Below are 128,010 nucleotides of genomic sequence, written 5' to 3'. Positions count from 1 at the left end.
CATGGGCCCAGAAACGTTGCCAGAATCGGTGCTTGGATGGAAAGATTCAAGATTGGATTTCCTAACCGGAGTTTTTAATCGTCAATAATCAGCCAAAATTACGTCATTTTCCATCAATGAGCACAGACCTTTAAAAGAACGAGCAAAGTCTTAAAACTTTACTTTCATTACTATGCGGTGTGATATGGTGAGAACGACTAATAGAAGTCGTGTTCCTTTTTCACTTTTCTGTCCCTATAAGTGAGCCTTATTTATCTCCAGGCCCAGAGGAATCTTTTAATAGATTTCTGTATACTATATTGCGCTATTTATTTATTATTTTTTAGACATTGTGATGATGAGTGATTGCAAGGGTATCATGAGCATTGTAGAATTAAATATGGCTGAGAAACGTTTTCAAGAAATTGAGAGTCGGAGGTGAAAAAATATTGGACGTCTAAGCCTAAGGCCGAATTTTGCGAATTAGGTAATGTATTTAGATATTTCAGTTGAGCGGATACTTTTTGAACTTGCACCTCTTGAAAATATATATAGTCTAAGGTTAATGAGAGCTGGTATGGCAATGACTATTACCAGACAACAGAAAAGAACAAATCAAATTACATAACATGTGTTTATCCTTCTACTTGTACTTAAGAGTATATAAGCTATTCTTCCCTGTTTATTCCATGTAGGAGTAGGTATGTAATTTCTTACTCACTGCAAAAGTAGTATTTATGCGCCCTATTATTGTTCCGAAGCCAATTGATTTGAGGCTAAGTGTCTCTTATAGTTTCGAAGATGTAATTTCCACCTTGGGGAAGGTTCAAAAAGCCCACTGTGCCCCATCTTCGATGCTCAGTTAGCTACCAGATGACAACAACACGGCATCGCGTGCCATCACAAGGGATCGCGCGGCAGGGAATCCCAGCAACGTCCGCGTCCGCGTCGGCGTCTGCGTCGACAGCGCCAGCGACTGCGACTGCTGCAGTGCAACACGTTCTGCGCTTATTAGTGCATAACGTTGCACGTATGTATGTAATGGCATATGTATGTATGTACTTGGCTTGTGTATCTGCGTGTGTGTGTTCGCGCATGTATTGTTATTGTTAAATGTAATTAAATTATGCAGATGAGTGCCGACGCCGTTACCGTTGCTGTTGCTGTTGCTATGACTATGTACGAGTATTAACTAAATTGCGCAGAAAAGTGTCAAGGTATTTGCTGCATTAGCTTGTGTCGCTACAACTAGCAGATGTCGACGGACAGACAACTGCCAGAATGAAGCTCAAGGTGTCTCCAATTTTTATTAAAGTTGCTGGAATTAAGGAATTATTACGAAACGTTCCTAATTATTACATCTATACATTACACAACAAATAAATGCAAAGGGGAGGCAGGCATGCGCCCCTTCCACGACCTACATCAGCAGATTTTTTTTGTGTTGTGCTAATTTATATGTTAATTTTGTGATGTTTTGTTTTTCATATTTCTAACTTTTTGCTGCTGTTTCCTTTTTTCGTACAGCGTGCGGTTTTCATACCCTTCACTAAAAAGCTGAAGGGCATTTTGTTTTGGCTGTGAATCGGGGCATAAATGGCCAAATGGTAGAAATTATTGTACATTTATTTTTGAGGCCCGCCATCTTTTATGTTGAAAGTATATTAGTGATAAGTGATATTATTCTTGATATGTACGATTATTTATTGTTATCTCTATCGACAGCGCACCTTTTTAGATATAATAAAATTAAAATAAAAAGTTTTCAGTTAAGTTTTCTAAACATCTTATAGGTATGTGATCAGCATAGCGCGAGAAATCGTGGTTTCTCATTGTCTATCTGTGTCAATCATTAATCCTCCTATACTGCTAATCTTCTTTATTGGGATATGATATTGTATCAAGAACCTATTTATTGTAAATGACAATGTTGTTGTCATATAGAAATGGTGACTATATGCTAAATTAAGTGGACGGCTGTCTTTCAAGGACATTTGCATTTGCATCGTGAACTATGATATCCTCATGGTGGGTTTTATTTTTGTCGATGAACATTAAGAACATTATATAGGTACGGTGCAAAATGTAACTGGTTCAGAAGGACTCTCTCCACTGGAAACTTTCAAGCAAATGAACTTCTGATTCTTTAGAAGAACTGACCATGTTGCGGTTGTATCTTTGGGAGAACTTTGACCCGACAATTCTAAATGCGACATTAACAATTTGTTTGCCACAAATTTTCTAAGAATTTAGGAAATCCAACAGCTACGCTTCATCACGCTAATGTATTTGAACAATATTTGAAGAATTTGGGGGCTATATTCCGCAGCCCAAGCCTATGGAGGAATAAGTTTTAATTGTAAGTAACAGTGAAGGGAATGAAGAGTACGTAGCCTTGGCGCAGACGTTAAAAAATTGTTAGCTTATTTTTTGGTGTTATTTTGTTGATGTGGTCGCTTTATTTCCAACAAAACCGGAAAGGATAGACAAAAAGGCCGCCCACTTTCCGCTTCGCGCTGCTGCTTTCATTTCATTTCTATGCAAAAGGCGATGTGTTCTTTGGGGTTTGCTTTTACATGAAATTTCCGCTGAACGCACAAAACATTTTAGAAAAAAATGTAGACCACAAAACAGCAGAAGTACGAGTATGGGTAGCATTGAAAAACTGTGGGCGGTCTCGCTGCTTTTTAATTTTCGGCATGATTAGAAAAATAGTCATCGTATAATAAACAATGTATTGCAATGGAGCCGGTCGTGCCTTTTTTTGTTGTTGGTGAATAAGGTTCGTGGAGCACCGCGCAGTTGCTTGCTGTAGAATTAACGCTCAAACATGGGAGAGACCTTAAAATTGTGGCCATTTCAATTTTTTATCCTTCAAGCTAAAATAGTATACTTGTATTTACATATCGATTTTAGCTTATTTATGTAGTGCGTAGGAATTCAAAGTAGGGTATGAACTTCGAAGCTAAATTTTTGCCATAACGTTCCTTTCAGATTGTAGGTGAGCACTAAATTCTAACACCAAAGGCCAGAACACTTTCTGCAACGTTAGTAAGAAACTCTTATATAAAATGTACTCAATCCAAAAAAAAATGTATATATGTGTTGGATTAATTATTTCCTTGAATTAAATTATTTTAATAAAATTATAAATATTCTTTGCTGAACTTAGTTCTTAGTATTGCTGAACGTAGTCCTTGAGTACAGAGTTTTTGAAAAATATATATAATTTTTTATATAAATATATTTAAAAACGAAAGAAAGTATTTAAGCCGATTTGCATATTGATAATGTTGTTGTCATATAGAAATGGTGACTATATGCTAAATTAAGTGGACGGCTGTCTTTCAAGGACATTTGCATTTGCATTTGAAAAATATATATTATTTTATATAAATATATTTAAAAACGAAAGAACTAAGAATATGAAATCAACATTTCAATTCTCATTTGTGCATTAAAAGCTGTTTACGAAGTTCTTTGGGCATAAATAATTGTTAATAATTTTTGTATTAATAGTATTTATGATTTGTGTCCGATCGAACTACAACATTCATCGATTAACTGTTTTAGTTTTAGCGATCGTAAGAAGCGATATGAACATACAAACTATTGTACGAATGAGTATATGCTTTACCTTTCAGTACCTGAGAAAGATATACAAATATACATATGAGTTATGAAAAATGCTTAGCAAAGAAAACACGGGCTAGACCTGCTACTACTACAAGTATATACTTGTATGTATTGTATGTATTTATTTGAGTACTCTCCTCACCAGTGTTATTGTTAGAAAATGTTGATTCTCGCCTTCAAAGTCATGATGATCATTGTCCCAGATGCAGTTTGCCGTCAACTGAATTGGTTTCAACTGAATTGTCTAGAGTTTGTCGCTTGGCTTGTTCCTTTATAAGTACTGTATTATAGCTGCCTCATCCAAAGCGTCTGCTTCAGCTTATGAATAGCTGAGGCAAGGGGACTTGTAAAAATATTTGCCCGGTTGTTATCAGCGCAACGTCAAGAAGCGAATCTTGACCTCTACTTCTCTGACTCAGGTACTCAGCTGAAGTTCCACTTCTCCATCTCCGACCGGCCACAAAAACCGCAACTTAATAATTTGTGCTGCAACTGTAATTTCCCCCTGTCGCCCCCTTGCTGCAATTAAAATTTGTTACCTTATTTGCCTCACTTTTGAGAGGGAGGGCAAAACTTTTGCATGGTCATTACTTTTTAAACATACAAAGCGACTGTGACTGCGACTACGACTGCGACTGCGGGTATGACTGCGACCACGACCAAGACCACGACCACGACTGGGGCTCTGTGACATCTAGATTGTGTCTGCAGTTGCTCGCCCAACCCTGCGAGTAAGACGCGTTTTCCTGAACAGAGCCCGAGTTCTCATTGCCGTTACTAATTAAAAACGCAAATGGGTTTATGATGTCGCACAAGTTGTGGACTCGGACTCGGACTCAGAGCCAGCCAGGGTGCCCTCAGCAAAATATTTACTGCAGGCGCTGCAGAATTGTAAAATAAAAGCGCGTCGCAGCACTATTTGAAATAAAAATAAAAATACGTTACAAAGAAAAGCATAAAAAAGGTGGCATTAAAAAAATTTTGCGGGCAAAAATGGGCGAAGAAGACAAAGCAAGAACCCAGCGTGGACTGCGATAGATATGGCGGCCGAGCACGGTGGGGTATTTGTCCCTCACACTGAACAAATTTATAATTTTTTTAAGGATTTCTTATATAACTTGCCAAATATGACGCAAATATTATCAGTACTTTGATTCAGGAGACTAATTATTTGATTACATTTTTTAGCAGCTGCAATTGTTCAATTGAAATTTCGAAACAGACTCAAATACTTGTACGTTTCGAAAAAATTGAAATTGAACTTTAAGAACTTCACTCTTGCTGTTAAATTATGATGAGGTATATACAAATTTAGGAATTACGATATTAAATACATTGGGGATGTGTGATTTATAAACTGTGTCTGCAGTGGCGAGTAAAACACGTTTTCCTGAGTCCTGATCCTGACTTCTCATTTGCGTTACTAATTAAAGCGCGGGTTTATGCATTTTTGAACAATTTGTCTGAAAAACACACGGTATATTACAAATATATTTTTCTGTTATTACCTACTTTTAATCTTGGAGTTACTAATAACGATTGCTGCTCCTCACACCGAGTAAGTGAAATCAATCAGGGGTTTCATCTGCTTCTAAAATTGAAATCGATAGTCTTCTAATCAACGTTAAATATATAAATATAAATATTCAGTAGCTAGTAAGCTCAGAGGAAGAAATGCCCCACTGTGCGCTGTAGTTGTTATTTTCCGTCCCCTGGGACGCCTGTGTGGAATTGTCAAGTTGGTGTTTTGCGGTCCGACTTTATCTTCACATCTATTTGAATATAAGTGTTTGCAGGCCTCCCCTCCTTAACGCTTTTTAGCTGCTGATGCTGCTGTTGTTCTTTTTGTAGATGAGTGACATGTTTGTGTTTTATTAGTCTGCAAATTTTAAAAAGGTGTCAGCAGCCTTGTGTTTTCTAACAACTTCAATGTGAGTCAGAAGTAGCTAATTTTATTAGTACACCATCAAGAAATGCTGACCTAAACTAAAATTATAATGACTTTTTAAACATTTTTATTTCTTTTGAATAAACAAGCCATAGGATAAAAATGGTATGCATATTTGGTTTTTGCAGACCGAAGGAAATATCTCTATTTCTATAATATATTCGGTCTGGATGGATGCCTTCATTTTTCTGTTGGACTTGATCGACTGTTAAATTCCCTCTTCTTTCAATGTAAAACATTGTCAGCTTTGAAAATTATATATATAAATATAATATAAATTATAGCTTTCTCTTCAATTTAAATTGGAATATTATATGGCTGAGGCCGGAAATGCTGAGTGTGCCATCAAAAGCTGACGCTTACATATGGGCGGTGAGTGGTCGAGGCAGATGGGTCACGGGGCGCTGAGTTAGCGTTCTGCCAACACTTCCGACCGAGACCTGAAGCTTGGTTGCATAGCGGTAAGCTATGTATAGTTTTCAAAGAGTTTTCCTTAGCCGACAATAATAAAAAACTCTAACAAATAACATAAATTCTTACTTATATGCTAATAAGCATTTTTTACCCAATGCTTCCCAATTACCTAAAGGGTGCCTTTGGCATACCAGATAATTCTACTTTTGGTGAATGCGAAAAGCAAGATATGTTCTTTATTAGTAGCGCAATTTTTTGTTTTTGTACAGTTTGGAGGGGAGTAGTATCTCTCATGTTTTCCAAATAATATATAAACATTATTCTCTCGAGATAGCTATAAAGACGAACCACATCCAAGACGACCATAACCTCAGCTGACGAACAACACGTAAAGCAAATCAAAGAATTGGTGTTTCAAAATTATTGATAGACAACTTGAGATATTTCAGGTGCTGTTGGCATTTCTAATTGATCAGTCAACCCAATTATAAGAGAACTTTTGAGCGTCATAAAAGTCAAATCTTGATTGGTCCAAAAACATCCCTTCCTGGGAATAGAGCTTTCTAACTACTTATACTGAAATACTGAAAAGCACTGTAACTGGAGATGGGACTTGGATCTATGTTAACGACACTGGAAGAATATCGTGCCAAAGATGAGTGAAGCACTCTGAATTACTCTCGGTGGGCCAAACTGTCAACAAGGAATTTTGATTAAGTGTTAAGCGTCGTTTGCGTGAAGCTGTTCGTCTCAAGTGGCGGGATTTCTGGGAAGACAACTTTTAATTTTGTACCCTAACGTATCCCATTGCACTCGTTCTTCGAGACTACTTTGCCAAAAACAAGACGCATATCGTTGCAAAACCACAAAATACGCCTGACTTTGCTCCATGTGATGTCTGGGTGTTTAATTGAAAATTGTTTCGAGCATTGGAAGAACCATGTGCATTGCATCCGGAGCGGATTACTTTGAAGGCGATTAAATATATGTTAATCATTTTAGCAGAATATATTTAGACAGTAGTGTATACCAGTACGAAGGTAAGAAACTGCGTCGCATGCCACAAATCGTTGTTAAGAAACGACCAGCATTGTTCTCCTCTTTTGTGGGGCGTTGAAATTAAATAAAAGTCATCTACGTTGTGTGAGCGATATCGGCTCATGATTTCTTCAACAGTTTTTGTCCTGCAGGCGTTTGAATAGAGAGTTTGCCAATTGTGTGAAAACGCCGGAACTGCACCACCAATTTTGTGTGCACTGTTGCACGTTCATCTCTTGATGGTCAGAAGTGCTGATGCCATCATGAAAGGTAAGAAAATAACACCCACTGCTGATGCTGATTCATCTGCATTATGTAAGGCCCATGAACACATTTATTTATAGCTGAACGCATCGTCACCTTATTATTATGCGGCGCAATTTTCGTAGCTCTTGAAATGCGCCTAATTGGTTGTTCAATTTGAAGTAATCCCCCCTACTAAGCCCCACCCCCCTGAACAACTCCTTGTTCGTTATAAATATTTACAGCCATTCGGTAAGTAATTTTCAACAGTTATGAGCGCTTGTTAATAAATATTTGAAATTTCGTTTGAAGTATTGTACACGAGTGGTAGGGAAAGCCTCACTTGAGTGCTGGTGGGAGGTTAGTTTGGTGTGAGCCAGGAGGTGAGACTGAGCCTGGTAGCGCGTAAAAGTTATTAATATTTACCTATTTTTGGCTTTTTGTTTATCGCTTTAAAAGGATTAAAATCGATTCTGAACCGTTCTGGGTGAGGCGCTGTATCATGACAAGATTGGACTTAACATTTGCGTCCGATAGTGGGTTAAAATCCCTTTCTATTCAAATGTAAATAACATCCCCATAGGGGATGAACCGTTGGGAAATATATACTGTTATATGTGTACCTTGTTACAGGTTCGTATGAGGTATTAAAGGCAAGATACGCTTTTCCAGAATCTATTGACAATGTGTAATTATAGGTCATAATCCATATACTACGGGATATCTCCATTTCTCGAATCACGTCACAGCTGCTGCCTCCACAACTTAATGTGAAGCCACAAAAGCCGAACCGTTTAGGTGCAATCTGGAAAGCAGCAACTCAGCATAGCGCTTTGAGCCATAAATAATAATCATGACAATATTTATCCCTAAGCTATGCGACCTTTCCAATATGAACAAGAATTTCTCAAGCATGTAACTTTGGGCCTCCTTTGTCTTGTGCCGCCGCCGAATCGTTGACAACGGCAATGGAGGACTTGACGGCGGCCGTCATAGAATCGAGAATCGAGAATCGACTCCCATGCTGACTCTAAGTCACAGTCGCAGTCACAGTCACAGTCGCGGCTTATCACAATTGCATTGGAAGAATGCTAGAAAAATTGCTGGGCAGCGCAAAGGCTGAAGAAGAAAAAATGAACAAATAAAAGCGACGTCTTAGACTTGGCAATGAACAAAACAAAATGAAACTTACACTTTTTAACAAAAGCCGCAAAAAGTGCAATGGCAGCGGCAGCGGCAGCGGCGATGTTGGCATAGCCACAATTCTTGACATTTGCTGGCGAGATTAATGCGCCTTTGGCTGCAACCGCGCCGCTGACAAGGGTTTGCGGCACAGACTCTGGCTCAGCGGCTGCAAAAGTTTTTTGGCCGCCGTTGCATTTTCGTCGTCGTCGTCGTCATCGTCATCGTTTTCTTGGTGCTTGGTGGCTCTGTTGCGCAATAAGAACACAAAGAGGCGCTGCAAAAAATAAATGAAAGAAAGAACATTGAGAATATCCACAGCAACAACGCAAATTGTTCAAAATAATTTATTTTAAAACCTAACAAAAAGACGTGAACTGCAAACAATTTCTCGAGAGCTGTCTGACCATGTCCCCATGTCCACGTTCATCGCCTGAATGCTGCCAAGATGCAGCGATATAAACGGGCTGCGGCCGCGGAGCCGCAAACAAATGTCCAAATGATATTTTGTCATAATAAATGGCGCAACTATGATTATTTATGACTACCTCAGCAACGGCAATGGCAACGGCAACGGCAACAACGAAATGCGATAGCTGGGCATCACTTAAATGCTCCAAGTGGCCGCTGCCTGCCCGCCTGCCTCCGCAGCCCCTCCATGACCAGGCGCAGTCAATTTAAGTCTCATAATCAGTGAAAACTATGGTCATGATTTCGATTTCGCGTTCACTGTGCGCCAAGCTCAGTTCAGTTAGGCTCGATGGCATAAATTATTGAGACGGCCGAGGGATGGGATGCTTTGGAAATCAAACGGCAGGTCTAGTGGCTAGGACCGAGAGGTACATGGCTTCGTTACATTGCTCTTGGGCTGCTCCGTATTGATTTGTGCAGTGCAGCTTTTGCGCAATTGAAGTTGATTTCTTAAAGCCGCTATTAGAAGAACGTAAATCTTCAGCATAAGTCCTATAGATACTTGTACACAGGCTCCATCTACACTGTTGACCGCAATGTGTCAGCTGTGAGGCACAGCCAAGTGTAAAATTAATTCTTAATAAGATAACCTAATATAAACTAGCTTATTAATAATAACTAATTATGTATATCCTTCAATTAAAGTTAGTATTACACTTTGTTACTGGTGTGTAAGTTCTCTATCTTTCTAGGCTCGATTAGGCCGATTGTTCGTTAGTCTGACCATGGCTAATCTTTTATTTTTCGTTGGCCTTAATCTGAAAACTAATCAATGCTCACATATAAGCCGTAAAGTAAGTTTGCGTAGCTTGTAAGATCGTAATGATCAGATGAGTTAAAATAGATCAGTTAAAAGACCCCCGAATTGAAAGCTCAGATCCAAGTGATTTTGTTGATCAGGTGTTGATTCTAAACCGGCGTCGCGAGTGGAATCCAACCTATATGGATACACGACCACCTCTAAACTTATTTAAGAAACTGTAACAAAAATGAAAAGATAGAGTCGAGTGGCCCTAACTTCCAAGCATGGAACCACTACCACACTATCAGTCAAAGCAGCAAATACAAAGAAGGTGCTGCCAGAAAATTGACAGAGAATTGTCACATTAGGATACAAGAGCACGGATGTAATTACCAAATTCCTGTTAGCAGTTCCATAAATTACGGGACATAGGGAAAATCACTAATATCAGGGAAATGGGTAGGGTTGCATGGCGAAAATACAATCTTGTTCTGTCCCGAGCTCGTGGTAACAAGTTCTCCTAGCTCGTCTACAGACGGCCGTATCAGACCTACACTTCTTGCTCTACTAATTAAGAATTGTAGGGTCTAACACGCCTTCTTCTGGGTACAGGGTATAAATAGTCTTAAATACAAGTAGTATACCGCAACTCTCTCCAATTCAGCTTTGATTTAGCTCAGTATATTTTTTTTATAGCCTGTACCCAAAGGGTGAAAGGCTATACTAGTTTTGTGCGCATGTATGTAACACACAGAAGGAGGCGTGGCAGACCCCACAAAGTATATATATTCTTGATCAGGATGAGAAGACGAGTCGATATAGCCATGTCCGTCTGTCTGTATGAGCGCAAGGATCTCAGTAAGTACAAGAGCTAGGATAACCAAAATTGGTATCAAGGTTCCTATAAGCCCTAGGCAGAACGAGTTTGTTTATTTTTTCTGATACACCCCCCCACTCCCCCGCAATTCGTATTTTTTCTTATAACTTCCGTAATTCTCGGAATTTAAAAATTTTGGTAGGTACATCCAGTTAGTACTAATGTGTCCGTGTGCCAAATTTCATCATGATAGGTCAATTCTGAAGAAAGCTATAGCCATAAGTAAAATCGCTGCTCATGCGCTGCCTGCAGCTCTGTCAGCAGCGCTGCCCGCAGCTGTTGTTGTTGTTGCTGCTTTTTTTTCAACTTTGTGCTGCATACATACACGCATATAAACACGCATAGGTACGTGATGTAAATGTATGCTGTTTAAACTGAACATAAACATGTATTCTAATTTAATTTAATTAATTATTTTAATTATTAATTCATTCATTTTTTTTAATAATTTAATTTTTTTTTTAATTTTTCCTTTTTGTGGAGAGTACAGGCTATTTTACTGTCGGGCTTGCTCGACTTTAGCATTCCTTTCTTGTTAAAATAAAAGTGCTGAATCACTGCACGACAAACTGTTAACTGTTGACACGTATTGATTTAACTTTTACGGTAATCTATTAATTGATCATGCCAATGACCAATCCTCGTGACTCTAAATTAAAATATCGATTTCCTACGTTTTGTAAAGACGTATTGAACCACCCTCTCACGAATGGACGCACCCACATACATATGTACTTGACCTTGGGCTGACCACCTGATCAAGGAACCTGCGAGAGATAGCGAGATTGTTTTCGATTGCAGCTTAACTTTTATTTTTGTTGTTGTAGTTGGCTGCTAGGCCGCATAATTATTATTTAATTTTGACAAATGATTTGTGAAATGCGGTATTTTAAACGTGACTTTGTGTGTATTTCATGAAAAACCACTCAGCTGTGGAACACTGGCAATTCCTAGAATTTAAAAGATGGTAGTATCATGAGGGGGAGGGGAGGGGAATGCACACATATGAAAAAGCTTAAGTCAATATATTGCTGTGCTGTTTGAGTTCTCGTTGCTCACTCGATTCGTCTCGTCCGTCAGCGTCGTTTGCTCCATCCACAAGGTCTATAAAACGCCTTCTGATTGTAAACAATACAGACGATTTAATATTGCGTGCTCGCTGGCTACTCGCTCCCTACGGTTACTTCAAATAAGTAAACACAACACCAACCAAGCGCTCAGCATGAAGCATGTGGCGTACCGGGAACTGAAGCACGGGAACACCAACAAAAAGTTCAATTGAAGCGCATTTGCTGCTCAATGCCAGTGCTGAACAGTGGGCCTGCAAGCCCTCTCTTCTTCTCAAAATTCTGGAGAGCACCTTCTTCGTCTGTCATCGTTTCGACCCTTTTGCGTTTCGTAACACTTCTTCTCAATTACCCATGCTTTACGTTAGTAAAAACTTAAATTTTATGTTTAAAAAAAAAACAAGAATGGAATGGTCTTTAATAAGAAAGTAATTTCGCGCTTGAGTACAAAATTCCCAGAATTACAGGAGTTGTCGAAAATAACTAATAGCGGGGGAGTGAGGGTATGCATCAGGAAAAAGCAGATCCTGAATACCAAGCTAAGTTGTTCTAGATATTTCACTGTCTTTCCAAGAACAGACGGTCGGACATGGCTATATCGACTCGTCTTATCATACTGGTCAAGAATATATATGTTATATATATATATAAGTACATACTGTGTGGCATCCACGCTTCCTTTTGTGTGGTACATACATTCGCATAAAACTAATATATCCTTATACCCTTTGGGTACAGTGTATACGCCAATAACTTTCTTATGATTGAAGAATTTCGAAGTACAGGTTGAGAACAGCTACTATAAAAAAAGAATTCATTTGGCCTAGGAATAAGAAGAGTTTACATGCCAAGTTCGGTGACTCTGGGTTCATTCATTTTCAAAATCCATAGTTCATTCAGAATGTATGGCTACACCGACCATGCTGATCAAGAATATCTACTAATTAGGTTAGGTTGCCAGTTACTTACTTTTGCAAAATGAATTTACCTCCTTTTTGTTTTTAGATATGGATATAGTCTGAAAAACTTATACCTTTAATACGGTTTTAGCCTTTCCTGTTTTTTTTTTTTTTTTAATTCTGCCCATCAGGACTTTTAACTGTTACTTCGTTTATGCTAGCAGATACAAGCAAATTCGAAATCAAGAAAATATATTTGCGCCGGCCTAAAAATTAAACGAGATGGAAGTCGTCTTTCCCGAATCTTAATACACATCACCCGTGACGGAGTGCCGTGCTATATCATAAGTACACACATAAGTATGTGTCCGAATGTGATTCTAGCTGATTTAATTTCTGAGATCCTGAGATCATGCATCGCCAAGGTGACAAATATCTCTTAAACGACTGGTCTTGCCGTGGTGATCAGGAGAACGTGTTTATAGTATGAGTACACTGTTTAAGGTCTGGAACTTCTCGTTTTGGTGGTTGCAGAAGCGGACCCCTATATTATTCGGGTACATTGCGGTTGAAATTATAGATAAAATATTCGAGAAAGTTTTCTCATCTTTTAAGGCTGTCCCCAAACAAATTCAAATGCAGGAATACATACAGGAGTTGCACTGGAGGTTCATCGCATTTAATCATCAATATCTTTATATTGCAAGTTTTGGATCATACATCTCGCACATCTTGAAATGTTTTCGTGGTTTCTTGCTCGCATAAACATACTTGTAATACAAAACGGTATGTGTCAAGCGATAAATGGCACAGACGACGCGTCGCACAGTGGGGCCTTCGGACTTTTTTCGTTGCAAAAATCATATCTTCTGAACGGCTAAAGCAATTTTCGTCATTCAAATTTTGTTTGAAAGAAAAATTCTTAAGCTTTGAAACAAGTCATAGCGCATTGTGCTGTGATTTCTAGGAGCTGCGCAATGTGTGCTCAAAGTTGGATTTAGTTGCCAGTGCAATATTTGCCTAATCAAACTAATAAAAAACATTTAATGATACAATTATTTTCAGTTATGTTATATTTTTAGTTTTTAACAAATTAAAAATTGGAAAAAAAATTGTTTAAATATTAAAATTTTTTTTTTTAATTTAAAAATATTGAAAATTTTTTTTACATAAAAAAAAATTAAAATAAAATATTTTGTTAATATTTTATGATTACATTAATTTTTATTATAAAGTACTGACAGCTGCAATTATTTACATTAATATGTTTTCTTTAAAATAGTCGTCTACATTCGAAGGAATATCTAATAATTTCACCATGTCCGAAGAATAATTAATAATTCTTTTTGAGACCTCACATGTCTAAGGGATGAAACCAGTGGATCTGAAGAGGCTGACAACATATTGAAGAGATCCTCGTTTTGCCTTATTCGTGACGTCTTGCATGTGTTCAAATATCTGAATTCTGGGCTTCCTCTGACATTTCTCCAATTGGTAGACACTGATATTCTATTAAAATTTGACCATGGGCCAAAATTTTATGTATTGTGGGAGTTAGCTGTGTGATCCATAAGGTCCTGAAGTGTTACTTGCACTGACTGTTCCGTCACTATTGTGGGCTGAGGTACTGCCTCTTTCTTAGCCGATCCTATTTGTTTGTACCCAGGAAGAACATCAACATTATGCCGAATTAGGGAATGTCGCAATATTTTTCGTTGGTCTTCCTCTGGCTCGTCCAGTTGATGTAGAGGGTACATCGTCCATTGATGTATCCAAGTACGTAGTCGTTGATAGCCAGATTTCATATTTTAAATCAAATTTCTGCTTGCTATATCCTACGCTTATCCATTTTTGTTTGATTTTATAATAAATTAATTTAAGCTTGTTTCTCAACATTTTTTGCTGATCTACACTTTCCAGAGCATCATACAGCTCTTTCAGAACAGCTTCTTCAAATTCCTTATCATCATTGGAATTCCTAAATAGATCAAATAATGTTGCATTTTGCACAGCCATGTTAAAGAAAAATCACTTTTAAGGTATTTAAACGTAAATTATATTGAAAAATACTATTCACTGCTAGTTAGACACAACTGATTGCTTTTTAAGTCAAAATTCGACTATTACGCTGCACCAAAAATATTGGCAATATATACCATTTCTAAACGCATACCTAAGATATTAAACTAAAACCTCTTTTTGCCTGTTCAAATGCTTTAAAGCAAAGAAATTACAATTCATGAAAGGGTCAAAAAGATTGCAAGACCTTCACCTAATATTGTAAATTACACTACCTGTAATAAATATTATGCATAATTTTGGTTGCACAATATTAAATGTGGATCAAATAGGACCGCTTAGGTATATTTTTGTATCCATAATGCTAAATACAATGTTCCTAATAGCCGTTACAGCGAATCTACCTGCAATGCATTCTTCTTCTTATACCCGCGGCAGCGCCTTTTTCGCTGATTTTTTCCCGAAGTTGCGGCACTCTTTTTGCTCTGGTGCACACCGGCGGATCCGGGCGGATGAAAGTTTTATTGCGTTAGGTAAAAGAATATTTAAGGAACATATTTTGAAAATATGGGCGAGGTACTTTTGGGTACTTTTTTTTTATTTTCCATCAAAGTTGAAAAACACCCTAAAAATAGGTAGTTTAAAAAATAACGTTTTCTAGATAACTACAAATACGAAAGACATAGTTTTTATTAAATAATGCATAAAATTAATTCATCTAGCAATACAAATCAAAACATCAATGATTCGTTTCATAACTTAGCTAATATTATACCTGAAAGATGAAGTATTTGCATCAAATTGAATTAATTGTTGCGAGCTTAAAAAAGGGTCGACTTTGAGTGCACATATGTCCTAAACTATAATTCCGATTTTTTTGAGAGTAAGATTTTCGTAATCTTTGGAAAAAAAACTATTAGACACGTTTATTCATTACTCCCAAAGCGTTCATGAAAATTTTGATTTTCGCAAGCTGTTTCGGCCTAAGGCCCCACTGTGCGTCGTCCCAGGTGAGCTCATTGTAGCTTTTCATTTCAAATGGCATCAGACACAACACTCACACATACATAGGTACATACACGTATACTGTATGTGTACACGCACACACAAAGTAATTGATTGTTTACGGCATTACAATTTATGTGGCACAATTTTATACACACGTATGGACAAGTATGTAAGAGGGTCTGTGTGCGTGTGTCAGGAGGGAGAGAAACATTGACCATTTTCTAAACGATAATTCATAATGTTAAATCGACAATTTCAATTTGAAAACACCACACAATAGCCGAGGGTGCGAGCTGGTAAGAATGCATGCTCGGCGGGCAGGATACGGCTTGCACATAAATGTACACGTATGTATGTACATACGAGTATGTACATATGTGTGTACAAGTACAAGTGTGTGTGGATAAATATAAGCATAAGCACTTCGCTTAATGAAGGCGGAGTTCGTGTCCCTGAGCCCACAGACCAGCCCCACCTCCCACATTATTGCATGTAAAATCAATCGAACGTGTAATAAAATGCAATTTGCAGTGCTCCCCGGCGCAATTCGATTAAAAAAAGCAAGAGAAAACGATTCGAATTCTAGGGCAACGCGTGCCCGACTCTCATGTACCCTGTACCCGGTTTATAGCCACATATCTTGTTGGACAACGGGTTGGAGATTTCCATTTCCATTATTTCTCATTGAATTAATTAGCTATTTATTAGAATTAGGGTTTTCTTTCTACTTACTATTACTACTTACTTGCTATTTCTAGCTTGTTTCCACATATATAGATACTAGATATTTGCTTTCTTATCTATTAAGTTGAATTTTAATGAAATTACTTTACATTTAAATCCAAAGATTAAATTTCAGCTTAATAGATAAGAAAACCTCAAGAATAATATAGCAAATATATAGAATATTATGTTGGCGAAATAATAATAAATAAAATTTGTTGGTGATTATTATTATTTCTTGGATCTAGATGATGCGAATTCCAAACTTTGGAGCTTCCATTCTTTTCGATTTGGTTGACTCTAGTTCCTATACTTTCGGAGCTCCTTACGTTCATACAGTCAGCTGGACATGTCTAATCAACAATATTTATCATACTTTATGGGGTCCGCCACGCCTTGTTTTGGGTTGTTACAAAAACTAAGCGATTTCATAATACCCCTTTACCCTTCGGGTACAGGGTATGAAAAGGTAGCAGCCGTATCAATTGCCCCCGTGGCGTGCCCTTTTACTCTTCTGGGTTCAATTGCTGTATAAATGCCGGCTGCCCAGCGATTACTGGTGGAGCATATAAAAACCACCACCGTTCTAAAAAAATACATTCAATTCCGTATGTTTATTGTTGTTGCACTGTAAATTACTCCTCTGTTACTGTTGCACTTGTTGTTGTTGCTGCTGTTGCAAGCAATTTAAACAATCTGTTTACTGTGGATTTTAGCTTCACATGCATGTAAACAAGCAGCGCCCTTTCTCGACCGAACCGTGATTTTTTGCAATTAACAAGTAAAATGACCTGAAGACCAAATAGTTGGATGTGTAAAATCAAATCTTCAAATCTTCAGAGCTTCTATAAGCCTTTCGGTCCTGGCTTTGATATCGTTAGTATAGAAAGTCTGTGAAAACTTTATATAGCAATAAGTGTACATACGTATTTTATTTTTTTATTTTTTTTAATAACCCAATTGTAATTCTTTAGTTTCTTACAGAGGGTACTTAAAATTAATACTAGTAGCATAACCCTAATGGATTCTTAAACATGAAATCGAAATAAACAAGACCCTTTCTGTGACAAGGAGAAGCCTTTAAGGTCGAAGCACAATCGGTACCTTACACCGCACTTAACAAACTACATTGCAATAGATTTAATATTTGGTTATTGCTAATACAATAATATTTATTATCTTCATAAATCAGCCGGTGGTTGTGGCCAGTCTGTTGCGGTGTGCTTGGAGCCGTCCAATGAAACAGCTGGTGAGCCTGTTAATCTGGAGTTCTATAGTCTCCATATTTAAGACGTGGTGCAGAGTCGAATCGCGGACTTATCTATCGCAGTGATCAGCCGGAAGACTTTATTCTGCAGCTCTGGACCACAGTTTTGAAACAGATTCTCCATCTGGATAATGAGCATTAATTTAAATTTAATTTAAATTTAATTTAAATTTAATTTAAATTTAATTTAAATTTAATAATAAATTTACTTTATTTCGTATTCATAATATATAGTAATCCTAATTTGGAAATAGTATTTCAATCATGGAAATTATTGTTGGGCTCCCACAGCTATGTGGAGTATGCACTTCACATTAATTTAAAAGGGCTGTGTTGCACTCGATATTTCTCTATCTTCATCTGTTAATCGAGTAAATTCGTGTCCGGAAATGCACCAAACTTTTTTACTGGCAAATGAAAATACTTTTCAGTAGCGCGTGTCCCATGTGTGACCTTCGCACCCATTCAACTCACTTCATATTAGGGTTTCGCTTTCAGATTTTGGGGTACTCGTGCTTCCATATACTCGTACTATGTACATTCTGAGCACGCCTAGTAGGGAACCGACCACATTGCACCATCGGCCATCTGAGCGCATCATCACAACAATCCGAACACGCCCAGAACAGCACATGGAACTCAGTCCAAGTTTGTTTTTCCTTTCTTTATTATATGGTGGTGGGGGTGGTCGGACGTGAGCTGCAACATCCTCGTTGAACGGATTTTTGGTACACGTGTGCCGTCAACTTCGTCGACTTCGAAGAGTCCTTCAAGTGCGTCGCACACTACCGTTGATACTTCCATTTTGTCCTCCAAGCCTCATCAACACGCACCGAAAAGAACAGCTCATGATGCACACCCTTGTGTCCTGTAGCGCTGCACTTTTATTACATTTTGACGTATTTTAATCGCTTCTCGTCATTTTGAGGGTGGCTGTTACTGCAGGATGACCCTCTGTCATATCCTGAACTCTGACAATAATAAATTATGCTTTGACTTTCGCAAGTGCTTGACGTTCCCTTCGCCCCCCTTTTCAGAGTCGCGATGCAATGCTCTTCAGTAATCGTGACGACGACGACTTTTAAAAACTACATAATTGCTTTATTTCGAACTCAGACAATAGCAATAGCCCAAGTTCTCTGCCATTTTCGATTTTCTGCGTAGCAAATTGCATTTCTTCATGCTGAATACTGTGGTCGAAGCAAACCTAACTACATGAGACTACATAGGTTCTGTTTATGAAATTTTTGAGAGCGAACAAATCGAATCGATTTATTTTTGTTTTGTGAATCGCACATGTGTACATACCAGTACACACATACATACTTGTGTATTGGCTCATACTCGAGTATATACAGATTTGCATAGAGGGGAATATATATCTGTGTAGACATTTCATTGGGTTATGGAAAGTAGGTATGTTTAATTTTAGCAGCAGACTAACAGCGGGAAAATAAATTGTGAAACCCATGCCATAACATTTTACTCAAAAAGAAAAATTCATTTTAAGTTAACTTTCTGGCAATTCGTGAGGTTAGCGTAAGCGGGCATAAGCTGTCCAATATGTACTTGTATGCCCACTTTCTATTCGATTACATTTAAATTCCAGATCTAATAATAATATTTTGCTGAACTTATAGCAATTAATATAGCAAAAACTAAGCGCGGCAAATTTATAGTCTGTTCAGATTCACTGTCTTCTTTAAAAGCAATCAATAATATCAGAAACCACAGCTATTACGAAGCAAGTATTAGATCACAACTAATGCAACTATATCCTAAAATACGATTCAAAACTTGTATACAGGGTATTAACAAATAATCTGACAAACTTAAAACTGAGCAGAATCAGTCAAACATCCAACTGGTCCATCCAACTGGTATCAACCTTAAACCAAAACTAAACTACACTCGAGCAATTTAGTAAACTAATTGATCATAATATTATTTAATTGTATATATAATTTATTATTTAATATTTAATAATTAGATTTAGATTAGGCCATACAAAAATATCCCATGAGCACCTTTTAGATCACACTAAAAATAACAACTGTACACACTGCCAAAATAGCATACCAATCTCTGTCCAAGATATCCTCTTAGATTCTTCATCTCCAATCCTAAGAAATTTACGTCTAAAATTCTTCAAAAATGCCAATCCACTCTCATCACTAATACCAATCTAACCAACTTAATAAAGTTCCTAAAAGAATCAAATTTCTACCATTTAATTTAATTTAAAAAAAAAAAAATAATAAAATTTAAAAAAAATATATTATTATACACAACATTGCATACAAAGGTTATTTATGAAAACGTTTAGTAAGTGTAAGCGTCTTTAAATAATGTTTTAATTACTATTCAGATGAAAAGCAGTCAAACGATTTTCTTATTCTAGTGTTTTGAATGAACACTTACTGCTTTGCTGGGAGGCGAAATTTTCACCCAAACTCGAACAAACTCGTTTCGATAAACTTTTATCTATCCATAGCTTTAAACCATTTTGCAAATTTGTTGTGAGCTTGCACGCTAGGAATATGAGAGTCTGACCGCAGCTTTACTTCCGCATGACCCGCAAAACTAAACAACAACTAGAACAAGTAAAAAAGCTAAAGTCGGGTGTCCCGACTTTGAAATACTCTGTACATATGTTTACAATAATTATAGAAAATAAAAACAAGTAAAAAAGCTAAAGTCGGGTGTCCCGACTTTGAAATACTCTGTACATATGTTTACAATAATTATAGAAAATAAAAAAATTAAGAAAATAAAAAAAAAAATGTGATCGATTTTACCTCTCTCGGTATTCGAACTCACGTAAACGGTGTATAATTGCACATTTACATAGCAATTGCGTCTGTGTGAGTGTATGTATGCCTATGCGCATCTATTCGTGTCTGTGTAAGCATTTTCGCAGTCAACCAAACAGCAACATCAACAACAGCCGCGGGCAGCGCTTGAGCAGCGCTTGAGCAGCGCTGCAGCAGCGCTGCATCAGCAAATATATTTATGGCTATAACTTCTTGTTAAATCGGTCTATCATAATGAAATTTGGCATACGGACACATAATAACCAACTGGGGGTATTTCCAAAATTTTAGTTCGAAATTCCAAGAATTACGGGAGTTACGATTTGCGGGGTAGAGGGGGGAGGGAGGGGAATTCCAAAATATACATTTTCTGCGTATTCACATAAGGCATCTGGGACTAAAATTTGGTGTTCCTAGGTCTTATAGTCTCCGAGATATAGGCGATTATACGAATGGAAAATCGGGAAAACCCCCATAGGGGGGAAGTGGGGGGAAAATCAAAAAAATAAAACAAACTCGTATAGAATACACACATAACGCATCTTTGTGCAAAATTTGGTGTCTCTATCTCTTATAGTCTCTGAGATCCAGGTGTTCATACGGACGGACAGACGGACAGACAGACAGACAGGGCTAGATCGACTCGTCTCGTCATGCTGATCAAGAATATATATACTTTGTGGGGTCTGCCACGCCTCCTTCTGCCCGTTACATTTTTCAGCTCCCGCAAACCTAATATACTCTTGTACATTTCATGTACAGAGTATAAAAAGCAGCCAAGAACGTGATCCAGAACAAGCCAAGGCTGAGTTCGCCACGCTCGGTCAGATACGAAAGAGCAGACACATTTTTGTGCCCTTTCAAATGGATATATCATAATTATACTTATTAGTCTTGGTGCCTGTTTCTATGCAAACGGATGTCTTACTTTTGGAATAAAATATTTGTATAAAGACTTTGTTGTTTATGAAGATATTTGATACCAATGGCACATTAAGAAGTTCATTGATATGTTCACCTACTACATATTGCACTTTTATTGAGATCACAGCACTATATATTTATACCCATAATTGTGACCCTTTTTTGATACCATGTACTAGCTGTTATTTGAACAATTACTGTCTTTTAAGCTACTAACTATATTGAACCTTAAACTTTTATACTTATTTTTTATACCAAGTATGTGTTATAATACTTGGTTGTCATATCTTGGCAACAATGATTGAAGATCGTTAAAGTCGGGCAAATTTAAGTGTATTTAAGCTTCGGCACCTGGTAGCTCATCTACGTACTTTTTTCAAATGCATAGAGAATTCTTAAAAGCGCAGATAACACGGCATGCCAATTGCATACACAAATCCTGAGCAGCGCCAGTTCCTAAATCAGATGGTGGGGGTGGAGCCGACACTGACCGGAGATCGGGACAGCGGCCGCAAACAAACTCACGACTATAACGTTTTGATAAATGCGCGTCGGACTGGCAAATCGACGCGACGGCCACAGCAGTGTCTGCATCTGATTGCAGAAATCCACGCTATCCATTGGCCAGTGAAAAGCTTTGAGTTTTAGTTTTAGTTAAAAGGATTTTGGTGGGCCTCACCAGCAGTTTTGAGTGTGCAATGGGAAAGTCATTTAAATGCAATGGCGCTGGCAAATTATGGCCATTTAATGAGCGTTGAAGATGGCATCCAATCACGAAAACAATAGCAACAACATTTACATATTTACGGTGAAAACCAGACAGAGCTCAACGAATGATTTAGTAGGGATTGGGTTATTTTCAAGATTAGTTTCAGGGAGTTTGTCCTTAGTAAAAATCCATGAGTAATTATATCTATAGAAGCAAACAAGCATCACCACCAACAATTAACGAGATATAAAGATGAAAATTTCGCGAAGATAATCTTTGCAAATCGAGAAATATTTAATCTTAATTTTAACTGACTGACTGACTGGTTATCGATCCAACGGCAAGAGCTAGGGAGCTGAATTTTGGACTTGAGTATCTTTTCATTCAAAATGGGCTCCACATGTTGTACGAAAAATCTGCAATAGCTTCAAATTCTAGAATAATCATACGGAAACATAATCACTAACTGGGGAGCTACAGGAGTTATGTTCTGCGTACACATACATGTAAGATAACTGTGTTTAACATTTTGTGTCTCTAGCTCGTGCAGTCTCTCATAGCTAGGTGTTCATACGGACGCCCAGATAGACCAGAATAAATCAAATGGTCTTATTCTTGAATGATGATGAATATGTGTACTTTGTGGGATCTGCCACTCCTCTTTTTGCTACTCGTATTTTTCACTTTGCACAAACATAACACGAGGTCTGTTCAAAAGAAAAGGTCAATGTTGAATTTTCGCGGTCCCAATCATTTTTTTGTTATGTTTATCGAATGTTGGCATTATCAGCCAATTTGGATGAGTAGTTTGTTGTTGACAATTGAAAAGGTTAGTCACGTTTTTGTATGTGACAGTCAAGCGTTTTGCCACAATCGATGAGATAAAGTCAGTATCGAATAACGAGCTGATGGCCTGCAATCGGATTTCATAAGTGCTTCGAGGATTGGAAGAAGCGCTAGCATAAGAGCATTATATCTGAGGGGGACTACTTTGAAGGGGACAAAATGGATATTTTTGAAAAATTATAAATTCAAATTTTCTTTTGAACACAGTATAGAGTTTTGCTCTTACCGAGTGTTTGACAAAACTTCACTTTTTATACTCTGTACATGAAATGTACAAGAGTATATTAGGTTTGCGCGAGCTGAAAAATGTAACAGGCAGAAGGAGGCGTGGCAGACCCCACAAAGTATATATATTCTTGATCAGCATGACGAGACGAGTCGATCTAGCCTTGTCTGTCTGTCTGTCTGTCCGTCTGTCCGTCCGTATGATCACCTAGATCTCAGAGACTATAGAGACACCAAATTTTGCAGAAAGATGCCTTATGTATGTTTGTTTGTTTTATTTTTTTGATTTTCCCCCGAAGCGCTGCCGAAGCGATGCCCGCTGCTGTTGTTGATGTTGCTGTTTAGTTGACTGCGAAAATGCTTACACAGACACAAATAGACGCGCATAATTTTACATACACTCATATAGACGCAATTGCTTTGTATATGTGCAATTATATACCCTTTACGTGAGTTCGAATACCGATAAAGGTAAAATCGATCAAATTTTTATACTCTGTACATGAAATGTACAGAAGTATATTAGGTTTGCGGGAGCTGAAAAATGTAACAGGCAGAAGGAGGCGTGGCAGACCCCACAAAGTATATATATTCTTGATCAGCATGACGAGACGAGTCGATCTAGCCCTGTCTGTCTGTCTGTCCGTCTGTCCGTCTGTCAGTCTGTCCGTCTGTCCGTCTGTCCGTCCGTATGAACACCTGGATCTCAGAGACTATAAGAGATAGAGACACCAAATTTTGCACAAAGATGCGTTATGTGTGTATTCTATACGAGTTTGTTTTATTTTTTTGATTTTCCCCCCCACTTCCCCCCTATGGGGGTTTTCCCGATTTTCCATTCGTATAATCGCCTATATCTCGGAGACTATAAGACCTAGGAACACCAAATTTTAGTCCCAGATGCCTTATATGAATACGCAGAAAATGTATATTTTGGAATTTCCCTCCCTCCCCCCTCTACCACGCAAATCGTAACTCCCGTAATTCTTGGAATTTCGAACTAAAATTGGAAATACCACCAGTTGGTTATTATGTGTCCATGTACCAAGTTTCACTATGATAGACCGATTTAACAAGAAGTTATAGCCATAAATATATTTGCTGCTGCAGCGCTGCCCACGGCTGTTGTTGATGTTGCTGTTTGGTTGACTGCGAAAATGCTTACACAGACACGAATAGATGCGCATAGGCATACATACACTCACACAGACGCAATTGCTATGTAAATGTGCAATTATAAACCCTTTACGTGAGTTCGAATACCGAGAGAGGTAAAATCGATCAAATTTTTTTTTTATTTTCCTAATTTTTTTTATTTTCTATAATTATTGTAAACATATGTACAGAGTATTTCAAAGTCGGGACACCCGACTTTAGCTTTTTTACTTGTTTTAGTTTCTCTGGATCGAACAACACGCCCCTTTTCAATATTCTCGAACCTTAGAACCTCACTATTGCCATGGTCAGACTGAAAAGGCACGCAAACGTTTGTCAATTAAAGCAAGTAGTCGAATACTTGTATGTTTCATAGCAGAATTTTCTTCCCCGATAGCATGCCAAGACAAATTACTCGATCCAGAAGAAGGACGCAATACGGCGTTTACACGCATTGACGTTTTTTGTTTTTGAATTAAAAGTTAAGTCTGCCGACATTCAATTTAAGAACGCAGCGGTACTGCAGGCGGCTGGCGGCTGGCGGCAGGGGCATCAACTTCCCATTTCGATTCCGAAGCTGCATATATACTGAGATATCTCAAGTCAGCATTTGTCGCTATAAATTTTAGCGCAGACCTGCACATTCGCGTACTTCCTTGACTCGGCGCTGGCTCGATGCGTGTGCGTGCATAAGATACGGCAGCGGTCTCCTCTCCCCCTAACGACAACCTTGGCAGCCAGCAACAACTACAGTGGCTCCATTCCGACAGTGACATTTAATACACACTGGCATGTATGTATGTCGGGCTGGCAGCCAGTTCGAGTTCGCTGTTGCACGTACATACGAGTATATGTATCGCTCTCGTGTAGCTTTTGCCCATGTCAGAGCACTGAGATCCCTCCTGTTCGGGTAGCTGCCAAGTCGCGTGCAAATTTTGTGACACTTCACCCACGGGAGCGTTAGCAGTGGCAGACACTGCTCTTCTATTAATCCTGTGCTGACGCTGACAAACTGGCTAGAAAATCAATTTTTAACCCAGCGACATGTCTTTAACTTCTCAAGTTACTTAAAACCGACAACGCGACGCATCGCGACATCGCTGTGACAGGAAACTGTTGATTACATTTTTCCAGCCTAGGCAACTCTTCACGCAGTCTCAATTAAGAGTCGCTGCTGCCGTCCCGATCATTAAAGTGGGAAATCTCGTAAGAGCTGGGGCGTGGGGGCGTTGGGCCCCGGCTGCATTCATTAGACGCAGCCACTTGACGGGGTATGCATAATTGCAACACTAGCAAGTGCTGCAACTTGTTGCTCTTTTTAATTGATATTAATTTAATTGGCACTTGAGTCGTGTTGAGTTTAGGCCTTTGCTTTGCCTGGCAAGCCATTGACTAAGCGATGCCGGCGCGAGGGCATGGTTATTACGGGCTCTCTTGTTCAGCGTCAGCCTCGTGTTAATTGAGTGTTTGTAAGTCGCTGTTCTCATTATTGCAGTTGCTTTACATACCCTGCCCTCGAAGAGTAAAAGGACAAGCCCCACCTACAAATAATGACAACCTATGATCCACCACGTGGACCAATCCGCATTGCTTGTGACTGGCAACATTATGAACTCAAAGATTTCCGAGGTCATTCTTCCATCTGGGTATTGCACTTTTCACACCAAAAACGAAATACATTTTAACTTTTCAGTGAAGGGTATAGACGATCATGCGCGATCTATTGGAGCAAGGAACACCCCATTTATAAACCATTTAAAAACTCTTACGTGAAGAGTTCGGAAGAACCACACAAATAATGTGATATCTATTAATAGAGATACACATATTCATATATATTGATGGAGTATTAAGGAGTATAGTCCTTATCAAAAAACTCTCGATGATTTTACCAAGAATAAAGCCGACGCCATCTGAAATATACGATAGGGTATTCTAATTATGGGACTTGTTTACCAATAATTATTTGTAGTTCGCAAACTACTACTATTATGCAACCAATCACCCAAAAATCGAAAGTAACTTTCTTGATTTGAATAGTCTAATTGAAAAATTGATTTGGTCGTATTCGAAGTGTTTATAAAATTCATATACAAATAACAGTCCTCTAATTGCTTAATTGAATCAATGCGTGGACTTCACAGACTTATGGACTTCTCTATAGTGCCGTTTTTGTATCAATGCCACTCATGGCATGCAACTTAGGTCGCATTTCCACTAGCCACAGCCCAACCCAAATCAGGTAACCAGTCTGTAAACATTTCGACACCTGTTCCGCGTACACACACGCACACACACATGCACACACACACACACCTGCGACTCTGTGGACATGTGGATTGCGTAAATATTGAAAATCACAGCCGTCATTGTGTGTCAAAGTTTTACTCGTCATCGTGGCTCCTTCCCCCACTGTCCTGCACATAACCTAAATATATACTTTTTATTTGCTTGATTTTGCACAAATGGCGACCAAACAAGGTATTCGTCCCTCGTTCCCTGCCCACTCGCGCGCTACTCAGATGTGTGATAGTCAATCAAAAGCATACGAGTACATACCCTTACCACACCCACACACGTACACCTACGACTACGAGTGTGAGGCAGGAGCGTTGCTCTTAATCCCGCAGACTGGTCGTTTATCGCGTGCAAAAAATATTTTCAGCATGCTCACGAATTTGCCGGCATGGCCAGCATTGTCAATTTCACACGCCAATTGTGTTGCCTGTTGACCAGTGTCTGGTCTGTGTATGTCCTGCCACGAAATCCTCGACATCCTTCGAAGCGCTGTTCTGTGCGCTAACCATTCCTGGCACGTTCAATTGATTGAATTGAAGCCGCGATGTAGTTGTTGTTGTTTTGTTGTCCCGTCCTCTCAGTTATTGTTATTGTTGCCAGACAATATTGTCCTTATTGTTGTTGACGTTGCGCTCGTGTCGATCCAGGTGTAACTGTTTATAGGCTCCACTCTTTAAAACTATTCCATTTGATTGCCAACCCAATATCGCAGTACAGGCTTCAACCTTCCTTTATGTCCCATGTAGGGGTACGTTATTTGGAGGGAGCAGAACATGAGTCACTTGTAGTTTGGTTCTAAATATTATTTATACACATTCTAAAGTTGTAGACACAAATTAGAGTGTTTTTTAATTATAGACAGTATTGAGAGTATTCAGCGTTTTTTATATAGCGAGTAGGATTATAAATGTACCAAGTTTTCGAAATCCAGGCGTTCATCCATAAATATTAAGAATAGATGTCGGAGATACTTTCTCATGCCTGTTACATTTTTTGTACAAGCCTATTTAGCCTTTGTTCACTTCGGGTAAGGAGTATAACAATCAACGGTCATTCCGTTATGGGAGCGGATTCTCTAGTTAAACAAATCTATATATACTACTATATATAAAACAGTTTGTCCTGACTGACTGATTGGTGATCAACGCACAGCCCAAACGGTAAAGGCTAGGTAGCTGAAATTTGGACTCAAGTATCCTTTCATAGTCTAGGTGCCCACTAAGAAGGGATTTTGGAAAACTCGAGCTCCAAAGGGGGAAAACAGGCTCCAACGTGTGTATGAAAAATCTACAGTTTTCATCTGATTATCTTCAAACTTAGTTTGTATACCCTCAGAACAATTCCAAGAAAAACTGCATACTTGGTTTTATGATATTTTTTGCGGCCTAAAATATGGGAGTTTTCCTGTAAAAAAATGTTGGGGCACAAAAGCAAACCGCGTCAACAGCCCACAGCCCACACGGTAAAAGCTAGGATGCTGAAATTTGGGCTCAAGTAGCCTATCATGGTGTAAATGCGCACTAAGAAGGGATTTTGGAAAATTCGAGCTCCAAAGGGAGGAAAACAAGCTCCAAAGTTTGTTTGAAAAATCCGCATTTTTTAGCCGATCGACATAAAAGTTGGTTTCTGAAATCAATAAAAGAATACAAAGAAAACTGCATACTCGGTTTTTTAAATTTTTTGTTGGAGCTTGAATTGTTGGGGTTTTCTTGGGGCACAAAAGGAAACCGCGTCAACAGCCCACAGCCCAAACGGTAAGAGCTAGAAAGCTGAAATTTGGGGTCAAGTATCCTATCATAGTGTAAATGTGCATTAAGAAGGGATTTTGGATTCGAGGGGGAAAGGGGGGAAAAGTAGCTCCAAAGTTTGTTTGAAAAATCCGCATTTTTCAACCGATCGACTTAAAACTTAGTTTCTAAAATCAATTAAAGAATACAAACAAAACTGCATATTCGGATTTTCGAAATTTGTGTTGGAGCTTGAATTATTAGGGTTTTAATATTTATTCACTATTTCAAATGAAAAGTTTGTGGTTTAAATTTAGTCCGATCGATTTAAAATAATGGATAATGTAATCTACGTAACTAAATCTACAACTTTGCATTCAAGGATTTTCAAAATATGCATTTTACAAAAGCAGGCAGAACAAACAATACAAGATATCAAACAGTTGGGGACAACTAAGTATGCATACACATCCACACACACATGCAAACAGCTGTTCGTGTAGTTGCGTGCAAACGATTGAAATAGCCAAAGCAAAATGTGAGACACTAATGTGTGAATGTCCATAGTTGTACATATGTGCACATCTATGTATGTACATATGTATCTACATATGTATGTATGTACATTCGTCTTGCACTGACAGAGCAAGAAATGTTAATTAATTGAAAATTATATAAAATTTTTAAAAGTAATTTTTTCTTTGTTTAGTGCATTTGGCATTAGGGTTTTCATTAATAACTTTATGCAGCAACAACAAATATCAAATAGTTGGGGACATCACATACACACTCCCACACACAACAAGCAACAGTTGGTGTCTATGTGTGCGGCTCTCTACGTACGGTTGAAAAAGTAAAGAGAAACATACATATGTATGTATGTATGTATGCCTGTGTATGAATATAGCATGTATGTACATTCGTATGAATGTATACATTGGGCAATCGAACACAGTTGTTTGATTGTAAAAAAAATAATGCTCTAAAAACAACAACAGCTGCGAGTCATTGGCTCGCTCTTCTGCTTTCGTTTTGACCATTTAATGTTAATTGCAAAGGCAAAACGCCAAAAGTTTACAGTTACCGTCGCTAGGCAACGACTGCGTAAGCGATAGTAAAGCAGAAACCGAATAACGGAGCTACGCATATTCTGCTTCGCATTGCGGGCAGATGTATGTATGTTGTTACGACTACGCTTTTCCTCTTGGGCAACGCCGGCTGGCTCAGCGGAATTCTCCTTGGGTGTGTGGTTCCAACCCTATATTCATCCATTCTGCCTTAGGACAGGCGTCACACTCGGATATCCTTTGCGTGGAATACCCCCAGCAAGTTCCCTTGCAAATCTTCCAGCTCGTATGCGTTGGTGCCGATGGATTTCCTTACGCGAGCTTTTAGAAATTTCCGCGCGAATTTCGCATTGAACGCGCGGCTGAAATCACTCAATGCAAAGTTTCGCCGGTATACCTCCTGGCCGGGCGCTAGTCTTAGCCGCCGCGCACGCCGGTTATAGCGAACGCTACTGCGCTCATACGCCGCATGCAATTGTGCCTGGATTTTCTGTTGCAACAGGGATTGCCTGTCTGCTGTACTCAACGCTGCGAATTCGTGCTCGTCTAAGGACCTTAATTTCCTCGCCAATCGGTACTGCGAACCGTGCAACATCATATGTCGGCCGAATAGTGCGAAAAAAGGCGTTACTCCAGTCGCAGAATGCACGCTGTTTCTGATGGCCACTTCAATTTCCGGAAGGTGTAGGTCCCACTCGCGGTGATCCTGCCCCAGATACGCCCGTATCGCGGACAGTATAGCCCGGTTCACCCTTTCGGACGCGTTGCTTTGCGGCGAATACACCGGTGTCCGCAGATGCTTAACACCGTAGCCCTCCATCATGTCTATAAACTGCTTGGACGTGAATTGCTTACCATTATCGGAGTGTATGACTTCTGGAACGCCGAACGTATGGAACACTTCGTTCACCAAGAAGTCGACGACGCTCCGAGTGGTGGCCTCTCGCATCGCCTTCAGGAACGTGAATTTGGTGAAGTGATCTACCACTATGAATATGAAGGCGTGCCCCTTCCTTGATCGCGGATACTTGCCCAAGAAGTCTATGTATAACTTCTGGAACGGCCTCTCCGTGACGACTTCTGCACCAATTCCCACCTGCATCCCGTAATTGGTGGCTTTCGTCTCTTTGCAGACCACGCATTTTCGGACCACTTCAGCAACGTCTTTGGCCATTCCCGGCCAATAAAACTGCCGCCGCAACCAGGACAACGTCTTCAACACTCCTCCATGCGTTGACGCTTCGGTATGGGCCTTCGATATAAGCATGCCGGTTAGCGCACGCGGAACCCACAGTTTCCACACACTGCCTTCGAGCTGATCTTCTAGCCGATTGAAGGATGTCTTTTTGTAGATCACCCCGTTTTCAATTTTTAAATCAGGTAATTTATCTTTTTGACTTTGAATTTCGCTAATCAGCTCCCGATACTCCTCTGATTCGAATTCTGCGGTTTCTATACCCAACAGGTCTCCTGGGAAGAAATCCAACTCCTCTAAAGTTTCGGCTTCGGTGCTTCTGGACAGCATATCCGCCACGATGTTGTCGGAGCCCTTCCGGTGCGTGATTTCAAAGTCGAAGCCCTGGAGCAGCAACGACCAACGAGCCAATCGCCCGGACAAATCCTTCATGGACATCAGCCATTTCAAACTGGCGTGATCGGTTATGACTGTGAATGGCATCATTTCGATGTATGGCCGGAATTTTTGTATCGCCAATACCGCCGCCAAGCACTCCTTCTCGGTCACCGAGTAGTTCACCTGGTGCTTGTTCATCTTGGCAGAAAAGAACGCAATGGGCCTCTCGTTTCCCTGCAAATCCACCTGGAATAATACGGCTCCGACGCCAATATGGGATGCGTCACATTGTACAAAAAATGGGCGTGAAAAATCCACGTGTACCAGCACTGGCGCAGATGTGAGCGCCTTCTTCAACGCCTCAAATGCTGCAATCGCTTCGCCACCGAGTGAGAACCTACCTCCCGATCGCTTTTTCAAAGCCTCAGTGAGCGGAGCCGCTAAGGTGGCAAAATCTTTAATAAATCGCCTGTACCACCCGGCGGTTCCTAAGAAAGCTCGAACCTCCTTTACGGACCTTGGCACCTGTATGCGCTGTATCGCCTGCACCCGTTCTGGATCTGTTCGAAGCACGCCGCCGCCCACGATAAATCCCAGGTATTTCAACGTTTTAAAGCAAAACTTCGACTTTTGTAACCCTATCGTCAGGTTTGCCTTCTTGAGGCATTCAGCTACTCTCTTCAGGTACTCCAAGTGCGTATCAAAATCAGCCGCGAAGACTACCAAATCGTCTAGATATACTTTAACGTTGGACCTCAGTTCATTCGGTATGACCTTGTCCATCAGCCGGCACAACCTTTGAGCGGCGTTACACAACCCGAAAGGCATCATGCGGAATTGGTACAACGGTCGCCCTGGTACCGTAAACGCAGTGCACCTTCTACTGGACTCCTCCAACTCCACCTGCCAAAACGCAAATTTCAGGTCCACACTGGAAATATAATATGTCTGATCGATTCCAGATAGGATTCCCTCCACGCATGGTAGCGGATAGGCATCTTTGACTGTCAGTTTGTTCAACTTGCGGGCATCGAGGCAAAAGCGGTTCTTGCCCGGCCGTCGCACTATGGTGGTGCGGTTACTCCACGGACTATCGCTTACCTCGATGACGCCAAGCGCCAGCATGCTGTCCACCTCATCCCACACAATCTTCTGCATAGCGGGTGATAGAGGGTAGTGCCTGTCTTTCACTGGCTCTGCTCCGCTGACCAATTCAATTCGGTGAGTCTCCAAAGTAGTCTTGCCTAATCCCGCTTCTTCGAAGGTTAAAAATTCTTTTTTTACTTGTTCCAATTGCAGCTTTTGTTGTTCATTCAATTTCCACATATCTGGTTCAGGCCTTACTTCATCCTGGTCCGCATAATGCGCCACTCTATCAGCTAGCAATTCATCGAGGACAAGTCTTTTAACGGCTGGCTTTTCTGGAGGAATTAATAGTGGTGCCAAGTTAAACAGCCGCCAAAAGTCGATACCGAAATACGCGTTCTGTTCGAGTGATGGGCATACGTAAAATTCCACTTCTTTGGCCTCTTCTCGATACACCACTGGTAAACGCACTCGTCCAATTACGGCTCTGTCTTCACCGCCTGCTGTTTTAATTATCGAAATGTAATTTCTGGGCACCATGCCAATCTCTTTCAGCAGTTCCAGACTGCCCTTGCCTAGCACGCTTACCGAGGCCCCGGTATCCAGCAAACCGCGTAGCACATGGCCTCGTACCAGTACTTCGGCAAAAATCCTCGGATCTGCTGCTCCTTCGCGTCGCACTGCCTCGGCTACCAGCTTCTTCGTCTGCCTTCTCCCTCGGAATCGTGCTCGGGCCTTTTTAACTTTGGCTGTCACCATCCTCATCCCATCTAACTGATGTTGGGCAAAAATTCTATTACGCGCCTCCAGATATGCCCGCATCTTTTCCTCGTACGGTAAAAATTTCAACTTATTACTATATGGGGTATTTTTCTTATGAAATTCTTCTTTCAGGACCGCTCCGCTGTCATCCTGGTGGGCACCTGTGTCGAGCGCGATTCGCCCACTTGCTCCGCACTCCGACGGCCGTTTCCCGTGCAATCGGGACAGGTTGGACTATAGGTGTCGGGCCTGCCACACCTATAACAGAAGACGCGCCTTTCCGGTGACATGCAGTCGCGGAAACTATGGCCGGCTTGTCTGCAGTTCCAGCAAACTAACGCCCGTTGCGGACGCCTTGCCAAACGCGCCTCTTCAACTACGCCGAAATCCGCCGACTCCTCGCCGTTAGTGTCGTCGACCAACTCCTCCACTGCCGGTGGACGGTTTCCGCCACTAAAACGTGTGCCGCTGCGAGTTGGGAACACGCCTTCCCGCCGCTGGACCATAGCTTCCACCTCTACGCATTCGTCACGTAAGTGGTCTACCGTGTACACGCGCATCGCATACACATAACGAGCTAGTTCTATTTTTAATCCTTTTTTTATATATTTCATCATCTCGTTTTCAGATGGTGCTGTGTGGAGACGCGACGCCAGTTTCCTCATGGCATGGAAGTACTCCTCAACGCTTTCGCTTGCCTTCTGCCGTCTTTCGCGCAATTGACGCATGCGCTCGAATTCATCGGCGGCGCCTTTAAAACGGGACAGCATGCTCCGTTTTAGTTCTGGCCAGCTGTCTGCCCGGTGGTCCCTGACGTACTGCCAGTACCACTCGCGAGCGTGCCCAGTTACTAACAGATGGAAACTGTTTAATACTTCGGACCATGCGCAGCGACACTGCCTCTGAAGGAACTCGACCTGGAAAACGAAGTCTTCAACAGCCATTTTTTCCTTATCGCCGCTGAAAACGATGTCCCACTTTTCGACGCGGCACCATCCGGATCTGCCATTCGCCGCTACATACGGAGGAGGCGGGTCCAGCTGACCACTCCCATCGTAACGCCTGTTGCCTCTTCGACGGGCCGACTGTGCTGCGGGATTTTGCCAATTTCGAGCTGTGTTGCTGCTATTGCCAGCTCCACTGGAGGAATTAGCTGCCGCTGGCCTTGCTACTGGACGCGAAGTTCCTCTTGCTGGTGTTAGAGGTTCAGCCTGGTATTGATGCGGCCGTTTTGGCACCGCACCCCGATTCTGGCTGACTGGCGGTTGCCATGCTCCATTTGCAGCTGAATCGCCGCTATTCGCTCGCGGTTGCAAAACTTCTTTCAACGCGCCCATCAAGTCTTGAAACCCCATTCGGATTTCCTCCTGCAACACTTTGTTGATACCCTCTTTTTGCGATTGGCGGTATGTTTCGTTCGCCTGGGCCACTGCTGCTTCTACCACCGACGCGACTACTGGCTCGGCGTCCCAGTGTACTGCTGGTGCTATGGACGGCCTCGGAGGAGTGTGCATGAGGCCACCGGTGGAAAAACCTACGGCTCCTTCTAGGTGTTCCTCCAGCACTGGATCATCATTTCTGGCAGTTCTCGACCTTGTGTTATACGCCCGCGCAGAATCCTTCTCCATTTCAATCCAAAAAAAATACGCTCTGTTTTTTTTATAATATTTATTTATATTTTGGATTATGAATTTGTTCAGCTTTCAAGCAGGCCCCGAAGAAAAAATCGTATTAATTGGATAATTGTATATATGTATGTATTCCAAACAATGAAAATGTTTGCAAACGCCCAAAACAACAAAAACAAATGGGCAAGAAAATATATGTACGCTGAATATGTATGATGGATAAATAAATAAATAAATAGGTACAACAATAAATAGATAAATATGTGAATTGGAATAAATAAATATGAATATAGTAGTAAAAATAAAAAAAACAAATCTTTAAATAAATTCACGTCCAACTTTGCACGGAAACCAAAAAAAAAAAATATATACGCTCAACCACAAGACAAATGTAACATATGTATGTATATGCACCAAACGTAACCAAAAAGACCTAATAAAATGTAAGCAATAAACAAACAAATTTTCTTTTAAACTTCTGTATATAGGGGCTGAGACTCACACTCCGCCGGAACCCAAACACGGCTCCTCTAATATCTACGCCTGTTACAGCTGCCCTACGCCACAATCCTGCTATATTTGTTCGCTGCTACATTTATCGCCTTGACGGCGATGAACGACAGCCAACAAATTAAATGGTTGCTTCTTGACACCCAATTCTGTTTTGTGCACCATCTGCTCTGGCTCACCGTGCGTAGCGGTGCATCGCAGGCGACTTTCCTAGTCATCCTGGGCCACCGGTACTCTACGTCCACCAGGCAAACACGATGACACCACGGCGACCGTGCACAAACGAATTGACGCAAGAATTACAACAAAGAACACTGAAACGAAATAACAAAACAAACGCGCATTGGAATCCCCCCATAGTACCCATTGCCTAGCGTCGTTCCAAATGGCAGTCGCAAACGAAGGGCTCATACTCGCACCTTCGTGACTTACTGTCCATGTCACACACGCTTGCAGTTGGTGCTATAAGGGATTCCGTCCCTACCATACCGATCGTCGGCCCCTAGCCATCGGCTTAATTTATTTTTTTCCTATCTAAATTCTCAGCCTGCGTACGGCGGCTGCCTAGACTCCTCCCCAAACGTGGTACAGGGCCCTAAACAACTCCACCTACTCCTTGGCATTAAAAATTCAAACATCCAAATTTGGGCGCCATATTGTTACGACTACGCTTTTCCTCTTGGGCAACGCCGGCTGGCTCATCGGAATTCTCCTTGGGTGTGTGGTTCCAACCCTATGCCCGCGTGAGTCGTACAATAACCGATAACACGGTTCCTCCATCGATAAACAAAATGCCATCACTACAATAAATTCGACGCGCAATATACAAAACCGAATTCAAAACGTAAACAAACCAAAAAAACTAACATAAACTAAAAGAAACGTACTGCGACAAGAAAACAAATAAACGGATAACTCCCTCAAGCCATCCGTACGAATACGGGTGACTGTAAAAGGAGATAATATACGTGCGGACGGACAGGGATTGGAGGCATCGGACAACTGTATGGGATTTAGCTGTTGTTATCCCAGGCGTACCCTCCCTGCCTGTATCCAAAGCCAAAATGTTTCTTGGATACCCTATTTTTGGACCGTGCTTGGGCTATTCCATGGCACAGGTGAGTCTCCCGCCCCTACTGATGCTGCTTTAATGCATCATCACCAACGGTGCGACCATTAAAATTAACAATTAATTTTCAGTTTATGTGGCTACAAACATACATATATTTCAGTGTGATTGAGTGTGAGTGAAAACAATGTAAATATGGAACAATAATAATTTATATAAAAACAAAATAAAGAAGGCTTGCCAACGGCCAATGCGGTTCTTTATGTGCGCCAACATGCAAGTATGCTTATGGCAAATAAATATGTATATAGATATATGTGTATGTGTATGAGAAAAATATGCGCGGTACAAAAATTTATAGAAAAATGTCTAACCAAATCCTAACGAGAGCTCTCGACGGTCATGGGCGCAATAGAAATATAAGAATACATATAAAACACTGCGCGCTACTGCAATTGGCAATCTTCATACAATATAAGTGTGTATAAGAGTGTGAACTTTTTTTTTTTTGAATTAAATAGAGCGCCAAGCTCTGTTTAGGTGCCACTTTCTGCCTTGTTTTGGTTTTTATTATATCTGTATATATTCTTTCTTTTGTATTATCTTCCTTTTTTTTCTTTTGCAGAAACTTCAATGGGGCGGCGTGTGGGACCCTGCAGGCGCAGCCCATACAAACGACACGACGTAAGGCGCGCGGGATCTCTGCCTGATGTCGCTGCTCAACCGCGAACAATAGGCACGGCGCGTGGCCAAGGAACGGACTCACCGGCTTGTCTATCCTCCGCTGCTGATGGCGCAGACGGACGTGTCTGCTGTTGCGTTGTGGTGGCGCCGCTATTGCTGCTGCCACTTCTTGGGTGGGCGCCTTTGCTCCGGCTGCCACTGTCGTTGCTGCTGCTGCCGTTGAAAACGCTGGTGCTGGATCTGCTGCTGTCGTTGAAGACGCTGGTGCTGGATCTGCTGCTGTCGCTGTTGCTCCTGCTACGATGCAGCTCGTGCTGCTACTTATGACGGCCGCTGCAGCTGCTGTGTATGGTTCCACCGCTGTCCGAAAACTTGGCGATATGCCGGAAAATCTATATGCCAAGGAACAAAAGGCATTTAAGCACTGGTCGGCACATTTAAGTGGATATACAGGTATGTATACATCGGCATTAGTTCTGCCTTGCATCTATATCCTTATGCTCACCTTCGAACGGCTTCTGGTTCTTCCTTTCCTTTTTCAGGTTTCAGCACGGCCTCCAGTTCACCAAACGAAAACACTGCCTCGTGGGTCTGCACCGTCGCCCCAAAAACAGGAATGGCGTGTTGCGGCTTGCCTTTTATAGGCCGGATGTCGTATGCCTGCGGATTTTTACGTCCTTGCGCATCCGTTCATCACGGCCTTGACGTTTCCCCACTTTGAGGTGCCATCGGGACACAACCCTGCGCCTGCGTGGCTGCAGTTGCCACCATGGTGCCTCGCTCGGTACCGCTAGATGGCGCTGCAGTACCTTTGTAAATTCTTGGCGCCTTCCGTAGCGCTGCCACCTTTTATTCTTCGTGACCAGCCCGATGCAACAATGTATATGATTTGTTCTTATCGATCTCAATAAATAATTAGATTTTATTATTTAAATATTCTGCTTATTGCATTCAAACTTCGATATTTTGGTGGTATCGGTGGCTTCAACTATCGAAAGTTTTACTCTAGCAAATTGAGATGAGAATTGTCAGTGCTTTTTGATCGTGGCTCATCGCTGCACGGCATTGACACGAGTGCCGTGTTTCATATTCCGAGTTTGTGCGTGACCGTATTGACTCAATATGGCACGAAAATACTCAAATGTGAATTTAAAATTAGGATATACCCTTATAATTATTCCCCCTTTTTTGCAAATCGTCTATCTTAAAACGTTGCGTTATCTCTATATATAAAACAGTTTGCGCTGATAATTGGTGATCAACGCACAGCCCAAACGGTAAAAGATGAAATTTGGACTCAAGTATCCTTTCATAGTATCCATCATAGTGTAGGAGCACACTAAGAAAGGCTTTTGGAAAATTCTAGCTCCAAAGGGGGGAAAACGAGCTTTAAAAAATATTAGTTATAGTGGTCATGTTCGTTTAACGAAATAGTTTGGCAATAACAAAAATGTAACGGACTACTGAACAATTTTTTGTCAAGAACAGAAAATGTTCATTTAAATACCTTAAATGCCTTCCTACTGGTAACTTATAAGGTGAAAACATATGGGTAGGTTATGCACACACAAAATAAATACAATTGGAAAAATTATATTGAGCCGGGTTAAGACGGGCAATACCTGCTAGTATTACATAAGTCTTTTACAATTAAGTATTCACATCTTATATTATGGTTTCAATATAATGTGCCAAAGGGTAACTTTCTAAGTTATTGGAAAAATAATAAGCATCGTGTCTATAACTGAACTGATGTGGACTTGATTTACATTTTTTTAGTTTTCAAAATATTTTTAAGCGCTCTACCCAAAAGAGTTGTTATAACAATATCGGAATAACCATTATTGGTAACCAGGTTTTCCAACTTTTTACTGCACGTTCACGGATAGATGTCCGTCTATAGGAACACAAAGATCACGAAAAGAATTCAAATTTTTATGTTTATATTTTCCTAAGATCCTTTTTTCAAGGGTTACGTAAAAATTTGTATTCTTTTCTTTATTAATTTTGCTGTTATTATTACAAAAACTTTTATAAATGCGTTGACAAAAAAATGCAATCAACTTTAAAAAAGATGAGGTTATTTAAAACTAAACACTAGAAATGACTGTTGGGAACTTAAAATCCAAGTGGAACAAGCCGATTTTTTTCGATGCCGACCCTTCCTCTTCTCCCAATTATGGTTTTTCCGTAACAATTCTTGCACAACCAGGAGGAACAAGAATGGATTGGAGTGTTGCATGAGTTGCGTGCTCACAATGCTCGATTCTCATATTGTATTGTGGCATCTTTCTATTCAAGTTACACAATTTCAGTTCATCGCACTGAGTTTCACATGCAGCTTAGTTTCCTAACAGCTTGTACTACTTGTATCCAACCTGCATATCACTTTGCTTGCTTGTTTTACCAACTCACTCAATTCTAGTTTTATAAAACAGCGAAAGCACCAACTAACCATAATAACAACAGTAACAGTAAGAGCAACCACAGAACAACAACAACAACAACAGCAGGCAATGCTGTGGCTAATCAACAGCGGTCTCAACCTAAGCACCGCTCTCAACCTTAACAAATAGCGACGAAAATTGCAACAAATGTGTTACGAATAGTTCGTGATCGTGGCATGACAGAATGTCGCCAGCAACAACTGCAACTGCAACAGCAACAGCAGCAGCAGAGCTCGCAGCAACAAGCCTGAAAAATCAAGCAAAGAATGCTACGAATACGGCTTAGGTTCGTTCAACGAGGAAATCGTTGGACGCTGAACGAATAACATCACGAATTAACCTCTTAACAGCCTGAGAGATTCGGAGCCGACATCGTAGCCAGTTGAGCGGGCAAGCGACAAAGCTCGAAGTAAAGATGACGATGACGGCGTCTCCGACGCTCAAACGTTGACAACAAAGTTGCAATTGCTGGGCCAAAAAGGAAAAAAGCAAAAAACAGCAAACGATCAACAACAGCAACAAAAACAAGATTAGCGCGTTGATTAGGCAGCCGAAATGCCGCTGCTGCGGTTTCTTGTTTTTTGTAAACTGAATGCTGATGCTGCTGTTGTTCTGGCTTGGTTGTTATTGCTGATGGAATAAATTGCAGACATTATTGTTGTTGTTGTTGTAAGTGGCTGAAGCTGCGATTTAGCCACACTCATAAAATGAAATCGTTGGAAACAGATCGTGTCACTAGTTGTTACAAAATACTTGTAATTCGAGGGCTCGGTTTGGAGCCGAAACCGAAAAATTAACAGAGACAGAAACAGCAAAATATTCAGCAACACAGGCAATACTTAGATCGAAAGCAATAGCGCAAACTTTCGTGCCAAAAGCTTCCTTCACTACGCATATAAAGTTGTTACAGTTTTCTATGCAATTGCTATAAAATAGAAGTTTTCCATGGCTACCCGCACGCTCATTATCGTGTCCGTGTAATATTTCCCCAAGTTTTGTCATTTGGCATATGTCTCATGCATTTGGCTCTCCATTCCAGCACACACCTTCTATTCCATCCCATATACTTACTGCCAGCTATGCAAACTATGCAAGTTCTGGTCTCATATGTATATACTTGCATGTAAGTATGTATGTATGTGTGCATGTCAGTTTTGCGCTCGCGGACAATGGCAGAAAGTTTGTTGTATAGTATGCCGTTCAAGTGAAAGTCCTAGTTGTCCTGCTCATGCTGCTGCCGCTCCCGTTACCGCCACCACCACCGCTCGAAGCGTTTTTCAAGAAGTATAACTTTAATGATAATGACATTTGCTGAAAAAGTAGCGCAATGTTTAGAATACGCCAGCGCTAATGCGTCGCTTCCAAAAGTTTTCTCATACAGAACAGGGACAATTGTACAGTCGTCACAATACAACAAATTGTTTAAAGTACATTTTCCTTAATTCTTCGTTCTTAAAAAGCTTAATAATATGACGGTTTAGTATTTGAATCAGATTGCCTATCTAAAATTAAATAGTTATCACAGAGATTAATATATATATATTGGTCTGAATTTTTGGTAGTATTCATATCCCTATGAAAAAGGTTAAGGTTGTTTTTTAATTTGTTTTTTAATGGGTTTTTTGCATGGCTGTTATAGTTTCAATATGGAAATTTGTAATCTGTAATTTCCTAAAGGATATGACTATTTTGATAAATCCTGTAAATGTTTGCAATAATGAGAAAATGTTCCTTTTGGCCCTAAAAATAAATCGAGCTACGCCACTGCCCAAATGCTAGCAAATGCTCTTGTGGGATTTTCAAATTCACTCGGCAGCGTCGCTCAAACTTTGGCACAGAGATATGAAATGGCAACGAGTTGTGCAGAGTTTTGTATTGCAAACTTTTTAACGTGTTGGCTAGGCAATATAACGTTGATATGAAGTAGTACACATACAAGTATACTACACAAGTATATTTTCATGTAACTAAAAAAAAAGAAGATGAATGATATTGCAAATTTAGCAGAATCTTGTTCACAGCTTTATACATGAATAATAAGCTTTAAACGCCAATTACAAAACGTCGATAAAATTAGAGAAAAAGAGGAGGCGTTGTGCTCATTAGCCCCACTATGGAAATGAACAAAAATAGAACCAACCAGCGCTAACAAAACGATGCCAGAGGTGTCAAGTAACTGTAGTAAGAGTGAGAGGTAAGTAAGCCAACTGGCGTTGGCCTTCAGAACATTTTGCTCAGCTGGCCATCAGTCGCCAAAGTAGAGTGCAGTTGTGGAGCCTTTCGTTTTATTGCAAATACTGCACCATTTTTCCATTAAACTCGGTTGACCGGCAGGCGTAATACTTTTCGCATTCTACATGAACAGTCAATACTTTCTAAACTCCGCGCCTGCAGTTGTTTTATTACAAGTTACAATTTCCTCAGACGCTCAGAAAGCGTGCACGAATACAAAATTTATTGGGCAAGCAGTCTGGGGGACAAAAAGTACCTTTATTCAGTCGAGTTTCTTTGGTGTATAAATCGCTGCTCACAGATCCGCGATGAACACTCAAAATAGGAAAATTTCGCCTACATGTATAAATACATACGTTTAATACCTGGATTATTGTTAGAAATTAGTTAGAACGAATTTGTTTTAGTTTTGTGCATTGACATTTAAGCAAGGTTGCTTAAATTACATACTTTTAAATTTATCGGCACCCAAATTACGGTTTCCGTATAGAGGTTTTAAAAATTTCTGTAATTTACAGCATACTTTCAGGCTGCTATCAAATTGAATACAGTCGATGGTTGCTCGAAAAAGTATGCAATATTTAAACGCACATCGCTCTGTGGCGCATATTGTAACAGATTCAGTAACATTAACATAACCAATAACATTACAAGTAACATAATTAATAACATAATCAGTAACATAAGCGTAATCGGCAATCAATGCTTGAGTCAAGACGCCACAACAAAGCAGCAAGCGATGCTTTATCTAATGCAGAGATTTTAGTTCAAGTAGGCTTTGTTTATAAATTGATTTTCTATAACAACAATAATAACGTTTCCGAGATAAATTGAAACTTTTGCTTTTGTGAAAACAAAGATTTCGTTCGACAATATTTTCAGATTAGCGTTAAGTATTTTGCCAAATTTTAATTAAATCTAAGCAATATGCCGAATGAGTCGCGTCGTCCATCACGTGCCTCTCATGGAGCTGATTTGATGGAAGTTGTTGTGCGACCAAAAAAGTATTATCGCGTTAGCCATACGGGCCCGATTGATCCAAACCGGACTAAAATTGTTGTAGATGTCGGGGAGACGTGGCGCATACTTAAAAATGTCGCGGTTCTATCGATTGCCATGATGACGCAGTACGTGGCATACCAGGTGAGAAATTAATATTGGTAATTCGTACAGCGACTATAATGATCGATAACAGGGAACGCTTAATCTTCAATCCTCCCTTAATGCGGAAGGTGGCTTGGGAACCATTGCACTATCCGGTATATATTTGTCGATGGGCGCATCCTGCCTAGTTCTTCCGACCCTTATGATACGTCGGTTGACTTGTAAATGGACCTTGGTCATAGGAATGATCTGCTTCATTCCTTATATAGGGTTTCAACTATTTTCGAAGTAAGTATTGGCACAGCTCTATGTTGGCCCCATCGCAATTAAGTCTTTTTACTATTTTTTTTTATCAAGATTCTATACCTTAATACCGGCGGGTATCTTATTAGGAGTTGCTGCTGCACCCATGTGGGCTGCACAGGCTACATATTTAACTCAAGTCAGTCAGATCTACGCGATTTTAAAAGGCTCCAATGTAGATGCTGTAATAACTTTATTTTTCGGGGTGTTCTTCTTCGCGTGGCAGAATGCAGATACAATAGGCAATTTGCTTTCCAGTGTAGGTGAGTAAGCGCGGCATAAAATCGACATCGGTATTGAATTTGAGAGAAACGCCTGAAATGGAAATCCGCGGATTAACTAGCAATAGTTATATAGAATCCAATGAAAGCTTATAACACAGCACATGAAAATAATAATTAGTAAATAACTTTGGCAGCACTTTGTTATTGTGCGTACTAACTATTACTCACTAAACTTTACTACAATTTCATATATCAACCCTAAAATAGGTTCCCTAAAATAAGGTAAAACAAGTGGAAAAGCTAAAGTCGGGTGTCCCGACTTTGAAAAACTCTATACATATAATTAGTACATACTTGTATGTGTAATAATTATAAAAACACAGCACAAAGCTGAAATAAAACAAACTCTTATAATGTACACACATGGGGCATATGCGTATAAAATTTGGTGTCTCTATTTCTGAAAGTCTCTGAGATCTAGGACGGACAGACGGGCAGACTGGCCTAGATCGACTTGTCTTGTCATGCTGATCACGAATATATACTATATACTTTGTAGGGGTCTGCCACGTCTCCTTTTACCTAATATACTCGTGTACATTCACATGTACAGAGTATCATTTGCATTGCTTTCAGTTTGATAGCTATTTTCAGCTGATGAAGAAGTAGATCTACTTCTACTCTTAAGTAACTCTATTGTGGTTGGCATATTTTGAGAGGATTTTTTAGCAGGTGAAAATGTGAAGCAAATTACTTCTTTTTTTCTGCAGCTTGTAAAGTAGGTTGGAAAAGGCGACGGGGCTGGACTTGTTACTGAGGAAAATGGTAAAAGTATAAGTTGCCTTCAAAGTATGCTAAGCTTGTACAGAAAGAAAACTTAAAAACTTTTTAATGTCGGGGTTGTGTGTCCCTGTGTGGCACTAAATTTTCTTTTTCGAAGGTATTGCGACGGAATGTAGCTTAAGTTGTATGTATCCATGGTGCTAGCAATAGGTGTGGGGTACCATTGCGAGTACTATCTATCTAGAGCTATGCATTTATGTACTCAGACAAAGTACAATAGGAGTAAGATTATAGTCTACCAAATGATGCCATTGTAGTCCAAGTTTCAGTATCCTGCTCCGTAATGTAGCTTCGTCTTTTGTCTGTAGTTCCATGTGTCGTTCCCCGAATTTTGTATGCAAACTGCGACTGTGATAGCAGCCGCTCTTACCGTTTTTTAGAAAGAAATACTACCATTATATAGAGTGTTGGCTCTATACCTGAGCAGCGAACGTTAAACAATGTTAGGTTTCCTCTTTTTACTTACAAATTGTTCATTATGAAATCCGTTTGAAGGACTTAACTTTTTTGTGATACCTCAAAAAAATATGTCGGAAAATATGTTAGAGTTTTGGCTCAGGCCTATTTTAATAGGTACTAGTGCCCTACCTATATAACCTTGAAAGTTGTTTCTTAAATGCTAAATAATGACAAAGTTTCCAAGTTCCCTCTGGCAACATAGGGCTCGAAAGTAAAAGTGAACATACATAGGTCACGTTTTTTTCTGAAATGGGGAATATTTTTTTGTCAAGGTGGAAGAGCCGCCTTAAGTGTGGAAATATGGAGAAATGGATAGAAGACTTTGATTTGGTTTGTTGGCCCGCCTCAAGCTTTGTGTATTTTTGCGGAATAACAATTCCCCAATTGTCGCTCATTTACTAAGCGGCTTGCACTTGTGCAATCGGCTATATTTATGGAGAGGCGGTCTCTATGCAAGAGTACAAATGAAATTGTTTTACAGCGTCTCGTGTAGTTTTCTTAAGGATAACGAGCGACACCAGCAGCTGTTCGCAGGGCTCGCCAGGGTTGAGTAAAAGGCAATAGAATGCCGGCTTGTGTTGAGCACGAGCACGGCGTGTTGCTCGGAATTTGTAATTGCAATGCCAGTTAATTAAATACAGTTTTACTTTATGTGCTTCTTTCAATTCGTTTGTTTCGTTGCTAGCTGGTGCTGTTGTTTATGTTTCGAGTGCGCTATTTTACTTTATTTTTCATTTAGCTTGGCTCCTTGTTGGCTACATTGTTCTATTTTCCTGCCTAGATAGATGTGCACAGAAGCATTGTGTGTGCAACTGCATCGAGGACAGCGATACCAACAGCGACGTGTTTTACGAGCATGTGGCATGTGCAGTCAGTTCTTGTCAAGCCACTGTGCATGGAATGCATTTTGATGAGCTAGGAGCCTGTTATTTAAACAACACAATATTTGCAATGAAAGATTATAACACAAGTATTTTGAAACATTTGGTACTCTGGTTCTATAAATCTTAGTTGCTTCTAGTTGCCCGTGTGATACCGATATCCGCATATATGAAGAGTCTTGCAGAGACAAAAATATTGATTTATTTATTTTTATTGATTAATTTATTTCATCGACAAACAAAACTGTCAATTTGAAAAAATCAAATCGATACAGTACTTATACTAGATAAAACTGAAGAATAGTAAAGCCTGTAGAAATAAGAAAAATATCTAATAACGAATCCGACTCGGTGGGGGAATTTTATTTGCCAAACGGCCAGCTATACCCTGATTCATAGCAGAGAGTAGTCAGAGATGTTATTAGACCTAACAAAAAGAAAAGAAACAATATCAATAAAAGATAAAGAAGAAAAATGATTAAATTAGAATAACAAATTAAACTTAGAATACTTAAATAATAAAAGATAAAATACAATTAAAAGCTAAAGGTGGAGAATCACTGACCCCTTGGGAGAAGATTTATTAGCCAGTCCGGCCAGCTATGCCCCGACTCACAGCAGTGGTGATCAGTGATTCTGCCGGAGGTAGCTGAAAATAGAAGATTTTAGTGAGGGAAGAGAGAGCTCACTTGAGATTAAACAGTAACAAGTATTATAATTAGAGCATAATACTCGATAGCAATATGTATTGTTCTTCTTTGTTGACAGAGCTTAAGCCTTTTACTGCACAGTCTGGATAACAGGAACAAAAGTTTCGAATAGCATTAATCACAGTCGATGTACCTCTCTAACTGTTTTCTGTCGCGATCCTATTCTAAAATGTGGAAAATACGTTTCTCCATGCTCGAGATTTCGTTTCCCTGCCGTACGACAAACGTCTATCGCCCTTAAATTGGTCAGGAGAGTGGTGGGCTATGCACAAATTTTGGCGCGAGTTTCCGCGCTTACGTCAAGCCTAATCCAGGATATGGAACCTGCCTATGGGACCCATCTCGACTTTGGAGCCATTGTAATTCTAAGCAGCAAGTTTAACATAAATTAAGTGGCATGGCAGAGCATAAACCTATACTATATAATGTCAGGGCGCGACTCACGCGCGCATTGCAATCAAATATTATTTATTTGATATTAACACATACAAAATGTTGTATAGTATAATGCCCTGGTTCTGGTACATCCACGTTAGCAGAGCCTCCAATAGCCGAGTGCTCACAAATTTATGTAAATTGTGCGCCTCTTGCTAGGAGAGCATTGCGCATAAATTGGCTTATTACGCCATAAATTTTATTTATTTTGATGAAATTTACACAACGCAGAAACGAAAGGCGATATTGAGGCGCAGGAAGTGTATAGGCAAGGCAGTATACATTGCGTAAGTTAAAGCGTAATGTTAAAGGAATTGAGCTTAAAGCTTTAAATCACAGATATCGTATAGTATAATGAGTAGCCATGTTGTTACTTGTTGACATTGTTATCTCATATGTATATGCCACATAACAAATTGAATATATAAAGCGTGTGAAATGCTTTTACAAGCCTTAATGGAAACGAGCCGCAAAGATTTAACCACGGCCCATAAAGCGGAAGCGCCATTGCATTCCATTGGTTTCCTGGAAAAGTTAGCTTGGGTGTTTATGGATTTTGATTGCTGTCGTGCAATGAGGCGGATGGAGCTTCGGCTGATGGAAGATAAGCAGCGTGCGTGAAACAACTGCGATGGGGAGGAGTAGAGGGCGACATTTTTTTATGAATGCAAGCGAACGGTTTTCCTTTGAAGGCCCAGGGAGTAGCGCAGGGTATATGAGCTGTGCTGATAAGCGCGTTCTATCATACCAAGAGATGGCCAAGATTTTAAATATGGGTGTGGAGCATATGGAGTATGAGACTTGAAATATGCGCAAGAAGCTGATTTAAAAGGCATTGACGCGTAAATTATGCCCGTCACAGAACAGGGCATTTGATGGTGTGGAAAAGTTAACTGCAGTCAAGCGGCTCATAAATCCCCATTAAAACGAAAACAAGGCAGTACCGCCCAGGAACAACAAGCAATTGCTTTGCAAGTATATGCAAATGGCAATGCAGCTCTAGCCTGCTCTCGCACACTTGAGCATCAATTAAAATGTAGAATTACTCTGATGTATAGGACGTTAACGTTCCCATCCAAATCAACCACACAATGCGAACTAAGAGAAATGCACACACAGCTAAAGGTTTTAATAAAATCCGAGGCATAGGGATTCAAGTAAGCCTCAATCTGTACAGTAAGGCTGCAATTGACAGGCAATGGGTGTAGTTATTGCAACAATTTCTAGTTGGTAGAAACACATAAAATCGGGTCGTCCTGTTGAAGTATCTGCCAGTCAGTTTCCTAGTTCGCTTACGGAGCAGTGTTGCTTATAAATTTTGTTGAAATCTAAGTAATTAATTGCGTGAATAAATAAAACGACTGAATGAGGCAAAATTAGACTAGAAGCACTACAGTTTTTTCACAAAAATATCATTTTTGGTCATCCGTTTTGAAACTTGAATGCGAAAAAGTGTTTGAAAATGTGTTTTAATATCTTTAATTGATGTATTATTATTAATTAAAAGCTTCAAATATGTTTTAATATCATGGCGATGATTTAGAATTAACATTTGTAGTTTTAACAAGAAAGGAATGCTAGAGTAGAGCGGGCTCAACTCTTCCATACGCTGTACACATTCCCAACAATAAGAAAATCTTGTGAATTTGCATTAATATGGTAATATAGGACACCCAAAAAAAAAGAATATGTAATGAAAATACTGCAGCAGTTACAAGTTTTTCCTAAGATTAAATATATATAAATTGCTTAGAGGTTTTGCCAACAGGGTACCCTGTTGAGTGCAAAACTTGGCTTAAATACGCGTAGCCTTAGAACTATGAGTATGACTCTCTTCATCCATCTCGATAGATGGACATATCAAGATCGGTTAATCTTACATAGAACCAAGTATACAACATTGTATTTTCGACTCATTTCTACGTGACATTGCTATTTTCTCTCCTTACATTGTATTGCATTGGACATCTACTAAATTTATTATCGACTCTTGGTTATACCCCGTAGCTGGAGGTTAAATACTATACAAGTATATACATGTATATATAGCATAAATATATGTATATACTTTTTGTAATATTTATCAATCAGTGCAATTACTATGACAGGCTCTTATTTAAAACCCATTTCCATCAGCAAGCCACTGGCTTTACAATGGCTCGAAAAAATAATTCCGAGTTTCTAAGCTCTACATTTTGCACCTAAAAAAGAGTATGATTTCTACGCAATCCAAGTCATAAAAGCGCATATGGAGTCTATCTTATGGGGTACAACCTCTAAATCGATCGGCTCCCATATTTGCTTCGTTCTGTTCTGTTTTTGCACCCAGCAATTTCAATTCGTTTAACTGTGTTAAATTAAATCACAAATCAAAAATCAATTACGGTTATTACGACTACGATTGCGACGATTTCCAATCTCTAAACGAGACCAATACCCCCACCACACTGTTTCCAAAGCTCTGCCGTAACTGCATGGAGAGCAGCAGCTGTGGCGTTGGCAGTCAACGGAAGTGCGGACTGTGTCCCGGTATCTGGGACCAAGGCGCCATGCGCCATGCGCCCAGCGCCCTGCTGCTTTTGCCATTTGCCAGTGACTTTTACAATTCTGTCACCCACCACCGCACGGCTGGGTTGGCTTCATCAATAATGATGTTATCAGTTACAGTTAGAGCAGGCAGCAGGCAGCAGCAGAAGCGGCATCGGCATCGGCACGAAATCGGGGGCGGCAGCCCACGCTGCATATTTATTTAAAGTTATAAGGAAGCAGTGAAGAGCCGGGGGCTTAGTTTAGTTTCGAGTGCGTGCCAATCTGGATGTAAGTGTCTGTATGCTTGTATATGGGTGGGAGAGGTGGAGGTCGCAAGGAAGCAATTAAAAACGGTTTTCAATTTCGATTCGATAAAGATGTTAATGTTGTTGGGAGAAACATCAAATTAATGTTAAGGAAGTTGATAAACTACTCTGCAGTTGACTCAGTACCATTGCTTCTTCGCTTATGTACGTGGTCTGTTCAAAAGAAAAGGTGAATTTTTTTGAAAAGTATTTATTTATTCAGCAATATAAATTTTGTGCTCTTTAAAGTAATCCCCCTCAGATATAATGCACTTATGCCAGCGCTATTTCCAATCCTCGAAGCTCTTCTGAAATGTGCTTTTCAGCTCGTTCTTCGATTTTGATTTTATCTCATCAATTGTGGCAAAACGCTTTCATTTCATTGGTCTCTACAGTTTTGGGAATAAACACAAACGTTCCAAACCTCTCTTTTAGCATCCCATCGTAACCTTACGACCTTTTGGCAAGAACTCATGATGCACCACGCAGTCTAATCGAAGAAAACAGTGAGCACAACCCTCACCTTTCCTTTTGAACAGACCACGTAAAGGGTATATACAAGTAGAACATATTTTGTTCACTTCAATTAGTTAAGATTGCTCCAATTTAGCACTCCACTCTTGTTTTACTTCATTTTTGTACTCAATCTAAGGTATTTGAAATGACAGTGAAATGTGTGGAATCTGAAATGCTTTAAGCTAGTGGCATGGATAACAATTAAAGTCCAACAAAACTAACACGCCTGTTTCTGAATTCGATGCAATTATGCGGAAGTGAAATGCTATTTTTTCAAAATATATTTTATATGCATGCAAATTACAAGTTCCAAATAATTCTAAATTATCTTTTGTATCCAAATAATATCGAATGACTTTTTACCTTTCATCACATTCTAGGAATGTTTAACCCATGAGCAGCGGAACAAGAGTGTAAGTTTGTTTAAAATTTATGCATTTCACAAACACAGACACACACACCATTTTACTTTTAGCTCATTTCCTCATTAATTATTATTATTTTCAAATAATATTTCACGTTTTCTATTTACAGATAATACCCACCGATTCCAATTATATTAGTATTAGTAATCATAATTAATCCTTTACAGCATTCTGTCCCTTTCTCACAATTGAGTACGCAGTTCTTTTGCATATTTACCTCGATTACAATACTATACTGCTTTGTAACTAATTTTGTTAAACTTTCAATTGCAGCAAGGAAACTATCGCAATCAGGAAAAATACGAGAATCTGACAAAAGAGCTGGCACAGGCGCGTGCCCATTGGGAGGAGATCGATCATGCCAAGCATCAAGCTCAATTGGCTCAAAAACGCATAGAGGATACTGCTGAAGCGTCCGATGGCGAGGATGACGAGCTGGAAGATGATGTTCAGGTGAGCAATCGACAAAACAGGCCGTAGTTCCACATCTCATATGAAGACGACGGGACAGGAGCTATGTATATCAATAATGTATTGTCAACATCTCAATTAAATTTAATGTACTATATATTACCGAAAATTGTGTAACATATTACTGAACATTTTATGAAACAAAATGCAAGAGATGATGCTGCAGTGACATCATCATCATCTTGCTCGTGGTTTTAATTAATTGTCTTGCCTGGAAATTGCGGTGACAACACAGATGAGAACGCCATAAATGCCACAGCCCACAAAAACCAAAAGACGTTGCATCCCGGGCAGCTATAGTCTGACAGGCAACGGTTACAAAAGCGGCGACATTACCTTGATTTTGATGTTGCAGACGAAAAGTCTGCGCAACCGAAAGGCCAGCCAATCATCAGCTGGTGCCAGGATGCAGCTGTTGTCCTACTGCAGTGCGTCAACACGCAGAGAAAGGTCTGCGGCACTTTGACTACCAACTACGAGTATATGTAGCGCCACCATCCACTGTCCTGGCGGCATTGACGCAAGTAAAATGTGTCTGGTCATGAGTTAAATACTTCAATAAAACGTGTGGGGCATAAAACAATTGTCTGGCTGCACCGTAGATGTATGTACATATGTATGTGTATGTGACCCTGGTCGTTTCGTAAATCAATTATCACATACATATAGTATACGTCAAAGTTTCATGGTGACAGGTCTACTAGTAAAACGAATGGAAAGCTAAAGTCACGCCACACCGACTATTGACTATCGTGATTCCAAAATGTTGTAACTTCAATTATTGGCTTTGCGTTGTTTCGTTACTTCGGACTGTAATTTCGAAGTCATTTTTCTTCACAAATGTGTTATAAGTACGAATGGTGCTTGCTATTGTTTGTGTTGAACTGTACCAAGTTATATGCATCTAATAATTTGATATCTGATTATCTATCTGATTATCTATCTGATAGCAAGGAAATAAAATGTAATGCATATTAAAAAATAAAAATTCTTGATGCGTGAATCGCACTCAGTTAAAATCCAATATATTCATAGATGGCAAAATGTACTTAATACGATAGAAAGATATCACACACACATCTTTTTAGCACGAGTAGTGAACTGGTGCTAATTTGTAATTTGGTGATTAATTTGTAACCTTGCTTGCTTGCCATGGAACGCAAAACATTTAAATTAAATTGGGGATCAGGTGTTCGTAATTTTTATTTTGCGTTGAATCTGGTTTAATACTGGAATGCGGCACCTTGCTGGTCATCCAAATATACATCATATGTCTAAATAATAGACCGTATAAAAAGAGTACAACTTGTACTCTGACAAAGGTACTGCACCTACAGGCTTCAGATGCCTTGACTATAATCGGCCAATACTTCAAAGCTGGGTACCATTTTACTCAATGCAATGGTTTGATAAATGCCTCATTGCTTCCTTGCTATCCCATACAATCGATGCATATTAATTTGTCAAATAAACTAGTCGGAAATTATGTGTTGACGCCATCGTCCTCGACTTTCCTGCAAGTCTACCACAGACAAAGTGACGACAATCTGTACGCGCCGGTGTGGCCAGACAAACATGAAAAGGCCGCGTCCAACGCTACTGGCTGCGACTGCGGCCTCTGCAGCAATAACTCAAATGATAATCACAATAAAAGAAAGAAAACGCTAAGCGCACGTAAGTATGCAACAAAAAACGAGGCGGCTTACACTCGCGTTATGCCGGAGAAAGTCAATTTGTTAAACTGCAGCCGAGGCAGACCTTCAGAGACGTTGAAAGGCAGCGCAAGCTGGAGCTGAGCCGACAACAGGGCGGCAGCTCTGAAAGTTTTTTCCATTGGACCAAGCGGCGTATGCGTCATATTAAATGGGGGGAGGCAAAAATATGCTTGGGAGGTTCTCGAGAAGGCTGTCCTGGCCCACTTTTTACCCGCCCCTCAACTGTTCTTTCGCTAGAGTTGCCACAACTTTTTTTATTTTTATTTTATTATAATAAAATTGATTTCTTGCAGCAGCCGCAGTGATAAAGTCGACGACTATGTCGGCACTTTGTGCCAAGCCACATAAAAATTAATATAAAAAGAAAAGTTTGCAATTTATTACAAATTGAATTGATTTATGCGAATGAAGCTGGCAAAGGTGACAAAGTGAAAACTTTAACACTTGCCGGGCCGCAAATTAAATTTAAGGCGCTTGATTGAAAGCGTGCTTATAAGATAAAAAGCGTGGTAGAAAAAATACGAAATATTGTGCTTGCATTAAAAATACCATAAATATGCAAGTCCACATCGCGGCTTTAAAGTTATGCGAGCACATGCGCAAAGTTCATAGAATATGGGTACTTATGGCTATACTCGTATGTACACAGCAGTTTCTACACCATGCATAAATATGCAAAAACAAAAAGTTCATGCAGAATGAAATACATGCTGTGAGCATTTTGTGCACGCAATTAAAATAACATGACTTTAAATATTTATTTTCTTTATTGTGAGAGAATACAAATTTTATCTTCTGACGAAGGTTCCTCCCTGCAATACATAATACTACTGTGATTCACCCCAAGCTTAATCGCTTGCGACTCCACAAAGTACATATATAGTCTTTTTCAGTATAACAATACCTTTGGATATACAGGGTGCGCCATCTTTTATGTCGGTATGTAAATATTGAATAACTTTGTCATTAGTGAACCGATTAACTTGAGTAGACCAGTGTTGAAAACCTCAGTTCAAGAAATTGCACAGAACCAAATTAAATAAAAATATCTCATACTTGAAAATCGGTTGTTTATTTTCAAAGATATTCAATGTTTACATACCGACATAAAAGATGGCGCACTGTAGACATGTGCGGCTGTCCGTCTAAATGAACTCAAGGATATCAGTGACTATTAGAGATACATATAATATCGAATTAGTACTCATGATAACATGATAACCCAAGCACCATAAATGTATATTTGTTTTTGATACAACCCCACACCCCTTTCCCGTACTTATGATTTTCTATAACTGCTGTAACTCTTGGAATTGTTTCCCAAAACTTGAATTTTATGATGAGGTTAGTGCTTATGTGACTTATGCCAGGATTCATCTTGACAGATCAGTTAGTACTACTATTTGGTAACGTAAAAGAACTGACAATTAAATTTGTGAGAATAATTACAGAAACGAGAGCAATAACTATGTGTTTTGTATAGCGAATAAGGGTATATGTGGCATCGGCATATCTATTTGTGTCGATATGTTTCTTTGAATTTAAATTAAACAATTTATCTAAATTGAAATACTACTGAAGAGTCAGGCTATCACCACTTTATCACTCAATGCTTGCTTAAACTCAGTTTGCGACTATGTAGCATTACTCGAACCCAGAAAATATTAATCGCGCTAAAGAATTCGGGAACAACCAACTTAGAGTTTCAAATAAATAAAGTTGCTCAAATACACTTATTGGTAGAGAAAACATTATGCTGCCTATTTCAAATATACATAGTATAGTCGGATAAGAAACACACTGTGATTGATGAATTGAAGCCTCCGGCTGAAGGTGACAGACAGTTGACACCCTCAGGCCAAACTTGTTAGTTTAAAAGTGTCAAGTGGAGAAGAGCATCAATTGAGAGGAATCTTGTGTTTCAGTTATCAATGCGCACAAAAATCTTCTCTTGCTATATAAATTGGTTTTTTATTTTAATTCTCACTTTTAATCAAATCAAGGGAACACAGACCGAACACATGTGCGTAAAAAACTTGCCAAAAACTAATTTCAAACAAGTGACAAGGGGATAGCTGCAAAAAATGTGAGTCCTTAACGCGCAGCTGTGTCCAGTCGAGTGGTGGCTCAGCTGAATCAATGTCTTGAAGAAACATAAATCAAACTTAAAGCAAAACGAACGGGACGGGGTCGTTCTTCAGGCGCTAACGACATTAACTAATGGCAGGCGAAAGGAACTAAGCGAAAATCAGAAACATGATCCCAAACCTTACCGAACTGTGTGATGTCTTCCATCTGCCACTCCCCGTCTCATACCTGATGCAGTGGAAAGAAAGAGAAATGGCAAAGAACAGACCAGAGTAAATGTTGCATCATTTAGCAATTGAGTGGCCTGGAACTGTGGCTGTAGCCAGTTAGTACAGGGTTACTGCTGGCCCCCACACCCCAAATCCACCCACACGTGGCTGCATGTGCTTGTCAAATAAATACACAATAAATGACACACTCACTCAAACAAGTCGCGGCGCACTCACAACTTGACTCAAGTGCCAACTCACTCTGGGGGCTTATTGCGACCCCCTCGACAAGAGCAGGAGCAGCAATTTTAAGTGATTGAAAGACTGCGTGAAGTCGGGATGGCTGGAGGCACACATTCACACATACATTGTACATACACATCAGCACTCTTGCCACCAATACGCCCATGTGCACTCGAAATGCTCTTAGTGCATTTGGTTTTACGCTTACATTATTTGGCATAAAAGCAACATACAGCAGGGCATGGAACTTTCATGCCCAAGTAGCGTAAGCAATGGGCGAACTGAGAGTGGCAGCTGGGAAACTGGCATATGAATATCCTGCACCGAAGTGTTTGCTCAAAATATGTTTTTATATGTGTACACATATGGGTAACTGTGTATGTCTGCAATTGTTTGAGCATGACTTGATTACGCGCAAGATGAGCAGGCAGCTTGAAGAGGAGTCTGGCTTAAGCCACTTGGCCCAAATGGAATCGAATGCCATCTTTGCAGCTTGTTGGGAACAAACCTACATTCGGCTCGATAATGAGAAACCGTTTAATGCCAAGAATCATCAACTCTATAGTAGGAGCGTTGTCCCAATCGACTAAATTTAACAGACACTGTGAAGTTTAATTTCATGATTGCTTGTCAAGTTATAATTATCGCAAATGCAAATGGATATCTTTCATATTCATTATACTTGTACTCTGTACATGAAATGTACAGAAGTATATTAGATTTGCGGGAGCTGAAAAATGTCACAGGCAGAAGGAGGCGTGGCAGACCCCACAAAGTATATATATTCTTGATCAGCATGACGAGACGAGTCGATCTAGCCCTGTCCGCCTGTCTGTCTGTCCGTCTGTCCGTCCGTATGAACACCTGGATCTCAGAGACTATAAGAGATAGAGACACACAATTTTGCACAAAGATGCCTTATGTGTGTACACTATACGAGTTTGTTTTATTTATTTGATTTTCCCCCCACTCCCCCCCTATGGGGGATTTCCCGATTTTCCATTCGTATAATCGCCTATATCTCGGAGACTATAAGACCTAGGAACGCCAAATTTTAGTCCAAGGTGCCTTATGTGAATACGCAGAAAATGTATATTTTGGAATTTCCCTCCCTCCCCCTCTCCTCCGCAAATCACGATTTTCTCTAACTCCCGTAATTCTTGGAATTTCGAACTAAAATTTTGCAAATACTGTTAAATTAAATGTTAATACTAAATGTTATTATGTGTCCGTATGCCAAGTTTCAATATGATAGACCGATTTAACAAGAAGTTATAGCCATAAATATATTTGCTGCTGCAGCGCTGCCCAAGCGCTGCCCGCGGCTGTTGTTGCTGTTTGGTTGACTGCTAACATGTTTACACAGACACGAATAGATGCGCATAGGCATACATACACTCACACAGACGCAATTGCTATGTAAATGTGCAATTATACACCCTTTACGTGAGTTCGAATACCGAGAAAGGTAAAATCGATCAAAATTTTTTTTTTTTAATTTTCTTAATTTTTTTTATTTTCTATAATTATTGTAAACAGAGTATTTCAAAGTCGGGACACCCGACTTTAGCTTTTTTACTTGTTTACATATACATACTTGTATAATTATATTAAATTCTGAATAAGCTTTAGATTAGGAGTATTGCAGAGGCTTTTATTATTTATTTCCCAGCTAACATTGCTTGTTTCATTCAAGTCGACAGCTATGAAAAATAAAATAAAATAAATAAAAATGAATACATACATGCATCGTTTTTATGGTCGGATAGGCTTCTCCTACATGCCTTTTTCAAATCAGTACCCACAGGTGCTGGCAGACATTCCATTTTTGGCTATAACTTCCTTTAAAATTGACCTACCACAATGAAATGTGACATACTGAAACGTAGGCAGTCATCGCAAGTAATTGCCAACTTTGAGTTATAGAATAGCCCTAAGATCTAGGCTTTAATACAAACGAAGTTATGTAGAATAATTAATAATGGACCACCCCCCATTATAATGCAAATGTTAAAGGTGCATAAAAAAATAAAATAATCCTACACAGTGTGCAATTCTTGGTGTTTGTAGCTCTTGCAGTCTCTGAGATCTGGGTGTTCATACGGTTTCGTAGTTTGTAGAACACTCCTATCCGAAATTAAATTTTCACTCCACACAGTATCTTGTAAGCCAGTATGTTTGCAAAGTGAAGGAATAAGATAAGCAGAAGACAAGTCCGCGAAGATAATTGTTGGTGCAATTAGCCAGAAATTCTGATATATATAAGCACGGAACTTAAAAATTTATAACTGTACATGTAACTGACAACTGTCAGCAGAGAGAGAGAGAGACAGAAAGAGAGAGAGAGAGGGAGAGAGAGGGAGAGATGGAGAAAAAGCATGTATATGCATAAACTCTCACACAGACGCTCGGCTCAAATTTCCTGAATGAAAATGGTGCTGAAAAGTTGTGAGAGTTAGTTTTTCCTTTGCTGTGTCGCACGCTGTGCTGCCTTGAAGGCGCCTACCCTCGTCCGTTGCCGGTCTTCAGATGCACTGAAAGCTTATCAACGCGGCTGGCTGGTCACTTTGCCGTTTGTTCAACTGTCCGTTGGGGCGTCCATGCGCCCATCCGTCCGTTGAGTGCATTAATACGCTTGCATAATACTTTAATGTCGGTGCTTGTCTATGTGACAAACGGAAAAGCATCTGGATAGCTCTCTTTTCTCCCTGTGTCTTGCTCTGCTTGAGACTCTGTGCGCAAACTTTTCTGTGCAGGATGCTCAAGAAAATTAAGAAAATGCTCCTCGTTGTACTTATGCTATTTACGATTGTTCGCATTGAAATTATACGAGCATGCCCGGCAAAGTAAAAGTCAACATAGTGAGGCCAGACCTAAAGCCAAAGCGAAATGTCCAAAGAAATTTCAAGTGTTGTAAAATGGCAACATGGATTGTTAAGCAATTTGTGTGTATATGTATATGGGGGTGTGTGTGTGTGTGTGTGTGTGAGCCAAGTGGCAAGCAACCAAAAACTTTGAAGCTCGCAATGGGCGAAATACGAAGTTTGCGCACAGCGAGCTGGAAATGCGAGGGGCAGGGCGGGCTGCTAAAGATATGAGCACAATTAAAACTTGCAGCAAAGAGCAGCTCCTGATGGGTTATGCATATCAAAATGGAATTTTCAGTTGATAAGCAAAGCGACAAACTTGAGGGAGACGGGCAATCAGCATTGGCAGAAAGTTGTGCAAAACGAACAGGATTGCCTTTCCTCGTGGCAGAGAAAGGCACTTATCACAAACGCAATAAAGTCGTCCAGTCTTTGTTGACACTTGCCTGCCATGCTGTAATCAAACTTTTTAACTCCCGGCCAAAAATAAACGATGGCCAACACAATCATAAACTGAGTCAATGAGCAATAAAGCGGCAATAGATTTGAGTTATGGTTATTAATAATGCGAACTATAGTACGTTGCCCCAATAGATAGCCTGCCCTGAGACGTGGGGCATGTAGCTATGCAGACTTGTGCGAATGTAATATGATGTTGTTGCGGCAAAATGAAAATGCCAACCAGCAACAACTGTCCCCCTCAGTGGGCAAAATGAAGTATACGGGTACAGCATCCATCGTGTGAATCCAATATTGTGAGCGCTAACTGGATGGCTAGCTGGATGCCTGGCTGCCTGGCAGCCTGGTGGCCTGGCACGTTGGCTGCCTGGCTGGCTGAATGATTGGGTGGTTGACTGGTTGACCGGGCTTTACCGGAAATGCCTTTGTCTGAGTTCATAATATTTTACTCGTTACTTTTTACTTTTTAATATGACTCAGAGCAACATCCGAGGGGCCAACAACAATAAACACAGACGAGCCAGCAGCAAACAAAGGCATGGCAGAGGAGAAGCCAGAGCTGTCGACTGTGGACTATGTAGTAGCGTAAGCAACGCGTTGTTGTTAGCACTTAACTCAGACAGACGATACATACAGACACACACATTATCTCGTCTAAGGACAATGCAAAAATCGATTGAAGAGAGAATATTTTATTAGCATGGCGAGCAACAGGGGTACAGAGTGCCCCAGGCAGACCCACGACAGACATTCGGAATGGTAAGTATGTGAGCAGCAGTCGCCCCTTGCCATAGTCTGTAGACTGAAAAGTGTCAGGATTGCCCAAAAAATTGCAATGTCTTTTGTCACCTTTGGCCCATAATGGTACTTGTTTTCTCTGCAGCAGTTCTTGGCTCGAATATTGTAGTCGTTGATTCGTTGCTGGCCAACTAATTTCAGATGCCTAGTCTGCCGGCAATATTGTATGGTTGCCACTTACCGCAAAGCCCTTTCAACCTTCTGATATGTTAAGCGGCCCTCATCAATCTACAAAACATGCCACTTGCTCATAAATCGGTTGTACGCAAATATTTTAAATTGATGGAAGTTTGCCGAAGGGTGACAGCAACGAATTTCCATTTCATCTCCAATTGCTCCCATCATCCACTTGGCATTCTCTTTTTGAAGTCATGTCTGCGAGTGTTTCTGGAGCTTCAACCCCGAACACTTCTGCATGGCTGCAATAACTTTCTGGGTACGTTGTGGTTCGATAACAATTGAATCTTACTTAAATGAAAATATTTATGCTTACGCATGAACATTGCAAGCAGTCGGTGATATACTCGTATACAGTAGTACAGACCAGGAAGCATAAATATGAGAAAATGCTTGACCACACTTAAAATGCAAGGCCATGGAAATCGCACAGGCAGACAAGCTGGCGAGCTTATGCTGAGCTATGCAGAAAAATATTTACAATACAATACCTAAATAAACATCCAAATGCTTACGTATGTTTTTCTTTCTGACAGTTGTCATATAACCCAGTATGGCTTCAATCACACCTGTGCCATCGCTGGCTTCTTTCCCCCCAGATTTTCCTTTCAGACTGCATTATAGTAATAAAATACACCATTTTTACAGAGCAGGGAAGAAATGGGTGAATAAGCTCCAACCAAATGTATAAATAGCATGATATTTGACATTTCATTTCATTGCATATTGAAACTTTGGCGCATGACACTTTTTAAAAATGGATGTACAAATATTGGAGATGGGTGTAAAAGCTGCTACACAAGCATGGACAACTCTTATAGCTATTCGTTTTCTTTAATTGACAAATATGAATATATTATGATAATATGTCGTCGTGTAACAGACTAGTTTTGCACACAAATTGGGGGACCAAAAAGGAATCAACCACTCGCTGTAAAGTTCCTGGCTTATTCCGATTTTATGCTATACTAGATATTTTCTTTTAATTGTATACTAATGAACAAGATTTTCTCTTCTTGGTCTCTAGTATTATAAGTATTAAAATGAATAAGGGAAGACGCAAAGGGTAAAATGCTATACTAATTTAGTGTGAATGTATACTATATAGCACGTTAAAGAAGGCGTAAATGAACGTAAGAAAGGAGTAGCTTGCCATTTTTATATCCTGTACATAAAAGGTACAAAGCGTGTACTAGGTGTGTGCAATGTGAAAAGTGAAACAGGCAAAAGGATCAGCATTAGCAGCGTAGTCGATCTAGTCTTTCTGTCCGTCTTAATACCTAGATCTAAGAGACTATAAGAGTTAGAGACGCAACATTTTGCACACAGATGCCAGATAAGGTCTGTGTATGCAGTACAGGCGCATTTTTTTCTGCTCCGCCGCTATTATTATTTTCCATAAGTCTGGTAGTTCTTGGAATGTGTTACTCCCAGTTGACAATTACATTTCGCTGGTGCTAGCCATATATGAAAGCTCTGCCTGCAGCCGTTACTGTTGTTGCTTTGGCTCAAGTCTGTATTGCATACAGACACACACACAGACAAGCATTAATGCATTAACTACTTTTTAGAAATGTACGCAACAATCTTTAATATGGCTAATAAATAAAGTAGGAAAGAGTTAGATGCAAAAGCGGCGAATCCAGCAACACTACGTGCATAAATATCAATAAATAATCTGTACGTAAACGGCTCTATGGTGAGTCTTATTCCTTGCCTACTAGTCGTCCTCTCCTTCACCGCCAACGGAAATTGTTCAGATTTATGGTGTCTGCAAAAGGATTCGCCATATTTATTTCAGAGTACGTTTTTATGCCCCAGTACAAACATCTACAGAAAAGTAGCTCAATCTAAGCCTGCCCGCTCCGATTTTGGCAGTGGAGTGCGAGCAAAAACCAAAAGGATATTACATATCCTGTTCGTAGTCGTGTAAATGCCATTATAGATTGAATATATATAGTGTGTTGCGACTGCAAACACCCATTTGATTTACGTTGGCTCCTTCCGCCATTTCGTTCCTGTTTGTTGTTTCTGCTGCTTTTCTGTTGTCTAGCTGAGACGCAGCTTATACTCGTAGTCACACGGTCCATTGTCTCTTCTCAGCGTTTTCAAGTGCACAACTTTTGGCCTCGGTCCCTGTCGGTTCTTTGGCCTAAGTAATGGCTCAAACGCCGACACTACGGGGAGGCGATGGAGTGTGGTGCAAATTATGAGGCTATTAAGGGTTCAGCCTGCGCCGTTCTACATGCAAGCTGCGCCTTTTCACACACTCCCACACAGCAAGCTCATCATCGACATCGACATCGTCATCATCATTAACAGCCGCAGCAGCGATATTATTGCCAGAATAGACAATTATAGCCCAACAGTGCAACACAGCTCAACAACCTTCGCATTGGCATGAAAATGAAAGCCTCCGGAGCTTTTTCGTTTACCGTGCTTCATATTTCCTCCAAAAGCCCCCTCCCAGCCTACCCTTGCCAGAGTAAGAGTCTGCATCCTCCCTACCTCTCAAGTGACTATTCACATCCCAAGATTTATTGAATGTGCGGCAGGGCAGTTTGTTTGTCTGTCGGTTTTTAGTCTCTCTGTCTGTCTGCCCACAGTCTGTTTGTCCGTCCGTTTGTCTATACGAGGAATATGGCTGCCGTTCGCGAATAGCTGTTTGGCATTGGTATTGAGTGTTTATTTATTTTCAAGCTTCATAAAAAATACACAACAGACAGTGGAAGGCAGGAAGGCAGACAGCCAGGCAGGCTCGCAGGATGGCAGGATGGCAGAGGTAGAGCTTAGGTCCTGCTGGCAAGTACAGCTTATAGCACATTCAATAATTTGGCTCAGGAACAGCTGCAATTCTTACATCATTTTCCGTTGCCAAGCAAGTGTTATTTGTGGCCAAGAACTTTGTCTATTGCCCACTGCTGTTGTTGTCCTGGTTGTTATTGTTGCTGCCTAATGAAGCATTTGTTGCTGAAGTAGCTGTTGCAAATTTAATTTGCCGGTCAATGAACATTGAATGTGTTAAGTGCCTCGATCTTTATTTGTCTCTACATTTGTGCCAATTGCTGTCAATGAAGTTTTAATGCGCGACCGTTGCTCCACTGCTCGCGATACTGTGGTAGGTATGGGTCCCGACTATATTAATTACGAATATATGTATCTTGCTATCAGCTGTTCCTGAGCCTGGTTTATAAAGGACGCCTTCACCTAGTCGTTGTAACCCGGACATGTTGACAACACCAATTAGCACCTGCTAATGGCAAACAATTGGCAATGTTGGCATTGACATCGTTAATTGGCTAATTGTGCGTTGCCAGCTTTTGTGCGGCCGTTTACCGGCTTAATGTTTGAGAATGCTGCAGCAGGGGCACTAAAGACTCTCAGTCGTTTTGCCGCCCATAATTGTTATTGATACGGCTGGCTTCATTTTAGCTAAATTAACATATAAATAGATAAGGTAGCACCCACTTCCCAAACTGTGAGCACCTAAAGAGCAAGGACAATCGAATTGTACTGTTAGGGAAGGTTATATTTATAGAACTTGAATTAAAGCAAGCGTTACAAGTAATTAAGCTTTTTTAGATTGTAACTCGGAAATGCTTTAATAGAACGCGAAGTCGTCTTAAATTGCTTTACATCTACGATAGGGTCAGCTCTGGAAGTAAGTATGCCGTAATATGTGCGAAGACCCGTTGTGGGTCCACTCTTTAATCTCAGTATCTTCAAATGACTCTCCAAGCTTAACTGCTCGGTAGTTTTGGAGTTAGGGGACAGGGCTTCTTGCTCGACTGTTACATTGCATTTTCGTCTTATTATTGATATTTATTTAATGAAAATTGAAAGTGTTGTTAATATTAGCTTAAGCAGAACTAACATAGATCTCGGTCTATGGTCATTGTGCCTTACTCATATATATGCAAAATTGCCACCATTACTGTCACCATTTTGCCGCGACTAGCTACAAAAACGTGATCCATAAAGCTGTCCCGCCCCAACCTACGGCTCTCCGTCCATTTGCTAAAAATGAAGCGGTCAACACTACCCTTACTCCTTGCATTGTACATGCACTGCCAACATTTTTATTGCATATATATTTTTCATAAACTGAAAATTTAGGTTACAACCACGGGGTGCATTGCACAGAGCTGGACTGCGCCTGCTGCATGGCAACAAAATAAGCCCCAGCAGCAGCGGTAGACTAATGCCACGCAACTGCTTGAATCGACTCGCCGGGATCGCTGCCTGCTTTGGGCGGTCAACGTACGCTGATGTCAAAACGTCATCAAAATGAATATGCACATACCTACTCGCACATAGATAGAAGGAGAGCGAAAGACCCTTGCGGAAATATTAAGCATACGCCACGTATGGCTAAAAAAAGCCGAAGCGGTAACGAGCAGCTCAACTGACTGCAAGTGGAGGCAGGTTGTATACAAAGGCAAAAGGAAAAAATAAAAAGGACTTTTGGACCGGCGAAAGTATGATTGCGTGCCTAAGCGCCATTTTACGGTTGATAGCTTCATTACCGTGCTGTTGTTTCTTATTACCAGCGTCCTCGTCCTCATAGTTGTTGTTGCCGCTGTTCTTGCCGTGTTGCAAGTGCTGATTAGGGCGCGCCTGCTATGCAAGTCAACCTGCTACTCGTTGCTTTTTATCGCCCTTGCTTGGTACTGCCTGCTAGCTGTGGTTGTTGTAGCTGCATTTTTCTAATTTTAGTTAAAGTGTTGTAGCGCCTGGTGCATAGTTTGTTTAATTTTTAAATCGCCCATTGCGGTGAGCGGCAGTTGGTAGCGCAGAGCTTGGTAAGTAGAGTGGAAGTTTCGCTATTAGGCACAACTTTTATGGCCGTAAATATAATTGGCGTATGGAGAGGTTGTTATCGTGGTTGCTATGAGTGGCTTTCTCTTGTCAATTAATCGTAATAAGTAAACAATTTGAGCTATGTCCCATTCAAGGAGGTAGTGCACGAAACAAATACTATATATAATCGGGAGGGGAGGGTGTTTTGTAGTAGTCGAGTCATCAAATTAATGGATTTTTGAAAGTTTGAGAAATGGCGTTCTGCCAAAATTCGTATTACTTGCATTAAAATTGTATCACTTGTCACTATTCGGACTTAGTGCCAAATTCATATTCAATTATTGTTTGTTTCAAGGCATCGCTGTTAATAAAGTAATGATATTTGGCGGCGTCAACAGCATCTAAGTGGAGCTGCAAGGTTAGGACATTGCGAAATTAGTCTGAAAGTTGTTGCCTTTCTAACGACGGTAACTTTGTTCTCGTCTTGATGTTTGCTGCAAAGCAAAGATATTCGGTCGAAGCGACATAACTCTTTTATATACGTACTATACCATTCTATGCTAGCAGTTCTTGTCCATCTTTGCAGGACTGAGTATTCTTGCCTTTTTACGTTACTTCAGTTATTTCTCTTCCAGCAAAGTTTCTAGGAAACTTAGGCAACTGCACAACATGTAAATGAGCATATACATATGTACATTATTGTATATTTTGCGTCTATGCTTCAAATAAAATTTGGTATTATTTGTTAGAGTATATAAACCAAGTCTGAAGTATCGTTGTTATACCGGCGTTGATATCTCATAGGTTTACGTGTCCCAATTATTCCACGGGAAAGTCCCAATAATTCAGCTCGCAGACAAATTTAAAAAAACAAACACCCACTAACACAAAAAAATAAATACATTTTTAATTTTTATATCCTGTACCCAACCAAGGGGTGAAGGACTATAATAGCTTAATGCGAATATTTGTTACGCACAGAAAAAGGCTTGGCACACTTCCAAGCGCACTACTGCTTGGCTCCTTCGGCTCCGGTCACGTGCTTTCTCACACCAATCAGAATTTTGGTGTTTTCGTCATGATCTGAAGGCCCAGCTACTACGGCTTTGCTTTCCTGTAAAGAAAATAAAGATTTTAAGTCCGCTGCAAATACGGTCTTAGCAGTTATATATATATTTTCCGTTCCTCGACTACTGAATACTACTATGCCAATGCTTTAAAACCTTGCTTTAAACTATACATTTCTCTACCAATATTTCTCACTCATAGTTTACAGCAGATAACAGAGCGTCGGAAGTCTTTGGAATTTCACAATCACGCTGCAAAAATATGTCACAAGCGAGTATTGGAGGGGATATTTTTAAAATGAAATATATTTCATCTATTAAAGATATTCCGAATTTGGTTTTTATTTAAATTCTACATCGCTCATGTATAGTTTGCTCTCTGTAGTTTCATTTAGTCAGATTCCTACAACTCTGGTTCCCAAACCAATCACTGTTGGGTAGACAGCCCGCTATTTTTCATATATGCGGACAACATCGGTGCACATTTTCCAATTCCATCGAATATATCCTAACTTGTAAGCACAAAGAAAAGGCCGGCGTGCTGTTCCTCGTCTCGCCGCCTCCGTCGCCGACAGCATCATCAATCGCTGATTGTGCCGGCATCAAATTTAAATTTCTTCATTTGCTCTACAGACTTCGCAATGGCGGCGCGTTGTGTGCTCAAGCTCCGGCGCCCAAAAGCAAGTTTTTTCTATGCATGCAAATATTCAGGTCATGTGCGACCAAAAGTAAGTGGATGCGCTCTTATCAGAGCATACAAATGTGTTATCTGGCTCGAATGTGCGGCTGTATTTGTATGTACTCTACACATGTATGTGCGTTGCCTGTGGCTTCTTTCTTGCTGTTTTGTTTTGGCATTTGTCGGAAGTGTCGTTGGAGTCGCTGGTGTAGGTGTGGGTGTGGGTGTGTACTCGTACTCGTACTCTTATATGTAGATGTGAGCGCTGCCTGCTGGCTGTTCCTTGCGTAAGTCAAATTTAACAACACAAGCGCAATACATACAGCCAGTTAGACACATTTTATTTTGCTACTTGGCTTCCGGTTCCGCTTGTAAAGACTCGGGTCTGGTCCCGGCTTATTTATTTATGCATAGCATACAACCTTAAACATAATTTTGTTTTCTTTTTGCTGTTTTTGTCGAAAACTCCTCGTACTAATTTTTTCAAATGTTCTCTGTACTCTTTTGCCGTTTTGCTTCTTATCTAATGCTCATTTGTATCTATTTCGCTCGTGCAGTGCTGCTACTTTTTGATTTCAGAATATCGTAAACATGGTCTTCAGCTTAAAGATTTTATATGTATGATGATATGGTCTTCAATCTAACAACATTCCCCGAATAAAAACGTGTAGAAAGACCCCCAAAATTAACCATATTTTGATCTTATGATTCGACACTTTTAATGTGTTTCCTCCAAAATTTCAACCATATCAATGTAGGATCGAAAGTTATTCACTTTGATACATTAATTTATTATATATTTAATATTTGTTTGATGACAATATGTCCTAGACTAATATAGTTATATTGGGTCGTTTATCGACGATATTTAATGTGGGTAATGGATTATCTAAACACAAATTACTAATGACGATGATTCAACGATGCGATCGAAACGAGATTCTGTTGGCAACTGTCTCTTGAGTAGTATGGTGAAATGCATTGGCCAGAGAGCAAAACTGCAAAAAAAACCGCCAAAAAACCCGCAAAAGGTTTGCTTATATACTTATCGGAGCCAGACCTCCTCACTTCACTTCCTCCAGCACTTCTGAGTCAATAAATATATGTTTTTTGACTAATACGGTATATATTAATTGTAATCAATAAACACGTGTACCTATATTTGAAAAGAAAACTTTATAATCAAGAAATGGAATGGGTGGCGTATTTGGACGAAAATCATTTCACTTTCCCATTCACGAAACACGATCATAAAACGCATCAGCACTTGAAACAGACCGGATACAAATAAGGATAAACCCAGATACCCAGGATCGGTGTGACCGATATGGGTATCTTTTTTATTTTCATAATAAGTCCACGGCTATGCAAACTAAATTGTACTAATTTTGTTAATACAAATGCTAATCCATTGAAAATTTCATAAAAAGCAATAAATCGTATAAAAAGTGATTGGACTAAATAACGGATGACTTATCCAAAACAGCGTGAACCACTGTATAAATAGTAGCCTTGATTATTTGGACACAAATTTATGCAACAGACCTGCGTGTTGCAGTCTAACTTTTGACTGTAAGTTTTGTTAAATTTCCATACTGATTTATAGAACATTGGAAATGGTGTATGCATGAATAAGTGTATTCATACTATTGCCACTTCCCTAAAAAGTCAAATACGAATATGCTTCTATACTAGTATATGCGCGCAAAAAATTCCCCCAATTGCTTGTGCATAAGGAGTGAGAAATAAGAGCGAAAAATGTGTTAATTAAATTGTTTGAATTCATTGCGAACGCCATGCCATTAAATTACTACAAGCTTAACAAATTTTTTAAAAATCTATGAAATTCAAATTCAAGTATCAAATGAATAGAAACACGCTTTTCTTATCTGTCACACATGCTTTGTGATGCTGGTTATCAGAAATTATCTTTGAGAAAAGACTGTTTCCAGAAGGCAAAGAGAACAGAGAGCAAAGATTCTTGAAAGTCGTAAAGATTATAATTAAATCAATCTACATACATAGTTGTTAATTCTGAGTTCTTTACCATCGAGTTTTAATCATACCCAAGTGGTAAAAGGGTATACTAGCTTTGTGCGAATGTTTGTAAAGAGGTGTGGCAGACCCCACAAAATGTATATATTCTTGATCAGGGTGGCAAGCCGAGTCGATATAATTATGTCCGTCTGTACGTCCGTCTGTCTGTCCGTCAGTATGAACGCAAGGATCTTAGAAAGAAGCACCTCCGACCCAATAAAGTACTTGTATATATATTTTGAATAAGCATGACGAGAGAAATCGATCTAAACATGTCCGTTCGTCTGTCTGTCTGTCTGTCCGTCCAGATGAACGCAAGGATCTCAGAAACTATAAAAGCTAGAATAACCAAAGTTGGTATCCAGATTCTCCTATGTCCGAGAAAGGACGAGTTTATTATACCCTGTATCCGTAGGGTAAAAAGGGTATATTAGGTTTGTGCAAAGTATGTAACATACAGAAGGAAGCATCTCCGACCCCATAAAGTATATATATTCTTGATCAGCATGACGAGAGAAATCGATCTAGACATGTCCGTCCGTCTGTCCGTCCGTCTGTCCGTCTGTCCGTCTGGATGAACGCGAGGATCTCAGAAACTATAAAAGCTAGAATAACCAAAGTTGGCATCCAGATTCTCCTAGGTCCGAGTAAGGACGAGTTTATTATTTTTTTTTAATTTCCCCTTCCTTCCCCCGCTGCAGAATTTCGTCAATAGCGTCCACATTTCAAATGCTACCTAAACCAAACTTTGCACACATAATTTATATATAATTGTCTACTGTTGTTTAAAATTCGTCAATTCTAAGAAAAGTTATTAGCGAAAGAAATTCTCGCCAGTACAACCCCCACAAACTGCAGCAACAAGTTCGCTCTTCTTCTTCCTCTTTTTGCTGCTGCTATGGGCGCATATAACTCAGTGACGGAAGTTTACCTGGGTACAGGGTATTACACTGTCGGGCTTGCTCGACTGTAGCGTTCTCTCTTGTTTTATTTTTTGGAAATTTTGCCTTCCCCCGCTACAGAATTTCGTCCATACCGTCCACATTTCAAATGTTACATTAACCAAACTTTGCACACATAATACACAATAGTCTACTTTTGTTGCAAATTTTATCTAAATCGGTTTGTTCTAAGAAAAGTTATTAGCGAAACAAATTCTCGCCAGTACAACCCCCCCAAACTGCAGCAACAAGTTCGCTCTTCTTCTTCCTCTTTTTGCTTCTGCTAGAAGCGCATATAACTCAGTGTCGGAAGTTTACCTGGGTACAGGGTATTTCACTGTCGGTCTTGCGCGACTGTAGCGTTCTCTCTTGTTTTTGGTTATGCTTGCTGTCATACCTCTGTTTAAGCCAATAATAACAACTTTATAGTATTTATGATTATAAATCTGACACGAATATATGCTTCGCGTGTACAGTGTATAAAAATATAAAGCACTAACGTATATATATGTAGAACATACGAGTATAGCTCATAGTCAGTCTGTATGAGAACTGACATTAGAAACACTTTTATCTGAAAGGCTTTTGCTGTATCTCTTCTTAATTCAATTAAACACCCTATCTGAATGCGTCGGCAATTACCAGCAATCGAAGACTGTAAGTCTCCAGCTGCCGGAATCCAACTACTGTCCGGAGATTTTGTGTTGGGGCGGCAAAATATTCAATTACAGCAATCTAAAAATGCAAATTGAGTCCTTCACTTCGGAAAAGCTCTGCAATGCTCACCAATGTCTCGCATTAAACTTAGCCCCTGCTTAAGGGCTTAAAGCAACTTTCACTTAACCACAGAATGGCGCAAGCGCCCCTAATAAGGTCTAATTAAGTAAATCAACAAGAGTTTACAGCCACCTCCCACTCCGCATGGTTTCTGCTTTATTTGCTTTATTCGCATAGAAGGTTTTAACATGCTACTTATGCGCTTAAGTTGTGCCGGCTAGCAAATAAATACCGGGCTGCTTCATTTGCATTTCGAAGCAGGATGAGATGGGGAGCTCAGTTATCCTACCGCCGGCTTGCATTGCCAACTAGATATGTATTCCAGTCGACAGTGCATTGGGGACTCGTGTCCGGGACGTTCCACCCCAATACCTTTTAACCTTTCAACGCTTTCGAAGATTAATTTGTAAAACGTCAGTTGAAGTCGCATTTGTTCAGTAAAATATCAACACCCATTAAAGAACTCGCCAGCATCTTTGCACTTCAAGCTTGCATTCTCGAATATCGCACCGAACTACCTTCATTTGTCTATCGATTGTGTTTGACAATTAAAAATGGCAACCGTCTGGCCGAAGCAGTTGCAAATTGCAGTACTGTGCGCCAGCGTAGTGTGTGTCAGCGTACTCCCTGAGAATAGTTGGTAAAATTTTACTTAAAGTACAACTAGTTCTTACCTTGTGGACATAAAGTAAAGTAAAGGGCAGTGGACAAAAAGTGTTCAAATAATGTAATGAATAATGCCGATAAAAAGATGGACATCGAACATAACTTAAACAACATTTACTTTAGAGCTTTAGTTTGCAGTATCTGCTGAAGGTTGCGGCTCCCTAACCAGCACTCAACCAGCAATATATTTCCTAAACAAAAAATTCTAAAATCTCTTGAATAAAATTAAATTGAAAACGGCTGAATTCTGCCCAATTTGCTTTATGTTTCTCTACCACCTGAATTCCTCCATTACAGCTGGTCATTTCATCTCAGCTTTAGAAATCTTAGTGTTGATATGGATGAAACCGTATATAGTAAACAAACATCATTGGAAACGAATTAGTTCCAAATTCTAATGTAAAAACATTAGTAATGCAGCTTGAGCTGAGTATAAGAATGCTTACGTATTCCTAGTGGCACCTTGTACCCTATCCTAAAATACAAATCGTTTCTAATGGCAGTATAGAAAGTTTGATGAAAGTTCTCACAAAATACGATGATATACCATATCCCTCAGAAGGACTTATTAATATTGACTCTACTCGTAAATAATTGGAGACTGCAACGCTCTCTTCTACCTTTTAGACTTTCTAGTATGGTATTTAATCTATCGCGCACGGGGATAAACATAATCTACAAATTATAAACTTTAATGGTTTCAGACTATATAATTATTGACTCAACATCTTTTTAATTTATGACAATATTTTAAAACATTCCATTCGAAGTTGCAATATATTTAATTGTATTTTTTATTTTTGGGCCTGTCATGCAGCCGTGTAGTTATTCTTATTTTTGTTGGGCTACATATGGAATTGGTTTTTTCGTTTGAGCCAACATATTTATCCATTAATTTTCGCAAATAAAGCTTCTACTCATACAACATACGCACACTCACGAAACCGCAATTGAAGCAGAAAAAATACACAAACAACCGCGATGCAAGGTAAACAATTTTAATTTATTTGCCCAATAATAAACCCATTAAATATCGTGGGCGATGCCGGGAACCGCCTCCCAAGCCACAGGCTTATGAAATCCGCCAACACAAATCAAATATGTTGAGAGCTCATTGGGACATTTTGGTTGGATGATTGGTGCGTTTTGTTTGAAATCCATGACTGCCGTATTTGTATGTAGTAAGATCTTCCAAAGAGATTTTGTAAGGGAGTATAGGCGGCATATGTATCTTCTGCATGTCTGCTGCTAGACAATTAAGACTGTTTCGCAATATTTAGCACGATTTCAGGTGCACTGTACCTGAGACCATTTCTATGCAATTCAAATCAATTTGGGCCAGAAAGCTCTGATTTCTTTCTGTCTAACTGTCTAAAGGCATTCAACAACTTTGCTGTAAAAAAACGGTTAAGGGGCAAAAATAAACACAAATACAAGTATAAGAAAAGAAAAGAAAAGAGCATAGTAAACGACATGGCAAGCACAAGAAAATAGTTGAAAGAACTATGCCAACTATAGATACGTGGATGTATGTGCACATAGCTACACACACAATCAAAGAGATCCAACTTTTCCCTTCAATCTACGCGCACTTTTGTGTTTGAATTTGCTTCCAAATGAATTTTTTTCCTGCCCAGTCACATGCACATCTGAGTGAGCTGTGATTGAAATAGTTACATTTGATGTACTATTCACAAAAATATATAACTGGAGCACACAGACTCGAACACACACTGGCACAAGTTTGAGTAATTAAAGTACATACTTTTCATATAAATTTGTCCCTTTTCGTGTATGTACAATTCGCAAGGGTAAGTATTCGTGGGAGAACAAAGAGCCAAACTCTGAAGCCAAAACCATCCTCTCGCAGCCTCAGAATGAATGTCAACTGCTCCGAAAACACCTTCAGCTTCTACGAGGCTATTCGAAAGAACAAGAAGTATCGCTACATAACATTTTGCATAGATGCCAATGGAACAATTGACATAGAAACCATTGGTCCGCGCGACACCGACTATCAGCAGTTCATGGAGGATCTGATGCGCGGTGGACCCGGAGAGTGTCGCTACGGACTCTTCGATCTGGAGTACATGCATCATTGCAGCATCACGGACACGGACTGCAAGCGCGAGAAGCTTATTATGCTTTGCTGGTGCCCGAACGGGGCCAAGGCTAAGCTCAAAGTACAGTATCAGAGCTACCTACGGTCATTTGTCGAGTGCTTGACGGGATTGCAGTACTACAGGACTGTGAGCGAGCTTTCAGAAATGACGCGCGATGCTGTAGAACAATATTTGAGGGCCACCGACAAGTAGGGGTTGGCGAACAAAATTCCAAGTCTGCATTTTCCTACTTACTCATCATTATGTTTAGTATTTATGTATGTCCCTGTGTCTAATTAAACGCCCAACTAAAAGCTCTTGCATCGTTCCATGAAATAAAATGAAGGGAACGCAAACTGTGCTCTCAGCAACTGTTATTACACAGAAAGTAGCGCCTTTCTTTGTTTTGAAATATACACCTCAAGGACTTGTACGAATAAGGAAAACGTATTCACATTCAATTTAGCAACAAACGGCAAAAGTTTTCGCTGGACAATAAGTAACGCGCCTGCACACAGAAGCAGACGACAACGGATGTGGCCACTAGAGAGTAGCTTGGATGCCAAGAAGAGTCTAGGCAAGACAAGAAGAAAAGCGGCGGCACAGAAAAAGCAGAAGTTTTTCAGTTTCTTGCTCCTCTTATTGCAAATTTTCACCGGCTCTTCGGAGTGCTGCGAAGTAAAAGGTGCTTCTTGTCGTCGCCGACTCTATCGTTGGTTGCTGCCGCGCCATGCACTGCCCTGCTCCGCGCAGCCCGTCCATTGTATTCTAATGGAGAAACATTGTCTTGCATACTCCAGGGCGTTTGCGCTGGCATCGACAGCTGCAGGTGCTATGGATATTGTACATAATGATTTTGGTCTATTGACATTTATGGCAAAAGATTGAAAGCCGCTGTGCTAAAGTTCTTTAAGTTGGGCTGCAAAGTTAAAGCCAAGTTACGCAGATTTGGAGGTGTGCATAGCGCTCGAATGCAGCTGACTTCAAAAGTGTGCAATTGAATAAACTTGGCCATGGAAGTTTGCACTTGGACAAACACAGCATTCGCACGAACCAGCTCAAATAGATTGTTGTTATTATTCGATGTTTGTTCTCTAAATTGTTGTGAATTTAAGAATGTAACAGGGACTCAAGTCCAACACAGAAAGCCCATGTGCCCAATAAGTTCCGCCACTGTTTTAAATGAGCTCTTTAAAAAATTGAACATTTTTATTTCACAGATATAATATTTAAACTCAATTTGAATAGAATTTAAAGAGGATCGACCCACCAAGGTGGGGCTTTACACGTTGTAGCACTTTTACATAGGACTAATGATGGTAGGATGATGTTTATTCGAACAGAGCAAAGCCATATCGCCATCTTCCGACTCGGATTCCTCTCTCTTCTCTGCCTTCTTGACAGCGACAGTAGCACCACCAACAGGCATTGAAGTAAGCTTTTCTCGGGAAGTTCTATCTACCTCAACACCATAACACACAACGCTAAGAAATACCTCTAAATTGGCATTGGAGAAAACAAATGTCGAAAGTAATAATATAAACCACGAAACCTGTACTCCAACTTGAAGGACTCTTCTTCCCTACGAACTGAAAACTCGTTTTCAGTTAATTCCCAAATCTAGGTTGATTGAGCACCAGATGGATGAACGGAGATGTCTCGATCGCTTTGCCTCTACATGATCGATGTCCGCCCGTCCGTCTATCAATCTAGTATACCATTTACCGGTTCCTACTAATGTCGCAACTTGTTCAACCTTTCCATTGCATTGCTTAAATCACAAAAAGTTCTAAAACATCGAGCCACCTAGGACATCAACAAATCGCTGTCAGTGAACTTTTAGAGGTTTTGTTATTTGACCAATTACGCTAGAGCCATGTCAAAACCGATAAATTGTAGTCGTTACACTTAATCGTTCAATTTGCTATACTCGTGGCAACAACGACGGCGTAATGTTCTATATCCACGGATATAATTGGTGGCAAAGTCCATTGCACTATCATTAAAGATATACTCGATTTAAGTTTAGCAATTAACTTTGTCAAAACTGGCCAACGGGCAGTTTGCTCAACACAGTACATACGCATGCACACACGCCTTCTCCTCTCATATAAATACGAAAATTCTTTAAATAATTATCATGTTAAAGAACTAAACGTTGACAACGTTTATGGTGCACGACAAGCTGCACAAAATGGTGGCACACCCACATAGAAAATGAATAACCCTGTCTGGCCCTGTGTGTTGTTGTTGGTGGTTCTGGTTGTGCTGTTGGTGGCATAAAAAGCATTTTGAATAATAAATGCATAATTCCGTATATACAAAAGGGCCTGCCATAAATATTGCATGAAAAATTATAGAGAAGCTATTAGGACAACAAACAAGCGGCTAGTGCGTGAGTTCACTTGACTCCTCTGACTCCTGGCTGGGTTCAGTCGAGCTCGGTTTGTTGACCGCATGCGTTTGACACTTTTTAATGTGGTTCTGCTGTTTTCTGAGCCTCCATTCTCACGACTCCGCCCTGCAGTAGTCATTTATATTAATTTACGTAAATTACGAGGAAAATATTTACGTTAAATAGCGCATTTGAAATTTAAATGAGCCCTCCCAGGACTTACCTTGGCAAGATGTTGACCGATCCATTTGAATATCTGAGGTTAGTGCCGTAGACCACCAGCTGTGCACGTGCTCGAAGAAAGAAATACTCGTACATCAACTAAATTCGTGCAACAACTTACAAAATGGGAACTTCAAACTGGCAACAGAAGTACACAGAAGCAGGCAGTGAGGACCAGTACTTGGCACATGAAAATGGGGGGCCAATGAGGATGGGGGCTAAAGGGAAAGATGTGGAGCAAATGGAAATGCTTAGAGTGTGTAAATGTTGTGTGTTTCGATGTGTGTGTAAAATTAAATATTCCTGTCAACTGCAGTCAGTGAGTCAGTCAAACAGCAGTCTACTGCCTCAGCGCAAACTCTTGCCAAGCCTCCACATTGCCACATGAACGAAATGTTGCCTTAACAATTTCAAATATTTGCACCGCACTTTATAGATTTTAGGCTTTTAAATAATAAAATAGCAAAACCACTACCACTACCAGACAGAGAACACAGAGAGAACGAAGAAATACAAAAATAAACTAAAGCATAACATTCTTTCCCTGGGCAACGGCAACGACATCGACTTCGACGTCGACTCTGCTCTACGATTGTTTCGACTCCCCAACTGCTCTGTGCTAAATGTCTTTTTGGCACAAAGCGCTCTTATGCCACATACCCGTACTACGTTATATACATATACTAGTACATACATACTCGTATGTATGTAGTTCAGTGTGTGAAGATGCTCCATAAAACATTTCCTTTTGAAGTACGTACTCAAACTGCATTCAAGCTGAGCAGCAGGCAGCAAGTAATGTGCAAGATCCATACGACTGTTGATCCAAGTCGAGTCCTTAAATAAGTTGCCAGGACGTGTGAATGAGTGCTTAAATACATACTATATGTGTCACTTTTCTGCTAAATGTGTTGAATTGCACGTATGTTTGTACTTACATCAAATGGGCTGAAACCAATTCAAAGAATAGGAGACATTGAATTAAAACCACGAGCCCAGCTTTACAAATTTGTAATTTTTCTAGTTCAAATAAATTACATGCAAAATATATTAATATACGTTTTTAATGTACAAATTTATCATTTTTATTATTTAAATAACTTAATTTTATAAAAACTTTATAAATTAAGATTTTAATTTAAATCCCTAAATTTCTGTGGGTATACTATTGTCGTATGGAACTTCCTTTTAAGTTAACCTATCACGATGAACTAAACCTTATACTTTCTGGACGGACAAACAGCCAGATGGACATGGCTATATTTATCTCAACTGTCTTATCTCTTAATGTCAAAACCTCAATAATAAAAGTCTTTAAACCTATTATATAGTTTATTTTGTAGGCGTTTTTACAGCTAACAAACAAAGTGCGAAGGTAAATGAACCAAAAACACAGATATGTAATAACAAGTAAAAAAGCTAAAGTCGGGTGTCCCGACTTTGAAATACTCTGTACATATATTTAGAATAATTATAGAAATTTTGATCGATTTTGCCTCTTTTGGTATTCGAACTCACGTAAAGGGTTTATAATTGCACATTTACATAGCAATTGCGTCTGTGTGAGTGTATGTATGCTTATGCGCGTCTATTCGTGTCTATGTGAACATGTTTGCAGTCAACCAAAGCACCAGCATCAACAACAGCTGCGGGCAGCGCGTGGGCAGCAAATATATTTATGGCTACAACATCTTGTTCAATCGGTCTATCATAATAACTAACTGGGGGTATTTGCAAAATTTTAGTTCGAAATTCCAAGAATTACGGGAGTTACGATTTGCGGGGGAGAGGAGGAGGGAGGGAAATTCCAAAATACACATTTTCTGCGTATTCGCATAAGGCATCTTGAACTAAAACTTGGTGTTCCTAGGTCTTATAGTCTCCGAGATATAGGCGATTATACGAATGGAAAATCGGAAAAGCCCCCATAGGGAGGGAAGTGGGGGGAATCCACAAAATAAAACAAACTTGCACAGCGTACACACATAACGCATCTTTGTGCAAAGTTTGGTGTCTTTACCTCTTATAGAGATCCAGGTGTTCATACGGACAGACAGACAGACAGACAGGGCTACATCGACTCATCTCGTCATGCTGTTCAGAATATATGTATATACTTTGTGGGGTCTGTTTCATTTTCAGCTCCCGCAAACCTAATATACTCTTATACATTTTATGTACAGAGTATTAAAATGTTGGAGCCCCATTTCCTCTGTTCAGATGTCAAGTTTTCCAAAACTCATTAGTGCTCACATAACACTGTAAAAGAAAACATGTTTTCAAATTTCAGCTGCTTAGCTCTTAGCGTTTAGGCTGTACCTTGATTGCCAATGAGTCAGGACAAACTGTTTATATTTATATATAGATAGACGTTACCAAAAGAAAACCCCTTCGCCACAGTATACCCGTTTATGTTTATGAGGCATGATATTAATGACAAAGCAGACAGTAGTGTTCAAGACCAAACGCAACCAAAGCTTATAGGAAGGAGACCTAGGACTTTTATGAAACTCGTACGTTGGCCTAATATAATTAGCCCAAATCCTAAGGACAAATGGGCGTCTGTTGAATCGTGGACAACTTTCTCCATATGTATGTATGTAGTATGTACTATTCGTATACAAAAATTTCTCCCATTTCTTCCGCTAAATTAATACTGATTGTGGCCGCTTGGTCGACGGCGTCAATGCGTCGCCAACATATCAAAGAAAGTTTCCTGCATACAGTGGACAAAATTAGATATATATTCGGAGATATTTGTTGTAACATATAGTACTTGCATGTAAATTCTAAAAGGATGGGGCTTAATGCATGTGTAACTTTTTAACTTTTGAACATTTTATATTTGCTGTCTATAGTTCAATATAGCTTGACCCATCTCTGCCGCTATTGCGACTATTGTCACTATTGAAATCTGAAACTTAAAATATTCCAGTAACCATTTGAAAGTTAGCTATGTCTTGTTCAGCTTTAGTTTTTACACCATTGGCGGTACATTAAAACGTTCTGGTAGTTATATGGCAATACGATTTTATGAATTCAAATAAGAAGACATTGCTGCTCGACAACAATTCACCAATTGTATTTCATTGCCTTACATAAATAATTGGTTTTAATTATTAAGCCCTAAACCTGAAGGGAAAAAGGTAGTTAGCAGAGAATGTCTGTATAGTTGTTATATTATTTTAAATGAATCATTCAATGTTGGCTAATACATACATATTTGTACATAACAATAGCCACACAATACAAATTCCAGCAAATTATAAAGCATTTGGACTGAACAAGAATTGACATCAAAATTCTTTGTGTAAACGAGTGGAAGAAGACTCTGGAATTCAGTAAAAGTCTTCCCAATTGAATGTCATTTAAATTTTAACCAGCTACTTTTCATTTCGTTCCATTTTTGAACGCGCCATTATAGTAATGGTAACAGAATAAAGATCCACATAATTTTACTCAAATTTATTTTTGGTCTTTTTTGTTTTTGTTGTTTTAATTCCGTTTATTTTTTCAGCTGTGTGTCCTTCTGCAAGTGTCGTCGAATTAAAATTCATGGCAGCGTATTTAACTGGAATTGAAAAGCGCACCCAAAAACTACAAGGATACAGACGTCTGTCCGCCTGTTCGGTACGGAGGCTGGTCAGCGTGCACATAATTTCTGTTATTTATAGCGGCCATAAAAAACTGGGTCAGTTCGTTGACGTTGAAGTCGACGGCATTAGCTGTGTGGCCAGCACCTTAATTAAAGCCGTTAAGAGCCGCACCGGGCTCAGATTTGCATGGAGTCAGTGGTTTTTTGAGTGTATGTGGCTTATAGTTTAACTTCAAATCAAATTAATTAACTTTGTAATGAGCAGTTTTGAGATTTAAATGATGTTGCGGTCAATGAGCGGCCGACTAAGATAAAAGATAAACAATGGTTGCCATTTGAAATTCTACGTTTATTCACAAGTCATGATAGTTCTCTCCCCGTTTGGAATAACGCTTTATCACATACCCAGCTGGTGGATCGTTCACATCATCGTTAAAGTCCACCTCATCTTCGGGCACCAGTTCGTAGGGAGCTGAACCACGTCGAACTCCGGATCCACCTCCAATCACCACAACGTTCCGCCGACGAGCTCCACCTGTTGCAGCTGTAGCAGCTGCAGCAGGTCCAGTCGGCCCGGGTGGACCAACAGGTCCTTGTGGTCCCTCTAGCCCTCGTTCGCCAGGATAACCCCGTTCACCTCGCCTTCCAGGGCGACCTGGTGGTCCAATAGCGCCTGGAGCGCCTTCGCGTCCTCGTCTGCCCGTGTTTCCCGGAGTACCCATCGGGCCCTGACGGCCAACAATTCCTCGCTCCCCACGCTCTCCTTTTTCGCCTACTATTCCAGGAGAGCCTACTGGTCCGGGGGCTCCGGGTGGTCCAACTTGCGTGATGTACTGCCCCCAAGTGTTGAAGGCCATGCCGAGCAGCAAGAACAGCACAGTTGTAAGCGGTCGCATGATAGGGTCTACTCTGTAGATGGACTTCCCAATGCCATCGCTTTTTATAGCAAAGCCGAGCTATTAAAATGGCCAACTGGGCGCAACGACCGCCACAAATTCGTTTTTTTCTTCATACAGCTTTGGCTTGCTAGCGGCTGCTTTTAATGGCCAAAGGCTATGGCCAAAGTTGCGCGTCTTAATCGGCTTATAAGCAATTACTTAATATCATTGCACAGTTTACCAACTTAATTCACAATTGCAAAAAGTTCAAAGGTTAAATGCACGGCTTCCCCTGGACTTGTGTACATTATCAGAAGCTCGGGCTTGCAAAGTGCAGCCGCATAAAATAAAGCGAAACACTACCAATTGTGAACTACCAGCAAGAATTGTGGGGTAGTGGGTAGTGAGCAGTGGCTGCTTCGAACCGCTTAACATAATGAGCGTTCAGTTCAAATAATATCAATTAACTGAAAGTTACGTGCTTCAGCTAATTATCTCGCTTAATAAAGCGCCTAATGAGTGGAAACAGCTGCTCACGCCCAGCGCATTATTCAAGGGCGATGTCGGTAATAACAACGCGAATCCTTTCCATTCTCTCTGTCCATCTTCACGATTCTCCTTTGTTTTTCATACTTGTAGGTTCTTTACATTTGGGGCTCGGCGCTTTGCACCTCATTTCTGGGTTACTAAAAAACAATTAGCAATGATATTTAATTATTAATGTTATTGCTAGAAAACTTTTAGGTTGTCTTTACAAATTATTTCAATACTGAACGCAATACTAAATAATTCTTGCGCCTTATGTCCGAAGGGTGTAATGAATTATTCAGATGTGGATAATTACAACACATCAAACAAAAATGGTCCACAACTTCCCTCATTTCTCTTTTTAATGAATATGAGTAGGTTAATCGATAAGGTCATACCGATATGTCGATGCATTCATTAATTTTTCTGTCGGCCTCTCCCTTTTCCATATAAATTGAAGAAATAAAGATGAAATAATAAAATACTTAGCACTTGGACTAATTGCATTGATTTATCCTTTCTATGTGAATTCTTGATTAGATTCGATTATTTATTGGACTTATTATCATGGCTACAAGATAAAGTAATGTTTTAATCGTATAATGTTTAACATCAACTAGACGACTACAATTAAACTGGGACTGCTTTTTTATGTGAGTTCGTGATTAGATGCGTTTATTATTGAATTGGATTTAGTATCATGGCTACAAGATAAAGTAATGTTTTAATTGTATAGTGATTAACATCACTGCTTTTCTCCACGCTTCGACTGTCAAGGCTGCTGAACCATGACTGGCTGCTAAGTCAACTCACGAGCTACCCAGCCTGGACAACCAATTCCGCTATTATCCCCCGCTTACATTTACATAATTATTTATAAAGTATGCATATATTCTGTGTGTTACATACATTCGCACAAAACTAGCGTACCCTTTTACGCTTTGGGTACAGGGTATATAAATAAGCCTTCAGCTCGAGCATGATCAAATATGACACCGAAGCCTTTGAATAGATGGGCTGCTATATTAATTTCAGTGACTGGTAGCTTTGACTTACATCTGAGTGAAGACGAAATCCTACAACATAATTGGTGAGAGTATCTTATGTTCGGCTGTCAGGCGATAAGGGTCTTTTGCTTATTTGCGCTGCGGTAACTCACTGAACAAATAGCTTGAGGCCGGTGCATACATTTGTACAAGCATCTCTACATGCATACTCGTACCTGTGAGTGTGTGCGAACAATGTTTATAAACTGTCATTGTCTAGATTCATGTTGCAGATGCTTTTCATGTTGCAGCTCTGCTTGCTGTTTCTATTTGAGTTGTTTTTGTTTTCTTTGACAACTTGTTGTTATTGCTGCCATTGTTGGTGGTAGTGCGGTCGTTTGTTGTGTTGATAGTTGGGTTTGAATTTGCGGCTTGCAGCACATTTTGGATGAATGTACAAGGCCACACAATGCAGAAAAGCTTACGTGCCATTAAAATGCCCCAAGGCTGTTGATTGCCAAAGAAAAATGTACGTAACATGTGGCTTACCCCTAACTTAAGTGTAGCAATGCACTGGGTGTGGCTAAGAGTAGAAAGCTATGGCACATCTACGTAAAGACAAATGGCTTGCAAAAATTCCAAGGTGGAGCTTGATTTTTCCCAGACGTTAGTTCTAAGGTAAAGTGCGTTCACTGATATGTTTGGTAGCTCGCTAAGCACAGCAACAGCTCTAGCTGCAGATAATTTGGTGTTTCATAAAGGATTAGCTGCTCTTTTTGTGTGCACTTTTCTTTTGTTCCAGAAACTAGCAGAAAATAAAGCTATTTATCCTTCACTGTGCCTTACCAGAAACGGATTGCCGCCTTGGTCCAAAACTATGGGAAGCCGCACTCTGCATGAACTATCTTTCTCTTAGAGACCTGCACTATATTTGCAATGAAGTAAATCCTATCCACTAATTGATTATGTATAACGCCCCTGATGATTACGCGATTCGGCTTGCACGACGCGTTATTTGCCAGTATTTGGGTATGAGCTATATTAAGATTTCACAGAAGTTTTTCAGCAGGTGAAAACTGATATAGTCGGAAGTAGTACTTTTGTTTTATACATCCAACCATACTATATGATATGATACTGTGGTGTAGCAAGTGTGGTGGTATGCGCAACATTTTTCGAATAGCGTCGACAAACAGGATAAGAGACAGGTGGGCCTACATATGACTACTGCGTTTAATTGGTTTTGGTCTATTATTTCCATTGTTGAGAACAATAATCTTGCTTTGTAATGACATTGACCAGCGTGGCAGGGCAAGGGTTCCTGGATTACCTCTACAACCTGGGTTGAAACCTAAACTGATCAGATTGCACCCCCTTCGCCACAGGTTGCAGCATAAGCCCCTTTTGCGCGCCCATTTGTCAGCTCTGTCACTTCTGGCCGTTTTAGTCTCTATTATTAGACCGTTGTGTGGGTGCGCCACCCACAATTTAAGTGTACCTGATGTAGGTCGGTGAGAGTTTTTGCATGTACTTTCTCTGTGTCTGCTGTTCCTCGCCTTTGAGCACTTAAAGCTCTTGTGGCTGCTTTCAGATGTTGTTTGGCAGCAGGCGATCTGTCGGACTGCCACTTCCGACGCAGGCATCGCTCTTCTGGGGCAAACAGCTTGATGTGCTCGTTGGTCAGGCCAATTCTTGTTGTTTCTCTTGGTACTTTGGAGGTGTGACGTTGTGTGTAGCTGAAATTATTATAATCTGAATGTCTTTCACGGTGCTATCAATATAGCTGTGTGTGAAATATTTTATTTATTTAAGCTTTTGCCAATTCGTCATTTTGCCTTAAATCATTACTCTTTTTAATTTGTGGCTGTTGTTTGCATTTACTTCTGCTCTTACAAGGCTGCGAGTTATTTTTCTCGTCACTGCAAAGTCAATTAGATATCGCAGCTTGAGTGCCTCAGTCGGCCAGAACGTAGGACTCCCATAGTACATATTCTCTTTTTGAATGCTGAAGATGCATTGGGGTAAAGGACAACATATCTAAAACTTTGGGATCATTAAAGAAGATAGAAAAGCGGACATCACGAAAAGAAACCGTCTACAGAGGTGATATTTTCCAAGTGCCGTCAACCTCATCAGTAGTTTGTATGCCTGACTCTATATATCTATTTGATTCCCAGACCACTGCATCATAGCACTTGTCCCTCGTGCAATTTCATCCACAACTAGAAGCTGACATGTATACGAAACTAAATCGAACAAACATTTTGTTCCTAAGTTAAGTAAAACTAAATTTTCTATTCGTTTTCGTAAGGACCGTAAGCGGGTTGTAAAATTAGTTTTATAAATTAACATATTGCTTGTATATTAATAATCGGAGCATGTTAGTTGTATGATAAGAAGGAATCCAAGGTAAATCTCCTTACCTGTCTAATTTTGATCCACGAATGTGGGAATTAAAGAGACATTTTTTGAGGCTCCCTTGACTAATCTACAGCTTCTAATTGCCTGAGCTCCGAAATTAAACTTTGCCATAGGGTACAAGCGGCAAGCGGCTCAATCTGTCAAAGGCAGCACACAAATTGCATTAATTTCCAACAAGGATACATATAAACAAGCGGGCTGTCCATTTATCCGGCTGCCTATGCATCAGTGCATAGGACCGCTGCCTGCTTGCTTGCTGGCAACCGACAACTGCAAATCGGCTAAATGCAAATTGCATTGCCTGCCGCAAGGCACACATGCATGCACATCAGCATCAGCATCTGCATCTGCATCAGTGGGGCTTGAGCTTGAGAATCAGAATCAGAATCAGCATCAGGATCAGAATCAACATGATGATGCATTGCATGCGCAGCTTGTCATGTGTATGACAGCGGCGCGTTTAAATAAATTTTCGTAGCCAGTAAACATTTAAGAAACTCAGCAGCCGCCTGTCAACCACAGCACGAAGAAGAAATCGGTTCATGTGTGCATGCATGTACATATATATATGTGTGTGTGTATATTTGTGTGTGTGGGTGTGTGTGTGGATCTGTGTGTGTCAGTTGGTCAGGCAAATGACAGCCCGTTGACGGACAGTTGGTGCTGTCTGTGTGGCTTCTATTGCATATGCTGTGGCATTTGCCAGTGACAATGGCCGACCATGGAATTCGAAAGGGGAGGTGTGTCTCTACTCCAAATTGATGCATTAATATGCAAATGAGCACACAAAATACAAAACTGCAAAACTTGCCTGCAATTAAAAGCTAAAAGAGCCAACCACGAACACGCGCAACTTTTTCAATTTAATTGGCCCCCAGCAACAGAAACTGCAACAGCGGCAGCACAATGCGAGATATCTTGCGAATTTAGTGTTATTGCAGCGATTGCAGCTCTCACGGCTCATAACTCAAGTAGGGAGATAGGACGAGCAGACGGACAGACAGCCTCCCACCACAGCCGCCCTTCACAAGCGGCTTGTGCTTGCTCCTCTACGACTGCACAATTAGCACTTCAGCGCAGCGGAAACAGCGGGAAACGGCAAATGCGAAATAGTATTGCCAGTGATGAGTACAACGATGACAACACTGGAAACTCCTGCAATTCTAGACGCACGCTGCTGCAACTCTGGCTGTGACAACAAGGAGGCACTGGCAAACGGAAATGTTACTGGGAATTATTTAATTTGCAAACTACGACGCTCAATTCTCCGAGCTCATTGTTTTATGTTGCCTGGCATTGTTTGAAGTGGCTGCGGACGCATGGGGAACCCATTTTCTCTATTGTCTCGAAAACATAATTGTTATGATAACTGCTGCATGGCAAAGTACTCTGGCTTCGACGCTTGCGTCATGGGAGTAAGAGTAACGCCCCTGATTGTCCATGCAGGTCTCTGGGATAAACAGCAAACCAGTCCGAAGCTTGGCATGTCAAAGGCCATAAATTGAAGTGCTCATAGAAGCGACAGGAAAAGGGGTATTCGCACTCAAAATTATGAACTACAGTAAATTAAATAAGTAATTTCCCAACGCTGAAGTCGTTTGCTCCTTCCCCAATTAGGATTTCAACGGGATACTGACCGACATCTATCTATCGATCGTCTAGCCCTGCTACTCGCACTTCGCTCGGTACCGATATATGAGCATATAGTATGCCCATAGAAAAAGGTAAAAGTCTTTACACAACGAACATTTTTATACCCTGTACCCGTAGGGTAAAAAGGGTATATTAGGTTTGTGCAAAGTATGTAACATACAGAAGGAAGCATCTCCGACCCCATAAAGTATATATATTCTGAATCAGCATGACGAGAGAAATCGATCTAGACATGTCCGTCCGTCCGTCCGTCTGTCCGTCTGTCCGTCCGTCTGGATGAACGCGAGGATCTCAGAAACTATAAAAGCTAGAATAACCAAAGTTGGCATCCAGATTCTCCTATGTCCGAGTAAGGATGAGTTTATTTTTTTTTTTTTGAATTTTCCCCTCCTTCCCCCGCTACAGAATTTCGTCAATAGCGTCCACATTTCAAATGCTACCTAAACCAAACTTTGCACACATAATTTATATATAATTGTCTACTGTTGTTCAGTTGTTCAGTTGTAAGTTATTAGCCAAACAAATTCTCGCCAGTACAACCCCCACAAACTGCAGCAACAAGTTCGCTCTTCTTCTTCCTCTTTTTGCTGCTGCTATGGGCATATAACTCAGTGACGGAAGTTTACCTGGGTACAGGGTATTACACTGTCGGGCTTGCTCGACTGTAGCGTTCTCTCTTGTTATATGTTGTTGTTGTTAACACCAAGTTTCAAATAAAAAGAATTGAGAACCAAATGAAGAATTGAAGAACAAACTGATTCGTACGACAAAAATAGAAGCAATTTAACAGATGCTTATCAGTTGTTGGAAACCGGACTGATTTCAAGTTCCCCTCTATCGGAACCATGATTTTACTACCTCTACCAGTACATACTTACATATACTTGTATACTTAGTATTGATGGATGTACGTTTGCGCATATGTATAAAGTCTTTTATAACCCATGCCCATAATAAAACCAATAGCAAAACAAGTTTTAAGTGTGTGTTCCCTGCAAACATGTACAAGTAAAGATAACCGTGAAACGCACTCGCACATGCATAAAGGGCCGGTGCTTCCAATCTATTTCGTCATTGCTAGAGATCGATGCAACCGCAAATTTGTTAAATTTTCGCTCTGGCCTCAGCCTACGTTTATGCGTATCTGCGAAATTACAGGAAGCCACCATCTGGCAGCATCCATTAAACTGTTTATTTATAATTTGCAAGCCATAGAAGTGAGAGTATTTTCGTAAATAGAAATAGCGCTCGCACATCGTACACCACTTTTTGAGCCAATCAATGACGTTTGTGCAGAGTGACAATAAAAACGCAAGGCCGATTTTGAACCTTCGGATTAAACTGCATACGTACTCCTTCATCAGATTGGAAAGATTATGGACGACTTCTATCAAAAATTATTGAACAAAAATCTTGGTTTTTTGTAAAGATAAAAGGCTTTCTGAATTCATTCATTTCATGCTCATCAATATAAATTATCCCTCCAACTCAAAACATATTCATTAAAAGTGTGTTTGGGAAAATCCAAATGAAGTTGTTCATGCTGCCTGTATTTTGATTGTAGGCGAAGAATGGGGTAGATCGACTCGCCTTGTCTTGCTGATCAAGAATACATATAGTTTGTGAGGTCTGCCACGCAGACTCTAACGTTTTTCACCTCCCGAAAACCTAATATACTTTTGTACACTTCATGTACAGAGTATAAAAAGCAATGATTGATCAAACTATTCGCTGCAATGATAATGCTCAGTCTTGAAAGCTACTTATACAAAAAACATTTAAGTATCTGCCGTTCAGTTGATTGAGGAACGTATCTACCCGTACTTTCAGAAGTTTTGTTTATCTTTGGTAACATATTTTAACTGAAGACCAATGGAGAAAGATGTATATGCAATTTGATGATGCATTGATGGTGACTATGACTAGTGCGTGTCTCTAACAAAAAACATTCCCGTCCATTGCTAATTTGTGATAGAGTGTAGTCATGACCTTGCCAACAAGTTCGTCGATGGAATCACATCAGCCTGTTTTGTTATTAAATAACTACATCCCCACAATACACTCTAATACTGTTGTGGACTTATTGCTGCAGACAGTAGAACGGCAAGAGAAACGGAACCGCTAATGGCCATGCCAACGCCAAATTAAAAGCTATATTCCAACTGCAAATGCCATAAAACTGAAATGCTAATTAATGTTAACGGAATTTGTAATTAGAAAAGTGTTTGACGGCAGGGACAGACAAGCTACCGAAAAGTTTACCTAACTACGCGTGATGTGATAATAACTTTTTGCCACAAATTCGACAAAATTGTGAGACCGTGTTGCCCCCGCAAACACATGATGCTCTTAGCCATGAGTGTATACGAGTATGTGTTTTTTCGACCACACGGGCCGACACACAAGTTTTGCGTGCTAGATAGTTTATAATTTAAGGCTTCGAATCTGGAAACAGGAATGCAGACAAAGTTACCGTGTTAAGACACACAAATCGTAATGGCTACGATGGGGAATAAAGAAAAACTGACGCGTTTATTTCAGGAGCAGAGGCCAGTGTGAAATATTTTTGTGGCGCCATAAATTAACTTCATTTCCGTGCCAGACGCAGAAATCCAGGCAGGAGCGGCTTTATGTAAGCCGTATCGAGGGGGTCGGGGAGTTTATTTGTGACTTGACAGGGAAACAAATAAGCAATCAGAACCAAACACTCTCACTTAAAAACATTTTTTTTTTTGCAATGCATTCATTACGCTATGTTAATGGAGCTTGCAGAAGAAAAAGAGCAGCCTGAATTATAGAGCCAATTCAGCTTTCCAAGCCAACCCAATTTAAATCGCACGTAGCAGACATTGGCAACAACACGCAACACACAGAGGGACACTGGGATGCCTTTACACATATTTGCATGCTTTGAATGCGACATCGCACGCACAGTTAAGACACGCACATGAACACATCAACACACATACGCACACACACACACCCACACACACACACAGACAGCGCACATTCATGCCTATGTGTTGCGCAAATTCCATGCTCAATTTCAGATTTGAGCAAACGGAATACCTGTGCAATCACCCCGATTACAGCTTCAACTTCAAGTTTGTTCTTCACAGTGATAACGTATATTTTGTTGGCTCAAAAAGTCTCCTTCCTGTGCACAAAGTTCTATCAATCTGTGGGCCACTCATAAATTTGTAGCACACTACGTTTCCATACGGTTACTGATTTTAGCCAAAGAAGTTGACGACATCCCCAAATTTTAGGTTGATGTTCGTACTCAGGCTGCATAATTGAGTTCTTACTTGTATTTTCTGTACCTGGAAGGTAGAAGAGTACATATGTATATGAGGTTTGTGCAAAGTGAAAAATGTAACAGGCAGAAGGAGGCGTGTCAGAACCCCACCAAAAAAGGATGTACACATATTCTTGATCATCATACAAGGCGAGTCGATTTATCCCTGTCTGTCAGTGGGTCTGTCTGTCAGTCTGGCTGTAAAAAACACCTACATCTCATAGATTGCACATTTTGCATCATATATCTCTTTTCCAAAGGAATCATCACCGCTTTGCTGGTCAATATTCGGCTCGGCTCTTAGCGGGTTCTGGTTTCAATGATTTAACGGCTTAGAATTTAAATTGGCTAAGAATCCAGTCACAGTATTGTTTATCTATTGTTTATGTATTGTCTCTCATATTGAGGTGGTGCCAGTCGTATAAACTGTATTGTTTATCGCAGCTCCAAAACGCTTCATCAGCCTGAAAATAAAGCACCCCGCGCCTCATATAAACGCCACATTCTTTTTGGGTGCCAAATTACTCGAGCTGAGGAAACTTTCCTTGTAGGAGCCGCACATTAAAGCTGTTTCGGCTGTCTGCTTATCCTAGGAGCTTTGGTGGTTTTTGGAAGGCTTCTGTAAAGGCAGCATAGATTAGATTTTATCGTATCATCACCTCCTCAGACTTACTCTTGATGAGCTTCATACGCGTACGAAATACCAGTCATTCGTAGCTCTCGTTCAATTTCAGATGACTTAGACGTGCTTAGACCTACACACTTTCTGCTTGGATCTAGCCTCACTTCTTTTGCCGAACCGAACATCACCTGAACTATAATCGCCTCAGCCGCTGGCTATTGGAGGCGCAAATGACGCAACAACTCTGAAGAAGATACAGCACTGAATTCTGTCCCCGCTTCAGGAGAGGGACAAAGGATGAGTTACTCTGTCGAATCTGCAAGTTAACAGTGCTGCGAAAATGCAACGACTACCTCTTTAAAAGGGGGAGGAGAGTATGTTCGGAGCAGAACAATTATTGTTTGTGCAATGCATGTAAATGTAAATGCCTTTAGGCTTATGTTTGTTTTGGTTTTGCTTGCGATAATGTTATGGTAAAATTGCCCCGTGTTGTTTTATTATAGTATATATAATTGTACAGGTGATACATATTGGATATCTCCTGTAAACATTTGGTGTTACAAGTGCTTGCCTACGAAATATACGAGGTCTGTTCAAAAAAGAAGATAAATGTAGAATTTTAAATTTTTTCGTGATGTGTACATTTGATTATTGATATTTTTTTCTTATTCCCAAAACTGAAGAAACCAATGAAAGGAAAGTTGATGAATAAAAAAATACTTTTCAACAAAAATTCAAAATTCCCTTTTTTTTGAACAGCCCTTTATTGTTTATTAATGGACTAGCCCCTCTTTTTCAACCATAATGTTGGCGGTGTTCTAAAAAAGAAGGGCTAAAATGTAAATATTTTATTGCTTTTCAAGGCTTTTGCATATTTTCCTGATCTATTGGAAATCTTTTGACCCGTAGGAGCTCTTTTAAATAAATAGAAATCTATAAAACATATTTTACTTCAGACGTAGGCAAATACTTACAGCTTTTTATAATCTTCAATGAGCAGTTTCAGGGTATACACGTATTCGGTAATTCAGGCGTCTGTGTCTCAAGCTTCTCATTTATGTAGGTACTCGTATATCTAGGGCACTTATGCATAGCTGCCATAACTGAAGTGCTTTGCTGCTTGTTGAAGCTGCTGTTTTTATTGTTTCCTCAAGCATGTAAAATGTAATATAAGCAAAATACTAGGGAATAACAAACGGATACTTTCCAATATCTACAAACTTGTGTGTATGTTATGCATAAAGCAATAAAAAAGCTCACGATTGGTTTGAGCGTAATACAAAACAAATTTCAAGCTTCGACGCTGCATGCTACTTGCCACGACGTCAATCATACGCACTTTTGGCAAATTGAAAACATGGTAAAACTTTTGATGAACACACTAGCACCACTTGAGCAAGTTTCGAACAACAACAGCCATTTACAAGAACAACAACAAATCGGGCAACTATTACAATAGTGCAATATTCATTAAAACAATTTATGCGCACAAATGAAAAGAAAGCAAGATTGCAATTGCGAATGAAAGCAAAAACTTTTGTCGCCTCCGACATCAACATCATGGTTGGAGTGTAATCGAAATTGAGTGCCCGTATGTGGTTTCCTGTGTGCACTACGGGTTTACTATAGTGTATGTGTGTATGTATGTATGTGGCTGTGTTCTTTCTGCATACAATTAAAATAATTAAAATAAATGTTTTCACTCATAACAAGCAACTAGCTTTCGGACGAATTAAGATACGACTAAAATATCACCACCGTCATCAGAGGCAGTAGCTTCATCGATAAATGGTTTTGGAAAAACACTTTGAAATTGTAATTATAATCAATGTTTTCTGAGCATTTGCTCAAAATGCAAATGAAACAAAAACAGCGTTACGCTCCAAATACTACACAATTGTTATTTTTATGGCCTGACAAAATGTTCTCGGTCCAAACGGTTAAGTGAATTATGGACACATATGTACAGATATTGACGATTTACACACTATACTTGAGCATATACGAGTACATATGTATGTATATAGAGAAGAGTAGCCTTTCTGTTTGATTGACGAATCAGCCTGCAACCTTGGGGCACATAAAATATTTTTTATAACCAGCAAGAGAATGATACAATGCAATAAAAAAATAAAATAAACTAGTTTTGCCTGTGGATAAGGAGAGTCTGCATACCAAGTTTGTTCAATGTGGGCTCAGCCGTCTCTGAAATCTAAGTGCTGGTGTAGACAGACGGGCATGGCTAGATCGATTCTTCGTCATTCTGATTAAGAATATATAGTACTGTATGGGGTCGAAGATGCTTTCATCTTCCAGTTACATACTTTGCAGAAACCTAATATACTCGTGTATATTTCATGTACAGAGTATAAAAAGCGTTAGTGCATCTAAGCCCTTTATACTCTTTACATATACACATACAAATGTACAAGACTATATTAGGTTTATGAGAAGTGAAAAATGCAACAGGCACCCGAATTTTGCTTTTCCACTTGTTATTTATCTGAAACATACTGACATTGTAGCTCTTTGAGCTGTATAAGGCCCCGAAAGGTATATGACATCCAACTGTTGTGCTGGGAAACTGGCTGGATCGAACCGTGCAGTCCAAAACAAAAACGTAGCTTGACGGTTGTTCGGCCCATAAAAAAGTGTTTACACTCCATTCATAAAATATCAATTACGTGCATGTGTGACAGCTAAGCGAAGCATACACACATCCAAGTACGTTGTAAGTCAAATCGATATTACACAAATACGTGAGGACATCAGAGTTCATTGCCGAGCTGGCGGCTGCTGATGCTGCTGATGCTGCTTGATGTGACATTTTCGTCCAATATGGTGCACGCACCCTGATGGAAATTTAACGAGTTGCCCATGAACAACACCAGCAACAAGGCAGCAAGCCTTGTAACACATAACAACACATTATAATCAGCTGTCGGCTCAGCCAAATTCGTCAGCAACTGCTCATAAACAACTCGTTGAAGTGTGGACGTGCCGGCGTTCTCATTACCTCTTGACTTGCATAAAAAATACAACTATAAATGGCTATATATGGTACCGTTTTAATGGCTTTTCAATGAGTTGGGAAAGCAATAACCACTTGCTGGTATATTGTTTTTCTCGCCGTCAAATGTAGAAATCAACGAAAAATGTCCCTCTCAAAAAAATATTTCTGATACGAACGGCTGACAATTTTTAAATTTGTAATATTAGGCGAACAAATCCTTTTTTATAGCATTTAAACAAGTAATGCATTAAGGGATATTCATTTATAATATGCACATAAATCTTACTGAAAACGTTTGCAATAGATGTCCAAATTATTTGAACTAAACAAAATACAAAATGCAATAACTTAACGCTTTTAAAGCCCCCATTGTAATGTATGGCCCTGGTGAACGCCCCTTGTTTAATTAGCCCTGCAGAGAATATGCCGACCTAATGGACTTTCAATGTGTGTACGGGTATCTGTGTCTAGCTGCGCAAATCCCAGATTTGTTGAGCTTGCATTGTACAAAACTAATTTGCTGCCAACTTGTGTGTATTTAAATTTAAAAGACTTTTTTTTGTTGGCAGACAAATTAGTTTCAAACCCAACAACGGCAAGCCACACACATAGAGACTGGTCCGTAAAAACGGGTCGAGTCTAAATTTATTATTAATGTTGGATTTCCTTTCAAGAAAGCAGCCACCAAAATGCCAATGAATAAAGAAATGCAGGGCACAAATACACAGCGGCTCTTCTACACCTAAGCGAGCGAAGTGCTCGCCGCCCCTAAAGGTATGCTACAAAAGATTTCCATACATTTCACATTGCCACACACACGCACACAAAGACACATTGAAAAAAGGGAGAGAGAAAGAACTGGGCACCCAACTTGTTGGTTGACAGCCAGCCGCTTAGCCATTTGGCAGCCAATTGTGTGGCCTACACTGTACATTGTAGTTGTTGTTGTTGCTATTCTATTTGATGAAGCGGAAGGAAGAAATTTTCAGCACATCAACACAGCAGCAGACGGAATCTTAAGCTAACTTATATTTAAGGACGCCCCACGGCCCACAAGAGCCACACCAACTACGAGAAAAACTCACATTGCTACCTGCACACTTTTGTTGTTTTTTTTTCACACATAGGGCCGCATTGTGTGGCCTTTCTTAAATATGTATGCATTACAGCACATTGCTTTTTGATGTAACATAACCCGAGGCGCTTTTATTAATATGGCAAAAAAAAAAAAAAAAAAAAAAACTTTGCAAAATTGTGTGTCTGGCCGGTTGTTTGCCGATGGCGACCTATTTGCAGAGATGGCCCATAAGCTGGCCAGCGTGTTGAATCTGCGCTCGCCACGCTCATACACAAGCTGGTCTTTAAAGCGCCACGTATTTTTACATGGCAATGAGTAGAACAGAGCTACGAGCCTTAAGCCTTAAGTGCCACAGCATATGCGCACGAACGGGGACTGCATTCAGTCATTAACATTAAAGACATGCCTGGGGCCGTGGATGTTCCTGTGCCCATGCCGTCGTTGGGTGTAAAAACTTTCCCTGTACTCGTACCAGCAGTGCCAACTGCAAATGCATCAAAAATGCCATACACATTCACACCATTTTGCGGGGCTTTAAATAATTAAGTGGCGCCCCAAAGTAGACAGTATAATGCAGACAGCAGGTGCCACACATGTGTTTGCTCGGGAGAACAGTGAAGGTGCTGTTTAATTATGCTGCCAGCTTTACTTTTTCTGACGTCCTTTTTGAGTCCTACCTCATCAGGCAAGGCAGGAGGCAAATGTTGATTTATTTGATTAATCCCATGCAGACAATATAAATTTAATAAAAGCCAAAACGGTACGTCTCCAAAACGACTCACCAGCGACCCACAAACACATTACAAGTTCAGCAAAAGCATTAACACTTAAACAATAAAAATAACAAGTAGCATCAATTTTTAAATAAGAAGAAAAACTCCGCCGTCATCGCTTTGCGGGTTGTTGAAATTGCTTTTGCGGCAAAGTGGGAAGCAAATACAACAGCAACAACGCATTGTAATTGTCAACAGTGGGCTCATGTTTAAAGACAAACAGGCTTCACACTTTTTGTGTCGATGCTCCTCGGCATCAACTCAAGTTGTCACAGGGGATATGGTATCAGTAGGATATCTGCAATAAAAAAATTTTCAAAAGCGAACAGAATGTAACGAAAACTCTAGCATTTTAAACTCACGCAAGGAAGTCATCTTTAAAATGCCGAAATTTACAAATAGTTACTTTAATAGCTTGTATCAAATGATACGACTTTTATTATTTATTATATTCTTGATCAGCACGACAAGACGAGTCGATCTAGCCCTGTCTGTCTGTCCGTCCGTATGATGACCTAGATCTCAGAGACTATAAGAGCTACACACACCAAATTTTGCACAAAGATGCAAAGATGTGTGTACGCTATACGAGTTTGTTTTATTTTTTGGTTTTCTCCCCCATTTTCCCGATAATGGGGGTTTTCCGTAACGTCGTTCGTATAATCGCCTATATCTCGAATACTATAAGACCTAGGGACATCAAATTTAAAGTCCAAAATGCCTTATGTGAATACGCAGAAAATGTGTATTTTAGAATTCCCCTCCACCCCACGGAATCACTGATCATATACAGACACACACAAACACACACATAATTATTCTACACTTATGTAAGGAGTATTTCAAAGTCGGGACACCCGAATTTAGCTTCTCTACATATTATGATCAAAAATTAATTCATTAAAAATTATTTACTGAAAAAGACTAAATTATTATTAAATTTTTGATCAAAAATAAAACTCAAAGCATAATTAATATTTTATAAGTTTTATTTTTTGCTTATAAAATGATTATTGGTTAATTTTTGAAGTAAATTAATCATTAAATTGTGAGCGAATGGATAAAAATGAAATATATAAATCATGGTGAATGTGCATAGATAATCCTTAAAAAAGAATATCTGTAAACTCCTCGCTTTCTCAAAGTTACTATAAGTGAATGCTTTTTATACCCTGTACCCGTAGGGTAAAAAGGGCATATTAGGTTTGTGCAAAGTATGTAACATGCAATTACTAAAATTACGACTACAAGTAGTTTTTTTCATGTATTCGAATACTTTTTTTTGGGTTTTCCTTTCATGAGTCATGATATCGAGAGCTGTTTAATATAGAAAGCTCGCATACAAATAAATGTGTTATAAGTACATATACTATATGTTGCATACTTGTTAAATTCCTGCCATTCATTCATTTTATAGTATAGCTGGAAAAAAGTCTTACGTCATATTTGAATCTGATGTAGCAGGTCGTCGATTAGAACTCGTATGACTCCGCACGAGCAGCATTCACAGTGATAACCTAAGCTCAAGGGCTATCAAACTGGGCCAGAATTATAGAAGAGATCACTCGGTTCCCTTCCTCATGGTTGACGAGGCATTTAGTCCGACTGTCTGATTATAAAATATATATGTACAAGCAGCCAAAGCAACGATGATTAAATATTGACTGTATTATCTAAACATGCATTACTCTCTACAGTTGGAACACAGAATAAACAGTCTGTAGCCTATAGGACTGTCTGCCATCTATACACCTCGTATCCTGTCTCCACTTTAATTTTCTTGGGCCCCATCCAGTCACTGTTATTTCGCTTATTGCTCTAAAACGAAAAATAAACATAATATATCTTATATATTATTAGCAGCCATCAAATGTGTTCAACTTCAATCAATGTCGTTATTATTTTTTTGGGAACACAATAGCAGCAAAGGAAATTTCATTTCATTTCTCTTTTATTTCCAATTGCAAAGAAACAATCGTACAAGTATACTCGTATGCGTGGGCTTTATTCTTAATAGTTGAAATGGGCACTTCACATTATCTGACTTGCAAAATAGTGGGACATTGATCCGATCATACGCTAGACAGAAAAATATGCAGTGCAAAGTGCTATTTACTATAAAACGCTAGCCAGACACATAAATTACATTAAGTATGCAAACACATTATTGTTATATGTATACATAGAAATTAATTGCACTGTACAAAAAACTATGAACAAATAAACAGATATCAGCCCGGCGAGTCTGTTTACAGAGTTAGCGGCACATGATAATACTTACATTGATTGAGGCGACACCGGTTCTGTATATATACATACATACACATATATGGAGACACTCATATACATACATTTATTTAAAAGTGGAAGAAGGTGTTCCTCGCGAAAAATTCGAAAGAGTAGATTTAACAAGAGAGACCTTACTTAAAAGCAATGCCAAAAATTGAGTGTCCGGTATAACTATCCCAAAACGATGTTCTTATTAGTAGACTAGACTAGTGTATTCATCTCCTAATTGACTATCACCTCCTCCGGTGAATAACGCATACTTATTATATAAATTGTAAGAAATTTACAAACAGACTGAGATGGATCCATTTTTGAAGAAGATATCAATTCAATCGCAAAAAGCAAAATTTTAAAAAATTAAATTATTAAGAAAAATTGAATTAATTAATTAAATTAATAAAGAAAATTTATTTAATACATACACAGTTTTAACATCGTGTCTATGCGTGCTTATATGGGTGTATGCATGCAGCACAATGTAGAACCAAAGCAGCAACAACAACAACAGGGATTTTATTTATGGCTATAACTTTCTTCAGAATTGACCTATCATGATGAAACTTGGCACACGGACACATAAGCACTAACTGGATGTAACTACTAAAATTGATTCCAAGAATTCCAAGAATTACGGAAGTTATAAAAATAAGCTTGACCTGCCTAGGGCTTAGGTGAACCTCGATACCAAGTTTGGATATTCTAGCCCTTATACTTCCTGAGATCCTTGCGCCCATACAGACAGACGGACAGACGGACGAACGGACAGACGGACATGGCTATATCGACTTGTCTTGTCATCCTGATGAATAAATACAAGTAATATTCTTTGTGGGGTCTGCCACGCCTCCTTCTGTGTGTTACATACATTCGCACAAAACTAGTATAGCCTTTTACCCTTTGGGGACAGGCTATAAAAATACGCTTGTACTACGTCCACATAAAAAGCATAGATGTGCAAATTTGGTAACCCTAATTGTTATTTTCTCTGAAATCTAAGTGTTCATATGGACGAAAAGGTACAGGTACAGAGTATATCAATCGCTAGCAACTGTGACTTATCAGCACTTTTAATTGACGCCCCACCACATTGACGATTTGCTAATCATTTCCCTTTATTAAACTCAAGGCAATTTAGTTGTTGATAAATGTATTATATATAGTATATACACTGTTGCGGATGCTGACCTTTTGGCTCAATAAGAAATCAAATCGAACGCTACATTAAATTAACGGAATATTTCTAGCTCGGGTATCTTGTTTAAAATTAGTTTTAATAAAATAAAATAAAAATATTTCACTTAAACATTCAAGGGTATTTTGTTCTTTGTAACAACCAGGTAGACAGTTCAGATGCAGTCATAGTCAGTCAATCAATCACTTTCAAAAACTGTGCACCGAAGCTTCTTTTCAACGAGCACAGGTTCACTCAGATCACTACATCATAGAAACGATATTATTTAGAATAGACAACTTTTTTTTAATCGAGTATGCTGGCCACGGAGGACTAAAAGCAAAAAATGAAAGTACTTACTAAAAAAATAAATATATTAAATAAATACCAATTTTGTTTAGTGAGAGCTCAGACGTTTGCAAAATGCAGCGTTTCATCTAGGCAGACGGACAAACAAACGGGCATGCCTATATGTACATACATACATACTTGTATATGCCTTATCGAGTCGGCGATGCCTCCTACATTCCCATGCTATACCAGTTTTATCCTTCAGGTACAGGATATAAAAATATACAATACGGGCACATCCTATATCACTCAGTTTTTGCTTTCAACTACAAATTTAACATTTTGAAACTACTCAAAAGTGCAGCCCATAGAAAATAAATACAAATATGTTTGTACATTGATATGGCTGTTGTTTGCTTGTTTTTTGATTTCCAAATACCCGTATTTACAATGAACTTGTACTTTGAGCTATTGAGTAACACTATGGGTCATTATTTTAAGTCATTGCCGTTGCTATTCAGTAATAGTATGGAATCTGTAAAATTGCACAGTTTTGTTTTTCATTAATATGGGTTCTGAGAACAAAACTGAAAGCATAACTCGTGCAATCATAAAGAAGATGATAAGCGTTTCCGATTCAAAAACACAGTGCAAGCCAACCGAATAGAATCATCTTATTGTGATTTAATTTATATTTTTACATCAACTTTATAGTAGACATATACAAGGGCGGCGGCAAAGGGGGGCATGCCATATAAAGTCGACCACACGTTCATTATTATGACGCACTATTTCGCCCTAAAATAGATCTGAATTGGATTTGTTGAAATTTTTCATTGATCATATGCATAAATTATTTTTTAAATGCATCGTGCATTATTTAATCAAAATTTTAATTTTTTGGGCCCCTCTTTGGTAAAAGCTGCCTACACCCTTGGTATGTCCACTCGATATGATTAAAATGTTATTTGTACTCTGATAAAAAAACAACGGAAATTTCAATATTTACTCGTAGATTTAACTATTTTTACCATCGATTATGCACCATCGTGTGTTTTAGTAAATATGAAGTGTGCACACTTAAATTTTAAATTTAGTTTTAAAATATTAAATTTAAAGTGTGACGATATTAAATTACAAGTGGTGATGTGGAGACGTGGTTTTGATTCATGCCAAAGGTTTATTTTGTATAATTATAAAATATATTTTTTCCACCCTTTTGTCTACACTTTTTTAAAACTCTTTTTCAATATTGACACTCCCATAATGCATATTATATATATTTTTTTCTATAGAACCATTTTTAAAAGCAAGTAATTTTAACAACATTCCATTGTTATTTTGAGAATTAATTTTCGTCATGCTTTTTTATGCTTTTTAGTACGGATACAGTTTGGATCAATATTAATATTAAAATTGAGGAGCAGCTGATTGAATAACACTTACTTGACACATACCTAACGACCATATTTGTATGTCAAGCAGTTACACTTTGTGTTTATACCACACAACCGCTGAAAACCGACTTGAGAATTCTAGTCAATTGAAATTTAATATATTTCTAGTATATTTAAATCGACCACAAAAAACTTAAAATTAAAGTTCAGAAAAATATTATAATTTACTATGGAATATAGTAAATTTAACTATTTGTTTTTTGAAGTGTGGGCATATTAATATTTAATATGGTTAAACATTAAATTGAATATGACAGACTTTAATAACGAAGTTTTACACTTTGTTTTGAATATTATTCATATTAAAATCACTAATTGAATATGTTTTTACTAAAATCTACGATGTTTATATTTGATTTGAATATGAAATAGGTGAACATTAAATTTAAAATTTAAATTTAAATTTAAAATATTCATCTGTACTATGCACCTCTTTTATCAGTGTATTAAGAACTTTATGATTTGACGAATTTTGTAGTTATATTTGATAGTTTTGCATAAGTTGAAGTAATTACAAAATGAGTAACATATACTTTCTAATGAAATGGAAGGTAATATAATATCTATCAGTGGTGTGTAAAGTTCCACAAGACCATGGAGGAAAAAAATTATGTTCCTAGAAAGGGTATATAGCTGTAGCCTAAATACAACTCTTAAGTGAAACAAAATGAAAGTGATTATTTTGTTTCAAGAAAAACTCAAAAAATTATGTAATTTTGATTATATATAGCTTGTTTCTCAACTCATTTGCCAAGAAAATAATTCGTTTTGAATTTTCATTATTTTTTCTTATTTCCAGACAAATATGGCATTTGTTCACCTTGCAATAGTATAAAATATCACAAGGGCTTCTATTCATTTTCCCACGACTGTACGCTAAGTGCTGATAAGAGGCTACCAGCTCCATATGAGCGTCATGTATCCCAAACCCAACTACAATACGACGCAAAACGAGCTGTCGTTGGACCAGCGCGTTTCTGGTTTGGTCAGTGCTTGACGCTTCGTTCAACTGTAAAGAGCTCTAGAAAACCTTAAAATGGCCAAGATCGCTGTACTTTTCCTGTTTGTGCTCTTTGCACTAGCTGCCGTAAGATGATCACATTTGTAATACATATAATATGTTTAAACACATCTCTAATTTTGTGGTAGGTTTGCTACGCCGAAGACTCCAGCGCAGATCTCAACCAATTCATTGACACCGTAAAACAGCAAATCAATAATGCTCTGAGCGATGAAAACATCAATGTAAGTAAAAATATAAGTTACATTTAAATATATGGTATTACATATTAATACTTTCATACCAACAGAAATTAAAGAAGTCTCTCGAAGAGTTCGGAGCTCAGGGTAGACACGCGATCGAGAACTTGGGAGCGGAGGGAAAGAAATTATTGGACCAGATTCAAGCTCCGGCTCAAGACAACAAAAATTAAATCAAGTGAATAAAAATTATCAAAGCTCCTGAATATAAAAACAAATGCAATTGTGTTACGATTTCAAATAGAACTATCACCGTTTTTTTTTTTTTTTTTTTTCAAATCAACTTGTTTCGCTTTGGAAACTCATTCAAAACATACGGGTACATGTAAGTACAAAGGTATAGAGGAGGACCCACACTATCAGCTTATGGAAGTACTGTACTGTAGATAGTGTGGCACAAATACCAAGCAAACAACCCTGGCCTATCAGACCGGAAATAACTTGAACCTTTCTTCTTATTTGGAAGACCTCGACGTACCCACCCTGACATAGAAGGCATGCAAACTAGCAGTCATTATCAGCCACAATGTCAGTTCATAGCTGTGCCGATGTGACTAATTTAAATTATAATAATAGCTCCAAATTCACTCGCACTTGAATAATTTAAAAAGAAGCTCACAATTGGGAAAATAATACAATAACATCAATTAAAAATCACTCATTCATAAGTAAAAACTGTATAGCTAGTCATATCCTTGCATGGCTACATTGTGTTTGAAGAGTATATTTGTATTTGCTGGGTGCATGAGGCACGACAGACTACAGACAAACTAGTCTAACAGCTTTAAAAAAAAAGAGCTGAGATTTGTATTTTCTTATGGAACATGAAATGTCTCTGTAACTTCGGGACCGGGCCACTCTTTCATAAAATTGTCATAATGGTTTTGATAAACAATATGATTTCTGGAACAAGAAACCAATTTATGCGTCATAGCCCTCAAAGTACATGTTCCAACCTGAAGAAGAATTAGAAGAGCTAATGTGTACATCGAGTCCGAATGAATTATGTTGTTGGATCTTCCGTTCCCTTATTGCATCGAAATTAATCATTTATTAAACATATCATACACGTATGTATGTATTAAAGAACAAGTGATTTGTAATAGTACTAATATTGTACAATGAGTTGTATACACAAATATTTACTTATGGGGTATTCATGAATATCCACAGGCGTAAGCAAACCGGTTGCATGGCCAACAGACGGTAAATGGCGTCGGGGGAGCGAAAAGTCAGTTCCTTAAAACCGCTGGACTGTTCGGCCAGACGAAAGCGTTGCTTGTGCAACAGCGGCTCAATATCCATCAGCTGTTTAGCTGTATCCGCTCGATCCGGCACGTTGACAAAGAATGAAACATACAGCGACTCCTTTGGCACGGTCATGAGCATAAGACTGTAACTAAGCTTCCGCTGACTTCTATCCGTATTAGGGCTAATGCGTAGGCGAAGTTGCCACAGCTCCTCGAAAGCACTTATGGGCATCGATTCTAGCAAGAGACGGTGCTGGCCTGACTGCCTTCTAAAGCTCAGCTCGACATCAAAAAAGAAGACCCTCTGGGCGCTCAACCGCTCCTGACACTCTCGTAGCCCCTGGTTATCATAGAACGTACGCGATTCAATTTCCAGCAAAGCCTCCAATATCTCGTCAGCCGACTTATGTGGGTAGGTGCAGAAGGCCTCGTGCGGAGCACAGTCTTCATAGGAGCCACGCCAATCGCATCCCAGGCAGCGGTACTGGCAAGCCACCTGCCGCCGCCGGCACTCGCTCTGTATATGGTGCGCCAATGACTTGTTACTTATCTCACAGTCACATTGTCCACATCGGCTGGGTAGCTCCCACAGTGCTTGTTTCAGTATCAGATTGGTGGATAGCTCTGGCCAACTGATGCGCACGCGACACTGCGGACATTTGGCCTCCTTGTTCCGCAGGACAGCTTCGGCCAGGATGCGTGTGCAGCACTCATCGCAAATTATGTGGCCCCGAGTGCACTGATGGTTTTCTTCGGGGTGTGGTACCTCGTGGCACACATTGCAGAGCATGACGAAGCGTAGGCGCTCGCCAAGATCAGGTGAAGGTTCTGAGGTCTGCTCCCGTGGGGAGATACCGGCATCGATACGTTGCCTTTTCATTGGAGGTACACAATTCTCCTCTTCGTTCGGCATGATGTGGTTTGATTATGGACTCTTACTTTTTGTATTTATTAGAGAGTGTATAAGTATCCGATGTTATTTGAATTTGTTTCCAAAGCCAGCAATGTCAGAGGCATTGTAATAATACCCCATAATGCCTAAGTGTCCCTAAAGCCAACCGAGTTTGAATCTCGGCAAAAAAAAACTCAGAAACTTAAAGAAAATACGGCAACTTATGTATATATATATATATACTGAGTTTTACTGTTTACGAATATCCTTGAAAATATAATGGTTTCCTTAGAGTCCAGTTAGCATGCTTCTTAACGAATAATAATCTCCGATTATTCTGCTTTGATAGAATAGAAGTTTGCACCTATCCGTCTGAAACTTAAGTCCATGATAAAATGCTCATCTTGAATTATATATCAAAATACCGAAATACCCTGAATCCACAGTGTTAAAAAGGTTAATAAACATTGAGAATTATGTATCAGAATGAAGCATTTCCGACCCCCATAAAGTATATATTTACTGACATACATACATATATTTTTATCGAATCGATATAGCCATATCTGTCCGTCCATCCGTGCGTTTGTTTGTCAGGAATTTGGAAAGGGCTGAGCCGACGTTTAACCGAACTTGGTAAGCAGACTCGCCTAATACCCAAGCACCACACAAGTTTATTTTAATTTGTTGATCCCATCCTTCGCTAGAGAATTTCCTCAATACCTTTCCAAGCAATTCTTTAATTTCTCTATTTTAATTTTAAATAAAGTGACGAATCTTTAACATTCCAATCTATTACAACATTTTTTCAATATTTATATTGCTGGTTAGTGCCAACAAACAAAACACCATGTGTGTGTTTGTTTGCTAGCTTTTGACTCCAGCAAGTTTCTGCAAGTTTCACATATATATATATATATATATATATACAACCTCTTGATTTATTTCCACTGTTTTCAAATCTGATATATATATATATATATATATATATATATATATATATATATATATATATATATATATATATATATATATATATATATATATATATATATATATATATATGAATTATGAATATTAAATTATTAGAAAAGAAAATAAATAGCTTTAAGAAATTCTGTCTGTTTCATTTTTCAGCTCTCATTTCATGTATAGAATATATTAATCAAAATAATAACATCCGAACTAGTTTATAATTTTCGTTTTTTTTAGTAACTCATAGCAAAATGAAGGGTGTATAAGTGTGAGTGTAAGTGGTATAAAATGTATAATTTTTAAAATTTTGTAAAATACCCGTGCGAAGCAGGGGCAGGGAGCTAGTATTTTATATAATTATCTATTAAATAATATTAGTAAGTATTGCACAACATGAATTGCGTACACATAACTATCCGAGGCACTGTAAAATTTCACAGCATTTTGAACTTACCTTCAAAGTATAAACTGTAATATTCGATAACAAACAACAACAAATATTTAGATAAAAGAAAATTTGAAAAAAGGCGATACCTGTAAAAAATTGGCCAGACATTTTGCACACCTGTCTGAACAAAAGGAAACCGTAAGGATGTTGCTAAAGACATGAATAATGTATTGCCAATATGTGCGCGTTTATGCATCTCTACTCTATCCTGGCACACCTGCTCAATATCAAAGTATCTACTTGCTCGTTAGTCAAGCGTATCCTTTTTCCAAGAAAATATGTAACCTGTTTCTAGTAGAAGCATCAGTGAGGATGTTGATTTGTATATACAATTGCCAAATCGAAGCTTAGACATGCTTTTATTTGTATCACCCTTTATTGGGCTTATGGTTGCCATTTTTATACTCATGTATACACTGATAGCGAAAAATGGATTGATGTTTGCTCGAAAGACCGCTTATATGGTGTTTCCATCATTTAAATATACACTGTATCTCGAAAACGGCCATTTGGCCGTAGTATACTAGCTAGTATACGGTAAAACCCAGTAAAGGATATATATATCATTGATCAGTGTTCTAAGCGAGTCGGTAAAGCCATGAAAAAACAAGAGAGAACGCTACAGTCGTGCAAGCCCGACAAATAGCTTGTACTCTCCACAAAAAAGGAAAATTAAAAAAAAAAAAATTCAAAATTTAAAAAAAATGAATGAATGAATTAATTAAAATAATTAATTAAATTAAATTAGAATACATTAGAATACAGGCTTGCTCGACTGTAGCGTTCTATCTTGTTTTAAGCTAAAGAGTTAAGCCCGCTCGACTCCAGCATTCCTTTCCTGTTGCCTGCTTATTGTCAAGGCTTCCCTTCATTAACAAAGTTTTGTGTTTGCTGGGCATTTTTTTTATATCACGCCCAGCTGTCTACAATTTGCAGATATGTACACGTATTGTACTTGTATGTATGTGCTTGTGCCTTTGTGTTTTCACTCAATTTAATTTGTTTAACTTTTAAATTAAACATGGAAAACGTGTGTCATGATGAAAATCTAAGTAAAGTCACAAAAGGGCTGCGGCGGTTGAAATGATCTTGTCCGTTGCACATTTCTTAGGGATTTATAATCTCAGCTCATTTGTACTATGTAGACTCATTCACTTGCAGTAAGAGCTTCTTATAAACAAATAATTTCGCATAAATGTATCACTTGGGCAGAATTTTGATCTCGTCTTTGTCACTGACTTCACTAACTGACTCTGAATTGACGTATATAAATTACTTAATAAATTGGAAAAAAGTTAGCCCCCCTTTGTAAAAAGCGGCGTACACTCTTGCCATTAGATCTAAATACTTTTTAATATACACATATGGCTTATCTTTTTTAAGTTTCCGCTATAAACTAACCGAACCTGCTCCTCCTTAATTATCAGTTAGATAACAATTATCTTGCCCAATGCATTGCACAATTTTCACACGACCATAAACAGGTATATATGTATGTATTTTATCCGATGGTGACAAAAGTTTTTCCATGAACTTTATTTTGAATTTATTTAATTTTGTTCTGGTAGGAAAGAAACAAAGTCCATAGCGCCTACTTAATGGCGCGAAATAACAAATGAAGCATACTACAATATACATGGCGTATGCATCGGTGTCATTTATTTGTCCGTCAATCGCGTGTTCTGCACTTCAATTTTAATTAAAAATTTAATAAATGCTGTTGCAGAAACACACAAACGCAAACACATACATACTATACATACAGAATTGTTTTTATTAGCCGAGAAACAAAAGAGTAACCTAGTTTCCATTTAACAAGTAAAAAAGCTAAAGTCGGGTGTCCCGACTTTGAAATACTCTGTACATATGCTTAGAATAATTAAAGACGAAGCCAAGCTGTGACAACCGATAGTGCTATATCAACATTTCTACCTGTAAAACGTGGAGTACCCCAAGGTTCAATCCTTGGTCCACTCCTCTTCTCGTTATATGTTAATGATCTCCCAGCCTCGTTGTCCAATTGCAGTGTTCATATGTACGCTGATGATGTCCAAATGTATGTTAGTTGTCCGTTACGTAGTATAAATGAGTGTGTGAACTTATGCAATGATGAACTGTCAAATGTTAGTAAATGGGCTAAGTGCAATGGCTTGTCACTAAATCCTGGTAAATCGAAATGCATTATAATATATAAAAAGTTACTTAGTACGGAAAATTTACATAAGTTATCACTCAATAACGCACAAATTGAATACGTGGATCATATTCTAAATCTTGGTATCACCTTCAACCGTTCTTTGTCCTGGAGTGATCACATATCCAAGGCTGCAGGAAAAACTTATGGCTTACTCAGACAACTTTCGTTGACTCAGCAATTCTTGCCCATAGATATCAAACTATTAATCGCTAAAACCTATCTGATACCCACGCTCTGCTATGGTATCGAAATTTTTAGTAACTGCGATAGTGCCTCTCAGCACAAACTAAATGTAGCATATAATAATATAGCCCGATATGTTTATAATGTAAAGAGGGGAGAGCACATATCCAGTTTGGCACACAGCATTTACCATTTGAAGCTTAGAACATGGGTAGATTCTAGAAACTTAATTATGATGCATAAAATTATATATACCAGAGAACCGTGCTATTTATTTGAAAAACTACGTTTTAGTGCATCCTCAAGAACCAATAATATAAACAGTATACGATACAATCTTGGCTGTTCTGAACGGCAGTTCTTTATTCATGCTATTCGCCTGTGGAATCAGCTACCTCAATATTTAAAGAAAATTAGTAGTGCATCGCAATTTAGGGAAAAATTAAATTTGTTCTTAAAAATAAGTAACTAACAATATAAAATAACATAATATAGTCTATTAGATTTAACTTCAATTTTATAAAATAGGTTAAGCAGGTTAATCAAACCGTCTTAAATTTGTTCAATGAAAATTGTATGTTTCTAGTGACTAGTGCATTAATTTATAAGAATTTATTTCTTGTTGCACTAGGAAATAATAATAAAATAATAATAAAAATAATAAAGAAATTAGAAAAAAATGTTGATCGATTTTACCTCTTTCGGTATTCGAACTCACGTAAAGGGTGTATAATTGGACATTTACATAGCAATTGCGTCTGTGTGAGTGTATGTATGCCTGTGGGCATCTATTCGTGTCTGTGTAAACATGTTAGCAGTCAAGCAAACAGTAACATCAACAACAGCCGCGGGCAGCTTTGGGCAGCGCTTTAGCAGCGCCGCAGCAGCAAATATAATTATGGCTATAACTTCTTGTTAAATCGGTCTATCATAGTGAAACTTGGCAAAATTTTAGTTTGAAATTCAAAGAATTACGGGAGTTAGAGAAAATCGCGATTTGCGAAGTTGGGGGGGGGGGGGGGGGGGGGGGGGGGGGAGGGAGGGAAATTTCAAAAAAACACATTTTCTGCGTAATTACATGAGGCATCTTGGACTTTAAATTTGCTGTCTCTAGGTCTTATAGTCTCCGAGATATATGCGATTATACGAACGGCGTTACGGAAAACCCCCCATAGGGGGGAAGTGGGGGGAAATCAAAAAAATAAAACAAACTCGTATAGAATACACACATAAGGCATCTGTGTGCAAAATTTGGTGTCTCTAGCTCTTATACGAGCCCTAACCACTATTAATTGGTACGGCACGGTTTTTTTCGACAGTGCAACTTTCAATGACTCATATTTATTTGTAGGCGATGATTGCCCAAACATATTTATACTTTTTAAAAAGGTCATTGAATTACCTTTAATTTCTTATCAAAACATGCACAAGTTTCATATCAACAAAATGAAAAAACTCAATTTAAATAAAACAACTTTCATACTACACGAAATATTTTGACCATTATTAATTGGTACGGCAACATTATTTTTCTTAAAAAAACGGTGAAAAATGTAAAATGTAAACAAAAACTGGACAAGTAACGGTAAATAGAATATTGTGATGAAGGAAAAGTAAAAACATATGACATTTAGTTGTAGTTTTAGTTTTATTCCCTGATTTATGAGTACGATGGCACGTGGCAAGCCAGTTTGTGAGGAAGTTCGAGCTAAAATTCTAAAAAAATTAAATTTGGGCAACAGCTATGGTGAAATATCGAAAAGTCTTATGCTTTCTAAGTCTACAGTTCAAAATATAGTGAAAAGCTACAGAAAGAATGGCAATATACACTGTAATACAGCAAACAGAGGTCGAGTCTCAAAAGTTACTTCGCGTGACAAAAGAGTATAATAAAGGAAAATCGGCGAAGTACTGTGAGAGATATATCGGCAAAATGGTCTGCAAAAATTGGGAAAACAGTGAAACGAGAATGGACTCGACAGCAAATGAAAAGAATTGGATATGGCTTCTATAAGGTATGATTGCGGTTCCTGCTTAGCATAACAGATAATTTTTTCTGTACAATTAATATATGTTGGTGTTTTTAGGCCAAAGAAAAACCATTGCTCACAGCTTTGCAGATGAAAAAACGATTGCTATGGGCAAGACAAAGGCAGAATTGGGAACAGAGGCGTTGGCATTCTATAATTTTTAGCGATGAATCCAAATTTGATGTGTGTGTCGGTGATGCTCGAAAACGAGTAATACGAAAACGTACGGAGGCATATCACAAAGATTGTCTTAAACGTACAGTCAAGTTTCCAACGAGCACAATGGTGTGGGGATGCATGTCAGCCAAAGGTGTGGGACAACTTTACTTTATAGATGGAACTGTAAATGCAGAAAAATACAAGTGTATCCTTCAAAGTAATCTCCTTCCATCAATACCAAAGCTTTCTGAGTGTGGGGAATATACCTTTCAACAGGATGGTGCATCACCACACACCGCAAAAACAACCAAAAATTGGCTTCAAGAAAATGGAATTGATGTCTTAGATTGGCCGTCATCAAGCCCAGATCTAAGCCCAATAGAAAACTTGTGGGCAATCATCAAAAGAAAGCTGAGGAATGACCCACAGCGTACTCTGTCAGGACTAAAATCAAAAATTCAGGAAATTTGGGATTCCATAACTCCAGAAGAATGCCTAAAATTAGTAAATACCATGCAGAAGAGAATTCAGGGTGTTATTAAAAATAAAGGAGATGTTACTCAGTTTTAATGAATATATAATGTTGCCGTACCAATTAATAATGGTCAAAATATTTCGTGTAGTATGAAAGTTGTTTTATTTAAATTGAGTTTTTTCATTTTGTTGATATGAAACTTGTGCATGTTTTGATATGAAATTAAAGGTAATTCAATGACCTTTTTAAAAAGTATAAATATGTTTGGGCAATCATCGCCTACAAATAAATATGAGTCATTGAAAGTTGCACTGTCGAAAAAAACCGTGCCGTACCAATTAATAGTGGTTAGGGCTCGTAGTCTCTGAGATCCAGGTGGCCATACGGACGGACAGACGGACAGACTAACAGACGGACAGACAGACAGACAGGGCTAGATCGACTCGTCTTGTCACGCTGATCAAGAATATATATACTTTGTGGGGTTTGCCACGCCTCCCTCTGCATGTTACATTTTTCAGCTCCCGCAAACCTAATATACTCTTGTACATTTCATGTACAGAGTATAAAAAGTGTTGTCTGCAATATGGCAGCAGGCATGTGCGTGTGCGTGTGCGAGTGCGTGCGAGTGCATTGTAATGCTAATTTAAATAACGATAAGTATAGCAACAACTACAACAGCAATGACAATGACAACAGCAATACGACAACAACGACAACAATAATAGGAAAACAATTTGGCATGCTGTGATTCAACTGTTGTTCTTACGACTAAAGCTGTTGCTGTTGCTGTTGGTGTTGTTGCTACTGTAATGGCAGCCAGACAAACTGTCAGGCGACGACATGCACACATGCCGCATGTGTTCCCTACGCTGCATTCAGAATATAGCATGGCACAACATTAGCGTTGAAAAAAATAAATAACAAAGCTACTTGCAAAAAGTTTTGCATACTGTCGGTTGCTGTTATGCTGTTATGTAGCGCGAGCGCGCTGGCATTATCCTTTCTATCACTTGTCACATTTTGTATAATGCCGCGTAAAATGGCAAAATGGCGGCATTGTTACTGCTACAGTTTCTGCTCTACAGTTGCGAACAATGAATACATTTGTAATGTTAATGGAATGCAGCGGCGGCAACAACGACGCTCAACAATGACAACGAAACTACAGCAGCCATTTGGCCTGTTGCTGTTATTGTTGTTGCTGCAGCGTGTGCTTCATATACTTCTTGTGTTTATCAACAAAGTTTCTTTGAGTCTAATAAAAATAGGGCGTGCCGCATATGCGGCTAGGCACAACAAACAAGGAACGCCCACGCACTCAACAAGGCGGCAACTTAATCAACAATGTTGCAGGACCAGAAGCAGAAACTGCCGACTGGTGTTGTGCATCGAAGCATAAAATAACGTACAATTTTTATTAGAAATATAAACAGCAAAAAGCAGTTGTAGCTTACAGACATATACATAGGCGACAGCAGCCACAATAAAGAAATAAAAGGCTCAACAACAGTAGCAGTAATAGTAGCAACAGAAGCCTTCTCATCGTCATCAGCAACGCCGACGACATCAACAAAAAGCACAAAAGCATTTGCATTGCAAATGCAACATAATGCACAAGAAAAACAGAAGAGGCAACTCACATACGCATATACATATGTACATACCCACTTACATATACAAAAGCATTTGTTGCCACTTCCGCATGCTGTTCTTGCTGCTCGTTGTCGTTGAAATTCCCCTTTACATTGTCCCTTTGTAGCAAAAGCTATAACAACAACAAGATGCATTTATTTGCCAAGATGCGTATTTAAATTTTTTATAGTTACACGCTTCTCCAATAGTTTCAAAATAGGAAAATATATTAAAGGGAATATATATATATTTAAAGGGGAACAGGTTAGAAAAAATACAATAAACTCATCACAATACAATATATTCAAATAAGCGCTTTTTTGAGGCTATTTGCCTAATGTGGCAGACCTGAAAAAGCTTATCGTTTCTCAGAAAACCTATTGCTATATTATATGTATCAACTTGAAGGCCAGAGTAACGTTTATGTTGAGCTACCAATATTTTTGGCAGGTGTTTTAGTTCTTTAGTCAAACCTCCTCCACCCAAATGGAACAAGTTGGCTTCTAAAAACAACGGTATAATATTTATTTGCAAACTAATAATGGTCAGATCCAAGGGCCTAGGCAGTGGGGGCCGTTGCCGCCGTCCCCCTCCCCACTAGAAAAAATTTGTCCATATAAAATCGACCACACGTTCATTATTATGACGCACTATTTCGCCTTAAAATGGATCTGCGTTGGATTTGTTGAAGTTTTTTCATTGGTTTGGTTATTCTAGCTTTTCTCCTCCTCCTCCTTCTGTGTGTTCCATGTGCACTCGCACAAAACTAATATACCCTTGTACCCTTTGGGTACAGGGTATAAATATACATATGTATCAGAGAACTGCAGCGGTGCACCGCAACAATAAGTACACCGCATACCTACTTAGAATATTTTACTCACGATCACACAAAACACCGCATAAAAAATGATGCGGTGTTGATTATACTCATGGCCTTCTTATACTTAGATCAATGCAATCACAACAAGACTTTTCGCTATCCTCTTCACTCATTTTTGTACTTATGCGGTTGGTGATTGCAAAGAAACTTGTGAGAGTAAAAACCACCACCAAATGTTTGCGATCAATTGAGTATTGGGTTTTCTCGCACTCGGCAATTTTTTTACTCTGTCTTTTTGAGTGTTCGCTCTGCACGATCAATTCAGATGCGGTGCCTGCAATACTTGTACTTATGAAAGTATGATTTGCGATGTTGACCTTGGATATTCAGTGCACATGTGTTTACACGTATGTACATATGTATGTAGTAGAACATGTATGTATGTTCTTTTGTGTGTACACTGTACATATTCCGCTACGATTTTGTTTTGGCTATATCGCTAAGAATACAAACATAAACAAGGCAAGGTAAAAAAAAAGATGTGTACAAAATTAAAAGGATTTATTTAATTCATTTTTTTGCTCTTATGAATACGTTCCTCTATGATCGATTCAACACTAATGAGGCTTATGCAGCAATTAACTATACCCTTCCATATGAAGCAGAATGCAGAAAAAAATAATTTACAGTGCATTATGAGCATACATAAAAAAACGCCGTTATGCACATGCGTTGTTTTCAGTACTTGGTCTTTGCTTCGCTTCGATTTTCATATGCGGTGTTTGCAGTACCCGGTCTTTGCTTTGCTAATCATCACATTGATTTTGTCAACTCTTCTCTCATCGTTTCTTGCGCACGCAATATTTGTATTGTGCGCGTATGAGTATAAGTACGATTGCAGAAAACGACAACAAGAATGTGCGATGAAAAAGTAAAGCAGAAACCGCATACACCCATGATCGAGTACGAAAGTGATCCAGTCATAGCAATACAAAAATGCCTTTTGAGTAGGTCACTGAATTGACAAAATAGTATGCGGTGGCGATCACACCGCAACCGCTTTTTCAGTAAGTATACTTAGAGTCACAAAAATAGGCACTCATGCAGTTCTCTGATATGTATCAAAACAATCTATTATCCGTGGAGGTACTTGAAAATGGCATTGTACTAGCCAATTGACGGTTAAGTCATTTATTTATTTGTGTTTAAATGGAAATACTATATTTAATGTACATCCATCAAGTAACGTTGCCTTTTGAATTTCCATTTTTGTTAAAGTCAGAAGTCAAATGAGCGGGCGCAGTTCAAACGCAAGTATGGAAGTTCTATCTTGTTAACATTTTCCACATTTAACACAAGCCACACAGCTATTACTTTAAGTTTTTGTTATTTAAAAAAATGCAGTGCACCAAAGAAAAAAAAAAAACAAAAACAAACGTGTCGCTCTACGCGCTTCCTATCAGACTCTAGAAGCCTTTTGTGTGAGCGTGTGAAAAAAATAAATGAGTATGCAAGCTTGTGCATACTTTCTGCTATGCTACAAAACGGGCAAAAGACGCGCGAGCAGCAGCTAAATAACGAGCATAGGACCCCCGACCGACCATTCTACGAGTATATACGCGCATTGGCAACATCAAAAGCAACATCGCCGTCGCCATTGCTGTCGACGAGTGCTCCAATTAAACTCAACACGTCAAACAACAGCAGCAGCCACACTAAAATATGGACGTCAAGTACGTCAAGGATGGCATTGGGAAGCCATTTCTAGCTCGCTCGCTCGCTCGTTTGCTGTCTGCCTCGCTGCGTTTTGGTTTGGTTAGTCAGTCTAACGATATACTCGTTAGTCACGCGGTTAAATTCCTCATACATATGTGTTATGTATGTACATATATATGTATTTATGTTTGAGCATACATGCCCATATGAAGATGGCTGAAAGAAGCGGAGACAGCAGACGCAGCAGAGTGCGATATTCATCTTTTAGCTTTAAAGTTTTGCTGTGGCTTTTTTGTTCCTCTATTTGACGGTCTTCCTGTCTCTGTGTTTCTGAATGTGAGTCGGAGAGTGGCATATTTTGATGGTTTGTAACTGCTCATGCATATTCATGCAAAACGAAAAATGGCAGAAACAAGCAGACTATGCAGCACTGACTGAATGGTAACAGCCGAAGCGAAAGTTAGAAATCAACACGGCTACGTTTGACTGCTTCACTAACTGAGGGTAGGTGGCTCAGCGTGTCTTCGAAAACAGGCAGCAAGAGCTCTATTCACAAAACCACCTATAAGTCCTACGAGAACAGAGCAGCCTAATGAAGTTTTCTCACAAAATAAATTGATGTTTCCTTTTTTCGAAACCATTCGAAAAACAGGCAGACAGATCGCATAAAAAGGGCACCTTTTATTTATATGTATTTAAAAATTTTGAATTATACATTCTTTTTATTATTTCTTAATTGCGCACAGCTTGCTTGATGCTTGCATTCGTTTTATATTTGTCTGACAACAACAACGCTACAGTGACTACATACTTGTAGATACCAGATAGAAATGCAACGTTTATCCACCAACAAAAACAAAACAATTAACTTGCAATTTATAATAATAAATAGTAAAACTTGATTAAGATGCCACATTACAAGTAGGTAGCAGTAAACCTGGAATTAAAATCTTTTTTTTTTTAATCAACAAAGAAAATTATTTATAACACTGTATCCGTAGGGTAAAAAGGGTATATTAGGTTTGTGCAAAGTATGTAACATGCAGAAGGAAGCATATCCGATCTCAGAAACCATAAAAGCTAGAAAAACTAAAGTTGGTATCCAGATTCTCCTAGAAAAGTTATTAGCGAAAAAATTTTACTTCGGTACTACTCCCACAAGCTGCAGCATCAAGTCCGCTCTTCTTCTTCCTTTTACTTCTGCTAGAGGCGCATATACCTCAGTGCCGGAAGTTTACCTGGGTACAGGGTAATTCACTGTCAATAATAATAAAATAGGCTCAACTCTTAAATATCCTTTACTCATTTCCCAAACCACAAAAAAAAAAAAAAAAAAAAAACAAGATAGAACGCTACAGTCTAGCAAGCCGGACAGTAAAATAGCCTGTACTCTCCAAAAAAACGAAAAATTAAAACAAACAAAAAATACAAAAAAATTAAATTATTTTTAAGAAATTTTATTAATTTATTAAATTATATAAGAAAATTTATTTAATACATACATTGTTTATGTACAGTTTTACATTTACATCACGTGTCTATGTGTATTTATATGCGTGTATGTATGTATGTAGCACAAAGTTGAACCAAAGCAGCAACAACAACAGATGCGGGCAGCGCTGCAAGCAGAGCATGGTCAGCGATTTTATTTATGGCTATAACTTCCTTCAGAATTGACCTATCATGATGAAACTTGGCATACGGACACATAAGCACTAACTGGACGTAACTACTAAAACTGATTTCATAACTCCAAGAATTGCGGAAGCTTTGCCTGCGTAGGGCTTAGGGGAACCTGGATACTAAGTTTGGTAATTCTAGCTCTTGTACCTTCTGAGATCCTTGCGCTCATACAGACGGACGCTCATGGAAAAATCGACTCGGCTTGTCACCCTGATCAAGAATATATATACTTTGTGGAGTCTGCCACGCCTCCTTCTGTGTGTTACATACATTCGCCCAAAAATAGTTTAGCCTTTCACCCTTTGGGTACAGGCTATAAAAATTTGGGTATACGGTATAACAAATTTTTACCATCGGTAGAGTCGGAATAGTACTTCGATATCGAAGGAGACCGGATGCAGTAAAGCTCCCACCCTAATTGTACTATTTAGAACTATCCCGTTGCAGGACTTCACATGCTTCAAGGACGAACCGAAGTTTAGTTGTCGAATTATTCAATCTGCAAGCTACATAATATGTTGAGCGCAATATTGAGCCACTCACCTAGTTCAATGTTGGGAACCTTAGTACTAGTGCACTCTAACTGCAGTACTTTCTCAAAACAGTTTAGCTTTATCACCTTATATTTTATGCTTTGTTCTTCCTCCTCTTTTTGTAAAGTTACAATAAGCCAGCAGCTTCAAAAATTAATTAGGCATAATGTCTGTATATTAAACCGAATCAAAGTGTAGCACGAAGAAGTTGTAGATGGAGCTAAATCCGCAAAATAAATCGATACTGTTACGGAAATGTGTAGGTTCGCAGCGCATCCTTTATCCATCCAGCCCTTGATTTTCCAATGAAAAAGCTTTTTAGGTGTCTTTTTTAAGCAGTGATGGCATCAAATATTTATAACCTAATATACCTAACATTTGTTTCTATGGAAACAAACACACATTGCTTTTAGGCCTTATACTACTAATAGAAGAAGAAACATGACATTTTAGTTTAATAATAAAACTTGTGAGCATTTAAAGGCTTCTGTGTCTTTTCTGCTGTGCAATCATTGCATTTTAGAATGATACCACTTTCTCGCTCCTCTTGCAAAACAATGCCGTTTCCGCGATTCCCAGCAGCTTGCACGCAGCGCTCAATGCTTGACTTTTACAAATTTAATTCGCCAAGTTATGATAAAGTTTTGCGAAAGTTTTCAGCTCGCGCTGCCCGCCTGCCTGCTGACAACAACTGCCGACCAAACCATGAGCAGTTGAAGTAAAAGTGTCAACGTTGCTGGCACTGCAATACGCCTCTGCGCCTTGGCGTCCCACGGTCTCAGAGGTTCTGAGCCGTTTCTGATATGCTGCTTAGCCATGGGGATTTGCCAAGACGCTTTATGTTTGAATATTTGAAAATGCGTTTGCTTTTTATGTTCAGATTTCCTCGCTGAGATTCTCAACCCTTTTTATCAGACCCGCGTGCTTTGTTGCAATGCAAATACCAGCATTTATACGAGTACACACACATACCAACACGTACTACTGACATTTCAGGGGAGCGTTCACTGTTTGTTGTTATGGAAAATGTCTTAAAAGCTTCCGCATGCTTTACAACGCCTTAGCTGCTTTTACTCTGCCCCACCATTACACACACACATGACACCAGACAATCAATAACCATTGACAAGCCACAATCCTTAAACAACAACAACAACAACCAAAGCAATGCTGCCAATCGCATTAGTTTCGAAATCCGCCACCACACACTGGAAGTATGCAAAGGTTTTTTCCTATAGATTTGCCAACTCTTGAAACCGTTTTGCAGTCAAGCCAACAACGGCATCTTTTCCTTCGATGTACTCTCACTCGTAGACTCATTGCGTTGCTTTGTGATGCGATTTGATTACGTTTTTGATTTTGCTCGCCCGCCCGCTACTCGTAGCAGTTTTTGTGCGACTTTCAATTGACAATTGAAACACAATATTTTTCGCAAAAAAATAAATTTATTTTTTGGCAGACAGATAAACGGCGTCAATGACGGCAATGGCGAAGCCAACGAAAGATGTCGCATAGCATTCGTCATTATAATAAGAATATTTGCATCGGGGTTTTAAGTTTCATCCATTGGACATATTCTGTCAATGGCTGGTGAGCTCTTCCTCAGGGCACATTTTTATTAAAGCTGGAAGTTAAGTCTCCTGTTTTCCTTAAAGGAGACTCTAAATCTTGCAGTGTCTGCGCCCGCTTGTCAATCATTGCGTCGGCATTGATAATGTGGCGAATGGCGCGAATGGCTGCTGCTGCTTGGTGACGGAGTGGGTGATTGTGGGGATGGATAAGCAGCTGCACGTGACTGCCAAAGTGGTTGGGGCAAATACACACACATAACCATACACACACCCCATAAAGCCCCATTACCACAAGTGCTGTCAGCCTTTGTGGGCGTTTAATCTATGCCCGGCGTTTGTCTGCACTTTGTGTTTTATCTTTACGACTCAAATCACACACAACTATGCGTGCACCCACCACAAGGACGAACGACGTGCCCAGCTCCAGGTATTCAAGACGCACCTAAAGTTTTGGCAGTTGCGCACTGTCGAAACTCATTAGGAGGTAAGTGTTTGTCTATGGAAGTTTGTAACTTTAGATACGGATTGCTATAAATAGTTGCAAACGCTACGTGTGCTGATTGCACCTTTACTAAAAAAAGGTGTTGAAAATTAACGATGCCGGCGTAAGTTCATAATTTTTGTTGCCAATGCTATATGCGTATTCGTCCAATTCGTTCCCTGACTGGCCAGTTGAACAAGCGATCGGCTCATAGTCAGATTCTCCAAAGCTGTCGTCATGATCCTCAAACTCATCCTTACTAACTTTAAAGATTATTTCATCCCCAGAAAACCATGGAAGGCCATTCTGATTAAATTTTGAGCAAATAAAAATATCGAGTTGCGCTGAAAATATGTTTAAATCATAATATATACCTAGTTTGTTAAATTCTTCTTATTTGGTGAATGATTTAGATAAGTTTTAAAAAAACTTAAATTTTAAACGAAAGCTGTGTGGCAATTCTTTGGGCAGGCTTGCTAAAAGTCAGTTTAAAGATATTGGCATATGCTGTGATGCATTGCTTGACATATATGAATGATCCCAGATGGCATATTAAAGAAAATTTATGATATTAATTCAAAATTCCGGGGTGTGTGGTATGTTACAGATGGGGTTATAAAGGGTTAATCAAAGGAGTTGCCGTAATGTTACAACAAACCAAAAACTCATAAAGCAATTTCCGTGTTTTTAATGTACATATTTTTTGATAGCTTTGATATTTTGTGCTAAATGTAAACCGTTCTAAGCCTGCATACATTTCATTGATACTACTATTGACTGAATTTGTGCAACAAAACTTCATTCCTTAACCAGAGTGCTATGTGCTAAGTACTAGCTTCTAACTGAGTGCGCCCTTCGAATAGGTTTTTGCTTTGCCTTTAAGTGGATAATGCATTTCCTGCTGGCAGACAAACTCACTTAGATGACTTTCCCACAAATGTTTCGCTGGCGATGTCACTCGCTGCCTGCATCATCTGCAACGCGTGTCGCTGCACAACCGGGCAGGGCACAAAACACTTCATTCGTAGTCGTCTGGCAGCTCACCCGCAAGGTATGCTCTATGAAATTTTGCTTAAAATGCCACAGCATCTTTCTTTTCACGCACACAGCCATACAAGGCCATGCACATGCACACGTACACAATGAAACATTGTGCAATCTTTTTGTCTGCGTCGGCGTCGGCATCGGCATCGCCATCGCCATCTCCAATGCGTGCAAGTCAGAGTCAAAGTTTCGTTGCCCAAATTGTTGTAGTCTGTTTGCTTTGCTCTTCACTTGACTTATAAGGCACCATATATTGCCACTGCCACACCCACACAGAGCCACACGCACGCCCACTATACGTTTGCAATTTTGCACGTACGTGAGGTAATTTTAAATTGTTTTGGCAACTTTTTGCTATTGCCACTCGTTCTCTCTCGCCCTCTTCCTCCCAAGCTCAGTCCCCATCATCATCAACATCTTCGTCTTTTGTACACATACATACAAGAATATATGTATGTACATGCAATGCGCTCAAGTGTCAGCCACGCCCCGAACTTATCGTTCTCAGGGTCCTCAGCTTTCTCGTCGTTGCTTATCAAGCTGCTTGCCTTTGACTTTGTGAGCGCGCCCAAAAGCATGCAATGCGTTTTGTTATTTCTTTCCATTACGCATAGCAGAGCAATGCGCGCAAATTAAGCGCAGCTGACAGCGCGCGCACACACACACACACACACAAACACACACATTTTCATATATGTACTCATACAGCTGTTGATGGCTGACTGTTGGTACGTTTCCGACGCGACGTCGCTCCTCGTGTTGTCGTCGCTCTGTCCCCGCTACTGTTACATCAGCTTGAAAATTAGTTGCTACTTATATGCTTCACTTAGTTTTTCTTAAGTAGCACGGATCAAGTCTCGTGTGTGTATGTGTGTGTGGGAGTGTGGGAGTGTGTGCGAGTGTGTTACGTGAATGTCGTCAGGTGTGTCCTTGTGTACACCTAAATGCATACGAGTGAGTGTTTATGTGTGCGTGTGCTACTTAAAACTTGCACTGACTGCTGGCTGGATTATTTTCTTTTCGAGTTGCATTCGCCCAGCATTTGCCACTTAAAAGACTCTGTCAACGTGATTGCATGTTAGCTGAGCAGGAACGGGATATCTGTTTGGTTGGCTGTTCGGCAGGCTTGACTAGCTGGCAGGGATTTGTGGCGGATTGCAGCTAAGACAACAGCATCACCTGCCATTTAATGCTTTAAGTCTTTAAAAGCTTGCATTTTAATTGCATCTGGAACTCATAAAAGTTAAGTCTAGAAGATTTCCCAAACTTATCAATAAGTTGAGCAGAGTAAGTCATTCAAAAAAATCAGACCAAACAGCAAAAGCGAACCAGCCAAAAATGGATTAAGTTTCCGGATTTTAGTATATAAATATCCATTAAGATTGGATTGGGCATCTATTCAGTACTATAACTGTATTTTAATACTTTTTATTTTATTTAAGAGTATTTTATCCTATTCAATGTAGCACTTACTTAAATAATCCTATTCTAACATGTATTTTTATACCCTGTACCCGTAGGGTAAAAAGGGTATATTAGGTTTGTGCAAAGTATGTAACATACAGAAGGAAGCATATCCGACCCCATAAAGTATATATATTCTTGATCAGCATGACGAGAGAAATCGTTCTAGACATGTCCGTCCGTCTGTCCGTCTGTCCGTCTGTCCGTCTGGATGAACGCGAGGATCTCAGAAACTATAAAAGCTAGAATAACCAAAGTTGGCATCCAGATTCTCCTGGGTCCGAGTAAGGACGAGTTTATTTTATTTTTTTTAATTTTCCCCCCCTTCCCCCGCTACAGAATTTCGTCAATAGCGTCTACATTTCAAATGCTACCTAAACCAAACTTTGCACACATAATTTATATATAATTGTCTACTGTTCTTCAAAATTGTTCAAAATTTATTCAATTCGGTCTATTCTAAATAAAGTTATTAGCAAAACAAATTCTCTCCAGTACAACCCCACCAAACTGCAGCAACAAGTTCGCTCTTCTTCTTCCTCTTTTTGCTGCTGCTATGGGCGCATATAACTCAGTGACGGAAGTTTACCTGGGTACAGGGTATTACATTGTCGGGCTTGCTCGACTGTAGCGTTCTCTCTTGTTTTTAATTGGCTTCGAGATTTGTTTGGCTTAGCCCAAGTACGACATTTGTACATAAGTCAAGATTTCAATACTTAATTTAAAAGCTTATATTTAATTCGATAACTAACGGGCTGATGATAATAATAAATGTATTACTGAGAATACAAATCATGCCGCAAATAGGGTGCGCCAATAATAATGCACAGCAACTTGCATCGAAAGCGTAGGATCACTTCTCCAGAATTGTATGGCCTTGTATAGCAATAACATATTGCGGTACTTAAATGACACAGCAAAAGCAGAGATCGTGTATGAAACATCTGAAATACAAAATCGAAGCCAAAACTGAATGAAATTTTCAAATAGGCCCTAATAGGTCTGTGTTATAAATTGATAGATAAAGTGATTATTTGCAATTACTACGCTCTCTCGTAGTACCGCTTCAACAATGTTATACAAAACAAGAAAGAAATGCTTAAGTGGAGCGGGCCTAACTCTCAAAAGGTCTGTCATGCCTCCTTCTATGAGTTATACACATTAGTACTAAACTAGTATGCCCTTTAACCTTACAGGTACTGGGTATAACAAGTCAACCAACGATGGAAAATTCAATAAATTATTATTTTTCAAGTAAATTAGTCATAGCCCTGTCCCCCTTTTGACTGTCTTTCATTTGTGGCTTAGAAGAGATCGGTGTACAATACTTGTATGTTGCACATTACTGCAAGCAGCTTGGAATTTTTGGTGTGCTCAAACTTCCAGTACTTGTAGAGCGTGCTGGAAAGATACATATTTACCAAAAACAACTTATATTTATAATATGGTTTTCTTATAATTTGTTGACTTTTTCGCGTTACTCACAAATAAAATGAAATCAAACTAGATTTTTAAAATAAATACACCTTCTCGGTTTTCAATATGGCTTGCAAATAAACAACAAATCAGATTCATGTACAGCATGCAGCAAAAAGTGAGAATATCTTTCCCCATCTGTTCATCCAATCAGCCATCGTATAAAGTTTACACCTTGGTAAGCATGTGTGCGAGAGAGAGGAAGTATTTTGTTTGGCTTCATTAGTATTGCTGAAACGTCACTCTGAAATTCGTTTATTAAATTAGTATGCAAATAAACAAACCGAACTCGGTACTATGTTGCACCGCCTATTAAGCATGTCGCCGTACAGTTGCAGTGCCTTGTGGATGTGCATAATTAAATCGACTTTGAATTGGCGCGTGCCCTGCTCTAGGCGCCTTTGTTTTATCGCATGTTTGTCTATATTTGTCTTACTTCAAATTCAAAATTTCTTTGTTTGCATTTTGTTTCACCACTCGCCCGAGGCCTCGTGTGCATTTAATCCAATTACACAAAAATTGTATAAAAGGGGCCCGTAACCCACCCAACTAATTACATTAGCTAATGACTTAAAATAGAATTAAATATTTTATGTATTCGCTTGGATTTGTTGCGTGTCATTCGCATTAAGCACACGCATAATTTACCTATTGTTTTGGGCCACAAATAATTGGTTAATGGCAACTAAAATGTATTTAAATTAAAACATTTAGCATTGTTTACTATTTGGTTGGGCACTTTGTGGACACGTTTGTGGGAAGCCACCATGCCCACAACGATCAGGTGCGTCTGTCTAAATCAAATTCATTTCATTAAACCCAGCTGTAATTTAAAATAATGACCGGCATTGAACTGTCAGTGATGACTAAACATCAGGGACCGCAAAAATTGATTATATTGTTTTTATATAGCGAAAGAATCATTAATTTTGACAAAACGAGGATTATACTAATATAATTTTTGGGGTATTATCTATGCATATTCACCATGATCGAAAAAAATGTAAACTCGTTCGAATCTGAATTCCAAGTTTGGTTGTTCTAGCTCTTATACTTTCTGAGATCCTTGCCTTCATACAGAGGGACGGACAGACAGGCGGACATGGCTATATCGACTCGCCTTGTCATCCTGATCAAGAATATACTTGTATATACTTTGTGGGGTCTGCCACGCCTCCTTCTGTCTGTTACATAAGTTAAGTTAAGCAAGTAGCTTTCTTCTTACCTACTGTTGGTCTAATTCAATGCCCATTTGTCAAGTTTCGCTTACATTGCTATCAAATTTCTGAATCAGTATCCACATTCTAACTAAGCGACAATAATAACAACTTATTAAAGCCCCGTCGGTTGTGTGGCTGTCCGATTATCTGTCTTGCCACAAAACAAGTTGGCAAATAACTTGCACATATAACAAACCATAAATAAACAAATATCATTAAACTTAAGCAACTGTCTGGCCTAACAAATATAAAATGCTTCCCATTCAAGCCAATTGCCCACACAACTAAGGCAGCAGCAACAGTAGCAACAACAACAACAACAATATCTGGCAGTGCACTTGTAGCAGCAAGAGGGAGAGACGAACAAGACAGTAACTACACAAAAGCAAAAGATGTGCCAAACTATAGTCAAAGTAGAAGCAGCAGCGAAACTTTTCATAAACATTATTAACAATTATTGTTGTTAGCAGAAGTTCCTGCCTGACTGGGCACTGCCTGCCTGCTTGGTGTTACTTGTCGCGTGCAGCCAAACGCCATACACCAAAGTGTCATTCACACACACACACACACACACACACACACACGCACACACACACACACGCACCTATGCAGGCACAGATACATTTGCGCGGCACTGGTGAAGTTACAAGTACGACTAAAGTTGATAAGAATGAGCCATAGACGTCGTTCTTGTCGTTCCCGACGCCATCTTCGTCGTCGTCGTCGTCATCGTCGTTGTAACTTCTACTCTCAGCTTAAGTTCTTAACGGGTGGTAGGTAGACGAGAATAAGCTTTGTGAATTTTTTATGAAGCGATGGCGGCGAAACTAACGCCAACGAGTTCTGAGTTTGTTGCAGGTTTTTACAATTTCATTTTTTTCTTTTTACAGAACACTAAGGAGACAAAAACCAAAATAGACAGACAATTTTTGTACTTGTTGTTGTTTTCAGCAGTGTTGTTGCATGCACATACTTCAAATGGTCTTACAAAGCCGGCTGCCCGCCTCGAAACTCGCTGAAAGTTCATAAACTTACGACGAAAAATGCCCACAGGTTGGCTACGTTCGCTTTGTAGCCATTGCTCATACGCCATGTTGAATACAACAGGCAAGTTTCTGTTTTTTTTTGTGCTTTTTTTTTGCCCCCATTTGGTAACCAACTGAGACTGAGCCTGGGACTATAACGGGGGTGACGGCGATGGCGGAAGATACGTTTGATGCTGAGGCAGCAGCAAGCTAAAAGCATTGCACAAAGTTTAATTGAGAAAGTTAAGGAATTTCAATTAACTGTGGATATTTGTTATTTTTCGTATATATCGTTGTGGTCGTCTTCGTTCTTCGTGACGTCAGCGCTACTAGCTGCTAGCCATTGAAACTTTGACCAAGTATTTCGAGTGTTGAGTCATGTGTGCTATTGGTTGGCTGGCAAGTTGCTTGCCTCGCCAGCAGCCGCCCAGCTTAATATCCTATTAAGTAGCCGAGGCCACAGTATATTAGTCGAAGCAAACTTCCTCATTTATCGCGAAAGAGTGGTAGAGCTGCAGACATCAGATCAACTAGAAGTGTACATGCTGTTCAGAAATGGATGTGGACTTCTTTATGCGATTGGAAACTCCGAATCCTCATTCTTTGGGAAAAGTAGTAGTAATTAACATAAAATACTACAAAAATAGTAAAATATATTTAAAACATGTTTAAATATACACAAACTATATTTAATATTAACTATGATTTTAAAAGCCTATAATTGTCTAAGCTTTATTGCCGAATTAGATACATAATGTGTTTGATCTGTTCTATAGCTACCGTTAGGGGGCTTTTGCATTACGAAAACGTTTTGCGAACTATAGGACCCCATAATTTGCAGCGCAAAGAGAAAAAGCTGGCCTGTTTGTTGTTGTGCTTCTGTTGGCCATGTGCCAGCAGTTTTAGCCGTTAATCAAGTGCCCACAAAGATTTCGTCTGGCAGAGTATGTGCTGCGTTGTTAATCGAATTAATTTCGCTTAATTGAAACTACAACTTGATGTTACAAAATTATAAACATAGGCATTTTGCTTAAGCCCAGGCTTGGTGGCTACTGGCCAATATTTGCGGCGGCCATTTAATCAATCAATTGCAGCTTTAGCTTCCTCCAATCCTCTCATTTTGTATTTGAGTGTGTTGACAAGAACGTGTAAGTCACGTGTTGTTTAATTATTGCGCGTGTCTGCTGGCTTACCAATATACCGTTAACCGCTAACGAGTTAAGTGCTTTTGTATGCCAAGCAGCATCATGAAAGCAATAGCGTTGAGGCTCGGGCCTGCTGGGCGCAACCGCAGCCTCAGTGGCGATGCTAGCCACAGCAGGGCAGCAGTAGCCGCAGTGGCCGCGGCAACACTGAAATATCCTTGATGAGTTGTTGACCAAAGTCATTACATGAATGGTGACCTGAATCAGACTTAAGTGGTCTTTAAGTTGTTATGAATGTGCAGAGCTGTGTTTGTGGTGCATCGGTGGCAGCCTCAGTTCAATCAGCTTGTAAATTGAAAGTTCAAGGGTTAAAGAGCTGTGAGAAAATTGATATATAATCCGAAATGAACTGAGAAACCGCAAAACAATGCTCTCCTACATTCGCTTTACTCATCACAGGATTTCAAAATTCTAAACACCAATAGTTTAGTTGTTTGGTAAGCAAAATCATGATTTACTGCTCTGCAATGCATTGTAATTTAACGAATTAACTGATCCATTTTTGGTTGCGTTTTTCCTACTTTTTTCAATTTATTTAAAAACATACTAATTCAATCAATATTTTATTCATTTGTCGTGAAGCATATAATCAAATTGAAAACAAACAGACATTCTGTTTCTAGTTATCTTAACATGCTGATCATTTGTTTATCTTGGGGTTGTACTGTTGTCTTTCGATTATGATGCTTGGATTTGCCCTAATAATCAACCTATTGACATATATTGTCCTTACGATGCAAGAATATATTAGCCAGGTAATAACGTCTTTGATCGCATTTGCAGCCTTGAAATCAAATGCAATTATCGTTTATTGTCGAACAAAATATATCAGAAAACGCAGAAAACTTAGTTATATAGTAGTATAAGTAGTTCAAGTTTATGAATTGAAATTTAAAATGACTTTGGTATAAAGTATTTGATGAAAGTAAAAAAATGCAATTCAATGAAAATTTAAATCTACTCTTAAAGATTTGATGCCAATTATTATGGTTGGCAACCCCCAGAATCGAATTAAAGCTGTAGACCACTTAACTTTGTAGCCTGTAAGCTAGTCATCGCTCAAAGCTTCACCTTTGTCACAGCAATTGACATGCCGTTGCCGCTGCCGCTGTCGCTGTTGCCCTGTCAACTCATGGTGCTCACATCCGCCGGAAACGCCCATACAATGACTGCCAGCTGACACGCGCTTCCGCCATAAACACCCATCGAACGAACGGCGAAGACTGTTGCTGCTTAAGTTGTGCGCCAAGTGTTCAATATATCAATCAAAGGTGTTGAAAATAAATGAAAAATGTGTCGAAAGTTTATCATTGCTGCCTGTCCAGGGCGACCAATAAGAAAGCAAACAGTATGGCAAAGCCAAGAGCCCAGAGATGGAGACGGAGACGGAGACGAAAACGAAAACGCGCAACTGATGCGATGGATTTTCTTTTGCAATTTCGATGCGTTCTCAACAAATGGTCCGTGAAAATGGCATGGCATGTGGCAAGGTAAAACGACATGAACTTTTCAAAATCGATTAAGCTGTGACATGGCGGTAGCGCACTAACCAAATCGCACTCGCTATATCTGTGTGCCCTTCAAAGTGTTTAAGGTTAACGTTTCTTAAAAGTAAAAAGATTTCTAAAATGCTCCTGCAAAATGCTCCCCCAAGGTAAGCCGCAAACTAAGCGAAGCTGCATTTTTGCTACAAATATGCAGCGCAGCCACTACTTTTAAAATCTGTCTAAAGTTGTGCACTAAAAAGCCCCTGCGCACAAATAAATGCTGCACTGAGCTGTATACGAGCTGAATCTTTGGCCATTTGGCCGTCAAGCTGAAGCAGCATCTAAACTCTACGCTACACAAAAACAACAAAAAGTAACGGTAAGCAGAGGCAATTTATTGGCAAAACGAAGGCACAAAACACACTCCACCTCCAACACTTTTGTTGCTTTTGACTTTTTGCTTGTCGGGCGCACTTCACTTAACTTTTACGTTTTCGTTTTGGTTTTGCGTCAAGCGCTGGGCATTTGGCTTGCACTTGTGGGTAGCTACTGTGAATTCTCCAGTGTTTTGCTTTTTGGTCAAGTATGATTGGAATTTTAGATGGCCGGGCCGGGCCGGGCCGGCCCGGGCTCCGGTTCGGATTTGGGCCCGGACTACTGCTGCTGCGAGCGAATGCCCACACGATGTGCTCAAGTGTTTGACATCTAGTTGCAATCGGTCGGTATTCGGCGTTCGACATTCGCAATTGAGGTCCAGTGGTTCGCAGCCGGTGATGGCAGGTTATCCCTGAAAGCATTTTTCGGAGCATAGCAAATTGTTTGGTGTCCATATTATTATTAATTTATGTATTGGCTGTGAAAGCGGGCGGCGATCAAATCAATAAACTAGTCACGTTTGCAACACTGAAACCGGAAACACAATGGCAAACCGGATGCAAGCATTATGAGCGGACTCCCACACAAATCAACACCAACAACAGCAACAACAGCATCATCACAAAGGGCCATTTGCAATTTGTAAGCTGGAGCGAGAGAAATTTGTTAGCACATTTCATTTAATGAAGCCGAAGCTGCTGACTCGCGAAGAATGCTTAATTTATATGCGTACATTGCTCGATAAATATCAAAATGGCGCTAATTGAAAATTAGCCTGTTATCATGCAATTATCTCTCCTACTACGCAGCTACGTCTAGCTCCAGCCAGTTCCATCACATGTGTATGGATGTACGTGTGTGGGGAAATTCAATTTCCATAACAAAGATAAGCCGTAATGGCTGCACTGAGGCGGAAGCACGCGCTTGGACTAACTTACGAGCATCAAATCGAGCATTTTGATTTGTGCTCCGGGGGTGAGGGATGGCGCGATTTGGCAGATAAACACAGCGAAATTAAAAGACGGGTGCTTATCATGAGTCATACATGGGAGGAAATAGACCGTGCGCATAAAATGTATGCTTCCAGCAGAGGAATGGGTTCATAAATGGGGCGGAGCAGTAACATTCAAAGCTGGCTGCAATCTGTCTAGTATCTTTTCTAAAAATTGCACGATAATATTCGTTAGTAAAAAATGAACAAGTTCGACTATTGCTCTGTTTATCATTTCATGAACATTATTGAAGAAGAATTCTGTCTTATACCCTTGAGATATCCAAATGTTGCTGGGGAAAGGTGTATCAGTTTAACGGATATCGCTCTAAAATGTTACATTATATTGGCTTAATATTTGAAAACAGTCAGTTGCAAATAATACTAGAGTTAAATCGGACTTTTAATCATAAGCTATCAGTGAACGTTAAAGTTAAAGGTAAGCCTTTGTAGTTGTTTATATGCTACTAGCAAGCTCCATATGCTACGCTACACCGCATCACTGGTATTTGTTGCTATTTTCCATCAAATAAATGTTATCTTTGGCGTTGATAGTCCATTGAGCAATGATTACAATCGTTCTGGTGGAGGTTACAATGCAGGCAATTTCCCTTTGCCACCGAGGCTGCACATGTCAGACGTTT

At 39.3% G+C, this 128,010-nt stretch overlaps 5 protein-coding genes and 1 long non-coding RNA gene across 6 annotated transcripts; 3 read left to right on the top strand and 3 right to left on the bottom strand.

The window, feature by feature from the left end:
- The first annotated feature begins 35,488 nt into the window (after positions 1–35,488).
- LOC115633918 lies at positions 35,489–37,374 on the top strand. Its single transcript, XM_030531428.1, has 3 exons — positions 35,489–35,954; positions 36,531–37,042; positions 37,132–37,374. Exons 2-3 carry the CDS (start codon positions 36,892–36,894, stop codon positions 37,308–37,310), a joined length of 330 nt encoding a protein of 109 aa, XP_030387288.1. The 5' UTR covers positions 35,489–35,954; positions 36,531–36,891; the 3' UTR covers positions 37,311–37,374.
- A 4,793-nt stretch (positions 37,375–42,167) lies between these two features.
- On the top strand, positions 42,168–50,482 carry LOC115634101. Its single transcript, XM_030531661.1, has 5 exons — positions 42,168–42,411; positions 42,464–42,660; positions 42,730–42,942; positions 48,557–48,893; positions 50,276–50,482. The coding sequence occupies exons 1-5, from the start codon at positions 42,196–42,198 to the stop codon at positions 50,480–50,482; spliced, it is 1,170 nt and encodes a 389-aa protein (XP_030387521.1). The 5' UTR covers positions 42,168–42,195.
- Positions 50,483–71,679: 21,197 nt separating this feature from the next.
- On the top strand, positions 71,680–72,486 carry LOC115634295 (cofilin/actin-depolymerizing factor homolog). The gene is made up of 2 exons (XM_030531947.1): positions 71,680–71,807; positions 71,867–72,486. The coding sequence occupies exons 1-2, from the start codon at positions 71,791–71,793 to the stop codon at positions 72,309–72,311; spliced, it is 462 nt and encodes a 153-aa protein (XP_030387807.1). The 5' UTR covers positions 71,680–71,790; the 3' UTR covers positions 72,312–72,486.
- Positions 72,487–78,663: 6,177 nt separating this feature from the next.
- On the bottom strand, positions 78,664–79,206 carry LOC115634091 (collagen alpha-1(XIII) chain-like). Its single transcript, XM_030531650.1, has one exon. It carries the CDS (start codon positions 79,204–79,206, stop codon positions 78,664–78,666), a length of 543 nt encoding a protein of 180 aa, XP_030387510.1.
- Positions 79,207–96,943: 17,737 nt separating this feature from the next.
- On the bottom strand, positions 96,944–97,614 carry LOC115634215. Its single transcript, XR_003996419.1, has 2 exons — positions 97,409–97,614; positions 96,944–97,353 (listed from the first exon to the last, which is right to left on the bottom strand). It is a non-coding gene; the product is annotated as an uncharacterized LOC115634215 (long non-coding RNA).
- A 3,560-nt stretch (positions 97,615–101,174) lies between these two features.
- LOC115634081 (cysteine and histidine-rich protein 1 homolog) lies at positions 101,175–102,191 on the bottom strand. Its single transcript, XM_030531639.1, has one exon. The coding sequence runs from the start codon at positions 102,189–102,191 to the stop codon at positions 101,175–101,177; it is 1,017 nt and encodes a 338-aa protein (XP_030387499.1).
- Positions 102,192–128,010: the final 25,819 nt, after the last annotated feature.

The sequence above is a fragment of the Scaptodrosophila lebanonensis genome, unplaced genomic scaffold, assembly GCF_003285725.1.
Source record: "Scaptodrosophila lebanonensis strain 11010-0011.00,11010-0021.00 unplaced genomic scaffold, SlebRS2 tig00000001-arrow-pilon, whole genome shotgun sequence".
Classification (NCBI taxonomy): Eukaryota; Metazoa; Arthropoda; class Insecta; order Diptera; family Drosophilidae; genus Scaptodrosophila; species Scaptodrosophila lebanonensis.
This window is presented reverse-complemented; position numbering and strand designations above follow the sequence as displayed.

Bases quoted from the DNA above. Each gene is read 5' to 3' on its own strand.
- LOC115633918 (XM_030531428.1), top strand. From the start codon at position 36,892: ATGCAGCTCGTGCTGCTACTTATGACGGCCGCTGCAGCTGCTGTGTAT. The intron at 37,043-37,131 runs GTATGTATACAT...TTCCTTTTTCAG, and splicing joins ACATTTAAGTGGATATACAG to GTTTCAGCACGGCCTCCAGT.
- LOC115634101 (XM_030531661.1), top strand. From the start codon at position 42,196: ATGCCGAATGAGTCGCGTCGTCCATCACGTGCCTCTCATGGAGCTGAT. The intron at 42,412-42,463 runs GTGAGAAATTAA...GATCGATAACAG, and splicing joins CGCAGTACGTGGCATACCAG to GGAACGCTTAATCTTCAATC. The intron at 42,661-42,729 runs GTAAGTATTGGC...TTTTTTATCAAG, and splicing joins GGGTTTCAACTATTTTCGAA to ATTCTATACCTTAATACCGG.
- LOC115634091 (XM_030531650.1), bottom strand. From the start codon at position 79,206: ATGCGACCGCTTACAACTGTGCTGTTCTTGCTGCTCGGCATGGCCTTC.
- LOC115634081 (XM_030531639.1), bottom strand. From the start codon at position 102,191: ATGCCGAACGAAGAGGAGAATTGTGTACCTCCAATGAAAAGGCAACGT.